At 36.4% G+C, this 144179-nt stretch overlaps 1 protein-coding gene across 1 annotated transcript; it reads left to right on the forward strand.

Moving 5' to 3' along the window:
• Window positions 1-27206: 27206 nt before the first annotated feature.
• On the forward strand, window positions 27207-87923 carry Vgll3 (vestigial like family member 3). Its single transcript, XM_070030446.1, has 6 exons — window positions 27207-27570; window positions 38920-39205; window positions 47621-48157; window positions 63702-63738; window positions 73222-73313; window positions 87842-87923. Exons 1-5 carry the CDS (start codon window positions 27445-27447, stop codon window positions 73238-73240), a joined length of 1005 nt encoding a protein of 334 aa, XP_069886547.1. The 5' UTR covers window positions 27207-27444; the 3' UTR covers window positions 73241-73313; window positions 87842-87923.
• The last annotated feature ends 56256 nt before the right edge of the window (window positions 87924-144179 follow it).

The raw sequence follows: 144179 nt of genomic DNA on the forward strand, positions 1-144179 counted from the left end.
TTAGTTAACACTTAGCTTATCAGATCCCTGGTTAGCCTGAGAAAAATGGGAATTTGTAGTGTCTTAGTCAAGTATTGAGTATCAAAATATCCGTCCATAAAAATCTACGACAGAAAAGGCTGTCTTTCTTCCATTCTATTTCTTTAGCTCCCTTGTCAAAGATTAAGTGGCTATAGTTCTGTGGGTTCATTTCTGGGTTTCAGTCCTATTTCAGTGGTCCTCAGGTCTTTTCTTGTGCCAGTACCAAGCTGTTTTGATTACTATGGCTTGTAGTAAGTTTGAAGTTTGGAATTGATATTCCTCCAGCGCTGTTCTTTCTACTAAGGATTGTTTTTGCTATTTGGGATCTTTTATTGTTCCATATGAAATTTTGGGTTGCTTCCTCTATTTCATTGAACAATGAGGTTGGAATGTTGATAGATATCACATTGAATTTGTAGATACCCTTTGGCAGTATTGCCATCTTCACGATGTTAACCCTCCAAATCCAGGAGCATGGGAGGTTTGTCCACTTGCTTACTTCTCCTTTAATTTCCTTTTTCAGGTTTTTAAAGTTTTTATCATCCAGGTTCTTCACCTCTTTTGTTAACTTCTAAGTATTTTATTTTTTGTGGGGCTATTACAAATGGAGTTGCTTTCCTAATTTCAGCCGCGCTCTTCTCATTATTGGCATACAGGAAAGCCATTGATTTCTGAGGGTTAATTTTGTACCCTGCTACTTTGCCAAAGTTTCTGATCAGCTCAAATAACTTTGGAGTGGCCACGATGGGGTTCTTAACAAGATCATGTCATCTGCAAAGAGGGAGAGTTTTACTTCATCCTTCCCTATTTCGAGAACGGAAAAAAGGCAGTCTTTTCAGTACATGGTGCTGGGAAAATTGGCTAAACACTTGTAGAAAACTAAAGTTAGATCCGTATATATCACCTGCACCAGAATCGGCTCCAAATGGATCAAAGACCTCGAAATAAAAGCAGACTCCATGAAAACATTACAGGACGGAATAGGAGAAACTCTCGGGTTTCTTGGCACAGGCCGAAATTTCCTTAATAGAGACCCAGAAACACAACAAATCAAAGAAAGTTTGGACAAATGGGATTACATGAAACTGCAGAGCTTCTGCAAGGCAAAGGACATAGCTAGCAATATCAACAGAAAGCTCACGGATTGGGAGAAGATCTTCACTAGGCATAAAATGGACAAGACTCATACCTAAAATATTCTTAGAATTCAAAAAACTAAATCCCCCAACAACAAATGCTCAGAGAAACAACTGCCCGATTAACAAATGGGCTAAAGACTTAAAGAGAGACTTCTCTGAAGAGGAAATAAGAATGGCCAATAGACACACGAAGAAATGCTCAACCTCTCTAGCCATAAAAGAAATGCAAATCAAGACAACGCTGAGATTCCATCTCACCCCAGCTAGAATGGCCATAATCAAGAACTCTTATAACAACAGATGCTGGAAGGGATGTGGCCAAAAGGGAACCCTACTGCATTGTTGGTGGGAGTGTAAACTTGTTCAACCACTCTGGAAAGCAATATGGAGGTTCCTCAAAAGACTCCACATGGACCTCCCTTATGACCCAGCAATCAGACTTTTGGGCATTTATCCAAAGGATCACAAATAAGGTCATACCAAGGCTACCAGTACAACCATGTTTATCGCAGCATTATTTACCATAGCTAAGATATGGAACCAACCCAGATGCCCCTCAGTAGATGAATGGATCAAGAAAATGTAGTATATATTTACAATGGAATTTATGCCTCCATCAGAAAAAAATGACATTGCCTCTTTTGTTAGGAAATGGAAAGACTTGGAAAAATCATATTAAGTGAAGTAAGCCAGGCCCCAAAAAATATAGGTCCCATGGTTCCCTTGTTTGTAGTGCTTCGTACATGTCTAGGACAAGCAGAGTAGGTCAAAGGCTATGTACATACGCCCATATGAAATAATGTTAAGCAAAATGTACCCCAAGACAAGGACACAAGGGTTATTTTGGTTTTTTTGTTTTGTTTTGTTTTGTTTTGTTTACTCTTTCTTGCTAGTGTTTTAATGTACTGACAGTACACTATCTGATTCTTTCGTTTCTATTGTATGTTCTTCCCCCATGGCATAACCCTTGTTTTCACTGGATTTGATGCTGGTGCTCTGCATCTTGTATATATTTTTGTAATTTGGAGAGGGGAAGGGATATTGCAGAACGCTTAAATGAAGATGCAGGCTGACCCATTGTGAAGACAAGATGTACAGGACACTATATTGAAAATGAACTTTACAATATCAGGGTATGGGGGTGCGGGAGGAGTTGGTGAGGTGGGGAGGGAAGTGATGGTAAGGGGAAAATAAAGGAGGCATTAACAATGCTCGCTATGAAATATACTCATTACCCTATTCATGTAACTGTAACTCCTCTGTACAACATCTTTACAATAAAAAATTAATTAAAAAAAATCTAGGACAGAAAAGATATCTTTCATAGTTAATGGCAAGCAAGGATCTGATTAATTGATAAACAACACTTTCTTTTTCCCTAAAATCTGTGTATTTTAATTAAAATATAAATAAATTGAAAAAAATGTCATTTTATTGTTTTATTTAATGATTGACCTCTACACTTGGAAACATGCAACTGTCTCAATCTTTTGAATTATTTATTTGTATTATTGACATTAGTTTTCTGGGTGATAGTTCCAATGTTCATAAAATGTATTTTTAAAATTTTGATAATATTTTAAAACACTATTATGTAACGTATTAAATGGTGAAAATATATTACAGTCAAAAATGAAAAAAAAGCTAGCCATATTTCATGGAAAGAAGAATAAGTTGGAAAATAATATACAGAAACACTGCAATTTTAGTAAAATTGAGTCCATGTGCAATACTGTTTTCCAAAATATAGAAACTGAACCATCTTTTCTGGACATAAATTAAGTGCAGAAGAGGAAAATAGTTCTTATTCTATTCCATTTCTCTTTATGGTTTATATAAAACTAATTTTAAAGTCTTTTTATTTTATTGTAATTGCTTACTGACATTAAATAGAAGCACATTTGTGCTTCAAGAATTGTTGATAGTTTTAAAATAACCCTTATATGAAACATATTAATGTAATTGTTTTTTGGAACCCATTCTTTTATAGCCTGGTATTAGATTTGTAATTAGAGTATATATACTCTCTTAAATAAAATAGAATATAAACATTGAACTAAGTCAGGAAAGGCTTTGCTAAGGTGTAGTAACAAACATCCCTCTAATCAGAGAACAACAGAAATTTTCTCCCACACAGCCCATCAGGGAGCACAGCTCCATCTCAAAGCCTTACCCCAGTCACCAAAAGGAAAAGTGACACTGCAGGATTCAAACATAGTATATCCAAATCTAAGCCTGTGTTATTATTAGCTTTACAGGGGAAAACCAGAATAGTTATGGACACCCCGAATGATTACCCAAAGGATGAATATTTGAGACCATTCAGAGCATACTTGTTTTAAAAGATGGAGATGTTCAGACATGATGTCTCACTGCTGCATTCTGAGTATTTGAAACAGAGATAAGAGGACTGAGTGTCACTGCCACGAAAGGAAAACAAATTAGGGAAGCTCTATCTTCAAAACCAAGTCAGAGTAGTGACACATGTCTATAATCCTATATATGAAAGAAACAAGGTAGGAGGAGAGCAATGCAAGGCCAATTTGAACAAAAATTATGAAACTATACAGGAAAAAAAAAAGTAACTGAAGAAACTGCTTGGAGAAATGATTCAAGTGTGAGATCCTGAGTTCAAATACTCTAATAAGAAAAGAGTGGAAACTTATTCCTAGCAAAAGGAATACTATTCAAGTTGTGTTTCTAAACCAAAGTTTTTTTTAATTCATTCTGAAATTTTTATTTAACAGCTTCTCTGTGCTATCCCTGAGGTAGGATCAACGTAGAGTCAGAAGAGGATCTTAAGAGAAAAGACATAGCTGTACTACAAATAAAATGAAGGTGAGACAAGCACCTAAGAATATGCCTTTACTCGTACCATTTACACAGAAGTGATGACTTCAGAATTTCATCTTGGAGGAAAAATGGAGGTTCAGAAGAAAAACAATGGAGAAAAAATACCATTAAGTGAGCAGAAGAGAGTTACGAAATAGCAATAGATTTTCCTCACAGGAATCGGTGATAAGCTATAAATGAAGGTCTAGTCTGCTAGAAAACAACAGGGATGTTGATATGGAAAGAATATGTAGAAATTTGATTGTCCTTAATGATTGAAGTATGAATTGGGGGGTCTCTTACTTTTGGTCAAAACTTCAGTGTGTCAATTAATCATTCACCTCTTCATCAGCACTATGTTCTGAAGTAAGTTGCCTATGTTGTTGAGGGAGAGGCAAGGCTGAGTTCAACTTCTCTGACTCGATTTTGTCGTGTTGCAAAGCCTGGGAGAATTAATACATGAACCGACAAGGACAGATCCAGATTCACAGGCCCTAAACAAGATTCAGCAGAGTACAAATGGATCTAAGATTGTGCCACAAGCTTTGCAAGCTCCACTGCATTCCAGAGTCACAGTATAGCCCTGCTTACACTTACTATGTATGTTTTATTGCAACTACAGTCCTGCTGATAACAAAAAGGGAATAAGGTTTGGGTTTTCCCCAGTAGGACATTAACCCAGCTTGAGGAATTCCCTAACCTAAGGAAAGGTAGAAGTTTCCATTCCATCATATATTCCATCAACTGCCCACGCTAGGAGAGTATCCTTGATATTCTTGACAAATGGCAAAAAAGAATATTTTTTTAAGTGAATGTTAGTGAAACAAGATGGTGAGACTTATGTGTAGTCTCAGTGCATCTGACTTTCCTTGGTGACCAACATCCAACAAAGTACTGGTCACTTTTCATATTGTTATTTTCTTTGGGCCCTTAGCCTTTCCTTATGGTAGACAATTTAATATTAGATCATACTCTACTAGCAAATATAATTGAAACTTAAAAGGAAAAAAAAAGAATAACAAAGAGGAGATACGTTTTCTACAGCAGCCAATACCCTGGATTACAACAAAGTTTAACTCTGACCATATGCAAGGCATGTCGCCTAGAAACCTACAGCAAAGAGGTTGCCCAGCAACTGGAGATCCCACCAGCTGCCCTTGTACAGAGCTGACGTTGGTGACCATGGTGCTTTGAAAAATACATCAACACAAGAGAATAGGGAAAGTAACCTAAACAGGCCTAAACAATTTAGCTTTGGATTGATACCTGAGAAAACTTCATGTAGTCCGAAGGCTTAATATTCATTGTTTAAGTCTACACTTAAAATTTATACTGTTATGGGAGTTGTACCCCAGTGGTATGACTTTTTGCTCCTAGTCAAGAACTGTTCACTTACAATGGTTAATCACTTTCAATAATGACCAGATTGAGGCTATGCTAAATATATTTTATTAATCTCAATCATAGACTGGCAATCCTATACATACATAATAATAAGCTTTCCTCTTATTTCACAGTAGGAATAAATTTATTTATCTCAGATATCAGAGTATCATATTAGTGAAGTTTTCCCTTAGCCAGACAGATTATAATGGGAAAGAAGAAAGGTTATGTCCACAGTACAAAAACTAATGCTAACAATTTTAGCCACATAGGAAATATTTGCTTTAGTTTTCTCATCAGAATGAAGGGAACATTTCAGCCTAGAAAAGTATACTTTTGATAATCTAGTCTAATGATCAATGTGTAGTAAATTGTAAGAAATAGGCAGATGGGAACAGAGTCAGCAATATTTGCTACTCTGGGCTTTTCATGGCTATTATGAGCTTTAATGGCTTTCTTGTCCTGTATTTTGAACGCTTAAGTACTGACGTTAGAGACATCTTATTAATAGGAAAATTGAGCGGGGGGGATTGGAGTATGATCCAAAAGGAGAGCAAAACTATTATTTTTTTCTTTTGTGTTTATGAAATTACATTCTTCCTTTTTTATAATGGAAACTGATAATAATGATAATGATTATTTAACATTTTGGCTTCTTACTCTTTGCCTACACTTTCAATGTAGAGTCCATTTAGTATTCATGGCAACCATAAGAATTTGGTACTATTATCATTTTGAGTTTTGAAGTGAATGCCTTGAAGGAGAGAATGATCCAATCCTTAGCTCTGGGGACATAGCTAATAGCTAGAACTGGGGGTGGACCTTAAGCCTGTATGACTCAAGATCCTGACTTGACTTTGTGTTCCAGGCACTACAACAAAGAAAGGAGACAGCTTATCCCTCTATGTGTTGAGTGACAGGATTTTAGGAGAGTAGGATGTATGGTGTGAGAAAGAGTAAAGGAGCTGAGTTAAATGAACCACAGAGAACATAAATGGTCTCACTGAGGAATGGGAACCATTGCAAATCAGCTTATAAGGCCTGGTACTTGGTGAAAGTTATACAATGATGAAGGAACAGAAGTTTACTTTGCATGAAATTTGAGGAGTCACCTTTTCCTTGCATCATGATTGTAAAGTTATAATTAAGTGTACAAAGCCTCAAATGTTCAAATTCTGGCATATGATCTATCTTAAATTTTCTTGACTGTTTTTTAAATATTTTAGCTATGTAAAAAAATAATTTAATTCATTACTGTATCCAAGCTGCTTCTCATATGTAACTTAATATTTATCTTAAGTCACCTAACAATTAGAATTAATACTTACAAAAGACCAAGTAATTACATTCCATAAAATCGGACCCATTTAACTAGGATTTAGAAGTCCTAGTAGAAAACCCTGCGTGGCTGTTAATTGACAGTTTCCATTACAAAATATGAGAAGTATCATGCAAATCTTCCTAAAACCTCAAGAAAACTTGTTTGTGTTGATGTTTTTGTCACTGAGGAAGTATCTATTCCATTGATAGGAGAAAATGAAACTTATATTTTGATTTTTCTTTGCCTGTGTTATAGAAGATTCTCAAACAGTTCACGGGCAATTAGACAGTAATGCTATATAGCATATTTATGGGAATTCAGTAGTAAAAGTCCTGAATTCCCGTAGGGAGTTTCAGAAATCCATTTGGAGTTTTAGAAATCCAATGCTGAATTTTTACATTGTGGTCTCTGGATTAGCATGGCAAGAAGGTATTAAATATTCGATGAGAGAAATCCTTCTGTTGCTCCTACGTTTGCCCACTGTACATTCAACAGCTTAGGTTGTATTGAATGAGCTGGTGTTTTGTAGAGGCTAGGAGAATTGGGCTCTGTTCTTGTATATCTGGAACTATGGCTATGAGTCAGAATTGAGAATTCAGAGTGGGTGATTCTAAGCAAATTCTTTAACCTGAGCCCGTTTCCTCATGTGTCCAGAGAAATTTTTTAATAATAGCAACATACTTGATTGTAGGCTGAATATAATAAATGGGCAACCATTGGTACCATAGGTAACTTACAGTGCTCAATGTGGAAGAAAGATGATCATTTCTCTGAGTATCTTTGTTAAGAATGCCCAATGAAAACCATAGATTCTCAGTTAAATTTGAATTTTTATGTCCTATGTTATATACTGATAGCATACAAGAAGAAGTAAAAGTTGGAATCTTATCTGCCAAACTTAGTGACAGCCCAGCGGGTGATAGGCACTCAGCTTTTGCTTGAATAGTCTTGTTAAATAGATGATGCCATGGTACTGAAAATTTAAACTATAAAGATATTGATTTATTTAAATATGTCAAATTTGCTCACTACTAACTTTAATGACAGAGAAAAGAGCTTAAAGACTTTCAGATGATTGAAATGTTTGTTGGCATGAAAGTGATGGAAAAAACAAAAATTAGCAGTGTAGTGTAATAACGATCTAAGATATAAATCAATAAAACACTACAGATAACACCATTTGTATGGTAGTACATAGCAAATGAGTGATACTGAAAGAAATGCCTAGACCCATGGCTTACAGGTCTTTGGAAACATCAAATAGATGTATAATAATGTTATTTCATAAATAGATTGGGTCTAAAATATCAATTCTCAATTAGGCTGATGACATCCCAATTTCATACATAAATATAAAATTGCAATGTAAAGGATAGATCTTACAAGTGATATTATAAAAGAATATGAGTGAAGTTATTAAAGAATATAAGAAAATAAACAGAGTGTGATCTAATTCAGAAAAGGTGTCTCTAAAGGAGAATCAATGGAATTGAGATATGAAGAATAAGGAAGGGAATTGGGAAAAGAAAGAGAAAATAATAGCACTAGGAAAAGCAAAGGCTCTGCCTGCAATTTAGACACATCTTTGATAATACCATTTAATTATGTAATTTTACAATTAAGAAACCAACTTAATTTTTAAGAAAATAATTCTTCATGTGTTATATCTACTATGGATTTTCTGGCCTTTGTGTTTTTTAATATTTTTTATTGTAAAAATACTGTAGTGAGGGGTTACAGTTACATGAGCAAGGTAATGAGTACATTTCCATTAAGCATTGTTATCTACTCCTTTGTTTTTTCCCTACCAACCCTTCCCTCCCACCTCCACAACTACACTCCCCCCCCCCCGTCCTCCTTCACCCCCCTTCCTGCTTAAATTGTAAAGTTTGTTTTTCAACATAGTATCTTGTACATCTCATTGTTACAATGGGTCAACCTGCATCCCTATTTAAGCATTTTGTCTTTGTGTTTTATAAGAGGAATTGGCATCAATAAAATAAAAAGCTTTTTGAGTCATTCCCATTCCCTAAGAATGCATAATCTAAATAAGGAATGCTACACTTTAATGGGCATCATATTTTAATTTGTGAGAAGACAAAATTGCTTTCTAGCAGTTTTTAAATTATATGAGCATATGAAAATTCAACTAGCATGCATTATTCAAGAACAAACAATTATCCAGGATTGGTAGAGAAAAAAAGCATGAAATATAATTGAGATTTCTCTATTTTTCTCTTTCAGTTCCGTTCTCTTCTTCTCTCATATAAAAATAAGACACTAATATCAAAAAAAGAGGTAAAGGATTATTTTGTTATTTCTATGAATGCCTTAGTGAATCATATATACATGCTATAACAGTATAAGAACAATAGCTCAAATCATTGTTTTTGATTAAAATAGTCTTACATAATTCAAGTGATTTTAAGTGAAAAACTGATTAATTAAAATGCATAATTTAGATTCATTTTTAATAAGTATTTTAAAATAAAATAAAACAAATTACAAATCACACAAGATCACATCAATTGTTTCTCTTCCTCCTTCTCCTCCTCCTCTTCCTTCTTTTCTTCCTCCTCCTGTTTCTTCTTTTTCATTTCCCTCCCTTCCTTCCTTCCTTCCTTCCTTCCTTCCTTCCTTCCTTCCTTCCTTCCCTCCTTCCTTCCCTCCTTCCTTCCCTCTTTCCTTCCTTCCTTCCTCCCTTCCTTCCTCCCTGCCTTCCTGCCTTCCTGCCTTCCTGCCTTCCTGCCTTCCTGCCTTCCTGCCTTCCTGCCTTCCTTTCTTTCTTGCATTTTCTGGAAGGGTGAGATGGAGCAAAATCTACCAAGGAGTATTATACATTAGGTACTCTTGTATATTCTCCTGCGGACTGTCCTATTCTAGGTATTTTAAGAAAGTCGTCCTTGATCACAGCAGAGTAATACTACTGCATCTTTTAATTGCTAGGTACTAAGTATGTTCTATCAGAGGGGATATGTTGTATGTTCTGACTTTCCTATCTTGCTCCTGTGGACTTGCTCAGGGTTATAAACTCTTTGATGGGGAGAATCCAGTTGTTTGAAATACATTCCCTATTGGCCCAGCTTCTTGACTCTTGTCTAACCATTGCATTTTCCCTAAGCCAAGTTAACAGACACTTACAACCACTTTTTAGCTAATAGTAGGTGAATTATACAGGCATGCTAGCCTATTGTTTCTTATTTTTACTTTCTAATTCACAAACCATTTAAGGAATAGAAGACATAATAAAAGAAGACTTCATAAAATACCTCTTAGAGATTCCTTAAAATACACTAAACATAAAACAACCCTATGATCCAGCAATAGCACTCTTGGGCATTTATACAAAAGACTGAAAATCAGGATATAGTAAAGCATCAGTACAATCAACATTCCATGAAGCATTATTCACCATAGCCAAGGTATGAAACAGCCCAGATGCCCCTCAATGGATGAATGGAGCAAGAAAATGAAATAGATACAAAATGGAATTTTACTCATCCATTGGGAAGAATGAGAGTATATAATTTGCAAAGAAATAGATGGACCTGGAAAAATTTTGTGAAGTGAAATAAATCAGGCCCAAAGAGACAAAAGGTGCATGCTCTCATACATGGATGGTAGATCTAATTTATTAATACACAAAAAAACACAAGCGGGGTTGCATGCACAAACATTAATCGAAGTATGGTATTTCCAGGGGGGAATTCAAATGGTGTAATTCCTTAGAAAGCCAAGTCACAGTCCAACAAAATGAATACCAGGAAACTGGCACTTGAAATGTGGAGGCGAAATCAAGGGGAAAGGTATAGATGAATGATAAGAGGAAAGGAAGGAGGATGTGTCTTATATTTTATGCATAATCTACAAAATGGGACAATCGAGGGGAGAGATTGACTTGGGCAGGATGGAGGAGAATGATGAAAGAGGTAGCATTGATGAAAATGCATTATACTTATAAACTGATTTCTTTAAATGACCATCCCTTTTAACAACTGCTTAAAGAGAATAAAAGCTATAATAAAAATAGCAGCTATCAAATATGCAAATGTTCACAGGCATAAAAACAGTAGTCTACAACTGAAATATTATTAGAATTTAAATGTTACCTTATTTTTAATATTAGAATTTAAGTGTTATCTTACTTTTATGAATTAGTTAAGTCTCTGCTTCTTTCCTCCTCAACTCTTACATTTGAAAATCAAACAATTATGCTATGAGATTCTATAGTGCTAACAGTTTATGAGTACTTTATATCCGGTTTTTTCTCACCCGTAATCATTTTAACTGTCCGAAAACATGTAAAAATCACTTTATTCATTGACTCCAGACAACTACAGTGTTGCACTGATGAGATTCACACGTGTTCCTTTACCCAGCCAACTACTCACATGCTTAGATAAGGAGAGAGTTCTTTAATAACAGGTAATGTCATACTATATTTTTCATGATGATGATGAAGCAGCAAGAAATTATACTTACGTACGTATGTATATGTTTATGTGTTTTTTACTGATATATTCATATTAACACAGAGAAAGAGAGAAGAAAAGGAGGAGGAAGACTAGGAAGAAGAAGTAGGAGAACGAGGAGGGAAAAAGAAAAAAAGGGCACTGGTGTCTCACACCTGTAATCTTAGCTATTGTGCCTAAGTGTATAGAAGAGCATGATCCACCTATGCTCAGCTTGCCATAACTAGGAAAACAGGCTCATGCCACCATGTCTAGCTCTTCCTTCAGAAGGATTCTTGGGGACATTTTTTTTTCTGCCCAGGATGACCTCCGATGTCAATCTCAACATCCTCAGCTTCCTGAAGAAGTAGGATTATCGGTGTGAGCCACCCTTGTCTGTTTTAAATAGTAAAAGAAAATGTACAATTAAAGGTGATTCCAGTTCCATGTATGTGTGTAGAATTATATTTACATTTGTCTTTTCTAAGTTTTCAAACTGTTTTTCTTCATTTTTCTACTTCTCTCTGCTATGTTTTTTACTGTCATGTAGTACTATTTGCTTTGGAATCCTTTGAACATAAATATTTGCATGTTAATTTATACTGACAAACTTGGCAAAAGAGATCATCAATGGACAGGGATATTCAAATAAAAAATAGATTGTACTTTAAAAATAAATTTTAAGACAGGACAGTATATACTTTGTGTAGCTATAGTCCTATCTCTGTCTAGGGACAGTTACATAGCACAGAAATTACTTCTTCATGTTTAAGTCATGAGCTACTTTTTCCATTTATGTGTTTATTCCATAGCTAATAAGACAGAGCAGTTCTATATGTTTTTAATGTTCTGCCAATGAAGATACTACCAAGAACAATAACTATGAAATGAATTGCCATATTTTTAAGAGAGAATTTGTCTTTTACCCTGCAGTTTTGTCAGTCTGGGTAAATTTAGACTCCTCAGTCAAGCCTATATTGGATATGTTGCATGATATATTTCCTTGAATATCTCAGGGTAGATATAGAAATTGATGGGTAATGTAACAACAATTCATTCATTCTGAATTTAATTTGCTTTTATGAGCATATTATGTTTAGAGTCAGAACTGCATCCTGTTCAAACTTGTGTGTGAATCTTAGTGCATAATTTGATATTTATAATCACAGACACTTTTACATATACTATTTTTAATTCACTTCTTCAACAAATGCATATTTGGGCTTTATCATCTGTTATTTCTATGGTGTTAAAAGCATTTCTGAACACTTAGGGTTTTAGTTTCCTCATACATACAATGGAAATAAAATTTGTGTTTGTCTTATAACAGCTGTTAGACTTAAGTAAGTTAACACTTGCAGTGATATTTTTAAAGTTCTGACACAGAATTCAGTAAGTACTTCCTTCTTTAACTGACCAGGCAATAATGGTGTGGTGATAAAAAAAAAAAAAAAAAGGTAGACTTTTATTTATCATAGCTGGAAATCTAGTGAGTTCTTAACTTATCTTCAGCATTTCTTCAAGTCTTGTGACCCAAAACACTGCCAGCCTTTTGTTTTACCTTTTTAGACAGCTCTCACACTTGTGTAGAGAACAACTGGATATGCAATTTCTATCTTTACCTGCAAAGTTGTAGAAATAGGCATGTTTGTAGTGAAGGCCGCAAATCAATCTCTCTCTCTTTTTCTTTCTTTCTTTCTTTCTTTCTCTCTCTCTCTCTCTCTCTCTCTCTCTCTCACACACACACACACACACACACACAATCTTTATATAGAACCAATGTCTTCCTCTGGAACAATGTTTGGTTAGGCTTTCCTTCATCTCTCTCTAGAAGACCAAAACTATCTGTACTTAGGATTTCTTCCCTACCTACCTGTATAGGTGTCACCTGGTTTTTGTGATATGCATGCCTTTGTAGGAAGTGGGGTTCAGGGAATTAGTGTAAATGTTGTTTCGGCTTCTGTTATTGCTATAGATAGCAAATTCTCTTTTGTTTTGAATGAGTCTTTTCCTCCTCCTAGCATCCACAAATCTAGCACAAGCTAGCGAGTTAGAATAATCTCATAATTTTAACATTAGGTAGCCCAATAACAAGGAATGTAAAATATATCTTTACAAACACAAAAATGTGTGAATGTGTATACACAGACTCTTATGCATTTAAAATGGTGGAGTTCTTATGGAGCCTCATTTGTAGTAAGTTGAAGGGATGGGAATATTTTATTAATTTGCTGGGTTGATCCTAAAGTTTTTAAATCACAACCGAGCCTTGATACCACCCAATCAAGAGTGCTACTAGCCATTGTAGAGAGACCGTGTTTTTTTTTTCCATTGCATACCATAATCAATGACAGCATGAATGTATCCAATAAATGTACCACATCTGTATATTTTTTAAATAATTATATAATGAGTTTATGAACTTATTAAAGATTCATATTCTTTTAAAAATATAAAAAAAGTAGTTTTGCATAGAAATCCAGTCCACTACTGGACCTGAGTCTTCAGAAATTCTCCTTTACTATAAGATTAAAATAGGACAAGCTATGCTATAATAATATAAAAATTGCACAATAGTGGTGAGTGGACAAAAAACTTATTTCTTCATCTTACCACTTGGTGTATCTGGAAGCTGGCCTAACTCATGGCTTTTTTCTTCAAGCGATGACTTGAAAACTGGGACACTTGTATAATGCTGCTTTATCCAGAGTAAAATGAAAATGGCAACATAGCATACTCAGTTTGTGCACATTTTTATTTCCTTAAGTTAATCTTTTGAGCCGGGCAGATGAGACATACTTGTAATCTCAGCTCAAGCAAAAGCATAAGATTTTAGTTGAAATTTATAAAAAAAAAAAAAAAGTTAAAAAAAACCTCAACAAAGTAAAATACCTGGGTTCAAGGCTCTGAGGTCAATCCTAGTACCACAATAAATACATTCCTTTGGAGAAAACATCAAGAATGGTAAAGGTTTACTCACTGTATCTGCATAACAGATAAATGTTAAAGCATATACTTTCTTTTAGTTTCTATTTTTCTAGGCTGAATATCATAATTCATATAATCAGCTTCATTCAAAATCACCCTACTACCTTATCATGTTCATTCTTTTCCTCTGAGCATCCTTCAAGTTGTTAATGACATGTTAACAATTGTGTAAGAAGTGAATTCTGTGCCTAAATATCCCATTATTTAAACTCTAGCGATCCCTGGTTCTTCATCTTACATCATCTCCTGAGATTTATAGGATACAAGGAAGACATTCTAAACAATTCCTCATTCCATTTCGGCCTGTCACTTCTCCATTCAGGCCTCAAGGCTTGAGGCAGGCCTTGCCTCAAGGTAAATAACAACTGTGGAAACTAGAGAAGGAAAACTTCAAATTCCTGGCTTTTAAGCCTTAAAAGCCATACACGAATACTTGAAAATCAAGTTTTTCTTGCCTTTGAAGAGATCTGAACTCTCTAGACTCTTGGAGACAGCTAAGTGCTGTGGAAGAAACCAGAAACCTAGACGTGGGAAAGGTTTAAGAGGTAGGTGGCTCTTTATCCCAGACCCTCTACTCTCATCTTTATCCTTAGGGTCAGCTCCTCAGATGTTAAAACGAGCAACAAAAACTAGACAAAATAGTTGTGTCTTTGTTTTCTGGCATGCTAAAAGACTACAGCTTCCTGAGAATGTTGACAGGAAAAGAGGAAAATAGACATTTCAGTCTATTTTAACCACAAATCATCATTACCCAAATAATTTGAGAAAATCTTGAAGTGACTGAATTGACTAGTGATATACTAAAATTGTTTTTTTGTGTGTGTTTTCAGCATGACCAGATGCTGGGACAGAGAATACCTTGAGTCTTAAAATAACGACTGACGGTGCTTCCATGTTTGCAGGACGCAGCTTGAAAATACACAAGTACAGACAGTTAGCTCAGGAATGGAAAAGGTATTTGAATTGAATTGAGAAGAGCTAAGTTTCAGTTATCATCCTTGTATTTGACTCCAAGTTAGTTTCTCTCTTAGAATACAAAACTATCATCAAATATATGTATGTATGTGTTTATCATGATTTTCTTATAGACAGAGTGAGGCTATTACATGAGGTAAGAGTTGGTGAAAGGGCTTTGTAATATTTAAGTTGTGAACATATCTTCGTTGCTGTGCTTTTACTAAGATGCTATGATCCAAACCTTAGACTGAAAGGCAATATAAGTGATTCAATGCTGCATGTTGACATTGGGTAGAAGAAGCAGTAGGATTTGGTGGTTCTAAAGAACCACCTGGACAATTTCAAGTACAGAGACCAGAGATTATCCTCTTTCTAATCCAGATAGTAGCAATCTGACTGGATCCAGAGACTACACTTTCAGTAGCAATGATTCTCTAATGATTCTTTTTGCATATTTTCTGAACTTGAAGTAACAATGCTTAATATTATATCTCATATTGCTCAAGAATACCTCTCACATTTGTTATCTCTCCCATCTGTTCACATGAAGTTTCTTGTAGTCTCGGAATATCGGAAGTTGGTAATGTTATGACCCTATTATCAAATATTCTAAAATTACTTTTACTTTTTTTTAAAATAAAAAAACACAGTTGTTATTATCCGTAGAAAACATGATGTGCTTCCAGCAAAAGTAGAAACAGTTCAGTCCCTGAGAATTTAGGAGATTTAGTTCCATAAAGTTGGCAGCAGATATGTCATTATTTCAGTTGTTCATTTATAAGAAAGAACAAAACTTATATTTGGCTATTTGAAGCAAGAGAACTGGGCATGTGTTAAGGCAGCTGAAGAACTGTTTAATCCTGATTTGTTTATTTTTGTGTTTCCTGTCTCCTTGGGGGTTCAACAAAATAGTCTATGCAGAATATAATTTTTTTCTGCTAAAGACCAATGACATTCACAATGCAGATCATTCTTGCAGACTTAAGTGATGGTTTTAATTGTTCAGCTGGTTCGAGGTGTTTGAAAGGGCCTATGGAGTTTCTTAATGAAATGGACAAAATAATTTATAGCTACTTAAATTATGTATCAATATTCTTCACTCCACACTTTGAACATAGTAGGCACATTGAATACGAGTGGACTGTGCAAACATATGCCTGGTTAGATAATGATATCAAATCAGTAAATCACATGGTACCTTTATTTCCTAATCTGTATAATGAAGGTAATAACTACTCTGGTCTCCTGAGGTGCCTGAAGAGTAGATGAACTAATATATGTAAAGCACTTACAACTATCCTAGAATATCGTAAGCACTTTAAAGGTTAATTATGATTATTATCATTATCAACATTATTATTATTGTCTCCTCACTCCTTTTGGCGTGTTAGATAATCTCAATAAAAGTGCTACACAGACTACCTACAACATAACATTATTTTATAGCTTAAAAGGATAAAGATGCCTACTAGAGATATATGAAAGTTACTCATCAAAGAAGAGACTGAAAATCTAAAATATCAAATATGTTTTCTGTGTAAAATCCATATAAAATATGTTTATCATCTATGTTTTCATTGGACTGAAAGAGACCAAAGCAAGAGCATGAGAAAAATACTGATAAACTGACAATTCCACAGCATTCTGCATTCACAGATCAGACAGAGCTGTTAAATTCAAATTAAGCTCAGCAGGTTTACACTCAATCCTTACCTTTGGTGCTGGATGAGTCACCAGCAAAGTATTTAACTGCTTTTTCCCTCACGGAATTCATCTTTTTATAAAGGAGGTAATTATTGTAATTGAAATGATCAGAGCAACTTAAAGAGCAATAATTCTAATTGCATAGAATCAGGTCTCCAAATATAAAGTGAAGGGAATACAAATTGCAATGCTATAAAGGAAGTCAATTTTCAAACATTAGGAAACCCTGGCTAAGGCAGGTGCTACTTTAAATGGGCTTTGGAAGTAGGTGGAATTTCTTAATATGTTCCAAGCAATGAAAGACATAGAAACAATAATGTTTAGACATCTTCTCCAGTGATCTATGTACAGTTAGAATGAAGTGGGTAGCTGGGGTCCAATTAAATTTTAAAATCTGAAGATATATGCATACATCATTTTTTGATCAAATAGAAAAATATGAAAACAGGAAACTAACAATAGCAAAAGTTAACGTTTTCCCCCCTTAAAAAGTTACCGGCCTTAAAAGTGATTTTTTTTTTAAAAAAGGACCCTTAAATATATAGGCCATTGTGTGCTTATTAAATGCAATTATTGTAAGAATTGTGATTTTTCTCTCAGTATTCTTGTTGAATACCTCTTGGGCAATGCAAGAGCATAGCTAATGGTGACACTTTGTCCCTAATGCTTGTTGCAAATCTGTTTGGGTTAGCGTCTCTTTTCTGTTTTCTGTCTTCTGAATGACAGCAACATGGACCTTTGGCTTCATTTACTCTAAAATATTTAAATCAAATTATAAAACTAATGTATTAAAAATGAGAAATAAATGCAAACCAGATCCTTCTGGCTGCTGTGATTTATTAGTCCAATTGGTCTTTGTCTGTGGCTAGTTAGACCGGTGGGTTAGAACAAAGTGCTAATGATGCCAAGATCAAGGGCTTTAATCCCCCTGGCCGACTTAGCTATGTTCCATTCCATGGACAGAGCCGTACTCATACCCAGGCCAGACTTCAAGTGAGTGCATTCCACTTGTCAGAGGCTGACAGAGAGAATGGATTTGAGTCAGTGTGGATCTGTCATTACTACCAAGAGAACAAAAGCACAAATTCAACGTACACCCTGAGCTAATAGCATGTCATTGCTTTCCATGAGAAAAGATGACCCCGTTATACATTTAAGTGATACAGCTTAGTGAGTTTGACTAGTAATTAAGCTGTTAACAACATAAGGATAAATAATTATTCCTGAATTTTTTTTTTACTAATTCAGGGCTTTTAAAATATTTCATTTCATTTTTAAAATTTTAATTACCTATTCTTATGGGGTATAATATTTTATTATACATTCATATATATTATATATACATTGTGGGATGATCATACGTAGCTCATCAATATATATATAGATATATAAATATAGATATATATATATAGATATAAGTCTATATCTATATATATATATGAAATCTATCATCTTTTTTTCCATCAGTCATGGTGCTTGAACTCAGGGCCTAGGCACTGTCCTTGAACTCTTTTGCTCAAGCCTAGTGCTCTACCACTTGTGGTTATTGAATAATTAATTGGAGATAAGAGTCTCACAAGAACTTTTCTGCCCTGGCTGGCTTTGAATCACAATCCTCAGATATCAGCTTTCTGAGTACCTAGGATTACATGTGTGAGCCACCAGTGCCCAGCCTTCTTATTTCTTATTATGCAGGTTGTTAATTGATATTTTTTAAAAATCTCATTTCACTGTTTCCCAAATGAGGTGCTTTTCTTATTAAATATCTACAAGATCTGAAAGGCTATAGAATCTGCAAACCAAATTACAATTAGAAAGTACACTCAGTAGAGCATGTATTGTCATGCATATGTCTCAGTGATCAAAATAAGTGCTAGAAGGAGGTTGTGGAAAGACAGGTTGGCCTCCCAAGGAGTGAGATGCTGTGTGCCATCAATTACGGTGTCTCTGGTGGATCAACCGGAAATAGCTCAAGTCTTTTTTTTTTTTTGCATGGTTTCTCTCATTTGTAATAAGTATAACATGTTTAGAATATTCTTTTTTTAACTTTTTTATTGTGAAGATACTGTACAGAGGAGTTACAATTACATGGGCAAGATAATGAGTACATTTCTTATCAAGCATTGTAGCCTCCTTTGTTTCCCCTTCCCATCCTTTCCCATCCTCCCCCTCCCACCCCCCCAAGCCTCCCCACCCCCCCACAAGTCTTATATTTTAGGAAACAAACCAAACTATATGGATTAAAAATAGCATTGTTAATTGATAGAAATGAAATTCTAGCCACAGCAACTTCAAATGAAACCCTCCACACTCACCATTTACTCTAGTGTAATAACAGAAGAAGAGGAGTTAATAAGAGAAGAAATCACCTTACTACATTTTTAAAAAATTCAGGAAAAAATGCCTGCAAGAATAATAATTTAATACTTGTGCAAATGTTTCAACGTATTTCAGGGTTACCTCTTTCATGTTTCCAGGATGGAAACATAATGCAAAAAGGCATGTCTCATACTCAATTTACACATGTCCTACTCCACAGATTGTCCTACTATATTGTTGGATTGTGGCTTTACCTCAGACTATGTAAAAAGATTCACAAATTATGGGGGTTTTGGTGGTTACTGGGTTTGAATTCATGGCATTGTGATTGCTAGAGAAGGGTTTTACCTCCTGAGCCATACGTAGGGCTCTATTCCTCCCTCACTCCTTCCCCACCTTTTAAAGGTTTTAGCTGTCCTATAATAACTGTCCTATAATAACATCTTTTAGATATAGAGTATACTTCTAGATATAGAATATACTTTAGCATATTCTATAATTTTCCTAGCTAGGCTTCTGACAGGGATATACACTAATGTTTTGATCTACAACTTAGGTCAGGTTCTATCCCATTAATTTTCTTCCTTTCTTTAACTATTATTGTTGTTGTTGTTGTTGTTATTGTCGGTCAGTTGTGGTGCTTGAACTTGGGGCTTGGGCACTGTTTCTGAGCTCTTTTTGTTCAAGGCTAGTGCTCTAGCACTTTGATACATAGCTCTCCGTTTTGGTTAATTGGAGATAAGAGCCTCATGGGGACTTTTCTGCATGGAGTAGCTTTGAACCCCAATCCTCAGATCTTAAGCCTCCTGAGTAACTAGGATTATAGGTGTGAGCCACCATCACTGGGCACTAGTTTTATTTATATTGTTTGTAAATCAACATTAAGTCTCTGCTTTCTGTCTCATTTAGATATGGGATAAGAAGGAAAAAATTATAAGCACTATACTCATCTTTCAAGTTGATAGTTAGCAAAGAATAAGAATAGATGGAAGACATGAGCCCATCATTCCTTGAGTTGATTTAAATTCCCTCCCTCGGAGCCTGCATTATGTTGTCCAACTGAGTGTGATTTAGCACATTTTAATTTAGAGTAGTTTTTAAAGAAGATATTGCTCCTAAATATGAAAAAGTACTTCATTTGATGACTGATTGAGCTAAGAAAAGAGAAGCTTTTCCATTTTAGTGATCAGATTATTTGTTTAGCTCATTATGGGGTACTGGAAAAAGTTTTCTGGGATAAAGAAACATTACTGGGATAAAATATAAATTAAGTATTTAAACTAAAATAATATGGAATACATATGATTTTATTTAGTTTATTTATTAACTTTACAACATCCATGTAAGATGCTTCTTTACTGGAAATATTAGAGACTATGTGAAACATTCTGGTTTTGAGGTTAATCATCTATGTTACATTCATTTAGAGGTGATTTAAAGACTGATAAGAACATAGAGCAGTATGAGAAAGGATCAAACTCAATATTTAAAGATTTGGTAGAAGAGGAGTTGGCAAAGGAGAGTGAGAAAGAATATCTACATTAAAAAAAAAGCATACTAAGACAGGACAATGCTTTGCTGAGATGTCAAGAGGAGAAGAAATTTAAAGAGAGATAATTTACAAGGCTAAAACTCATGGAACATGAATTTGGATGAGATTGGTATACTAAAAGTTCACATTTGTCAGTGGGTCCATCACTAGTGACCTGAATACATTTTCATGGTAAGATGGAGTAAAATACTAAAGAGAAAAGGAGATAATGAAGAAAAGTGTGTTTTAGGGATTAGAGAAAGTTGGAAAAATAGGAAGAAGAATGTTGAAGAAATAGGAAGATGTCTGTTCACAGGGAAGAAAAGCAGTAAAATTGCTAAATATGGAGGACTACCATTTGAAGTAGATAATATGGTCAACTGAATACAGTAGATCTTAATGCTTTATCCGTGAATTTGACCTCCTATTTTATTTCTATTCTATTGGTGCCATTGACACTTTTCTTAGAGGTAGGAAGAGTCTTTCCCAGGCTTTGAAGTCAACTTCCTTTAGCCCTTTTAGGCTTTCTTAGGAAAAGATGCAACAGGGATTTCCTCATCTTAGGTCTGCCCCTTCAACCTCCCTTGCCTTAGACACAGTTGTACTCTTTTCCCATTGATGCTGCAACCAAGTAACAGAAACATAGTGCCTTGAAACAATGCACACTCTTTATCTTGTATTTCTGGAGGTCAAAAGTGCACAACATCTTGTTTCTGATGTAAGCAGGGCTGCTCTCTATCTGGAGGCTCCACAGGAACCTATTTCTTTTGCTTTTCTAGCCTAGAGTTTTTGGCTCTTAAGTATTTTCTATTTTCTAAGCCAGTGATGGCATTTTAGTCTTTTAAAAACAAACAAACAAACAAACAAAGCCAGGAGCCAGTAGCTCATGCCTGTGGTCCTAACTACTCAAGAGGCTGAGATCTGAGGATCGCAATAAAGCCTGCCTGGGCAGAAGAGCAGAAAAGTCCCTGTGAGACTCTTATCTCTAATTAACCACTCAAAAGTGGTTAATAAGCAGAGCTAGGCTAAAAATGATAGAGCAGTAGCCTTGAACAAAAAAAGCTCAGAGACAGCACCCAAGGCCTTGAGCTCAAGCCCCACAATTGACAAAAACAAAACAAAACAAAAATCTTTGCATCAATCTGACCCCAAATCCTATCTCCTTTTCAAAGAACCCTTGTGATTACATTGGGCCCACCTAGATAATCAGAATTATCTTCTCCTTAGAACCACCCATAATGGTTTTAGAGGCATAATGAGTTGGTAGGATACTAGCCAATGAGGGAAAGTAGCAGGTACTGAGTTCAAGTCTCATCTTGAACCTAAAAAAAAAAGAAAGATCCACTCATAAGTAGACTGAATCCAGCACAATCTAACTTCCCTTTTGCTATGTAAGATAATGGATTTCAAGTAGGATATGGCATCACACACTTGTAGTCCCAGCTCTAGGGGGGCTGAAGCAGGAGGCTCATATGATAGAAGTACCCTGTAGTGAGCATGAGACCAGCCTGGGCTTCAAAATGAGATACTATTTCAAAACAAAACAGGAATATAATGTATTCAAACACATGCTTGAATTCTATGCGATCAGAATATAGATCTCTTTGGGGGAGTAGGCATTCCTATTCTGCCTAAAACAACCATGTAATAAACTTCATAAATAAGATGCACACATATTTCCTTATAGTCACAAATCTTAGTGTAGGGTGCATTTTCAGTGGATTAAATTTAGGACAGAGGGATGACCAAGAGCTAGCTCTTGGCTGCTATGGACAGATGAGAAGAGTATTTGATACACAGATTGAGCAATTGAGAGATTGAGCGATCCACTCAAATGTATTATAAGTCATATCATAAATCATATACCACACTTTTTATCCTACTTTTTACCCTAACACCATGAACTAGGGAAATCTCACTTTAATTTACTCCTCTACAAAAAATTTACTTTGGATATTTAGCTCAATAAACTACACCTGGAAATTTGAGACTATTCTGGTAAACTTGGTCATTATTGAAAATATAGTGACAATGAACCCTTGAATCGGAAGAATTAGGAACATTAAGGGTCTGTTGTGATTTTTTACTATTATTTCAGTGGCTTGGATAAAAGAAGTAGGAAGTAAATGTTATATGAGTAGTATTGGATTCCACATCATAGGAGAATGATGAAGAGTGCTCCAGGATGAGTAGCAAATACTTTGAGAAATTTTAACTCAGATATTCATATAACCAAGTTCTAACCTATTACTCTTTTGTACACTTGTTGTACTCTTGGCAGTCAGGTTGCATTTTCCGATCTGAGCATATTACTAATGCTAAATACCCCCCCACACGCACCTATTTTTATAGAATTCTAACAGAAATCCTCTTCTTTTATGTATTTATAAATACGTGTTCCCATAAATATGTATGACTATGCTCACATATCTATAATGTTTGTAAGTATACATATGTGTTTATTTAGATAACCTTGCCAAAGGATTATAGGAAGAAAATTGGTCCAAGGATAAAAAGATATGGATCTTTGGCTCTAGTTCTGCCACCATCCTCAAACACCCTTTCATTAGTTAATATGCTTGTCTATAAAATGAAATCTTTAAATGATGTGATTCTTTTGATACTTTACTAGTCTAAAATGTTAAATAGCTACCTGGGATAAATGGGTCAGGTACATCTCCCCTTCTACCAGAACTCCACTTTGCTCTACTTAAGAGAAATTACCTTAATGTTTTAAATGAACCACTGAAAACAGTAGAGTTTCACAAGCTATTCTCTCATGTATGTGCCTGTCTTTCTAGATTTTAATTCTGGGAACAATTTATCTTCAATTTCTCATTTTCTTCTACTGTTGTAATACAGAATAAATGGAGATATCAAAAATAACTTATTTGTAGGTCTGTTTTGCCAAACACACCCAGACTGATTTCTGTGCTGTTTTATATCGATGAGTTACATCTTTGTCACACAAATAAATATTTGTAGTACACTGGGACACATGGATGCTATGACAATGGGGACAGGCATTGACTCTAGTTCTGGCTTCACTTTTCTCATTCAATAAACACAATCTGGCACCTCTTCAATGATAAATATGGGAGGTGACAGAATCAACCAACCTCTGCATGTCTCATGGAGACTAGACTCTTCTCCCTGAGTGGGGTGGAGAAGGCAGATTGTGAATACATTATGTTGCAAAACAGTTATTTGAAGATATAGTTGGAGGCATTATGTGGAATGTTAAGGAAAGGCTTCCCTCATACAAACTAGAATCATGGCCTCATGCAGATTTTACCTCTTGCTCCTAAATTGTCTCATCTCACCAAGACTTGTTCATTCTATCATATAATAGAAATGTTGAAACAGAATTTGCCGCGTGTTCTGTTGTGACTGTTAATGACTTCATATTTGCTCAGATCCCTTATGAGTTTGTAAGTTCTTCTAATCACTCTATCTTTTCCTTTTTTGTCAATGAATGTTTATTAAGCCAAGAATTATATCACTGAGATTCAGAGATAAAATCAACTCTGTTCTCAAGCAGCTAAGGTCATGTTGGGGAGACAAGGAACAATTTCAGATAAAGTTGTTAAGTAATGGTTAGTATGACAAGGGCAATATCCATGGAGTTCTGGAGTTGCTGAGATGCTTGGAGCTAGTTTCCTTTGTATGTCTTAAAAGATGACTACTTAAACAATAAGGAAGAGAGCAAGTGAAGGAGAGGCTGGTTGTGCATGTTCTTCACATCTATGCATACCTGGGCAGATGGTTCTATAAATGTAGGAGATGGTCACATGCAATGTGCTAGACTGAATGATTAAGAATTGGAACTGCAGACTATAGGGAGTTATGGTGAAGAATATTTTAAAGAGGGAGTAGACCTCATTACACCACTAGACTTGCAGTGGTTGGAGCAGTAAAAATAGGATTGTAGGGTGAGTGATTGTGACTCACACCTATTACCCTAGCTACTCAGGAGAGTGAGATCTAAGGATATCTACTTGAAGTTAGTATGACCACAATCATTTGTGAGACTCTTAACTCTAATTAATCAGCACAAATGTAGAAGTGGAAGTGGAAGTGTGACCCAAGTGGTAGAGCACCAATCTTGAGTGGAGAAGAAGAAACAACAAGCAAACGAATAAAAGAATGAGGCCTAGGTTCAACACACACACAAAAACCACAATAGGACTGTAAATTGTGAAGAATGGCTTAGAATGTGTTTGAATTTGAGATCTGGGAATCAGCAAGGATCTTCTTCAGGAGTCTAAGTGAGACATATTGAAAGGATTAAGACTAGAGCAAAAATTTAAGGTGATGGGGGAAGAACAGCAGTAGAAATGTGAAATTTTAGATCTACTGGATGCCATAACCAGATGTGAGGACTGTGAGGAGAAGGAGCATCAGAAGATTTTCACATTGTGTATAACTAGAACAACTGGTAGCTGGAGATAGAACAACTGGTAGCTGGAGATTTTGGTATGGGGATGGACATTTGATGAGATGGACCAGACTGGGGATAGTGGTAATGGGTTCTTGTGGAACATCTCTATGGAACTGTGTAGAAAGAAGTGGAATAGATGGGGCTAAAGCACAAAAAGGGGTGTGACCTAGGGGTAAGCATTTAATAAACAACATTCAACATTCAATGAGAGCAACAAGTGAATGAATAAAAGCTACTATGGAGTAGCAAAAGGTCCCCAGAAAATCTATTGCAGTTATATTTATAGAGTGTGCTGGAGTATCTTGTGTGTGTAAAGGCATACATCGGTATGTGTTTGCAAAATATCACTGATAGGGTGGCTGAAAAAAATCAAAAACTTATTTTTCAGTTCTGGAAGGTGGAAATTCAATCCAGAATCTATATGAAGTCAGTAATGGTTTTTAGTGAGCCCTTGTTTTCCTGGCTTGTTAAATAGGAACTTCACAGGAACTTTTCTTTCTTCTGTGGTAGGCCAGAAAACAGAGGGAGAGGGAAACAGAGAGGGAGAGAGAATGAGGGAGAAAGATGGAGATTGTCTTATAAGGACGTCAATCCTATCTGAGTAGACTCTACGTCATGTCCTCATTGGGCCTATATGACGTCTTTAAAGGTCTGTCTTTAGACATAGTCACATGGGTAGGGAGAGCTTAAGGCTTCAAGGCATAAACTCTAGGGGAACAAAATTCACTGTAACATCAGTGCATTTGTTTTCAAACCGACTTCTCCTGGGGCGGGGAGATAGACTTTTCTGTCTATCATACACTTTGCTGTTCTTCTAAAAGATCAGAGAGCTAGAGTTTGTTCATTGGTAAAATAAGCCATATTCTTTTTCTTTCTTTCTTTTTTCTTTTTTGGTCGGTGATGGGGCTTGACCTCTGCTCTTGTGCATTGTCCCTTTGCTCTTCAGCTCAAGGCGAGCACTCTACCGCTTGAGCCACAGCAACACGTTCGGTTTTATAGTGGCTCATTGGAGAGAAGAGTCTCATGGACTTTCCTGCCAGGGCTGGCTTTGAACCATGATCCTCAGATCTCAGCCTCCTGAGAAGCTAGGATTTCAGGCCTGAGCCACCAGCGCCCGGCTAAGTCATCTTTTCCTACAATTGTATCAATGAATATTTATGTGTGTACAGATTTTCTTCCTCCTTTTGGACAGGGTTAAAAGCTACTTGCAAATAAATAAGACTTCTATTGACTTCTACTGCTGTATGGAACACAGCGGAAGAAAAAGCCAGAAAGGTACACAACCCACAAAAATGCATGCCATGAAGTTATAAATTCAAAGCGGAGGTTTGCTTGTGTGTGAGTGTGTGTGTGGGGGATACGGTGCATTCTTTGGCATGTACACACTTGCAATCACGTTCACTTTCACCTATGGCTATTTTGGAATGTAAGAACTGATCCCTTTTTTTTCCCCCGCCTGCTCTGTTTTCCCTCTTTGTACACGTGGCCTTCTTTAGATAGGATTGTAGGGTCTGGGTTGATGCTCTTGAAGGAAAAAAAAAAAAAAAGTTGCTGGGAATTGAGAAACCCTAGCCCTGGAGGAGGCCAGGTGATGGGTGTCAGCAGCAGGGTGGGGACCCGCGGACTCCGAGGGCGCGGAATCGTTGACATACCATTCCCCTCCCACCCGCCTCGCACCCGAGCGGAGGGAGGCGGAGAGGTCTGCAAACTTCGCTCCAATCCGCAACCGGCCCTCCCCAGGGTCCCCCTGCCGGGCGACCCGCCCACCGGCTCTCGGAGTTGGGTGAGGGGTAACTTTGCAAAGCAACTCCTCTGAGCCTGGACGGCAAAGTGCTCCCCCCCCCCCCCAGCATTCAACCCCCTCCCAAGCATCCCCCCCCATCTCTTGCTCCCGCCTCTGGGTCCTGGCCCAGCCGCGATCGCCGGTGATAGGACGAGCCCGGGGCGTGCAGGGTGTAGACGCAAACCAGTGTCCCGGCTCCCCAGGGCTGCCTCACCCCGGGGCCCGGGCAGCGGTGGTGGTTGGCGCTGCCGTGGGTCTCGAGAACCCGGCCATGCTCCCGCCGGGGCGCGGGCGGCGGCGTCCCGGAGCGGCTGTCTCGTAAAGCACGAAGGCGGAGAGCAGGGAGGGGGAGGTGGCACCCGGAGGGGCTGAAGATGAAGGTGCCCGCGCATGGGCCGCCGCTGATTGCCCACCCCTCCCCAGCTCGCGCCCGGCGCGGAGCCCCAGGCCGCGGAGGACCCGCCTCCGCCGCAGTAGCAGCCGGAGCCGCGACGCGGGCGGCGGCGCAGGCGGCGGCGCCCCTCGCGCCCGCGCGCACGGCCGCCACCCGGGGGTCGCCGCTGTCCCAGCTGCCATGAGTTGTGCGGAGGTGATGTATCACCCCCAGCCGCATGGAGCGCCCCAGTATCTGCCCAACCCCGTGGCAGCTGCAACCTGCCCCACAGCCTGCTATCATCCGGCTCCCCAACCTGGCCAGCAGGTGAGTCACCGACCGGGCAGCCGGCCGGGGGCGGGGGCCGAGGGCACCGGGAGTATCGGTCTGGGGCTCCGGCGGTGGCGACGACCGTCCCCGCCGGGATGGGTGGCGCAGACCGTGCCCCGGGACCTGCGGGAGCGCCCGTGAGCGCGGGGGCTGCGGGCAGCGCGGGGCGGGTGGGGAGTCTTGGAGAGACCGTACCTGCCGGAGGGAGGGGGCCGCGGCGGAGCTGCGCGCACCCCAGCTCCCGGGCGGCTGGCCTTTAGTCACCCCGGCTGTCAGGACTCGGTCTCTGAAGCTCACCCAGGGGCATCTGTTTTAGGACCATGTGAGTAAACTTCCTTTCCAAGCAAATGTTTTCTTTCTTTGGAATGCTGAGAGAGTTCCAGGGCTTTCTGGATTGAAGAGGAGGAAGTGTGTGCGGCCGAGGTGGCCCAGGCTACCTGACCAGTGAGCTCACAGGGTTGACCTTTCCGAGACGTGTAGGGTGGGACAGCGCGTCTGATGTAATCTATAGCAGAAGGTTTCCAGAACTTCTTTTATGGCTGTGGTTTAGAGGCGCGGGGGATGCCCGGGCTCTTCATTCATTTCCTCACCCCACCAAAAGACAGTTGGTTATAGGAGGTGTTCAGGCTGTGGATCCCATTCAAGAGGTAACCTTGAATCTCTGAATTGTGGGGGCGCCGCCATGCCAGGGGACTGAAAATGTTGTCCGTAAAAACGGATCTGGGGCTAGGTAGGAGATGATGGAGTTACTTTGGAAAGGGCGATTAAGACTCCAGAAAACTGAAAAACAAGTGCCCTGGGATATTAGGGCGGACACAGAGCAAGTGCACCAAAGTTTAGTTAGCCCTGTAATATATATATATATATATATATATATATATATATGCATATATATATTAAAGTATGTTTGTGGCAAGGGGCTGTATGTGCCAAATAGTCTTCCGCAGACTGTGGTAATTAGTGGGTGTTGATTTCATGAAACAACAATAAAAGTAATAATACAACTAGACACACTGAGAAAATTATGATGCGCAGAATTGATTGGTTATTCATTTCTTCAGAAATATGTTTTATTCAAACCCTAAGGGTTTGGCCTTGGAATTAACTAGATCTTTGAATCTGGACATTTTCTCAGTCTCTTTCCCTGTGCTTACACGTGTGGTGTTACTTTTTGGAAATAACAACCAAAAAAAGTAGGTTTGTTTAAAATGTAGTTGGTTGTAAAATTCAGCTGATTCTGAAAGGGTACAGCTAACTTAACTGAGGACCACTGAGAGCACGTAGAGGAAGGAGTCCTACTTTCTTGTGAAGATTTATTCATTGATTGTAATATCTAGCAGTTTTATTATTTCAAAGCAAAGTGACTTCTGAGGAGAAGGATAGAAAAGTATTTTGTGATTATGGTCAGGGGAAACAGATAAAAACATTTTGTATAGTTGTTTGCTTTTCTTTGGCATATACCAAATATCAGTAATGAAGAAAGCCACATCAGTTTAATTCAGGCAAGTAAGGCAAAGAAACTGCCGGTATGAGTAGTTCTCAGGACTGGATAAAGTATTCTTTCCTTCCTCTCTGATACCTTAGGAGCCTTCAAAATTACCAGTTGGTATGTGGATGAGAATAGGCTCTAAATGTTAAGAAGGATACTTTCCTGTCTTTAAAACAAACAAAAACTAGTAGGAATAAGGGAATAAGGTGGCTTATTTGAAAATCTGTGAAATGAGGTTCATAAAAATACACATCTATTGTTTACATTAGTATTGTAATTTTAGCTGAAATTATAATTTCATATAAAAATTATGAATGTCCCATCATAACTTCATTTTCAGTAAGAAATGACTGCATATACTTAATCTTAGTTTTGCAATAGTACTTAGTATCAGCCCCCAAATTCCATTCTTTTGCTAAATCCATCAACAAGCTGCAGAATGAACTACAAAAAAAGAAAAGAAAAGAAAAGAAAAGCCTGAATTGTCTACATGGCTCTGTTGCCCAATGATCAACTTCTGCTATATTTGTGCTTCTGTAAACAGCACTTAAGGAGATGTTTGGCTGAGTACAAGGGTAGAGTTGAGAGATGTGTTTGGAAATTTTCATGTTACTTTAACTAAATTGACTTATTCAAGATTTCTTTCCGCTTTTTCCTTGTGAGGAAACTGTTTGACTACTAGTGGTCAGTAAAATGAACAGAGACTTGACAGTAACTACTGTTCTTTTTACTGTTAGGAGTTTATTTTGATGACCTATATTTTCTCTTTGGAGAAAACAGTAAATCAGGAATTCTTATCAGGCTGACAACATTTTTAGACTATGCAGTGCGTGGGTGAAGTGGGACTAATATTGACTTGGCCCTAATGTAGTCATCTGAGAATACATATTTTGGTTGTTTTTGCATTCCATAAGGTTTTATCATTATTATCCATGAAGATTGTTTTCTCCGTACATGGGAAGTGACCCCTAATAGCATCTTGCCTGGGAGACAAAAATAAGGGATGTAATGCCTACTGCATTTGAAAAACTGATTTGTTAAGGACAGAGAAATGAAAAAACAACAGAAATAGTGGGAGAATAGTCAACCACATTTAAAGTTTATTTATAAAATAAATGCAAGAAAAGAGAGTACTATAGTTTTGTACAACTTCTACATTATTTGTAGTAATATATCCTTCCTTTGATTTTTCCCCCATCTATAGCTCTGAAGTCTTTTGTATGCTTTCTTTTGTGTTTTACAGTGTAGAGGATCAAACTCAGGGTCCCACACATGCCAGGCAGACATTCACTACTGGGCTCCATCCCCAGCCCTCTATTCCTTATAAGTCAGTGTGTCAAAATTGGTTCATGATGGAATTTAACCATAGGCCTATTTCTCTCTCAATACATGATCATACATGAAATTCTCCTTTGAAATGACATAATCTCATTTTCTACAAAGTTGAAAAGTGAAACTTTTCAAGTCAGGTTTTTAATTAAAAATATTATGTGTTGTTATAGGTGAGCAGTAAGCAAATATTTACAAACATAGTAACCTCAGCTATATAAGTTCTAGTGTGTTAGTTAGGCATAGAGTTGGTTAAATGAATAAAAGCAATCTGTAAATACCTGAGGAGCAAATTTTTTAGTCCCTGATAATTAACTCCAAGAAATTGTGTGGCCGTGCACAACATAACTGCATGCTTTATAGAGCCAGAGATTTGTGAGGGATGGTGAGTAACCTGGGCTCGCCTGCATCCACCAGTCCACTTGGGACTGAGCATCTCAGCACATACTCTGAAGGCTGATGCCACTGCTGAACATGTACAGAAAAGTGTTCATATCATGCACTGGTGGCTCATGCCTGAAGTCTTAATTACTCAGGAGGCTGAGATATGAAGAACACAGTTCAAAACCAGACCAGACAGGAAAGACCATGAGACTTATCTCATGAATCACTGAAAAACCAGAAGTGGAGCTGTGGCTCAATTGGTAGTACAGTAGCCTTGAGCAAAAATACTTAAGGACAGTGTAGTGCCCAGGCCCTAAGTTCAAATGCCAGAACTGTCACACACACACACACACACACACACACACTCACACACGCACAAATAGAGTTCATTTGCATGTGTACCACTGATGGTAAGAACCAGGAGAAAGTATTGAAATATGTGTCAGGAAAAATTGAGGGCCCTAATACTTTTAAAATCAGGAAGATATATAAAGTCTCCTGAATGCTATAGTTTATATGTAAGATGACATGAGCAGAGAACAATTCCTAAATTCTATATATAGAAGTTATATAGAGTAAAGTTTACTTTTATTTTTAATAATCACACTTCAACCTTGATATAAGTTAGCACACATTTATGCTGTCCTGTTTGAGAGTAACAGCTGGCTCAATGCACATGCATGCTTTCACTTAAACAATTGGATTTCCCTGGGATGCAGCACTGCAGTTATAAAGTTTGGAAAATTTTCAAACTCTCTGTACTCTGCCACCTTGGTTAAATCATGAAACTTCTCTGAGTATTTGTATGTCATGGGAAAATTCTGGAAAAATTATACTTCAGTCTTTCCATTTATATCTGGCAAAATGTGTGTTCTTAGGGTCGACATAATGAAGATTTCAAAACTGATTGATGGCAAAATTAGGACCTCCAGGTCCCCAACTTCCCAGTGAACCAGGTGCAGAATCTTTCTACCATGCCAGGCAATCTCGCCGAAGGAATTTTTCTTTTTGGCTATTGCAAAATGGACTTATTTTTGTCTTTAGTGCCCCCAATCAACATTTTTTTGATAAAGAAGATTAATATGAAGTAGATTCTTTGGCCTTGGAGTTTGAGATTCTTTCCAAGTCCTTGGTAGTGTACTTTTTTTTTTAATTGAGGCATTCCAAAGGCCTTTTGCAAGCATTTATATTATGCTAATGACTTTTGCTATCAATGTTGCATCTTTTGTTGATGAAGTAGAATATCCACTTAGTAAATGAACATTTATTTATTTATAAGAAAATACCAGAAGTGATATTGACACTCCCTTTTAAGTGCCATGTATTTTACTGTCTTTCTAATGTAAAATTTAATTTCATCAAAGAAGTAAGAATACAAGTATAACACAAATTATTTTAGCACACACATTACGTAAGCAAAGAATTTAATTCTTCTTGCAACCATAAAGGAGAACTTGTGTATTTCTAAGGATTGATACAGGACTTGTTTGACAAAGTGCAGTCCCTGTAATTCCACAATACACAAATTAACTTGACTGCCAAGTCTTAAAAGCTTACACTCCTCCATAGTTGCAGGTCCCCAGTAACTTCCCAACCAAAAGATTTCAAAACTACAGGAAGTTAAACTTTAAAGTAACTGAACATTGGCTCTCGCAGCCAAATAGAATAAGAATTACAAAAGGACAGGACTGAAAAATCATAAAAACATACACAGTGAAAACATGTTCATCAAGAAACCAATACCATGGCACACACAGTAAGATGAGAAATTTAAGCGAAGGAGCTTTTGGCCAAATCCAAGGAAGTCCTACTCTATCACCATTTGGTAAAGTTTTCCATTTGGCAGAGTTTAAGATGGAGGTGATATGACAAATATTTAGGGAAAGAGGAGTAGCCTTGCTCTCTTGTGCAACATCTCTTCAGGCTATTTCAGAAGAGACACTGAACTGACCATGTTGAACAATATGTATATTTGTCTTATCTTCATTTGTGCAGACACCATTTTCAATGAGGATAAAACAATGAAAGCACTTGAAGCCTATGGCCAATCCTAAAGTAAATTTGTCAGTTCGATTACAGCAATTTTAAAATAAATGTGGATTAAGTACATATTGTGCTTAACTAATTTCATACTCACGTCTCTGTTTCAAGCTAACTTTTGACAAAAATTCTCAAAAGAAATACACCAGTCAAAGATAATAATGAAAGGTATTATCTCTAGAAAGTTTCTTTTTTTTTAAATTTGAGAAATCAACTCTCCGTAAGAGTTGAATTTCAGGCTGTTGTAGAGACAGTGAGGGTAGTAATTTTGAGCAAAATTCTACCCCCAGCCTTTCAAAACATACCTCTTTAAGCAGCTGTTTTTCTGCTTTGGCTCCTCATTTAAGAAGACCCTGAGAAGTGCCTTGAACCATTAGGCACACAGCTGCTGTTAGAACAACTCGTAAATGCCATATTTATACATATCTCAGTAGATACCAGATTTATGCTAGTGATTTACTAGTGTGCTCTGAGCTGGGGTAACTGAACTATTTTTCACTTGTCTCCTAATATTGGTAGAGGAAAAAAGTGACCTAATCTCAACAGGTGTCCTTTCTTCTTAAAATTGTTATTATTTTAGGATGCCCAATTGCTTTTCCTTGGAGGATAGAGTAGGAAGACTCTAAAGATATATCCTTTTATGTATCATAACCAGTTTCTAGGAATTGGGCTAGATGGCCCACATCTGGAAATGAGTTAGTGTTCAGTTGTCTGTAGATGAATTTTTGGCTAGGGTTCTGTGAAATCAAAAGAGGTGGCCAATGAAAGAAACAAAATAAAGTGTGAATTTGTCTAAAGCTCCAGTATTTTGCTTATTAGGATATAGAGTTGGATGAAACCACTGAAATAATCCAATCAAAATACTTCATTTTCAGACAGGCAAGCTCAGGGACAAAAGGTTCTTAGACTTGCTCTGAAAATTTGGTGAAATTCTCTTTGCCATTTTCTTTGCTATTTGATTTATTTGTCTTGTTTTCTCCTTATATCAGTTATCTTACAGAGCAGAATTCAGTCATGCTTACCTAATGTTCCCTCCCTACTTTCCTCATTTAAAAAATTTGGAATATTAGCTACTTCGAGAAATAACAGTTAATCATTTGGATAAACCATGGGGCTTTCTTTATTTACTGTTTTCCTTCAAATCTTTTCCTAGCTATGCACAGTTTCATTTATGGGATGGAGTATGCTGTTTTTCTTCATATATCCAAATGCTTGCACAATTGGTGACACAAATAAGAATCAATAGGAAGTTGGTTGAATGAATGGATGGATAATTTGAAAGCATCATACCTAAGTCTAGTCACAGGATTATGCACACATACCAGAGATTTATACATCAGAAACTGTTGTTTCATTCAAAGTAGTTGGTTTGAGTAAGAAGACATACTCTAATGATGTGATCATTGCTTAAAACATTTTGGGAATGCAAATTTTGAAATTGCTTCTAAGCCTGTGGCACATTTTTTTTTTTTAACTTCATCAAAAGTGGAAAATTTTCATCCATGGAGAGGGTAGGTTTTTTTTTTATTATTATTACGACCAGAATCATTTAAAGGCCATGTACATAAAAGTAGCACATCAGATTAAGCAATATTATTTTTGGTTTGCTTCTCTCTACTATTAAAAATTTTTTAAAAACCCAAGCAGACAAAAACAAACCCAGAATCATGAGGTGTGACTATTTCTTATGAGCTGATTTTGCTCACATTTTCCAAAATAGAATTTCTGGTTGTAGGCATGTGCAGTATGTATCTGATAGCCAAGGGGCCAATGTATTTTCAGATGTGTGACTTAGAAAAATCATTGCATTTATTAATATCATATCTCTAATATCTCACATATCTCTAATATATTTAAACTAAATTTTGAATGCTATAGCTAACCTTGTATATAATTTTTAAAACTAGACCAATGACAGATAACTTTGTTATAATAGCAGTTTTTACTTACCTTTTGTTAGAATGGGATGGTATCCTTGGGTTTGAATTAGTTTATTCAGCCAAAGTAATTATCTTATAGAGACTCATTCTCCCTAGTCTATTTATTAGCACATACTTTGTAGTCATATACTTCCTACTTAGGTGATCCTTACTCTAGACAACTAGGTTTTGCATATGTAAATTAGGAATCATTTTTTGGCTAATAATTTGTGTGTCAGAGTTAAGTGAAACAAAATATATAAAAGATCTGTGGTGTGTTTTCCAAGAGTATCTTGGAACAACATCTTGTTTTTTTCGAAGAGTATCTCTCTGAGATATTAAAAAAAATCTGTTGTACAAATAAATTTTTAAAAGTATGATCAAAGAGAAAGGGACTCCTTTTATGGACTTTCTGAGTTTGATGAACTTCCTCTAGGTTAGTGGATTTTCTTTTTTTGAGGTTTAGAATATGTTTTAAACATAAAATAATCATTGCATTTAAAAGAGAGAGCCAGTGGAAATCAAAAAAGAGTTGTTTCTAAATATCCAATGATTTCAGTGATTCATGAAAATACTTTTGTTTCCTTAAAAAAATTCCACATATGCACACTAATCATTTGGCCTTTTCCAGGCTTAAACTTTGGGGAGTTAGTGGTATTTGGCTCTTGTCAGAGAAGTCTCTTTCTGTCTCTCTCTGTCTCTGTCTCTGTCTCTGTCTCTCTCTGTCTGTCTGTCTGTCTGTCCGTCTGTCCGTCTGTCTGTCTGTCTGTCTGTCTGTCTGTCTGTCTGTCTCTCTCATCAGACAAATCCTTTTCCTTATACATTCCTGCTGCAGTTTGGACCTGGCCAGCCTTCAGGTGGTGGCTTTTGGTTCCCACTATCCTTCATTCTTCTGCTTTATACCTTTGTTATCACCCAACTATAGAGGTTCAATTTAAATATTTACATTCCCAACACATTTATTTTAGTCTGATTACCAATAGCCCTGGTTAAACTAAGAATCTAAAAGTATCAAAAGGGCTCAGTCACTACCTAAAATGATAATTTAAAATTGTATAAGTGTTATAAAATTGAGAACAAGAAGAAAGCAGACACAAAATTTAAATAGCAATTGACTCATGATAACATTCACACCACCCTAATTTTCTTCAGAAACACTTGATAGTATGTTACTTTCTGATAGCTGTGGTTTGGTAGTTATAGTAAATCATTTGCCTTTTTTTTTAATGTGCACTTTTTCTATGTTCTGTATTTATTTGATATTCACTTTTTGGAATAAAATGTCCTTAGTGTTAGAGTCAAAATCTCAATGCATTAGACTCTAGACTTCCAGAGTCAAGGTAAAAATATAATTTAGTTCTTATTTTTCTTCAAATGAACAATCAGTTAAAAAATACCAAATCTCTCAAATATTTTTTTATGGATGTCTTATAAGACTCTAAAGAACTGCTAACAAAACCAAAATAATCAAAATAAGAACACCATGTTGCTGTTAATTTCGAGGCACACTTTACCTTTCATTACTACACCATTGGAACAAATTGTTCCCAAGGTGACTTGAGTCTGGAGTTGAGTGAAATGTTGAAGACTGACAGACATAATAAGGGTTTTCTGGTGGTTTATTGGAGATAAGAGTCTCATGGACTTTTCCTGCCTGGGCTGGCTTTGAACTGCAATCCTCAGATCTCAGACTCTTGATTAGCTAGCATTATAGATATGAGCTGCTAGTGCCAAGCAAAATTACATACTTTTAAAGATTAATTTTTTTACCTAACTATTCAACCAACATACACAGTATTCAGAAAATTATTCTGTCTTAAATAGACTGAAATTCTATAGCATAAATTCAACTGCCATCAACTAAAATTTAAGATATTTTATGACTGCTTTTATTGATCACCATGCTATTTTACTTTAGTATCAGGACTTACACTTCTCAAATCGTACACACATATACACACATAAAACTTTATTATAGAAGAAATAATTGCTGTTAATTGATGGTAAAATAAATACTTGGGTTTATTGGGGGTAATTAACACAGGCAAGAGTCTTTTTGAAAGAATAAAATTTAAAATTTAACAAATGAAAGAAATATATTTAAAAATATTCATTTAAATATATTTAAAGCAAACTCACAAAGCTGAGCTGGATATAAGAACAGCAAATCGGTGTTGTAGGTAATGATGAATCTTGTGGCCAGTGAACCACTGTAGTTTAGTTTTAATTTTCTTAAAATATAAAAGCATTTTTTTTTCTAATCTCATGGAATATTCAGGAGAAAGTGCTTTCATATACTGTGGCAATATACATTTTGGATAAATATATATACACACGGGGAAACAACACTGTGATTTGATTAATAAATCATACTGGTTTACTTTTAGAATGGAATTTAAAACTAGAAGTCGTTTAGTTCAATCTACTCATTTTATCTGTAACTTATGTTACTATATTTTATTATGGAATTTAAGTATAAATACATTCAAGTATGTATAAAGCAGATTAAATAAATATAAGCAGTAATTGTAATCATGTATTAATCAGAAGATATATCACAACACAGGGGTGTATGAATGATCTATTCTTTGACACAAATTTAAAATTAAAAAGGAGTACATATACTCACAAATAAAGTTCCTGAGTTAGTAACCATCTCCTTATAATAGAATTGAAAGTCTCAAAAAAATCTCAAATTTTTATTTCTAGGAGAAACTATGCAACTTATTTGATGATAAATTTATAGTTTTTGGCTATAGATTGAAAAGTTAATAGTTGCCCTATATAATTATAATATGTATGTTATGTGTTTTGATAGCATAAGCAACCCTAGTGAACACTCTGGAAAAGTTTTCCATTCTTAGTTTATATTTATTTTTTCAGAACACATTTTTTCTCTGAGAAATGATGTGACAAAACAAAAGTTTTGTTTATATAATATAGAAAGTTTATTTGGTCACTAAAATTACACTTTTTATGAGATGTTAGCATTATCTTTTAAAAAGTAATTCACATTGAAGCATTTGATGATCAAAATAGCACATGCTTAGTAAAGAATATTGAAAAGGAAGAAAAAGAAACAATTAACTACCAGCATAACACAGAATAACAACACAGAATATATTTCAGTGACCTGTCTCATTAGGTATGTTTCCCTTCTTCAACAAATTTCATGAGAACAAACAGACAGACAAAAGACACACACACACATACAGACATCTATACCTATGAATGCCTTATTGTGCATTCTGGCTCCCCTTTCTATGTTTCTGACCTTCAGCAACTCATTTAACTCCTTGATGATTTAGTGTCTTTGTCTTTAAGTTTAATAATAATAACTATGGTATGGGTTTGTAAATATTGAATGAGGAAATAAGCCAGGGTTGGAGAAGTGTTTCTAGCATAATATAGGTTAATTATTACTGTTGTGATGATCGTCTGTCAGTTATTTCACATTGCCAAAGTTTTTTCATTTTTATCTGAGAAAGATAGTCTTTGTTAGTATTTGGTATTAGTTTCAGTAAGCCACAATAAAACATTTTTTCTTTCTATGATAATAGTGGTTAGCAGAACATCTGAAAAATATGTTCCATGCAAAATGGATCTTCACACAGACTTATTTTGTCATTTCAGTTTGAGTTTTGAGAAATGAGTTCAGCATATCTGCCAAATCCTTTTATAAGATGCTGCATTCCTGTTTTTATTTTAGTTTATTTCATTTATGAAAAGCTTTTCTTCTCCACCCTGCCCCTGGACAGTTAGGTCTCCTCTCCTCTCTTCTTCTTTATCCTAAGCTATAATGTCACTGCTACATAACATCTTTAATAGCCAATCTAAAATGGGGGGGGGAGGGTTGGAAAAGAATCTGTCACTGTGTTTTAACCATCACTCTATTAGTGTAGTTGGATTTAAAGCAAAAACAACAAAACCAAAATTCTGTCTGACACTGAAAATATTGCAATTTGATAATGAACTTTTTTCTTTGCCAAATTTAAAATGACAGATTTTTTTTCCTCTCTTAGTGCAGGAGGCGGCAGCAGGTTTGGGGAGGGAAATAGCTGTAGAAGAAACAGTTTGCAAACATATGTTAATATTTAGATTCTTTTTTTTGTAAGTGAAAAGTTAACTGGTTAATGCTTTTTTACAAACTGCCTTTGATACTGTGTTTTGTTTATTCCATCCCAGAAGAAGTTAGCGGTATACAGCAAGATGCAGGACTCTCTGGAAATCACCCTTCCCAGCAAACAAGAGGAGGAGGAGGAGGAGGATGAGGAGGAGGAGGAGGAGGAGAAAGACCAGCCTGCCGAGATGGAGTACCTTAACTCTCGCTGTGTCCTTTTCACTTATTTCCAGGGAGACATTGGGTCAGTAGTGGATGAACACTTCTCAAGAGCTTTGGGCCAAGCCAGCACCTTCCACCCAGAATCTGCCATTTCAAAAAGCAAGATGGGGCTAACCCCCCTATGGCGAGGTAAGAATTCAAAAGCAGATGCTGTCCAGGGCACTGTCTCTGTTACGCCACTGCCTGTACCAGGTTCCAGCTGGAGGCTTGCCCCTGGAGGACGGATATCCACTAGGTTTTTAATTTTTAAGGACAGCAAGGAATTTCTTTCAGACAAACAGCTGGATCAGTTTTGTCACATGTGGAATGCAGGATTGGAAAAGATGCAGTCACACCCCTTAAATTCCTCATGGAAAATAGTGATATAACTGAGCCTGAGTTTATAGTGGCTGTGAATGGAGCTGCAAAGCCCCATTGCTAAAGCCCCCATGGCCCAATTTGGATCTCTGAATAATAGGCGTGCCTGAATCAGCTTCTATTTAAAAAAAAATAGCTTTTGCTCATTCCTCTACGTGTTATGTGGTGACCTAGTAGAGGTCTGAGTCTGAAGGGAACACAGGTTTAAAGCCTTCTGTGTTCTTCCTGCAGCTTTTTTTTCTCTGTGGATTTATTATTCACTCTTTATAGAATACAATCTAGTCATCAAAAGTAGCATCTTTATGGTTTAATCTGATGTTTTTACCTTGATACACACAGAAAGCTTCAGATGAACTCTTCTTGATTGCCTTCGGTATGGAGGTAACAGAGATTTGTTTGCATCTGACTTCTGACTCATGAAAAATTAATTGTGTGACATCTTAATCATGGTAATTACAAGGAGAAAATACCACGTCCTTCCCATGATAGCTTCAGAGAGAAGGCATTACAGATTTTTTTCCTCCAAATTATCTACTTATAAGAAGAATCTAATAAAGTGGTTCTTTACATCTGCTTGCTTTCCTTATTAGGAAAACAGACATCACACAGAAGTCTGTTAGAAATTCAAATTCTTGAGCCATGCCTTAGACCTAGAGTATCAGACACTCTAGCTTGTATTAAATTAGCCTTTACAGTGATTTAGATGGAGAATAAAGTGTGACAAGTTCTGATCTAGTTCTGCTAGACATGTTGTAGGGTGCCTTGCCACAAATCCATTGCACCCACATCATACTCTAACAAATGCTCAGAGTGATCCTCATGAAGAAGCCACCTGAAGTAGGCTCAGGTGAGCTGTGACTTCTGGCTCCTCTCAATTTCAGAGGAATGGTTCTACTCTGTTGGACAGGTGCTGGCTTGCTTGCTAGGTCTGATCTGTAGATCAAATGTGTTTTTTTCCCCTTTCCCCCTTTTTGCTCTTTCCCTTTTCCTTTCCTTCCTCCCTGTCCATTCCCCTCCCAGTTTTTCTCTGGCATACGTAATACTTAATTGGTAAATACCAATTAAGTAAATACCATGGTAAATACCATGGACTTTTTTCCAGAAACTGAGCCCTAAGATGCTTATGGAGTCATCTCATATTCTATTTAACAGCATATAGTAAATGTTAATAATTTGTAGAAAGTAAGAAATCCTCAATGAATCTTATAGTTTTACTAAATAGCCTGTTAATAATAAATTCTATGAAAACAATGTTTCACTAGAGTAATAAATGTGATGTCCACTTTTTAAAAAAAAAAAACAAAAACCGTGGATTGCTCAGCCTGGAAAGCAGAAAGTTGGGCCCAAAATTATCCATAGAAGTTGTTTACAGCTTTATAGTCAGTAGAATTTACATATGTATGCATATATTTACATATATATATGTATATATATATATGCAAAACCACTTCAATCCATGGGTACTCTTCATGGATGTATATATATATATATATATATATATATATATATATAACTTATTAGAATAATCAGAGATCTTTAAGCAGATGTAATATTTTAGTAAACATAGAGTGAACAGTGATGTTTTTTAATGATTATGATAAAAGTTGTCTTTTATTTCATATCTTTTTCAAGTGTATCTCTTGTTTCATTCTAATGAAATTTATGTTGTACATAATTACTCTCCTACTGTGCAGTAAGTAGTATTCCGGATATGGGGACTAGAACAGCAAGTAGATTGACAGAGCCTTCTGTCCATGTAATAGTTTTGTTTTGTTTTTTTCCTGGATGGTAGAGATAGTGAAAAAGATACTGTGACCTGCAGGATGACAATGGAAGCCTTATCTGAGATGGTTACATCTCAAGAGACCTGAAGAAAATAATATTCTTCATGTGAATATTTCCAAAAAAAATTCTACTGAGAAGAACTAGCCATAGTAAAGGACCAGAAGATGGGCTGAACTTAGAATGTACAGTGAGGAACAGACATACCTTCGGTGCTTGAGGTGAAGTGATAGGACACATATTCTAAGGCATTTTGTCTCTTCCTCTCCCACTGAGACTATAAATACCCTATCTAGTTGGTTCATATCATTTTTCTCCAAGAAAATGTCTTTTTATGTGGACACTCTAATTAAAACGGATTGATTAGGTTTTTGGAGATGAACTAAGTTGGTACCATGCACCTAAGATTAGAAAAATAAAAGTCTTCAGTAGAGGATTTTTTTGGTACTATGCTGTATGATATCTCTTGGTACAGTTTTCTCATTTATAAAACAAGTAATTGAATAAAATAAATGCTGTTTTTCATTGTGTAAAGTTCTGTGATTTCAAATGTATTATTTACTTCTTATATGTAAAAAGAATTTGCTATTGCTTCTACTTGTGTCTTTGCTTTAAACCAACATACAAACTCGGATATGATGCATGGGAGCCACAAAAGAAAGGTTGCAGAGACAGTGTAACAATGTGAGTGCCATATGGTGGTGAGATGTAATTGTAAGTGCTAAAAATGACACAGGATTAATAGTGTAGTCTTTGGATCCTGCTCATTTTGGATTCAAGTCCATACCTTATTATTTGCAGGTTGCAATATAATCTTGGATTAAAAATTTAAAATCTCTCTGAGATTAAATTCCCTCACTGTAGTATGTGTTTGTTGACATTCTTCTAATGTTATAAAATTTTTGTGATTTGGAACAAAGTATACAATTAAAGTCAGGTGCTTATTCTCTTTCCTTAAATAAGTTTACACTCATTTGGCACAGAAAAAAGTCTTGATTCTGTTCTGAAGTATTGCTTTATGAAGCATTGCTTTGTGAAGCATTATTTAAAAAAATATATCTTGGAAAAACAGGAGCTACAGGCTATCCATCTTGTTAAAGGTAATAGGACTATTAGCACCAATATTAAATCATCTAGTTTGTAGCATGAAGTTATCACACACCCACTGACATGATACAGAGATACAAATGAACTAAGAACTGAATTATGTTTCATTGTAGAATAGATTCCATAGTATATGTTCAGGCTAATATACTGACATAGATAATAATATAATAGTATCAAATTTAATGTGCGTTTTTTATGAGCTAGGGACATTACCAATACCAAAATTTGAACTCATGGCTACCTGCTTGCTTAAGTTTGCTTGCTCAGCTAGTACACTACCACTTGGGCCATGTATCCAGTAAGCTTTTTGTTAGTTAATTGGAGATCCAGTCTAGTTCCATAGATTTTTCTCTCTAGGCTGGCTTCAAACTATGAACCTCTATATCACAGCTTTTAGAGTAGCTAGAATTATAGGCGTTACCACTGTCACCCAGCATTGAGAAGAAATATTTTTTTGTGCTCATTGGTAGAATCTCTTATCAGTTATCGCTAATTTTACTATACATTTTAATGAGTGGTAAATAGAGCTTTTCAGTTAAGAAAATGTACTTGACACCTTACACTATGCATCTGTTTTCCCTGAAAGTGTGTGTGTGTGTGTGTGTGTGTGTGTGTGTGTGTGTGTGTGTATGTGTGTGAGTGTGTGTAAAAGATAGTGTTAGTTATCAAGGCATACCAAAATAGGTCAGAGATTTAAAAATTCTGCATATTGATAAAATTACTGGCAATTTTTTTCTTGTGGTTTCAAAGCTAATTATCTATTGGTCGGTGGCTGTAATAATTTGCTAGTAGCATCTCAGTTATAAGGGGAAGACCCCTGCAAATGAATACTAAACTTTACCAGCCTATAGGAGGAGATGCATGCTGATAAGCTGGCTAACTGGGAACAACAGAGCTGAGCAAGAATTCCAGGAGGCACTGGAAGAACTCCATTTCAGGAAGTTTAGGAAGAACATGTGAAAGTGAGGTCCCACTGAAGTCATCCCAGTGCTCTCCGGAGGTATGGGCAGCCCACACCACTCTAAATCTCTCCTTGGGGAGTCAAAAGACCTATTTTGAGGAACTCTACAATAAAATAACCAGAGGCAATCTTTTGATGTACAAATCACACATACATTTTGAATGATCGATAATGGAACAGAGATTTCATTTGACTTCTGATCCAATAGTTCGTTTTATTGGAAAGCAGAATAAGAGAATGGAACTTAAATTATATCAAGAATTGTGTTGAGGATGTTTTCTTTAATGAGATCTTTTATGTAAAGGTTATCTTTAAATGCAAAGTATTTTCATCAATATTTAATACAAAGGTTATGAAGATGATGAGTTCAAGAGTTGCATGTTCCCTTTTTCTTAAGATAATTTTCTTTGTTTTCAAAATTAAATATTTTAAAATAATTAGATTTTGAATTTTATTCTTCCTCAAAGTATTCTCTCTTCAGTTTTAAAAAGAAATATATAAGGTTAATATGAAAAGCATCCCAAATTGAAAGAGGTATTTGATATCTTATGTTAAATTCCTTCATTTTTCTTTTTTTTTAATTTAATTTTATTTTATTTGTGAACATACTGTACAGAGGAGTTACAATTACATGGGCAGGATAATGTGTATATTTCTTACCAAGCATTGCAGCCTCCTCCTTTGTTTACCCTTCACATTCCTTCATTTTTCTTGCATACATTTCTGGTGTAAAGTTACTTAGTGATATTGTTTAGCATTCTCTGGATAGCTCATCCTGGAAAATACTTTTTTTCCATTGTCTTTTTCATTTAGAAATAAATGTGTGTAGATTTGTGTATGTGTGTGCTTCTGAGTGTGTAATCATTGTAAATCTCAAATGGGAACTGAACCAAATTATATTTAGGCTCTACATATATGTTTGACTATCAGAGCTAATATCATTGAAATATTATCGTGACCCAAATCTTGAATAGTAGTGAACCCAAAATTACCATAGAGAGTTTGGGTTTCCTTCCACCAACCTGAAAAAGTAGTATTGCATGGAAATAGCTAGTACAATTTTTCATATGTTTTTATGTTCAACAATGTGGCTGTGATTAAGTACCCATAAGGAGAGTCACATAATGAAAAAATTTACATACATATGAAATAAGCACACTGCTTCTCCAGCATGAAGCAAAACATGTCATCTGTTTTGTTGTGTAAGGAATTTTCTTTTAAATAAGCAAGATACCAAGTAGTGATTCTGGAGTATAGATTTCTGCATAATTATTTTCCACTCAGTATTGTTTCACTTATCTGTAAAGTGCAACAGTGTTTTTGGTAAAGGCATGTATAGATCTCTGGAGAATTTATAGTAATGGCTTATGCCAGCTGGGAAAATATTAAGTTGCTTTTAATTTTATTTTTTTCCCTCCAGGATTGTCAAGTGTTATTGTTCAATCTTTGAAAAATAGATGTCTACTTTCAATGATGATGTGTTCACTCTCTGCAACATGATAATTCACAAATAGGATTAGATTGTTTGGGGAAGGAATTTGTTCAATATATATTTGTGTGAAGATCTCAAATTATAACAAATGTATATGACTGGTTCTATGTACATACAAACTAGAAGAGATGAAACATAAACACTCAGAAAAATGGAATATTCTTTCTACTTTTGACATTTTGAAGCTGGGGGGGGCGTTGGTGAATAAAGGGAACTCTGTCTCAGGCACATATTTGTGGTCTGGAGTTCAGTAGGTTTTATAATGGAATTCTGGTTGTACCAGGAGAGGGAAGTTATGAGCAGAATGAAGACTTGGTCCCAAAGATGAAATTTGTGATGGCAAAGTGATAAATTGGTGGTGGCCAAGCTGTGGTGTGTGAGTGATTCAGAGAACCCTCCATGAACTTAATGTGGGCTTTATGTCTTAATCATGATGACTTTCATTATTAGTGTAACAAAAATGTTCTACAAATTCCATTGCCTAGACAAACTGAATTGTTTTTCCACAAGATTTGCAATTTTCCTTTTCATTAGCAGCATTTTTCATATGCCCACAGGAGGCAATGATTAAAGAAAACATATTTGCTTCAAGTAAGAGAACAACATATTTGAGATTGAGTTGAAGCACAATCTATTGATAGCTTTCTGGAAATGTCTGAAGATTTGATGAGTAGATAGTCTTACCTAATGCCTCCTTAACACCATTTTTTCCTGTTTCTGCAAATGATTTGAGAGCTACAGTTTTACTCTAAATTTTACTGTCAATTTATTTATTTATGGAACAAATAAAGAGAATGATGGTGATACTAGTTGTATTACTAGTGTCACAACTTGTATGAAAATTAGAGAATATGACAGCACAGTGACAGCCTAGTTATACCAGTTTCATGATATATTTGGTGGTTGACTTAAGTTATTTATGCTTTTCCCTATGGCAGTTTCTTAAAAATTTATGAAGTGAAATGATAATAAATATTAAGCTTTTGAGTATTCCTAATTCAGATCACTCCTAGAATATCTTTCATTCAGTGAGAAGACCTAGCAAGGTTTTTTTTAAAATATGGAATCAATGTGAAAATACATGTACTACTTTAGTGGCTATGTTCAGCTATAACAAGGAACAATCAATAAGGCACTAAACAGAATGCTAGACTCTGACTGAAAAACAATAATTTGAGTGAAATGCATTTCAGCACTAAACTTTTTTGGGAGAAGTAGGGTTTGGGGAAAGAGGCAAAAGAATCATTATGTCCACTTGTAGTCCATAAGGGGTGAGCTGGCATGATTACTTTTTGACTACCTACACAAAACTAGAGACAAGAGATTAGAGACATGGTCACTACAGGTGAACATATGTGGATCTTACTCTACACTAACTAGATTAAAATCCTTTGAAGATTCCACTCAGGGAATAGAATTACATTCAGTACTCTGGACAGAAAGATCACACTCTTCTGAGGCCTTTGAAGCTCTACAGTCTTATAGTCTTTACTTTTTGGTCACTTACACCCTAATGAACAAATTTTAGTCTTTAAATGATGTGCTGCTCTCACTACTGTATGTAGGCCTGTGTGAGTACTGTGTGTCTGCACACACATTTATATTTACATGTGTGTATATATGTAACTCTCTCCTCCTTTACAGGATTACCTACTATGGAACCTTTCAGCTTTAACAGTTATCACTTTGTTAGGCTGTTTCCAGGTTCTTTATCTCTGCCTTCTACTTGACCACACTTTATCTGCCCTCCTCTAAATAAAAATGATGTCTAGGCATCCCTGACCCTATGTTTGTCACATAGTAGGTTATCCATACATGTGATGATGAGGATATTAAGTTGATAGGACTGATGGAGTTGCAGAAAATTCTTCCTGTTCCTTCCTTATAACTAGGTTCCTTCCTTATAACTATTATTTGTTATTTCCAACTCCTCATAACCTCTAAACCTATAAGCTTCCAAACCCATATCCTATACTGGAATCTCCTTACAATATTATTTCCACAGAATTGTCATAAATTCCAGAGGTTTGGGTACATTTTTAATTGTACCCTCTGGTAGATATGAAGTCTTTTGATCATTGAGAGAGGCTATTTGGATTGTTCTTACCAGTCTGCCTTAAACTGATTCTCTGTTTTTATTTCCTTATCACTAAAATGGATTGGATAAAATAACTCCCTCTTGACATTGGTGGGATTCTTGACTAAGATCATCTGTGAAAAGTCCCTGACCTGGAGTTGAAAATGTGGTGATTCTCATCATGTTAACCACTGTTATTCTGAGTCCGTAGAACGATAGGTTTCCCCAGGAGAAAAATGAAATGACATACAATGTTAGTGGTAAATAAGTTGGTGAACACAATTAAAGATGATCTTGATGCTATTTGTTACTATTGGCATTGGAAATATTTGATTAAAACTATTTTTGCTTAACCAGGATGGATAAAATTATTCCCAATCAACTCAGAGCTCACCTTTGGCATAACTATTCTTTATTGGAGAAATGTGCAGCTATGTCATCTTTCAGGCTTAAGGCCCACGTGACTCCCATGAGGCGGCAAAACCCTTCAGTTCTCAAATTACAAACCCAGGACAGCACAGGCTGAATGATCAAATGTGAAGTGGATGTTAGGAAGGGCAGGAAAGGGAGAAGAGCATTCAACTCTTGGAATGCTGACCACTATGCTAGCATGGAAGCCCAGAGGTTAACGTGGTATCAGTTTACCCCAAGCGGAGAAAGAAAGAGTGCATGCTAATGCACCTGCTTATAAAACATGTTCAGACAAGTAAAGGCAAGTCTGCCCCAGAACTGAATCTTACATAAATAATGTGTTTTCTGTCTTCTCAGACAGCTCAGCTCTCTCAAGCCAGCGGAGTAGTTTCCCAACTTCTTTTTGGACCAGCTCTTACCAGCCCCCACCGGCACCCTGTTTGGGGGGAGTTCATCCTGATTTCCAGGTCACCGCACCCCCTGGCACCTTTACTGCAGCTGACCCCAGCCCCTGGCCAGGCCATAGCCTGCATCAGACTGGCCCAGCCCCTCCCCCTCCCACGTCTGAGTCCTGGCACTATCCTTTGGCATCTCAGGTGAGCCCGTCATACAGCCACATGCATGATGTATACATGCGGCACCACCCGCATGCGCACATGCACCACCGCCGCCACCACCATCACCACCACCACCACCATCACCCTGCTGCTGGCTCTGCTCTGGATCCATCCTATGGGCCCCTGCTAATGCCATCAGTGCGTGCAGCCAGGATTCCTGCTCCCCAGTGTGACATCACAAAGACAGATGCGACCACAGTCACCACTGCTACCTCAGCGTGGGCTGGAGCCTTTCATGGAACAGTGGACATTGTACCAAGTGTGGGGTTTGACACAGGTGAGCTGGCAGCTGCCCTTCTTTCTATCAAAAGAAGAAAATGGTTAAGAAATAAGAAAAGATGCCATGTTTTGCTTAAATTCATTTTGAAATAGCTTTTCTTCTTGTATAGGGTAAGTTAAGCTTTGTTTTGTAGATGCTAGTCATTTTGCAATATTTGCATTCTTGTGAAAACTGGTATAACTAGCTTATGACTGAGGAAAGTCTCAGGACTTTTCTCCTATCTTTGAGGTTGGAGATAGGTTCCTTTGAACTGAATCTCTGGTTCCATATGTTTATAAACAAGTAAAGGCATTCCTTATATCTCCTATATCTCTGTGCTCAATACCTTGTACAATGCGCAGGAGAATTTGTATGCCTCAGTAAGTTTTATGTTGTTTTTATCTTGTTAGACCTCACTCATGAGTTTTAAAACAAAGTACTTTCTGGAATGTCATCTATAGTTTAGTCCTTTGAAAAAAGGATAAGGAAACATATTTTAAAAGAATGTGGTTTTTTTTCTTTCTCTTCTCTTCTTGGGTCTTTCCTAACCTTGATATCCTTAACTTTCTTTCCTCCCAAATACCTCTCCTTAAATAAAGCAAGAGTTAAAAGACTACTATAAAATTTCTGTACAATAGATTTTTAAAAGATGGTAAGGAATACACTTAAGAGTATTCAGCTCTATGGAATTCACTAGTCCTGAAGGTGATAGTATTAAATGCTTGAGCTTAAATCTTGGACCAGATGGGAGATATAGTAATAGTAGTAGTAATAATTCAGAGTTTATGAAATGAAAGTATCAGACAATATACAATATTCAATATATATACCTGTATATATGTATATATACTCGTGTATATATACATACAATGTATACATATATAAATATATTTTTGAAGCGATTATATTCCCAGAGTCTACATTCCAGTGTTACCCATTTCAACTTAAATCCCAAGTTCTTTACCTAACATACTTTGTGACATAAAAGACACTATTAAAGATACTTGTTCAGTTTTTAAATTTGCAGTGTAAATGATCCCTGAGTGTTGTTGATTCATAACAGAGTACTCTAGATGATCAAATGTTTGGTATCATGCTCCATTCACACTTATGAGTGGCACTTTCTTATTTTGTCAGGTCTTCTCTACTGAGTTTTCTTTTTTTCTTTTTTTTTTTTTTTGGGAGGGGGGTCCGGTCGTGGGACCTGAACTCTGGGCCTGGGCGCTGTCCCTCAGCTCTTCAGCTCAAGGCTAGCGCTCTACCACTTGAGCCACAGCGCCACTTCTGGCTTTTTTGTTTTTTTTTGCTTATGTGGTGCTGAGGAATCGAACCCAGGGCCTCATGCATGCAAGGCAAGTGCTTTACCACTGAGCCACCTTCCCACCCCCTCTACTGAGTTTTCATCTTCCTTTTGAGTCTCTGCTTTTCCAAAATATTTCCAAGTGTGGTAGACCAAGCCTATATCAGGGAGTGGGTCTTGATTTCTAGGCTATGCATGTTCTGGGACTAGTAAACACAGACTTTCTTCCTTTGTCACATCCAAATGAAGCAACTCTTGAGTCATTCATGCCTGTAGTCAGATATTATTGAAGTCTCACTTTAGTCATCTCCTTTGTGGATGGCCAATCTGGGACAGTATCATTGGCTTCACATCCATGGTACCTGTGGGGCCTGAGTAACAATGCTTTTAGCAGGAAAAAGATGTTTTCTCTTTCTGTATTCTATCATTAAAAGAAGTGTACATGCTACTTATTGCTCTCCATTTTTAATTATCTGTCATCTTTGGACTAATATCTATGAACTGCAGAGTGAGTTTGATTCACTCATTATTCAGAATGCTAGCTTGTTGTCTTGTCAGGATGAAAAGCCCTATTCTTACCTCTCAAAAGTGGGAAAAAGTGTGTTTTTGTTGTAGGATAATCTTAAGAGGATCCACTGGGGTGTATTGTAAAGTATATTTTTAGTCGTGTCTGCAGCACCTTTTCATGTTAGTTATTTACTAGGTAGGTTCTAATTTTAGGCTGCATTCAACTACTATCTTCCTATTTGTGTTTCCCCATGTCATGGGAGATGACAGGCACATGTCATGGCACCCAACCATGTGCTTCCGCCACAGCTGTGATAATAGGCACAAGCTACCATGTGAGTCATTGGTTGAGATGGAACTAGATTACAGGCTTGAACCACTATTCCCCAAAATATTTTGTTATACTTATTCACCAACGAATTAATTTTTATTGAACAGACACTGTATAAGGAATTATCCAAGGAAAATCTACCTATCTACATATCCAGTTCTCCATATTTATTTATTTACATACATATATATGCAAATTAGATTTCCAAGTTGATCCATTTCTATCTATCTATCTATCTATCTATCTATCTATCTATCTATCTATCTATCTATCTATCTATCTATCTATCTATCTACCTACCTACCTATCTATCTACATACCTACCAACCTATGTATATAATCTATGTATATAATCTCTATCTATCTCTATAACTATGTAGCTTATATAACATTATAACCTAACCTTAGATTTGAACCAAGACTTGTCCTCCTTTAAATAATTACTGGAGTAGAAACTCCTTTTGTATTCATAGAAAAAAAATAGGTAAATGATAATGGCACAATGGTTAATAATGATGAATGAAGTATTTTTTACTTGTTCCTTTGGCACAAAATGTTAGGAAATCCTAACTGTTAAGGTAGTACACATGATGCTGTTGTGAAGTTTGAATCAAGAGTGCCTTATGGGACTAGCCATATTTGGCATGGTTTATTGGTCATGCCTACTTCACTGACATGAACTGCTGTTTCTTGAACAGACTTTGTGTACAGTTAACTTACAATTAGTGTGTTGATATGATTCTAAGTCACCTGTATCTCCTTGAAAAACCACCCATATTCCCAAAAGTCTTTTGTCACAGATATCAGTTTATGCTGCTTCCCTTTATTATTAACTGGCTTCTATGAGTCCCATGAGAACAGTAATTCCAGAATGTGAGATTAATTGAATGAATAGAAAGATCTATTGTCAAATAAATTCGACAGCATAGCCTAGTATATACTTCTCTTAGAGAGTACCATCTGCTTTAACATTTAAAAAGCTTTTTTACATTCTTTAGTAAATGAAGGTTAAATTTGTTTAATAGGAGATTTTTTCCACTATGGTTTTCTTATGAGCACATTTTGTCTTTAGCATATTTACTAGCTTCTCATAGAATGCTTTTTGGCTCATTTAGCTTTTTTTCATAACAAAAGACACCGTTTTAAACTTTGATTTGTAACTTTCAGCTCTAGAGTTTAAGAAGTTTAGGTGGGCCTGCCATTAATGTATAATGGTAAGAGAAGGGGCCAGATGCTGGTGGCTCACGACTGTAATCTCAGCCACTCAGGAAGCTGAGCTCTGAGGATGCCCGTTCAAAGCCAGCCCAGGCACTCCAATAAGCTATCAGAAAACAGGAAATGGTGCTGTGGCTAAAGTGGTGCTGAAGAGCTGAGGGACAGCATCCAGGCTCAGAGTTCAAGCCCCATGAGGGAATATCTAACTTCAAGAATCCTTAGAATATTCTATGGATCCTTTGTGTGTTAGGAATAAGACATCTAAATGTGCAAATGTTTGCAGCTGTGCCAGTATTACAGTCAGACTTATGAATATGATAATATGCATCCTTTTCTGCTCAAAGCTTTTGGTGATGACATTAAATAAATGCTGATGTGCTATTCACCTTTCACTGGTCATAGATGTTCAATGCATTATATTGAAATATTGTTATTCTGCCTTCCCGTTATAATCATGTAACTTCACTAATATAAGGCATACAATCTCATATTTCTTGATCCATTCAAATTAATTTTTACACAGAGATTTGTTAATGAAACCTTTGACTAAACCACAAGGGTGACTTTGTAACTTTCACTTCATTCACTGCATTTTAATTTTATCAAAGTAAAAGAATCATGCTTTGTGATGGGACATCTCTATAAACACAAGCTGGTCATAGCTTGAAATTGTATTCATCAGTAGAGCCACAGATTTATTTTTTTAGGAAACCTCATGTTATCTTCACTACAGTTTTTTTTTTTTGTGAGGAATGTCACAATAGTGTAGCTTGGAATTTACATAAACAACTTAGAGATGTGCTATATGTATTCTTTTTACTGACATATTTAGGTAACCTAAAATTAAAACTCAAAACCAAACATTCTGTACTATCTCAGAGGTTCATGAAATCTGGTGCTAACAAGGAATAAAAACATGTTGATGTTATTCTGGCTTCTCCAAAACATATTTTAGGAGTGTTAGCCATAAATGTGTGCAAGTAAATTCAATGAGGGAATCATTAGATGAGCTTTCCTCGAACTATGATGATAGATAGAAAGTACAAATCATCTAGTTCATCTCTCCCTAACCAAAATATTGTCAGATATCAAGTAAAAATCAAGATTGTGTATCACAGAACTTTGGTTTTTGCCAGGCAGAGAAAAACAAAACTACCATAGTTATTAGATCCACACGTTGCTTGTGAAATCAAGGTTGTGAAATTTTCCATAAAAACAGGAGGCTAAGTTTCTAGAACTTTGTCGGATGTTGATGTATAAAATGGATTGTTTCTGAAGAGACTTTTAATGTCACTTAGCCTCACTCTGAACTGTAACTAAAATTACTCTTTCATGAAGCCTGGAATCCTGCTGACTTAAATGTTGCTATTAGGAAGGGAGCAAGGATACCACAGAGGAAGTTGGAAGTACACAAATATTCTTATCTATTCATTTCTTTTCATAGATACTTTGCATCTTTTAAATCAAAGTTTAATCTGAAATTTATAAGAGTTTTATGTAGTTTAATCTGAACTTTATAGTTCATATTTTGGGAAAGGAACTTCATTCACAAATGACAAAAATTAATTCACAAATGACAAAAATATTAATGCTCAAAATTGTAGTTTAGTGGAGCATGTGTTTAGCATAGGCAAAGCATGCATTCCAATATGAAGTACCTCCCACAATTTGCTAGGTAATGTATAATGTTCATTTGGAAACAGGTTGAACCACTGGTTAAGATCATAATGGTCATTACTGTAAGGATGCTTTGCAGTGAAATCATTGACAACAATGTACATATCTTTATTTTATGAGATATAGGAGGGGGGCTGGAAAGGTGACTCAGTGGTAGAGCGCTTGCCTTGCATACCTGAGGCCCTGGGTTCGATTCCTCAGCACCACATAAGCAAAAAGAAAAAATCTGGAAGTGGCGCTGTGGCTCAAGTGGTAGAGCGCTAGCCTTGAGCTGAAGAGCTGAGGGACAGCGCCCAGGCCCAGAGTTCAGGCCCCACGACTAGACCCCCCCCAAAAAAATGAGATATAGGAGATACAGAAAAGTATCTGAAAATATCTGATACTATAGCAGCAAATAATCACATTAGAGAAGAATAATAATAATTAACAGGATACTGTAATTAATGTTAAAACATCAAAGCATATGATATTTTTTCCCTCAGAGAAGAGAGCATCATCAAAGGAAGAAATATTTCAGATGTCCACTTCCACTTGAACTCTTCCCATGGAACAAAAATTAGCTATCTAAATTCTGAAAGATTAGCAATTAATTGAGCCTTCTTGACAATATAAGCAATTTCTATAAATGATTAAAAAATTAAGAAACTTTCTTTAATAGTACTAAAATAGGAGAGGTGCATTTGGTGTCAGTCAATAGAAAGATACAATTTAAAAAATACTCCTCCATAAATAATATTTCTTTATGAAACCCAGCACTAGGCAAACTATATAAAGTTTTCCAGTGACAATAATGCTATTCACTAAAGATATGGAGATTTTTGCATACTTACATAGAGTATGCTATTTTACTGAATATACTTAGAAGGTCACAAGGCAATATTTGCAGATTAAAAACAATGGTAGAGGAAAAGCTTATGAGCTAATGGAAACACTTTCTTTTTGTTGTTATTGTTGAGTTTATTATGATTTGGTAACAATAAAGAGCCTAGTAATCAACAGATGATTGCTTCACACTTCCTACAAAGCTTTATTTTTCTCTTTTGGCATAGGTCACAGCTCTATTTTCCACTGAGGGGAGGGGAAAAAACCATCAAAGATATGTTAAAATATTTACACAGTCTTTGTATGGTGTTAGTTGTATCAGGCACATGTCCAGAATGACAATTTCGTGACTAGAAGGATAATGGAAACCATCTTTGAGATGCATGCAAAATGCTAGGAGATTCCTGCCAGATAGTGAGGTCGGCATGAAAAGTAAGTGGATGGTGAATCAGAGGGGACCAATGCATTCCAGAGCACTGCTGTCAGTTTCATGTACCCATGGCTGGATTCTGCAGGTCCTTAAAGAAATGCCCTTGTTCTCTCAGAGCCATGAAGACATCATGCCCACGCTCTTCTCTGGGACTTCTTCCATAGATTCCATAGTGCCATAGTTTCCAAAGCCAAGAAATTTGCTCACACATTCTCATCAACTTGAATAGGAAAAGTGCAGGAGCCTTTGGAAGAGGATTATGAATGTTTTTGAATGATTTTGTATAAGATGACAAATAAGAGTGAATTCGAAATTTGAATCCTTGGAAAGGATATCTTAGTTAAAGGGAAATTCTATGTCTAACATCTCTATTTCTGGTAGAAAATTAAAGAATTGTATAGCCTTGTAAAAAGTCTGGAAAGTGATTTTCTATTAAAAGTACTCAAGTTCTGGGGCTGGGAAGGTAGCTCAGTGGTAGAGTGCTTGCCTTGCATGCATGAGGCCCTGGGTTCGATTCCTTAGCACCACATAAGCAAAAAGAAAAAAGCCGGAAGTGGCGCTGTGGCTCAAGTGGTAGAGCACTAGACTTGAGCTGAAGAGCATAGGGACAGCGCCCAGGCCCAGAGTTCAGGCCCCTCGACCGGACCCCCCACCAAAAAAAAAAAGTACTCAAGTTTTGCCTTAGCAGTTTTATCCACTTGAGTCTACTGAACATATCTACAGTTAGCAGCATATGAAGATATGTGTATAAAAGAACTTAGTTACAATATTCATAACTAGGATTAGGAGACTGAATTTAAGAGAGGAATCTGTGAGTGAATGTGTGATGAAAGTAGAGAAAATCATTTTATCTAGTCATGTACCTTCTAGGGCTTCTGGTATGGGGGCAAATGATGAGTGTGAGGAGACCAGAGTAAGAAAGGAGAAATTTAGAAGATAAAAATATGTACATACTTATGTATGGGCATGCGTGTATATCAGAGAGAATATGACAAACATGTTATATGAGAGAGAGAGAGAGAGAGAGAGAGAGAGAGAGAGAGAGAGAGAGAGAGAGAGAGAGAGAGAGAGAGAGAGATTGAGAGGGAATGAATATATATGTTTGGTGAATGTGTGAGAGACCAAACTAAATTCAGGACGTGTTCTACCATAGAACTGTATCATATTAAAAAGAGAAAGCAATTAATTTCTCTAGTAACTTTTCCTCAGTCACTTATAGCTCATAAAAATAAGGATCAGGGTAGCAATTTAATATTTGAAAAGACAGGAATACGTATAAAACATACAGAAGCCTCCCCCCACCCCACAAAAAGATTCTAGGATCTGTAACATGATATTTTAGCTGTACAAAGTCCCATAATTCCTCAGGCCATCCTTTCCTTAGATTCAAAAGGTGATGCTTCCTGACCTGACCATACTGAGATTCCAATGATCACCGCTCATGATTGTGTTTTCCAGGTGATGATCAATGATACAAAATGAGATATTTCAGACTCTTAAAAAATATGGTACATTTTAAACAGAAAAGTTCACACTGAGGTGTGAGGTAACATGAATAATTGATATGCAAACTTTGAATTCTTCTGTCACATTTGGCCCAAACCAATAAGAATACTAAAACTAAGCCAGGTGCCTGTGGCTCAAGCCTGCAATCCTAGCTACTCAGGAGGCTGAGATCTGAGGATTGTGGTTCAAAGTCAGCCTTGGCAGGAAAGTCCGTGAAACTCTTATCTCCAATAAACCACCAGAAAACCGGAAGTGGCACTGTAGCTCAAGTGGTAGAGCGCTAGCCTTGAGCTGAAGAGCTGAGGGACAGCTCTCAGGCCCAGAGTTCAAGCCCCACGACCGACAAACAAAAACTAAAACAAATAGACTCAATCTAACCATGCTTCTGTAACTGTCACCATTTTTAGTCATAGGAACCAAAGGAAATTTGTGAACAAAACAAGAAGGTTAGTCTCTGAGTTAAACTCAAAACAATTCCATTAATTCATACTCATCTTTCAAACGTGACTTTTTAGTTCATCGATTCATCTCAGCATTTATTTTACAACCAACTTTCCAACATTCTTTTTTTGTATCAATTACTATATGAATTATATAACCTCTCATATTTTAAAAAATGTTTCCTAAAAACTCTCCAGCAAAATTTGGCAACATAAACATTTAAAAAAATGTTTTTGACAGTACTAGGGATTGAACCCAGTGTCTCACATAGGCTAGGTATGCATTCTACCACTGAGTTGTACCTAAGATATTATTTTGAGATGAGAGTCTCAGTAAATTGTCTAGGCTGTCCTCGAGAAAAACAAGTGGTTTTTAAATTTAATAATTTTACAAATGTATTGTGTACAGAATATTTCAATATGTTGTAGGTAGCATATCAAATCAGAGAATTTCTATTCCATCTTTGTATTATTTCTTTATGTTTTAGAGTCCTCTTGATTGTTTCTTCTGCCAGCTACTTGCTGAGGCTGTAAGTTGTGACCTTTAACAAACTATATTGTGGCTTCCTAAGAGAAATGGAAATGTTTTAGGAGAAGATAAGTCATAGACATTGAAATTTCTTCCCAGGGAATTTTGTGCAACCCTCATTGGAGAACCACACAAAACATTGAAATAGATGTTTCAAGGGTCAGGGTTATTCTGTATCAGCAAATAATCTTTTCAGGAATTCTTCGTTGTTTCTCATATCTTGCAGAAGAAAACATCTAAAAGAACAGCATGGGAAAAAAAAACTACTTCAGAATTTTGTCCTAGACAACATTGCATTAGCTTTGAAAATAGACGACATAGATTATGAACAAGAATTCTATATGTTCTGAGGAATTTACAGATATTCTTTATCCCTTCTGGTTAGAGGATGAAAGTTAGGACTGCCTAGATTTTCCTTATTGTTCTATTTATCAACAATATAAGGTTTCACAAACATTTGTCTGTGTCCAACATGTTCTGCATTTTTTGGCAACAAAGATAGCCAACAAAAGTCTTGCAAAGGACTGATGAGAGGCAAAATATGCCTGATATACTGGAGATTAACTTTCATTTTTTTTTAAACCACAGGCATGTGTTTAAAGCTTATTTTCATGCCAGCTTTGCTTGAGCTGTATCAGGTGTTACTTAGCATCCTCATTATCATTGGAACCCTGTTTATGTTTGCTAGGTTGAACAGATTCTTCTGGAAAGTTCCAGACAAAGCTAGTGTTCATAGAAATGAGTGAAGAGCTACCATTGTTATGGGTCTCAGTCCTACTGAATAATTTCTAATATATTTTGTCTTAATGGAGATTGATTATATAAACCAAATGCACATTAAAACATGCTTATATTTTAGCAGCACTGAAGGAAATTTTTTTAATATTTTGGAGGCTTCTAATGATTTATGCTTCCAGCTACCTTGTTTCCTGTGTGGATATTATATCCCTAATTATGCTTTCATGGCAAGTAATGGAAGCAGATTAGCTCTTCCTTCATTTGGATTATCTATTTTCTGAATCGTAAAGCTGTCACTGAATAACCTAGAAACCTCTTTAAAGATGCATGTTTGGCCACATTTGTTATCCAACAGATGTCTGGATACTTAGAATCTCGGGAGAGTATTGTAACTTGTGGTTTCAGTTACAATAAGTGATCCAAACTCCCCCTTCCCCCCCTCCACCCCACCCCTCCTTGGTCTTGTTCTTCACAGTTCTGGGAGAAAGTCTGTAGAAGAAATTACAGAGTATTTCGTTTCACTCTCCTGCACTCCTTTCTTCCTTTATGCTTTGCCCCTCTGCTTTTGAACTTGAGTTTGCTGAATTAGTAAGCACTGTCTAAATTCTTTATTGTGGCCTCATGATCTCAGATCCCCAGATCCTATCATTGGAGAGGAAATCAAACACTTGAATGTTCATTTTTGACTCTGGTAAATTGTTTCCAGTATCAAAAAGCACCCAGTTCTGTGGTTTGTACTTTATGTTTATCTAAAAGCTCAGTTTTTTTAAATGGCTGGTTCAGCTTTATGCCTTTGTGTCATCCAGTTTACCTTCCGGATGGATGGTGCACCAGCCTGAGAAAGTGGATGTCACTATTGGCAAAGGCTAAAGATTCTGTGCATAGAAAAGGCTGTGGTTTGGGAAGGAGGAAGGTTTTGAGAGGGAAACATGCTAGATGACTTGCTGTGGGGGCCAGGGAAGACAAGAGTAGTGGGAAACTCCTGGCAATCCATGGTTTGTTACCTGCAATGTTTGCCTCAGGTGTGCAGGTGCTTTGGTTCTGACAATCACATGGTAAATTATGGTCTACTAGAAACATCAGGTTTGTTAGGTTTTAAATTTCTATTCCTCTTTTAAATAAGAGCTTAAAAACATGTTTTTACAAGTTCAGACCTTTTCCAGCTCATTTCTGACAGTACTACTGTGTGAAGATAGAAATGAATTCTAAATGTGCCTCAAGAAAATATCTGTAGATAGAAGAATGATTCTTTTAGTTAGATGCTGCTATATCTAGTTTCTTATATCATTATATGAGTGTGCAAGAGTTGTAATCACAAGAGAGTAATTGTAATTGAAATCTCATCATAAATTAATGTTTGGTCTAGTACAAGAAGAATGCATTTTATTTGTCATGATATTAAGAAGACTTTAAGTTTGAAGATAAATTCTCAGACAGAAAAATTGCAAATACATAAGAAAAAGTGGTCATGTATACCTACTTATTTTATAAAGACATTAAAAATTGATCAAAAATAAAACACAGAAAGAGAAATGACATAATCTGAAAATGCTGTGTTTCGTGAACAGTAAAACAAATGCAAATGACAACAGTTCAATATGTAAATGTATAATAATAATCATAAATAATAAAAGCAGGAACATTATAAACTTTCTGTGCACACACATTCACCAAAAGTGTGTTAATTCTAATAGTACAAAATGGTTGGGTTCAATGGCTTTTTCATAGAGTTTCAACAATATATAAATATTAATTCAACACTCACACAAGTAACAAACATACTTAAGTATGAGTGTACATGTATGAATATGTGTCTCGAAATTATGTATATTTAGAGAATTGACAAGTGGACAACAAATGCTCTGAAGCCTTCCAAAATTTGAGCTGCAGTAATGGTTTTCCATGATCAAATTGATTGCTGGTATAATAATTTTCAGGTCAATAAAACAGTATGTATTTGTAGATCTGAATTAAATTCAGCAGGTTTTCTGTTGACAAGAGATTATTACATAGACATTTTTGCTTTCTAAATATTATTCATCTTGTTTAGTACGTTTTTTATAATGATGTGAGACTGTGAAAAGTTGTTTGGGGAAAAATAAGAAGATATTTATGGGGCTTATACATTTTATTTGATTTTTACTTGAAATGAAATTTTAGTTTCCAAAATGAGCAGCTCTTGAATGTAAGGTGCAGTACTTGCATAGATCTTATTTAGAAATTCCCAACTTGTATACTGCTATAACACCCTGAATCGCCTAGTCTCTTCTGATACAGGAAGCTAAGCAGGGTAGGGCCTGGTTAGTACCTGGATGGGAGAAATTCCTGACTTGTCTTGCATTACCCGTGGCTCAAACAAATTCAGTTATATGATCACCTATAAGAATATTTTCATAAAGTTATAGAAAATAGAATGATTCTTGCATGTCCCTAAAGAGGACAAATATTTTGGTGCAATATCCTACATATTTAAAAAAATTTTTAAATACAGAACTAATTTACCATCTTATTAACTGTAATAGAAAGCATTCTAATCTAAGTTAGTTGTAGACATTTAGTATATATGAAATAAAAACTTCGTATTTATTCATTTTTTTTTACGTCATAAAGTAGTGTACATATCCTTTCAGGCTTTATATTCCTATTTCTCTTCACTTTTTATCAGCAATATTTTTCTCATTGTATAGTTATTTCTTTTATCTTCAGCAAGAAAAATAATTGAAAGGACATCAACTTAAAGATCTGTGGTCAATCATATTGTCAAGTGATTGGGCTTTCTTAGAAGTAGGACATATTTTCAGTGAGAAATGACTTAGCTCTGAAGGAGTATAAATTCTTCAGTTGCCTAATTTATTATTTATAAATATACATAAACAATTTTGACTCATTTTGTTCTGATTAGTCTTCTTTCAATCCATCGGTATTTCCCTTGTTTTTCATTTATAACAAAATCCCATTTATACAATTCTCAAATTCTCCATCCTCTCTCTGGGGCTCTACCTATGTTTCTACAAAGTTATTCACATGCTGCTCATGCCAAAGTTATTCACATGCTGCTTCTTAGTGTATTCAAATTGACCTCCTCTCCTGTTTGTTTTTCGTTTTCTTTTTTTTTTTTAATATATGTTTTTTGTTGTAAAGATAACTGTACAGAGGGGTTACGGTTACATGAGTAAGGTAATGAGTACATGTAGTATTTCCTTCAGTAATGACCTATTAAGCCTTTCAAAAAATGTAAATCTGTGAAGCCATATCCTCCTAAAATCAGAAGTAAGATACCATTTTATAACTATTTGGAGAGTTATTGCCAATAAATGATGTCTTCCTACATACTATCAGTGTTTCAATCTAAGTGTTTCGAGTATCCCTTTCAAAATTCTTAAGTCCTCATTGGGAAAGTATGGTATTGGTAGAGAGTTAGTTATATTAAAAATACATATAAAAACATACCACTTGATATGACATAATCAATAATAAATAATTGCATATTATCTTCAGATGAAGACTATCAATGGTGTAACAGAATAATATGCGATTATTTATTGTACCTCTGGAGAAAAGTCAAATTGGTATAGTTGTTTTACAAAATCACGAAAGTAATTGTGCTAATTTTGTTACCAATTCTATTACATGTGGATGTCTCTAAATAGTGCAAATAGGAATACCAAAAATAACTCAATTAGCTTTTTTCTGTGAATTGATTTGTGACAGGATGTTTACTTAGGCTGTGACTAAGCTAAGATGACCTATGGTTAGACTATAGATTCTGCCATAACACATTTCATCCACCACTTATTAATTGCATACTTCCTCTTATTTTCATCTTCTCAGCCATAAACTGTACATTATTAGTGCATATCATGGAGCATTGCATAGATCATTTCACCTAAAGGTCTTAGCACAGTGCCTGCCATATTCAAAACCCTAAGACAGTGGTAGGTAGTATCATTTATTTTTCTCTCTACTGAAGATCTCACACACTAAGTAATAAAAATTAAACTGCTCACATAAAGAAAAGACCCATGGGTAGATTCATATAGCCAATGGAATAGCTTCAGGAAATGATATGAACCATTTGCATGTAAGTTTGAGTTGAAGGGAAGAAGCCTAAATAGGAGCAAAACTTGTAGCAGAGTGAGTGGGTTCTATCCTAGCCAAAAAAAAAAAAGTGAAATCCCTTATATTTGTAGCCCACTTAAGACTGAGGTCTTATAGATTTTGTTTCTCTTGGTTTCTGGGGAGAACTAATTGGCTGGAACGTCAATGTCCTGATCTATCCTAACTGATTTTTTTTTTAATTGTGAAAATACTGTTCAGAGGGGTTACAATTACATGGGCAAGATAATGAGTACATTTCTTATCAAGCATTGTAGCCTCCTCCTTTGTTCCCCTTCCCATCCCTTCCCATCATCCCCCGCCCCCCTCCTCCTCCTCTCCCCCCACCAAAGTTGTAATTGTAAAGTTCGTTTTCAACATAACTTTTTTTTTTAATCTAGATGAGACACACCTCTACCATTCCGTTGGAATTCATTAGTAGGGACTTTTGATTGTGATTTCTCTTTTAAGTTGTGCATACTTATACCTGTTTTAATATATATATATGTATATATATATGTATATATATATATATATATATATATATATATATATACATATTTTGTTCTTGGTTGTGAGGCCTGAACTCTGGGTCTGGGCACTGTCCTTCAGCTCTTCAGCTCAAGGCTAGTGCTCTACCACTTGAGCCACAGTGCTACTTCCAGCTTTTTCTGCTTATGTGGTGCTGAACATAGGGCCTCATTCATGCAAGGCAAGCACTCTACCACTGAGCCAACTTCCCAAGCTCCCTGTTTTAATTTTTTTTCTTACTGTCAAGAAAGAGGAAAATCACAAGGATCTATTAAAAATACTTTTTCATGCCACAAATGAAATTATTTTTAAAGGTTTGCATTGGAGTAGTATACAGACATGGAAACCGAATTTGAGATGAATTTGAAATGAGAGAATGACTTCTGTTGTTCAGGTTGGAGAATTTGAGGTTATCTTAAGTAATGCAGTATTTCTCTATAGCAAAGTCTAATATGATTCTGAAGGAGTTGTATGAAAAAAACAAAGAGAAACAAAACCCATAGGGATGGCCTTTCTTCAAAAATGAAAGCACAGTCAAACCACTTGATGATTACAGCAATATTCATGACTTTCAGTGCTGACATTCTATAGATTGATGCAGTCTTCAAGTGTGGAAATAGTGAGTCATACAGAAGATGAGACGTTTTAATAATGAAAAAAATATTTATGTAGTCAGCAGATTGTCAGAAAAGGTGGTTTAGATTATAAGAGTGCCCCAATAGAGAATATGTCAGGTTGCAAATTATTCTAACCACAAAATCATTTAAAACTGAGTAAAGCAAACAAGTGACTTGATAAAAGCCCAGTCCTCTTTTCTCCCCTCCTTCTCTTTTGTCCTCCTCTTTCCTCTTTTAAAGTGGGGGGAAGAGGAAAACCTGCTGATTCTGCATATAAATATAATTCTAGCGCCCTTCCTTGAGGAGAAAATATTGGGGGGACATCCTTTTGATATTCAGAAAACACTGAATTTTCCAAGTACAGCAAGTCTATGTAATATGTGAACTGTTACTTAGAATTCTGTGGGGGTAATTCTTGGTCTGTGTCTCTCCCTCTCCTCCCTCCCTCTCTCCCTCTCTGTGTGTTTATCTCCCAATATTTGCTCCTTTTGACACAATTTAAAATTTTTGTTCTTATTTCCTCATACTCTAAGGAAATGAAAACATTAGCAAAGAATATATATATATATATATATATATTATACAAACAGCACTATTGTAGTATAGAGACTGTCTGCATACTGAGTTGGTTGGCTTTCTGAAAGTCATGAGTAGAATTTGCTTTCAGAATAGATTGTTCTACCAATCTTAGTTGTTTTCCTACATTTGCTTGGATTATTGCTTTGATATCTATTCTCCAAACATTGTAGGAGAATATACTATTCGTTGAGTACTTTATGTTAACCATGTACATTTTTGTTTGTTTTCATTGTCATCTTCTCTAGGTCTTCAGCATCAAGACAAGAGCAAGGAATCACCATGGTACTGAATCACCACAGTGTTAGAAGCATGAATTCAGAGTGTGGCCTCAATCTAAGGCCTACTGGGAAAAAGATGCTGTTGGGATTTTCCATTCTGCAGTGGGACAGAAGAAATGGAAAGAGAAGTGTCAGGCAGTTGACTTTGTTTGTGAACCTTTTCTGGAGAAAGCAGAGTTGGTCTGAGTCATTGAAGAAAAGCATTTTTGTTTTATTCTCTCATCTGAGCCTTTGTCAACTGTGCATCCCTTTCTTTTTTACTTTAGCTTTTACCAGTACCAGGGTTCATTTTTGTTTTATTTTTATCTTTCTTTAATTTTTGAAGCAGACACATTGTCAGGAAATGATAAACCACAAATGAAAATGCTCATTGTTTCAGGAATATAATTTTGTAGATGTATGGTCATCTATTTTTATATTAATACAGGAATTTGGTTTCGCATTGAGGGGCTATTTTTGAGGGATGTATTTTTGTTTTAATATTGTAAAACTTGTTGAGTTCTGTTTAAAGAACTTGCTCTCAGAGAAGCACTGGCAAAACCATTTAAAATACTCATTTTTAAAATGTCTATGATAGGCTTATGTCTATGCTTTCTAGGTTACCTCAAGTGTTTGATATATTCTCCTTTTTACAAAAGTAGCTACAGCATAGAAAGCCAATGCAGTATTATTTTTACATTAAATCTCAGAGAAAATTAAATTTCATGCTAGCTCAAACTTTTGAGTTATATGTACAGATTGGAAAGAGAGTTTGTGTTTTTAGGGTCACACTAAGGCAAGGATATTTCAATATTTTCATTTCTTCCAAAGAATACTTAAGGGTTGACAAAGGAAAAAAGTTTGCATAAACTTTGAATCACATGGGTACTTTGCCTAAAGTATGGTATCTTTCTTGTCTATTTATCTTTGATAGAACATGAGTTTATATATAACTACTGTGCTAGGAAACAAAATGTATTTCTCCATGCTACCTGTGAGTGCCAGTGACTTATTTTCTTCATTTCTAATTATTCATTCATGGCAATTTCAAAATTATATTTCTAGTGATTCTTTTTCCCTGGAGAGCATTTGAAGGAATAATATATGGTACAATCTTACACACAAAGCCCTGGCTTTTTCACGTAATGTAACTCATCATCTTTAATTGAAAAATAATATATTCTATAGGTAATACTTTAAGCATAAAATTTTGCAGGACATTCCTGATTTAAATGTAGTTCAACTTGTTTTAACACGCTTAAAAAATTAAGGTAAAATAAAGTTTGTATTTGTATTTAAGTTTATACTACCATTGATTAAATGAGGCTAAATTTGAAAATGTGAGAATTTAACTTGTCTCTAGGCATGGGCCATTTAAAAAAGAGTAATACAGATGATTTTATTTGGTATAGAGTTTCTCAAATTTCTTCCCTCTCCATTCACATAAAATAGAATGTCCACTGACATGCTCCATTCCATCTTATAGCAATGTACATTACATGTGTCACTATTCACAACATGGCAGGCTTAGTCAGACAGAATTCTTACAGATGAATTTAAAATATTTCCCTTGATTATAGTTTATATGTTGTTATTATTACTATTCTTCTTATTATTATTTGCCTGGTACATCCTGCAAGTTGTTGTAAACCTCTATACGCTTTTTTATTCTTACCTTGCTGTACTTTGTTTCCTTTTAACTATATTCTCTTTAATACTGTATCCACATTTTTACCAATCAGGAATCCAAACTGAAGTAATTATCCTCACAAACCATATGACCTTCAATTTCTATTCTAGTGAGTAGATTACTTAAATTCTGCCCATTTTGATTGGCTACATTTATTTTGCTTGTAATTTCTCCAAATATGTAGAGCACAGAGATGGATGAATCTATAAATTTATTTTGTCTTGGGTTCTCCTGAGCTTCAGTAGTTCTCATATGTGACTCAACTGGAGGCTATTTCTCTCCATTTCTGATAGAACCTGTTGGCTTCCCTTTCTGTTTCTTTTAGAGCAGTTTCTTGAACACACATCATTCAATTTTTTTTCCTAATTAAGAAGAGGGTAAAATATAAACTCTACTTCTTTCCTTATACACCACAAAATTGAATTGAAATTGAAATAATCCAGACAATTAGGTAGCTTCACCTATAAATTTTTTTTTGTCTCTATATAGACAAAGTATTTCTTGGCCCTGGAAGCCTGACAATTCTGTTGTATGCATAAGAGAACTCTCTCTTTGCAAACAGGCCTAAGTATTTTTGGCATGAATAGATGAAAATCTAAATATAACTAGAGTGAATATTGTCTATCTTTGTCTGACATCCCTTATTAGCATATTATTATTGTCTCCAAATGTCACAGAAGTAAATTTTACTTCAGCATAATAATCTAAATGGTATCAACCATCAATCTAGAGGTGCTGGTTTTCTCACAAAGAATTGATTTTGGACCTAGAAGATTCCAAATTGCTTTATTGAAGACTATCATCTGCCCCTTTGTTATGCTTTGATTTGCAAGTCTGGGGAACCAATCCAGGCTGCTCCCTGAATGTTAATCCAGGACTCTACCATTGAGCCACATCCTCAGCCTTGACATCCACCTCTCTATTTTAGGTAGAACCAGAACATTATTCAAATTATCTAAAAGAGCTCTGAACTAGACAAATCTCATTTACCCAAGTCTGTGTTGTGCTTCCACTATTAATTTATCAGGAGAAGGAATAAAGTAATGTTGTTAAATTGGGAACCTAGTAGCATCTGTGAACCTTCATTCCTAAACTGAAAAGAACTTAGAACCTTTTTGAAACCAGTTTATTTTCTTATAAAGTTTAGCTGGCCCCCATTATTCTAAAGTAAGCAATTTTAATAGTATTAAAACGTCATCCTATCAATAATATTTGACCACTTCTTTCTATCTCTTGCATACTATGAGACACAAGCTAGTGTTTGAACTTACTATCTTAAATACAGGTCATAACCTGTATTTTAAGAAATTGCATTTTATCTCCTACTGAGCGTATGTGTTGCATAGCAGAAACAGTGACATAACATGGGGAAGGAAAGAACATATATTAGAGTTCTGAGCAGGAAATGATCAAGGAGGCAGAAGAAATTAATGGAAAAGAGCTTGACCATTGGACAAGTCTGAATTCTGACTTAATCACAAGTTAATATCTGATATTTTTACCTCATTTATTCACATATGAGCAAAATGTGATAATATTTGCAACAGGTAGACTTGAGAAAGTTGTAAGTTACATGTAGATAGAATACTTGATTGAGATGCTCAATACATAACAACTACCGTAATTGTCCAACAATTAAATACGTCATTAATTGGAGCTCCTAAATGTACCCTCTTCACTTTGCACCTGCCTTTCTGCCACAGCCAAGTAGATGAACGAATGCTTTCCTGTAAGACATGATTGCAAGAGATTCCTTTTCTACTACTGCTGTGGAAGTAGAATGCAAATTCCTTAGTTGACTCTGATCTTTTGTGTACCAACTCTGAAGGAAAATTAGTTTATTAGTGGTAGGTAGGCTCAATATGTTTTTTAAACATATTGTAGTATTTTATTCATCCAAAACCCCTATGTATCTCTGCCTCCAAAATTGAGAAAGCAATGCTATTGCATCACCAAAGTTTATATTTTTTTTTCAGTTACATTTTGGCCTTCCTTCCTTGGCAACCGAACTAAGAATGTTTCATTTGAAGCTACATCACTCCTCCCCACCCCCTGCTTTTTTTTTTTTTAAACTTGCCTTGGAGAAGAAGTTGCAAAATATGGTGGAAAATATGTTTTTCTGTATGAAAGAAGGGTTGTAGAAGTGCATCCTTTCCCATCTCAGTCAGCAGATTTATTCTGCTAAAGGAAAGAACTGAAACAACTTTATTGGAAGCACATGTTGTCACTGTCAGTTACTCAAGACAGGAGAAGAGCATGGAATTATGGAAGTTACAAAAAGGGGTACTGATGGCAGTTGGACTTCCTGTGAGGGAGTCACCTTCACAAGCTGACAGAAGACAGCACACATTTTATGCGACCAAAATTGGTATCAGCCCGTTAAATGTAACATACAGGGCTCTAAAGACTAAATTTTCATTTTTCTTCCCTGTAGATTAACAAAATATATCTTTTAGACATGATAAGGCTTGTTTGTGAAAGTGCAGTTTGTTTTCTAAGAACATTTAAAAGGTGGAGAACTTTTATAGCCATTATTACAACATTATAATTATTGCTAAAATGATTTAAAAATTAGATAAACATTCCAGTTCAAAAATATATGTCAAAACATGAAAAATAAACTATAAAACTTGATTGTTCTGGTGGTAGGGGCTGATTGGAGTTTATAAAAAGCCCGAGGTTTCAATAGCTTCAAAATATTAGTCACCTTGGTTACTTGGTCATGGAGATTGGTCACAGAACAGACTTCTAAAATTTTATACTAGGTATTTTTTTTTCCTCAGTGCTTTCTGGGAAATTCAGAACTAAGAGAAAGACATGATTGTGAAAAATCTTAATTATATTTCAACTATTTTTTTCATCTTCTTGAGAATTTGTTTTTATGATTTCAGATAGTCAAATATTCTGTGGAAATTCTAATCAGCTTAATTTGATCCGCTAAGTTTATCTAGATGTCCTTTCCTCAATTCCAAGAAATTCCAATAGATTTAAACAGAGTGATTTACCAGTTTAATTAAGTAAACTGCCTTTTTACAATTTCTGCTAAATATTGGACTCCTACATTATTCTAAAAGAATATTCTTTCACAGGGCCTTAAGTATGGCCCTACAGTAGCCAAGGCTATGAGTTCAAGTCTCAGTACTGACAAACAAAACAGAATAATTCTTCTAGAACACAAGTTGCTTAATCAGAAATTTTTGGCATATTTTAAGATGTGAACTTTCAAATGATATCTCTTTATACTTATAGATGTACATTTTTTCTATATTATGAATAAAGCAAAAGTGAATGATTATTTACACACTTGATTTTATATCTTAAGATATTTACAATGTTGTACATCCTATCTGATTTACAATATCCCATACATTTTTGAGAGCTGCACAATATAGGGAAAATTTGAATATGATTTCTTTGCATCATTTTAAAGTACATATATTTAAAGATGAAATATGAGTTCAATTTGTTTTTATCATTTCATAAAAAATATACAATACAGTAAACTTTATATTTTTCACTTCTGTTAGATAAGCTGAAAGCAAATAAAAAGTTATCTTACAGCATTGAAAAATGAAATGACAGATTAGTTAATTCTATGAACAATTATACTTCTTTGATTTTACATTTGAGAAAGAAAAATTCTTAGTTATGATATCATTCTTAAACAAAAGTATATATAATAAAACTTTTGGCTTTGTGTTATAAAATCATATTTTTTGTGTTTTTGTTGGGTTGGGAGGAGACATTTTAAATTTCTATTCGCTCTTCGAATGCAGGACACATAATTGTGGCAATGATATAAAATAATGAAAGACTTTGTAATGTCATTATGTTCAATTTGTTCAATAAATAATTTAATGTGAATTTGATGTTTATACTTTGATATAGCAATTTGCTTTGCACTTCTTGAGAATTAACTTTACTGTTTTTGCTTCTCCTTTATTCAATTAAGAACATATAAATATCTTATAAAATAAGATCCTAGATTTAAAATTTTTGAGGTTAATTTCTACAGCCAAGACATTTATTTGATACAGTTTGTTATAAAACAAATTGTTATAACACAACAGCAAGTGAAATGAATTATACCAATTATATAGGAGCAGGAGTATTGATAAATCTTTTATTTAAATTTTATTGTCAAGGTAATGTACAGAGGGGTTATAGTAACATAAGTAAGATAGTGAGTACATTTTTTTGTCGAACTTGTACCCACTCTCTCATTTTCTCCCACTTTAATACATTGCTTTTAAAGTAGTCATTTGACCCTTTGGGAAAGATATTTCTTGTGTTTTACAGTTGTTGACACAGACTTGCTGTAAATAGCTAAAATTTATTAACATTGAAGAAATGTGTCTAAAAATGGAGCATTTCAAGAGCTTCAGCTTTGAAGGAAGGTAGATGTGTTCCCACATAGCCCTCTATTAAATGTGCCTTTAATTTGAAAATGCAAATGTTTGAAATCAATACTCACCTAAATATGTCTCCAATGGTACCGGTTATATACTTTGTCAAAGCAATCATAACAGCCTGCCATATTTAGCCTAGTGTATGAAGATTTTTAAGGCTGCTAAGAAATGTTATTACAAATACAATGGCTTAAGTAACAATAACATATGATTTCATAGTTCTGTTGATCAGAAAAGTGACAAGTTTTCTCTTGGTGAGCTGCAAAGTCTAGGCTGCCTTCTGTCCAGAAGGCTCCAAGGCAGAATGTGTTTCCTTTTTGTTTCCTCTGTCTCCAGCCCTTCACATTCATGGTCCAGGCCTTCCTTTTTCAAAGCCAGCAACAACAATGTCAATTACTTCTCACATGGTGTCTCCATCCTCCTGTTTGACTCCTTCTTACCCATCTAAGGTCCCCTGTGATTGTTTGGATTCTACCTGTATGATTCAGAATATCTCTTCCCAGTTCTAGATCCTTATGTTAGTTCCTTAAGTAAGCAAAGGTTCCCAGCAGTGCAGCATGAATGACCTAAAAGGCTTCCACAACTAATTTAGAATTTCAACAATTAGCCGGGCGCTGGTGGCTCACGCCTGTACGCCTGTAATCCTAGCTACTCAGGAGGCTGAGATCTGAGGATCGAGGTTCAAAGCCAGCCCGGGCAGGAGAGACTGTGAGACTCCTATCTCCAATAAACCACTAGAAAACCGGAAGTGGCGCTGTAGCTCAAGTGGTAGAGCGCGCGCCTTGAGCTGAAGAGCTGAGGGACAGCGCCCAGGCCCAGAGTTCAAGCCCCACGGCCGACCAAAAAAAAAAAAAAAAAGAAGAAGAATTTCAACAATTAAAAACATACACTCAGGTTTATAATCCAGGAGGATTTACAATTCACTGGAACTAGCCAACATAGGGTTGCTGTGAATATTTTTTTTGTAATGGGAGGTCATCTTCAATAATTTAAATAGTTGTATAGGAAGGAAACATTTCATGAAGCTAGTATAGTGGTTTGGACTCCATGGGGTTATGTAGTGTTTGTGTTAAGACAAGCACACGGTGGGGTGGAGAGCAGGTCATCCAGTGCAGATTCTTCCGAGCTGAAGTGTGTTTTCTCCAGGGACAACCAACTACTATTTAATTGTTATGCTTCCTTTTTTGGGAACATATGCCCATCTCATGATGTCCTAAGTCTGCAAACATCTCCTTTGACCTGCCCATACACATTTGACTATGTAGCGATACATGACCACATTGCCTTGGTAAAGCTTTAAGTTTTCAGTCCAGATTGAATCATCATTCCATCTGTTATCAGTTAAGCAGTGGAAAAAATGTTAGGGAAAAGCAAACATGTTTTGATAGATTTAATGTGCAAAGTAGGTAACCATACTGGGCAATGCTGATGATCAATAAATGAGCTGCAAGACTTTGTTGGAAACAATGGTTAAAACAACTGTTTTACTTTCCATACCAAGTTTGGCTGCGGCTGAATGAAGAACACCAGCATTGATCTTTGCTTTGCACTTGTACAAGAGACTATTTGCAGAGAGCCAAATATAGCAACAGAGGATTTAATATCTTGCCAAAAAATACAAAATCTGTTCCCCTTTAAGCTAATGCTCTGGCTTTTCTTGTGGATCTTGCAAAAAAGGGAGGAAAATATAGTTTTACCCATTTTCTTCTGCTTAATGTTCCCTACATGTTTTCAAATGAGTTATGTGTGGGTTTGTGGTAGTTTGTATTTCCAAAAGAAGAGAGTTACATGAGATGCTTATCCAGTATTATAATTTTTCTTACAAAAATTACCTCTGATAACTGATGTAGTAATTAATTGAAGGTAGTATTCACCCATATCTGTGGATATCTGTCAATATAACTAGCAATGCTGTCTTACTTTGAACATACACATTATCCATTATATATCTAAGTCTGGTTTAAGAAAAACTATTTTTAAAACAAAGATTACAATTAATGGTAATGAAAGTCCATATTATGAATTAATGGTGGTAAAGTCCATATTAGTAGCTAAAAGACTGAGGGTCAACCTTTCATGTTTCCTAGCTCCTTAATGTATTTCTAAACAGTTATCTTCAATCCATAAAGTCATATCTTTTTCCTTTGTCTTAAAACATGAGTGCTTTGTTCTAAGTGTTACCTGACAGATGGGCTAGTCCAGATTTCTCTCACTATACCCAGTTAATGACAACACTATTCTGCTCACTGTGTGTGTGTGTGTGTGTGTGTGTGTGTGTGTGCGTGCGTGCGTGCACGCACAATATTGAAGAAAATTTTGCAAGCTTTACTAAGAAAATAGCTTTCTACAGTGACTACTTTACCAGACATCTCCATGGGGGATTTTAAACAAACACAAGGCTGTTTGGAAATACTTGGTGTATGTAAATATGCAAAATATGTTCAACAGTGCTAACAGCTGCAGGGTGTACTCCCTTATCCTGGAGCTGAATATTTTGATGGCAGTCTTGTTATATTTTTTTTCCATCTTTGATTCTCATTTCCCCTTTCAACTTTTATAAAAACTCAAAAATTTAACACTTTCCCCTTTTTTTCTCACACACATAGACATCACACACACACACACACACACACACACACACACACACACACACACACACACACTTCCATGCTGTTTCCAAGAGTGTCATTTCAGTAGATCCCACTGGAAGAGGTGGGTGTGGCCTTCAAGGAATGTTTCTGAGTTAGATGATGTTGTAAAAGCTGCTCTTCGGGGAGCTTGCTTGGACTCGTTCTGACACCAGTCTCACACATGGCCCAGACACTCCTCAGGCCAGATTCCATTAAGGCTTGTCATGGCAAGGGGTGAGAAAGTCCTGTGTGAGTGGCCTTCCAGCTGTGACAGTCAGTCCCAGAGATCCCAGAATAATCACTGTAATTGTTACTGCTTTATCAGATCCTATAAGATCAGGAGACTTATCCTTTTGTGAAAATAAGCATATGACATTTCCTCAGACCCACAAAAGGAAAGAAGGACCAAGCAGAAATTTAAAAAGAGTCTTTTTATACACAATTTGAAAGGTTGAATCTTGGGAGAAAAAAAGGTGACAAATGTGAAGAGGAAGGGCCCAAATTCCAAGAACAGCTTCTATGGTAATTTGTTGACATCATTTAGTGCCACATTTTTTGGGTTTGTCAGTGAAAACCAAATGAAATCTATTTAAACTGCTTTAGGAAAATGAAATTTCTATTTAGAGACACAAGAAATGAAAACAGTTATTTTAAGTCCTCTATATGTCATAAGCATTACACTATTTTATCTCAATTCTTTTTGGATGTTAATATAAAAAAGGAGATTTGAATTTTTACAGTACTAAAGAGCTAACCATATTTGTACTCTGAATCCCAAGGTCATCATCAGTAAAATGAAGGTTTTAAAGGCAACTACTTCGTAGAGTTAAAGGGATTAAACGGAGCATGGAGTTCATTTCCCAATAAGCAGGTATTATTGTTTCCCTTTTAATTATCTCATTTGTTAGTAATTGTGGAAATCATCACTTAAGCATTTGCCAAAGGTACTCAAGTAAGAATGACAGAATTCAAACCCACGTCTACCAAACGAGAATGTGGGGAGGGAAGGGATGGTTGGGGAAAAACAAAGGAGGGCATAACAATGCTTGCTAGGAAATGTCCTCATTGCGTTACTCATGTAACTGTAACCCCTCTGTACAGTATCTTTACAATAAAAAAAATTTAGGAGAAAAAAATTGTTCTTACCTGCTTCCTTAAATTTGTGCTAATGTAACATTTAAGTATGGTCACAGATTACTTGTCACATTTATCTCTCAGCAAATTTTAATAGTTTCTCAGCAAATTAGAATAAATTAAAAACTGGAATAAATGAAATGGCAAGAGGAACTAAGATGGCCAGAAGAGGAACTGTGAGCAGTAAGAAAGAACCATGTGCCTTAAGAAGTCTTTTGGAAGTCAAATAGAGTGACAGAGTCTGGAATTATAGAACATTATCTTCAGTTTGGACATACTCAATCAATTCATTTAATATAAATTGTCCTGAAGGATTAAGGTCATTTTTCTACCAAGCTCAACCTCAAATCTCATTAAAATAGTGACTGGGTTAGAAGAATTATAATTTCTTTCCTTCTATCTTTCCTGTCTGTCTTTCCTGTCTTCCTTACTTTTCTTTTTCTCTTGTTGGTTGTGGGTCTTGAACTTGGCCTAGGCTCTGTCCCTGAGCTCTATTAGTTGAGCCACAGTGCCACTTCTGGTTTTCTGGTGGTTAATTGCAGGTAAGAGTCTCATGGATTTTCCTGCTCTGGCTGGCTTTGAACCATGATCCTCAGATCCCAGCCTCTTGAGTAGCTATAATTACAGATGTGAGCCACTTGCACCTGGCTATAATTTCTTATATAATAACATAATCTCATATTTAAGACTGCTAATTCCAAATCTTGTTAAATGATCATATGCTCTTTTGCCAAAAATCAAAATTATAATTTAATCTTCATTTTATTTTTATATATTGAAGGAAATATTTTAAAGATTCCTAGTTCCTCATAAAATTATTAAACACCCTCACAAGTACTGGCCCCATAGCCAGGAGCTTCACAAAAATACTCTGATTAACTATTAAGCCTAACACTCAGAAGTGTTCCCTTACTCCTTTATTATAGATAATAAAACTGAGTTGGAGGGCTGGGAAGGTGGCTCAGTGGTAGAGCGCTTGCCTTGCACGCTGAGGCCCTGGGTTTGATTCCTCAGCAACACATAAGCAAAAAAGAAAAAAGCCGGAAGTGGCGCTGTGGCTCAAGTGGTAGAGTGCTAGCCTTGAGCTGAAGAGCTGAGGGATAGTGCCCAGGCCAAGAGTCCAGGCCCCATGACCGGACCCCCCCCCAAAAAAAAAAAACTGAGTTGCAGAGATTTTAAATCACTTGCTTGAAGGAGAATTAGCTGCTTAGTTACTATAGTTTCTAAGCTCACCTTTCATCCTGAACTATACAAAGATACCTGTCCATTTTCTGAAACATGGGGGGTTTGAAAATCTAGACTAATTTCCTCATCGCCCACTAAGACCAATGGAGGAATTTAGTCTCCTAAACATGCAACAGAGGATACATAAATGAAAGTATCATGGCTAATTAGCTCACTTTGGAAAATTTTAAATAGCATGCGAATAGAACTCTTATATCCATCCCAAGGCCTTGGAAAAATACCCGAGCAAACCATGGGCCCTAATGCTTTGGTTTCTCTAGATTCTATGCTTTGTACATGGTACTTCAATGGGTCACTTCTGGATGCAAATAGGTCTGTTTGCAACAACTTTGGTTTGTGACTGCATTTATAATTTCTAGTGCCTACCAGTTGCAAGTATTTCAAACTGCAAATTCACAAGGTAAGCAAGTTACATTCTAAATTTTAAAAATACTTTGGGACACAGGAGGGAGACAGTGGGGAAACAAAGGTTTGGGAATAATTTTACATAGACAAACAAGGAAAAAGATTGTGAGATGACTCAAAACTGAAGAATTTATGTTCAAATAACCTGAAGCTAAGAACAGTAAGGAATGAGTTGCCCCCTCGGTGAAGCAGTGGTGAAGCAGTCTTGTTTTCCTTGAGAATAAAACTATATGATATTTCTGACTACGCATGACCAGAAACCAGAACTATTGTCACATGTTTAAAATAATGAAGTCTTACGGAATAATGAAGCATTACTGAAAGAATGTGCCCTAGTTATCTGGAAAAAAATGCTTTTTTGACCTAGTTGTGCTATTAACAACTCCCTTCTCCCCCCTGGAAAAAAGTACTGTATCTCTTGTCTTGTTTTATCTATAAAGTAGGGAACTAGATATTCTGTGGGAGTTGGTCTAGCTCTGGAAATTGAGTATATCTTTTTTATTTTAATATAATACCATATCCTACTTAAGCATCAGAATTAGTATTTTCCAGGAGCTAAAAGAGTTTGGAAAGAACAACCTAATTGGAAAAGATTATTTGACAACTTCTTTAGCTATGGAAGGCCAAGTTATAAAAACTCAATAATAACAATGTGCAGAGAGCAACAAATAAAATTCCAAAGAGTCTCTTTGCAACAAATGCCATTGGTATTTATGTAATCTGAAGAGGAAAAAAATAAAAGCAAGAAAGACATGATTCCCTCAGGGATTAGACATCCTGGAATTTGTATTTATAACACAGTTTATCCTTGAAGAAGCCAGTATTCAAACCTGTGTGTAATTTAGAATTTCTGCTCATCCCATGTGCCCTGCAGGCTGGTTTGAATTACTCAGTGATGGAAAATAGAAATGTAGGGGGAAAAAACCATGTACAGCATTCCTATTACTAATTATGTGCAGTACTGTAAGACAATGTTGCAGATACATCAGTGGAGACATGCGCTGTTATCCAGGCGCTGCACCTACACACTTAACTATGCCTAATTTGAAAAAGAAAATAAAATCCTCAGAATGTGTCCAGCTTAGTTTTATATTGCCGTCTATAGTTTCTACTGGGAAAGTGACACTTGGATTCGTTTCTCTGAATTTGCTAACTACTTTATTTCCTTATGTCCCAATTTTCATTTAATTATAGTTATTCACACTTTCATTGGGAAAAAAACAATTTATCATGATAATCCAAACACATTTACCACCTGTTTATGATGCCATCTGGTGAGTGGGTCAAAACAAGTTTTCTTCTAAAAACATCCTTTGTCTTTTGGCCCAACTATTCTGTGTGTTTGATGTTCTCTATCATGTTCTCTTCTAGAGATAACTTTGCCATATCATAGGTAACTACCTTTGGTTTCCTCAATCCTTGTGAAATATCCTAAGGGTTCCTTGTCTTCAATCTTCTACACAGATAGTACATTCTAGGGTGCTCCTTACTGGGCAAGGGGTTTTTTGCTCATTGTTGCCTGAGCACTCCTGAGGTGCAGGGACAGTTTCTCCTCTTAAGCAAATCGCTCTGTTCTGGAAGGATCAGCCTCTTATTTTATCACAGGTATAGGAACTGTTTGATCAGGACTGATTTTCTTTTTCCACAAAGCCAGTAGTGTCACAGAAGTATCACAGGAGGTTTGACTCCTGGCACTGGCAGGAAAGTATGAGAGAAATAAGATGCTTCCTTTTCCTGGTTTGCTTTGGACACCAATTCTGGGAGCAGCTGTGCCCCACAGAAAATGTGACCCCCACTCCCATCTATTCTGAGAGTCCTGGAATCTCTGTTCCCTGAGACATCGCTTCTTGTGTTTTTCCTGTGGGTGGTGGTGGTTTCCTCCTCTTTGCTAGGGACTGGTCCACTTCAGGTCTCCTTAGTTTTCTTGACACAGTGTACTTATTTCTTGCATCAGTTTTGCCCTTGGAAAAATTCATAGTGATATTTGTATACTTGTTTCTAATGTGGGAGATTTAATTTTGCCTAGTGGAGTGGTCCCAGAAGACAATGCCTCAAGGAAGAATTGTGGCATAGCATCATGTACATGTTAGAGCAAGAAAGCAGGAATGACCTGCTTTAAGGCAGAGAGGAGAATTTAAATAATCCCTGGTATGCAGTAGCATCACAGTCATCTAGGTTATCAAGGCTGTAGGAAACTAAGTAACACTGTGCTGTAGTGACAATGATAACAAGTCTGGTAGTGATTGGAAAAAAGTATTGGAGAAAATAGTAAAGAAATTCTGGGGAAGGGGAGGATCAAACAAAGCCAGTGCAAAACTTTTAACTCTCTGCCCAAATCACAGGTAGAAAAACAGAGAACTTCCTGACAGCTTGAAATGATATTTTAAATCCACTATACCTAATTGTCAAGAATGGCTGAAGATTAGGCCTAAACTCTTAAGGTACAATCTGGGGAATTTGGAAGTAAACTGCTCAGGTAACTGCTACATTTCTTCTGTTAAAAGGGAGTAGGAAGACATAAATGGTTTCCTTAGACATTGGCAGAAACATGTGGCTGATATCAGCTAAGACTAGGGACCTTGGACTCCTATAAACTATTCATACTATCACATTTCCTTGTCTCTTGACCTCAAACTAGAGTCAGAGTCCATACTGTACTAGACTCTAGGACATCAGGGAAGACATTTACCATTTAAATTTTAGAGGAAGGGATTAACACGTAACACATATAAGTTTATTTGAACCTATGTATCACATACACAAATGTATTTTAAGCATGGTAAGCTAAAGAAATGAACTATAAAATTAGGTTCGTAGATCTGATGGACTTAGGATTTAGTGTCCTGATTGATTATCTGGAAATGTCCTACCAGCCTGCCTGGTTAACTGAACAAAACATGGATTCCACAAAGGACTACGTTTAATGAGGTCAAGATGCCAGAACTTCCCTGTAATTATTTAAAGGAAGGAAGGAATCTAACAGACTTACAAATTTGGTAATGTTAGAACAAAATTATTGTGTTCAACTTGCTTTCTCTCCTCCTGAAAATGCTGCCTGGAAGTTAAAACACGCCCATCTCTTGGGCTTTGAGAAATGCTTTATGAGAGAAATGGCAACATTCTCAGACTTCGGTGCTAACTAGGAGACTGGGGATGGCAGTAGTCCTTTACATCCTCAAAGCAGGTTATAATACTTTAACAGGAGCTGTGAGACCCCAGAGTGAGAGACCAGGTGGCAAAACTTAGCCATGAGTGATAAGGATGGGTCAATTGGTATGACTAGACAAAGATTACCACTGAGACTGTTTTAACCTGTACAGACCCAAGCTACACATAATTGACTACTGGGTTTTAAGAATGAAGGAAAATATAAAATATTATTTGTACAGGAAATATACTTATCCTAGGACTACAAATCTTGAGTCATGGTCTCTTGCCCAATTCCTCCAGCCAAGCGAGAAGATAAGCCAGAACTCTTTGACCCAAGGGAAGATCGGACCACATCGAGGAAGGCCCTGCAACACTGTCATGTGTTCAGATTGTTAATCTTCCTTCTAGCATGCCCCAAAGGAGGAGTATTATGACCATTTTGCTTGTGACTCTGAACTAGAGAAAGGGAAAATTCCAGACTCTGTCTCTCAGTTGACACTAATCCCTGGGGACTTGCATTACCATTATAATTCAGCAGCCTTTGAGGAAGGGAACTGATAAGTGGAATGTTGTTCTAGATTTAATTCAGATTGGGTCTGTGGGTCCCCGGGTCCCACTTTTGATGATTTTCTCCGTAACAGATGTAAAGTCAGATTGTTAGGAAAGGCCAGGATTATTACTGTAAGAGCCATTCTTAACTAAATAATAGCTCAAAAGAAATATTAATGGAGGATAAGTACATAGTAACTTTCCCATCAAACCATTAGAAGATATAGGAATAGTAGTCCCAAGGGCCTCCAATAATAACACTGTAAAAAAAACAAAAAACAAAAAACAAAACAAAACAAAAAAACAGAAGTAATCAGGGAGAATAACTTTGGATTTTTTCAAATTCAGTGAGTCCATTCATATTTTGGACTTGTCTTCTTTGTTAATTATTAATAAGTTTTTTATTGTGAAAATACCATACAGAGGGGTTACAATTTCATGAGCAAGGTAATGAGTACATTTCTTATCAAGCATTGTTGCCTCCTCCTTTGTTTCCCCTTCCCATCCCCGCCCTCCCATCCGCCATCTTCCCACCTTGCCAAAGTTGTAAAGTTCGTTTTTCTACATAATGACTGTACATCTCATTGTTACAATGGGTCTACCTGTATCCTTATTTAAACAATTTGTTTTTTCCCTTCCCCTCCACAAATTATGCCAACATCAAACACAGTGAAAACAGGGGTTATACCGTGGGGGAGGGATATTCAAAGCAACAAAGAAATCTTATAAATACATTAGCAACAATAGCAAGAAAGAAAAACAATTTGAGTCCTTACCTTGGGGTTCATTTCACCTAACATAAACTTATCTGACCGTTTCTGCTTGTCTCAGACATATACTAGTTATTGCAAATAAGGGAAACCATGGGACCTATGTTTCTTTTGGCCTGGCTTACATCACGTAATATAATTTTTTCTGTCTTTCCATTTCCTAACAAATGGGGCAATGTCATTCTTTCTGATGGAGGCATAGAATTCCATTGTGTACATATACCACATTTTCAAGTGTCTTCTGACTAAAATAAATCAAAATGGACTTTGGGGTTTAGTACATAACAATTGATCTGGCTTAAAGAATGCCTCCCACTTTTCTGTAACGATATGATAGCCAAATAGATACTGTTTAGTATCTATTGTCAAGTTCATCAAAATGTTGTGTGTATAAGATTTGGAGATTGCCATGTCTAAGTGTGTTTCAGTGCCTTTGTTGTCCTCTGTAATAGTAGCCTCTTGGGATTTCTTTGCGGACATTCCACAGAACATCTCACTGGTTCTTGACATTAATGATGATTGAATCTGGTAAAGAGGGAGTAACAACAAGCAACATTGCTCAATGCTTAGAAAGCCCTATGCATGTAGAGAGTAGGAAACGAACCAGATGAAAATGCAGGCTTCTGCCATGTCGGTGAAATTGCTAAAGGCATGTGGGAATACTTGCTCCAACCTAACAGGCGATTGGATCAGATTTGCACAATGTACCTCCCAGAAGGAGAACAACTTGTGGTGGGGAAAACTACTTTTATTAGAAACTGGTACATATTTCAGAAGGATGTTTGCCTTCTCTGTATGATATGCTTCTTCCAGTTATACCACTCTAACTCCACCTGCTTCTTATCTAGAATTTTACGAGTGACAGTCCATAGCTATGCACTAGCTGATCTGGTAGAATCAGTGAAATGAATGAAGATTCAGTTTTAGGGCAACCTTAGAAAAAATAAAAACATGCTCTAAGGTCAGATGTGAAGCACTGACTCATATGTGACTCTATTTCCCCATAACTATAAAGAATACTCTAGTCTGAGAATTAAGAAAGTAGAAGAGTTAGGGATTGAATGATCTCACCAAGTTTTCTATTCAATTGGCTCAGTGGTAGAGTGCTTGCCTTGTATGCACGAGGTCCTGGGTTCGATTTCTCCACACCACATAAGCAGAAAAAGCTGGAAGTGGTGCTGTGGCGTAAGTGTTAGAGCACTAGCTTTGAGCTGAAGAACTGAGGGACAGTGCCCAGGCCCAGAGTTCAGGCCTCACAATGGACAAAAAAAAAAGAAAGATCTGGATGTTCAAGAGGTGATCGGAAGTTAAAATTCTTCCCCTTGTGAATGAATCAACCCATTCATAGATTAAGGGCTTAATGGTTTCAGCAGTAGTGCCTGTGTTACCAAACGGAGCTCCTTCTGTCTTGCCTCTGCCTCACCAAGTAAGACATCTGCCCTATTATGATGTAGCAAGAAGGTCCTGACTAACCTGAGCAGAAGCTGGGGGCACCTTGCCCTCTGACTTTCAGCCTTTATAGCCATGAGTAAAACATCTCTACTCCCTTAAATCACCCACTTGGTGATGCTCAGTTATAGAAACAGAAAACAAATGAATATAAGGAGTGACCCTGCTCACTGCTCTATCTGTGAACCTGATAACAGACAAGTCAGGACACCCCTGGAGGCTTAATTTCCTGTTGCTGTTGGTAGCTTCTGAGAAAGCTGGCACAGTTAGACTAAACACCTACAGCAAGAAAGAAAATCTTTGAGTGATGTTGGTATTCCTAGCATGCAAAGCTTTCCATACCTGAGTGACTTTTGTGCTTTCCCTGTAAGTCATTCTTAAACCCAGCAGAGAAGCTTGATCTAATTCTCATTTCTTAGTGAAAGGTTTCTTATTCCCTGTCAAACTATCCTATAAATGCATAGTGAAGGAGGGAGTGGGTTCCGTGGCTCATTCGCTGTCAGTCTTTCTGCCTTCTGGTCTTGGCACTCTCTTCTGCTGTAACTGTGTCTAGGGTAAATTCATACCTTCTTTACTTTCCCTAGGCTGTCAAGGAGTTTAGGAGACAGCATGTGTTGTACTGCTTTTCGAGTCTGAGTTTTCTCCAAAAGTGCTATATATGCATGTTTTTCCAATAAACTCTATGTATACTACAAACACATGTGCTGTTAATGGTGTGTTTGTGATTTTTTTCCTGTTGCAACACAAAACCAGTTTATACAATTTGACTTTGCTTTTCTGAAAAATTGAGTATTAGAGTGCCAAAGGTTTTAATTCTTAGAGAAAGAACGGGCTCCCTAGGGTACTGACAATTGTTTCACTAAGTTGAGAATGGAGAACAGCACCTGTTTCACTCTGAGCCTCTTATACTACTAAGCCTTTGCAAATGGAGGAGACTACAAACCAATGAGAGAATGGATGGTTGCTAATGAGAGTGAAGTCTATAAATATGTATGGAATTCAGAATATTTCTGAGGATACATTTTATGACTTCCATATTTCATAGCAAAGATGAATGGGAGACAACCAGAGCTCCAGGAGCCCAGACAATGCAGAAATGTAGGTAACACTTGTCACAATGAGTAATGCACCTGACCATCCAAGGTTATACTTTTGAGAATTGAATAAAATGACATGCCCCAACTCCTTGGTTCATAGTAAGTGTGGGGTATGTGTTGTTACAGCTTCTACTACTGTTAATGACTGAGGTCTGTTCTCCAAAGAGAGAAATGATTCAGAATCAGGTTTATGTCACAAGGGCTCAGGAATTACAAAATAGGAAAGTATATTTAATTTATTTGCTCCTAACATTCAGACTTGTGGTGAGAGGAAATGTGGTCATTGTAGCACAGCTTTTAACTCTGTGTAAACAAGAGGATCTCCAAATCCCAATTTCTGTTGTTGTTTAAGTCTGGCAGTACTAGGGGGTTGAACTGGAAGCCTACCACTTGTGAAATTGGCAAAATGTTGCTAAGCTCTGTAACCAGCCCTAATTTTTCCTTAGCTAGTATAGAATAGAGTCTTACTCTCCACACAGGCACAATCTTGAGCTGGAATCTTCTACTTTGAGTCTTCCTATCATTTCTGGGATCACAGAGGCATGCCACCAAGTTGGGTTTCCCTTCCATGGAAACAGGTTCAAATATTTTTCTGCTTGGGTTGTCCTGATACCACAGTCTTCCACTCTCAGCCTTCCCCAGTCCTTGGGTTGGCAGGCATGTGCTACTATAGCCAGCTATAAGTTGAGGTGTCACAACCTTTCTGTCCAGGTGGTCTCAAACTGCATCCTTGCATTCTTAACCTCTCAAGTAGTTCAAATTTTAGGTGCTGGTATTCCAGCACTTTTATTAGGACCATTATGAATGAACTGGCCCTTCATATAAAACTCATTGTTGCCTCTGGTTCTGAAGAGCAAATTAGCCATATAGACTTTTATTCCAACTATAATGTAATTTTGATTTAGTTTGGAGTATCTTCTTCAATTACAACCATTATTTTTTCTAAACTAGGATTTCAGCTTCTTATCTAAGCTAATATCCATTCATTCATTCATGCCTTTTCTTTTTGGGTTAGATTTCCTTCTCCAGGAAATAGTCACCTTGAATTGAGCCCATAATACCAGGACACTTTAGAGTTTAAAGTAGTTATGTCCTTATTTTTTTTAATTGTGAAAATACTGTACAGAGGGGTTACAATTACATGGGCAAGATAATGAGTACATTTCTTATCAAGCATTGTAGCCTCCTCCTTTGTTTCCCCTTCCCGTCCCTTCCCAGCCTCCCCCCCCCACCTCCCCACCCAATCCTCCCCCAAGTCCTTATTTTTAAATGTTTTATATTAACAACTTACTGTAATGTTTTTTAAGGATAGGATCAATTAATAAATGGCATTGCTATGACATAGAGTTCTAAAAATGCTGTGCGTGGGTAAGTGTTGTTACTATTCTATAGACAGTATCCTCAAATTTCTACCCAATGAACATGAACAACTTAACTAGACATATCCACATCTATTGTCTACACAAATCATTCTGGCTAGGGACTTTTGTCTTTGAAATTATACAGTTACTCCTTTTGGTTGTTTCCAAACTTATGCAACCTAATTTGGGGTCAGAGAACAGAATCACATTTTAGAATCTCTCCAGGTATTATCTTTGATAATATTTTTGGTCTTTCCTATCAAATACATTATTCCACATTCATTGTTATTTATCTTTGCATGCTCCATTTCATTGCTTTTGTTAATGTGAAATTTCACCTTGTTGGATTAACAGTCTTTGCTTATATATGATGCTTTAAAACCTCATTTATTAATGTAACTTATTTTTTGTTGAAAAAAATCTACTTATCATTAAATTTTTTTTCTAATCAGAGTTAATATGTTACTTTCATTACTACTGTCAAGAATGGCAATTATTAGAAATATGTATCAATACTAGAATTTCTGTAAAATATAGACTAATGATGTGTTTCTTGATTATCTTTTTGATATATCCCTAAGCTTTTGAAGGAATTTACATTTTGTTTAAAATATTGTTGAGACATAGGGATTCAATAGAACTATGAAGTTTACATAATTCAAGATGTTAAATATTGTAAAGATCACTTTTAATGGTGGAGTGTAACCATGTTTGTTTTTTGTTTGTTTGTTTTGTTTTTGTTTTTGTTTTGGGTCCGGTCGTGGGGCCTGAACTCAGGTCCCTCAGCTCTTCAGCTCAAGGCTAACGCTCTACCACTTGAGCCACAATGCCACTTCCGGCTTTTTTCTTTTTGCTTATGTTGTGCTGAGGAATTGAACCCAGGGCCTCATGCATGCAAGTCAAGTGCTCGACCACTGAGCCACCTTCCCAGCCCTGTCACCGTGTTTTGAAGACAATTTCATTGTGTCTCCTGCAGACTCTGTTCACCACACCCTGTGGTGAGGTAAAGGTAATGGAAACCAAACTTTAGGAAGTGGAGTCTTATGGGAGGCCACAGGTCACTGGGATCCACTTCAGAAGGATTCCACTTCAGAAGGATCTGCTGTTTGTCAGCCTTTCTTGTTCCTTGATTTGAGATATGCCCCCTCTTCCTGACATACGTCCTTCTGTCACTGCTATGGGCCAATCACATGTGACAATGCCCCGAGGTGACTCAGCTAGAGGAGGCCTTTGCAAGAGTCTCCACTGTGTTATTTTGGCTTTCATCTTTTATATGATGAGCTAAATAAACCTAATTTCTTTATCAAGCTAGCCTGTCTCAGATACTTCATTATTGTAATGAAAAATAGACTAATATAGTGTTCTAATACATCATAATTATATTCTTCATATTGCTAATATTAGAGCAATGTAAATTGCTTTAATGCAATTGAATGGCTTTGCAGAGAATCATCAGAAATGGTATTTATCACCCTCAATCTAGAGTAATTTCAATGACTAAATATACTGAAAATTAAGAGTCAGATTCTAACATTATCCTGGTGTTTCAATAGGGTCTTGTCAGTAGAAATGGGACTTCAACATTGTGAACCTAAATTTAGGAATTTGCACAGATGAATTTATCTTAAATATTAAAATATACTTTGGAATTAATATATCAAGTCCATATAAGATGGCTCAGATTTTTTCTTTAAATTTAATTTTACCTTTTATGTAATGGTTTTAAAATAAATTTCATCTGAAAAAAGGTTATAAAATACTGAGAATATCAAGCTTTTCAAATAGAAGCAAAATGAGAAGACAGAGAGAAACAAAGCTCTTGTTATCCAGATTTGCTCTAATATTTGTCTTCTCAGCATAAATTCTTTGAATTAGACTCATTTTGGTTACTATGTCTGCAGTACTATGGGGATGTTATTGATTATTTTTACTATAAAGTAAATGTGGTTCCTCACTGTTTTATCTAGGATGAAAAAGTTAATAAAGTATTTTGTTTACCAGAGATTACAGTGATCAACATAAGAAACATCAATTTCCCATTCATACTAGGGTCTCTTAGCTACTTTAGAACCTAAAATAAGAAGGGCTTTGCTTCTTGAAGTTGCAACATCTGGAACACTTTTTCTGTTCAATTTCTACTTTTTAAAAATGATTTATTTTGAAAGTTGCAAATGTTCCTTCTGTTTATATTTAATTTAGCTCAGACTATTCACATATCCCTACACAGATGCAGGAAGGTGAGGAACTGTAAGCAAGAAGTGCTTAGTGAAATTTTCTCTGCCATAGTCACGGATAACGAATGTGTGCTGAGTACTTTTGCATGTGTGCTGCATTGAGCGAAAGATTGAACATGGAGTGATATAGTCTTTAGAAGGTCTGTATGCTAACCACAGGTGAATCGCTTCCATTATAGCTTTTCATGTGCAAGGATACAACTATTTCTTCAAAGAATCTTTAAACCCAAACTTGAATTTACATATGAAAGAAAAATAATTAAAATACTGTCTGTAGAGTGTTTTCTCTAAAGATAGAAGTTACATGCTATTTATATCTAAAGATCATCTTAAAATCAATTACACACTCTTTTAAAAATTAGCATACATTAACTGTCCAATGGAGGTTTCATTGTGACATTTAACATTTTGTGTATTATGCACTATGATCAACCTCCCCCTCACCTCAACCTTACCCTTCTATTTCTCTTCCTTATCTTACTCCCTACTTCATAAAACATAAACTGCAGTCTTCTTTTTCTGAGCTTATGATTCAGAGAGTTTAAATGCACTACTCAAAACATATAGTTGGTGAGTGGACCAGGCTAATGTCATGTCTGATCGTACAGCCCCAACAGTCCCATCTTTTGTGGCAGTACTTAGTGCTTTTGTAATTACAAGCTCTGCCAACTGACTAGGTACACATGGCAATCTAAGACAAGAGTTAGATTGTCACAGGACTCATTGTTCATGTATCTCTATGTCACAGAATTGTTCGTTTGAACAGCTTAATTATGTTGTATTTTGTGATAAATGTAGAAACATGGTTTATCAGTTAACCAGAGAACCAGAAGCAATGAGTTTTAGAGGGTTTATAAAGATGGTATTATGCATATAATAACTGTACATATGTTTTTATTGTACATTTTACAGTTTAACATCCTTACCTCTTTCTCTCTTTCAGTATATATTCAATATCATTATGGTACTATGTATTTGAATATATTTAATGTCTTACATAATATAGAATTTACATAATATCTAAAAGGTATTAGATATGCATATATACTCTTTATATATCCTATTGCACATTTGATTATAAGTATATATAAAATTACATGTAATATGTCATACTTGAATATATCTTAAATACATGTATTTAAATACACATATTAAATACATGTATGTAAATGCATATAATTATATTAAATACATGTGTTATATACAATGAGTGTGATTTAATCTGCTTTATATTGAAAGAATACCAGAGACTAGGTAAGTTTTATTGAACAGAAATCTACTGTTTCATTATTCTGGAGGTGGAGGAAGTCTAATAATGGAATGATGGTATCTAGAGAGGTTTTTCTTGCTACATCATCATGTGGCAGAAGAAAGTTAGTAAATAACAGGGCAAGAGGCGTCCAAATTCACATTTTATAATGACATTAACTACATCTGTTATGATAGGGCCTTCCTGGCCTAATTACCACTTAAATATCTCACAATGCCAGTTAAATTTTTACTACAATGCCAGTTCCATTTCAGTTTCTTAACAGAATAAATCTTCAACAGTAGAACCAAGAATGTTATATATATTTTTATGTGTATACATCATATGTACATAAGCATATATATTCTCTATATCTGCATATATTATTTATGTGTGGAGAGAGAATGAGATTTATTTTTAAGAAACTGCTTACATGTCTACTGACTTAAATGTTAATCACATTGAAAATGTACCACACAACAACATCTAGCCTAATATTTGAGAAACTACCTGTGTCCAGTTGCAAAACCAGATTCCATAAGTTTTGCCATTAACTATATGAATGCTATTGGTAAAGTACTTACAAAAAATTAAGAAGTATATATAATCTTTAGGTCTAACCAAGTCTTTTAGAACAAATGCATAGCATTCAAATATCTTTTTAGTCTTACTTTACATTTAAATATGTCTGAATGTAGGAATTTTTTTCTGAAATCTTTTTCAAAAATTGTTCTTTTAATCCCTTACTCTTCCCAGAACAGAGCTGCTGTGCAAATGAACATAGCTCAGTGCAGTTCTACAAGTATTTGCTGAGTCCTTGATTAAGCTAAGAAGCCAGGCCCTATTGCCTTCCACATCTACTCTGCCATTTCTTCATATGCAAAGCCTTACAATAAAAATGTCTCTTCACATGTGGAAATTCCTCTTGTGAATTATATGCTTGACATAAAGGAAGTGAACTTGTGTAGGTTATTCTACAGCAGACACTAAGCGAGCGTTCTAATTACTGTGTGTGTGTTGGGGGGTCATTAGGCCTTGAACTCATGATCTCAATTTCTATCTTAGCTTGTCTTCTCAAGGCTGATGTTCTACCACTTGAGCCACACCTCCATTTCTAGCTTTTTTTTTTTACTGGTAAATTGGAGGTAAGAATCTCAGAGACTTTCTTTTTTCCTGAGCTGGCTTTGGACTGTGATCCTCAGATCTCAGTCTCCTAAGTAGCTAGTATTATAAGCATGAGCCACCAGCAACCAGCAAGTATATTTTTTAATGTTAAACATTGAGATTTCTTTGATAGTGGAGACTTATTTAGTTAGATATGAGCACATTACAAAAATAAACGTGAGAAGATGATTTATATGTGATTAAATTATCAAAGGTACATTCTGTTGAGAGAAGCTTCATTTCTTTCTGGAGCAATCACAGAGAAAATGAGATGATCTGGTCCATGTTAAATCTCTCAACACCCAGCAAAATAATGACTTGAACCAGTGAACTTCAGGGTTGAAAAGGTCAGATATATATAATCTTTGAAATATTCTTGGATGCTATTGACTCTTTCAAGTCTAAATTAGCTTGGATCCATTACTAATACTAATACAATCTCTTTAAAATATAATGAATATTGAAATAATATGTTTAAATTGCCTTATAAATCTCAAAAGTCTTGTAGGAAGAAAAATAATTTAATTAATAAAAGTCCCAGATGGCACATAATAAACAGAAACATTCTGGTGTTGTATCATCCTGTTTTAGTTGAACGATATTTTTAAAAAGAAAAATAAAAGCAGACCTAATATATTTGAAAGAACTGACTTCTGTCACCATTTATGGCTGGCATTTCTGAGTATTATCTATGGCATTTTGATTGGCAGATTGAATAAATCTAAATGGGATATTAGCAATCCAAATCAAATACTGTCAAAACCTGCACATCAAGAATGAATGTCAAACTCTAATATACTCTACAATTATTAAAGTCTTCTGTAAATCACAGTCCTGTCACTTGTTTTAAGAGAAAGTTACAAGCATAGCAATTGTCTTTTGGTAGGACACTTTAGGGTTTATTTCTTCTTCTTCTTCTTCTTCTTCTTCTTCTTCTTCTTCTTCTTCTTCTTCTTCTTCTTCTTCTTCTTCTTCTTCTTCTTCTTCTTCTTCCTCTTCTTCTTCTTCCTCCTCCTCCTCCTCCTCCTCCTCCTCCTCCTCCTCCTCCTCCTCCTCCTCCTCTTCTTCTTCTCCTTCTTCTCCTTCTCCTTCTCCTTCTCCTTCTCTTTCTTCGTCTTCGTCTTTGTGTGTGTGTGTGTGTGTGTGTGTGTGTGTGTGTTGTGTGTGTGTGTGTGTGTGTGCGTTTGAGGGGTCAAATTTAAACCATCTGACAAATGGAAAAGAAAGTAAAATTAGGGTTGTTACCAAAAGCTCTGCAGCTGTCGGTGTGTTTGAGGCAGTCCTAATGGCTCATTAGCAACAGGCAAAACCACGTCCTGGAAGAAAAAAAATGGGTCTAGTGTGTCCGTGTGGTGATTCTGGCTGAAGATGGACATCTTTTCCATAACTGACTTTATGCAAATGGTGGTAAGTGGTGGCTAGACTCATCATTGCAGGACAATGTTGACATGAGTCTATACCGTGGATTCTAATCAAAGTCTTTTCTGAACTTTAATGTCATGTAGCCCTTTCATGGTTTTTCACTCATGTGGGGGTAGAATTAATTCAGGGTTCAGGTCCTAATTTATCCAGCTCCTAAATTCACATTCTTCCTGTTATGATCATCGTCCAAATTCTCTTGTTGGTTTTTAGAAGAGAAATAGAAAATAAAGAGTCTAACATACTAGAGGACTTCTGGGCTTCTATACTTTATAAAATGCAGCAAAGCTACCTAGTATAAGAGGACATTTGGAAACACAAACACCCTTTCAATGTTGCATACAAAACCCAGCCTCTTGTTAGGGTCCAGATTCTTTAGGTTTACTTATTTTTATTTTCAGTTTCTCTCTTTGATATAAACACATTAAAGATGGTTTTACTTGATCCTCAGGCAGCTTACTGAACTCAGATTCTTAGAACATCAATTCTCCTTTGGAAAAGAATCATACAAATATATTTTGTTGTGGTGTGTTTGCCTAACATTTATTGAAACTACTATGTCCCTCTCCGGTCCTATCTTCTCCCCTCCTCTCCCATTATTATATAAAGTTGGTGTACTTTTTACTAGTTAGAGAAATCATTTCATATTAAAATTGCTGTTGACAACTAAAATAATATTACTCTCAAATATGACATGTGTCTTACCAACTGTACCTGTGTACTGTGTATTTACCACAATAACCCTGTTGGAGTTCATGTGATATACTCTCTTCACTTGCCTTAATCTCATTGGCTGGTTACCACTTTTCAAAATTATCTTTAAGGGCTGGGCACTTGTGACTTATACCTGTAATTCTAACTACCCAAGAGGCTAAGATCTAAGTATTGTGGTTCAGACAGGAAAGTTTATGTGATTCTTATCTCCAATAAACCACCAAAAGCCAGAAGTGGAGCTGTGGCTCATGTGATAGAGCATTAGCCTTGAGCAAAGAAACTCAGGGATGGTACCCAACCTCTGAGTACAAACCCCATAGTACTTATTACCTGCTACTCTGTGTGTGTGTGTGGGGGGAGGGGTTCGGGGGGGGGTGGACAGAGGTTTTAAAGACTCTATCACTTGAGCCATACCTACACTTATAGCTTCTTGTTGGTTAACTGGAAATAAAAAAGCTTAATTTTTTTTTCTGGGCTGGGTTTGAACCTTGACCTTTAGATTTCAGTCTCCTGAGTCTCGAGGCTTACAGGCTTGAGCCACTAGCACCCAGCTTACCTGCTGGACTTTTAAGCCATATGGTAAGTAAAACTTTCCTGGGATAACAATATTTCTATGTCTATACACTTTCCATAGGTAAGCTGTTAACCTCATATTGGCCATGTTTTTCTTATATACAATTTTTTAAAAGCATCTTACATAGAGTAGGAATTCATAGAATGATTCTTGTGGTAATAATGAGATCTCATGTGGAATGTTACATTTGTAATGGAAAAAAGTTTAAAAATATTGTGAAGATAATTGCATCATAGAATACTTTCAAAATGTCAGAGTAAAAATATGTCCAAAGATAAAAGTACTGTGGGCTTAAGTTTCACGACTAGTTACTGTTCAAGTTTGCCTTTTACTTAAAGAGCTCCTTTCCAACAATAAGGTGGAATACAATGCAGTTCTCAGAAAACATGAGAAAGTATGTAACCCCTGAAAATGAAAAGTGAAGTCATTACTGGAATGCAGGAAGAGGGATAGTAAATGTCCACCATTAAAACGTCTATGATAACAGAGCTGGGCACTGGTGGCTCATGCCTATAATCCTAGCTACTCAGGAGGCTAGATCTGAGGACCCTAGTTCAAAGCCAACCTGGGCAGGAAAGGCTGTGAGACTCTTATCTCCAGTAAGCCACTTAGAAAACCAGAAGTGGAGCTGTGACTCAAGTCGTAGAGCTAGACTAGCCTTGAGCTGAAGAGCTGAGAGACAGTACCCAAGCCCCATGACCAACAACAACAGCAACAAAATGGTCTATGATAACAGAGGCTAGGTAGAATCTTAAATTACTCCAGGTAGTGAACCAAGTCAGGAATGGGTTGTCTATGCTGAAGGCTGCCCGAAAATATCACAGAACAGCAAATGTAAATCAGCTTTATGAAACAGAAACTGGAATGATTACTATTATGAGAGCTATTAACACCCAACATATTGATAGAATGATAACCCATTCACTGATATCTGGAAGAAAAGATGTGTTTATCAGCTATTTATGACTATGACTAAATATCTGAGAAAGTAAATTTAAGGAAAGAAAATATTTATTTTGGATTATCGTCTCAGACATTTCAGCCCGTTATGGTGAAAGAGTGTAAAGGGAGGAAAGTTTCTTTGCTTAATGGCAGCTAGCAGAGAAAATGCTTCTTGCAGCCTTTTATCTCCCCACCCCAATTCTATTTGGATGTCAGTTTATGGGATGATGTTGCCAATATTAAGGATAGAATATCTCTCTCTCTCTCTCTCTCTCTCTCTCTCTCTCTCTCTCTCTCTCTCTCTCTCTCACACACACACACACACATACACACACACACACAGAAACACATGCTCACAGAGCTTAGTTAATCATCTTTGGAAACACCCCCACAGACATCCAGAGGTGGGTTTTAACTCATCTGGTTACTTCACAATCCATTCAGATTCACAAGCCTAGCCTTTGTGAACTCGCCAAGCACACAATCTCCTTAAACCATACTATTTCATCCTTGGCCCCCAAATGGATCAACGTACCATACAAAGTCTGTTCAGTCCATCTCCCAGAATGCTCAACATTACTCAAAAGTCCACATTAAAAGTCTTCTCTGAGATTAATGGGAAACTCTCAACGTCAGCCCTTGTCTTAATGAAAAGATAAACTATATACTTTCAGATATACAGTGACAGAGTAAAGATTTCCACTATTAAGGGAAGGTACAGGAGAGGCTTAGAAGGAACTGGCCAAAGCAACACAAAACTGAGCAGAAAAAAAATGTTAAATCCTTTAGATTCATCATGTCTGGCATCTAGGACACATGGAAGCTTGATGTGAGTTAGAGTTAAAATTCCTGACTAGACAGCTTTGTGACTATAACCCTCACCTCCTCTTGGGTGGGCTCTGCTTGCTACCTGAAGCTTTCTTTGGCAGACATTTCAGGTTCCTATCATCACCAACAAACTTCCTGCGTCCTCCACTCCATCTTCAACTTCACCCTCACAGCTTCGTAAGTCAACCTCTCAAGGGTACTTCATAGACGTTCTTCTGGTTTTGCTACATATTGCCTAAAACTTCCTATTTTACATGCTCGTAAAACCAGTTCAACAGATGGAAGATACCAAGTTGCAGCAGGAGCTAGGACCTCTTGGATCATGGCTGCAGCAGTTTCCAAGTACCTGAACAGCTGAGCCTGGTAGAATGAATCTTAGAGAAACTATGAAAATGAAGATTTTTTTCTTATACTTTCATATTCTTAAGCCTGTGATGGGTGGGATGTAGCAAATTCCTAAGACATCGTCAAGGCATCTTTCCTCTTGTCCCAGCTGAAAGTACTTGGCTTTTTTTCAATGGAATTAATCTCTTTAACAATCACAACCTCTTTGCCTTGTAACTTTAAACGTGCTCCTTTTCTTGCCAAAGTGCACATTTTTCAAATGTTTCTGCTTTGCTCTTTGTTTCCAAATGTCACTATAAATGTGACTAAAAGAAACCAGGAATAACCACACCATATCCTGAATTGTAGGCTGACTTGAAATTTCCTTTGTCATATTAATTAGTTCATCCTCTTTAAATCCAGCTTCACTCAGTCTTGGGAACATGGGCAATATGTAGATAAAAACTTTGCCAGGATGAAACATGAAGAGTCTCTACTCGATATCCTATTAGAGTCCTCATATCCGAATGATGCTTTATGAGCACCATTCTTCAATGTTCTGTATAGAATTTATCTAGCCTGCATCTCTAAACCTTTCCAAATATACCATAAACCAAGTCTAAAGGTTTCTGAGCCACATTGCCAGGAAGTGTCAGCAGTGACACCACTTCCTTTGTGCAATTTTCTTGAGTTATTCAGCTACTTATCAGTTGTATCAAATACCTGAAAAAGCCAACTTAAGGGTTTATTTTAAGTCTTGTTTTATTTATTTTTTTGGTGGTATTGAGGTTTGAACCTTTGGCCTTATGATTACTAGACAGACACTCTGTCATCTGAATCATGCTCTCTGTCCTCTTTACTTATATTTTGGATAAGTATACTGAGTTTTTGCTTGGGGCTGGCCTTGAGCTTCAACTCACCTATTAACATACCCTGTGTTGCTGGGATATGAACCATCACATCCAGCTCTTTCATCTGGTTCTAGTACAGTTAGATGACAGTTTGGGCTCCCTTTTCAAGCTAGAACAGCTATGTGTTGTCAGTGAAGATCTCTATGGATTTGTTTTTTTAGATAATATTAGGTGATTGACTTTTATCAATCAGTGAGCACTGAAAATCAAATTATGCCTCTGCCCTGACAAGTTCTACACTAATAACATTAGCAGAAACAACATACTACTAAATGTTAATCAGATGGCAAAAATAACCACCAGTTTCATGTATCAGATTTTTCTTTCCTATTGAATGTTTACGCAGAGCAGTAAACTGTTACATAAAATAAGCCTTGTTTGAATTAGAATACGTGACATTAGCCTGCAATTGTAGCTACTTGGGAGGCAGAGATTGGGACACTTTTGGTAAAAACCAGTGTTGGTTTAAAAAGTAGTTTATGAGATCCCAACTCAACCAATATTTGGGTAAGTTGGCACATATGGGTCATCCAAGCTATGAAAGAAATATAAACAGATCACAGTCTGAACCAGCCTGGGAAAAATGCTAGACCTTTCCTCAAAATTAACCAGAGTAAAAATAGGGTAGAGATTTGGCTCAAGGGATAGAACACTTGCCTGCAAGAGATATAATAAGGGAACCATAATAAAATAAGACATGATGTTGTATCTTCAAATATTTTATCCACTAGAAAAAAAACACTAAACATTTACTAGCAGTTCTATGAATTCATAATCTAAATTTTCTTCTTCCTGAGTAATTAAACTAAGGGGCTTAATTCTTAACTATACTAAATTGTGATTCTTTCACTTTCTGTCCTTGTATAAGAATGTCAGTTTAACTTTCATCCCTGAGTAATTTCCTTTAATTTTTAAAAATTTCTCTCTGAAATCATCTCACAAGTATCTATCATCTGGCAAATAAAATATATAAAATAAGTTTAAATTCTGTCCACTTACAACTGAAGAATCCCATATCTGCCATCTGACACTTTGTTTCCCATCAATTTGCCTTTCTAATTGTTCATTTTTTGTCCAATAGATGTTTTACTAGATTTTCTTATAATTCCTATACCCATTTGCTATTGTCTTCATGCACTCAATAAGAACTAAAGAAGTTAATCTTTACTTTTGTCCACAATATTGAACCTTCAGATGACTTGAAATATGATTGCTATAACTGTAACTATATGTATATATATTCTCTGCATTCCATCCAAAATATACATTAATCTTCTTGCCCCCATTTTACCTCAGAATATTTCATAACAGAAAGTTGTTGTTTATATTCTCAAAACTGTAACAAAGTTAAGTTCCTGATGAATCCTTACTTGCATTATCAGCTTTGACTTTTTTTCAAATTCAGATGCATGTTTCAGCCACTCTTTTATATCTCCTACTGAAAAAAAAAGAAAATCAGTACAAAACCTGAGTTCTTATTTCTTTATCTCAAGCTCTTCTATAGATCTTATTTAATGATATCATTTCTTTTCTAGAATCTTACTCCAGAAACCATTCATTCTTGGTTCCATCATTTCCTGCCTTCTGTCTGGCCCCTTGATTTAGGATGTTTGTGCTATTTGCATTTCCACAAGAGTAGTCTTTCCAAAATCCTTAGGAAAATTTTAACTTTGAAAAGCACCATTAGCAACATCACAAATGGTTGAAACATTGAGTGAGATAATGGGCTGGGTGGATGTAAATTCTTAGTAAATGGAATATTTGTTTTCTTATATCCTCAAACAACAATGGGCATCTAAATTTTTATTGAGTACAGCTACATTATGGTCAACTTTCTAGCAGAATACTCAGAATTGCTCACTATTTAAAACCATCCCAGCACATGGCAGTGCTCAAACTACTCTGATTATTTTCACATTCTGTATCATGTCTGTTTTCATACTTAGATATGCTTAGTTGACAGCTTAAGGTACCATATCTACCTATGATCATTTTCCAGCTTTGTCATGTATTGCCTGAATGATTTTGAAAAAAAAAAGAGCTCCCTGCACCTCAGTTTCTTGAGTTTCAGTATAAAAGAGCAAAAAATGAAGCCCAACTCATGCATCACTTCTGACAATTAAAAAATATAATTTGGGCTGTGCACCGGTGACTCACGCCTGTAATCCTGGCTACTCAGGAGGCTGAGATCTGAGGATCGTGGTTCAAAGCCACCCCAGGCAGGAAACTCTGTAAGACTCTTATCTCCAATAAACCACTAGAAAACCGGAAGTGGCGCTGTGATTCAAGTGAGCTGAAGAGTACAAGGACAGCGCCCAGGCTCAGAGGTCAAGCCCCATGAGCGACAAAAATAAATAAATAAAAATAAAAAATAAATTAAATTAAATAATAAATAAAAATTAATATATATATATACATAATGCATTTGGTTACTAGTAATTATCTGCTCTATGATATAAGTGTCCAGGAAATTTTAGTCATTACCTAAAGATAGCATTATTAATTCAGTATTTATCACTGTTGGGAGGATCAGCAAAATTAGAATGATTGCTTAGAGAGCTCCTACTTGTCTTAAAACTGTGATTAAAGGGCTGGGAAGGTGGCTCAGTGGTAGAGCGCTTGCCTTGCATGCATGAGGCCCTGGGTTCGATTCCTCAGCACCACATAAGCAAAAAGAAAAAGCCAGAAGTGGTGCTGTGGCTCAAGTGGTAGAGCACTAGCCTTGAGCTGAAGAGCTGAGGGACAGTGCCCAGGCCCAGAGTTCAGGCCCCATGACTGGACCCCCCCAAAAAAAACTGTGATTAAAATATTATGATATCTATTAAGATTGCTCCAGAGAATTCTGTTCCTTTATGTTACATTGGTGTCCTCTGTCTTCCTTCTTTCCTTCCTTCTAATCTTCATTCCTCTTTTCCTTTTTTTCTTCTTTTTTTGATGCTGGTACTGATGCTGAACTCTGGACATCATATTTGCACTCATGGCTGGCTTTCTAACACTTGAGTGCCACCTCCACTTCCAGCTTTTTCCTGGTTAATTTGAGATAAGAATCATTCAGATTTGTGTGCCCAGCCTACTACTAGATCTCAGATACCCAAGTAGCTGATAGAGTGATAGATGTGGAAGGTCAGAAACTGGCTATCTATCTATGTAGATGCATCTTCATATCAAATTTCTCAACATAATAAGGGCAGAAACCATTACAATTAATTTTGCATTCCCAGCACCTGGTCCATAATGACCTAGAGGAACTGCTCGAAGAAATGTTAACAGATAATGAAAACTGTATTTTTAGTGTGTGATAAATTCTAAGATTGCCCATGTATATTTCTCCAATATCCTTGTACTTTGCAACTCCTATTATCATCCTTATTGTGTTGATGAAAAACTGAGAGACAGAAGTCTTAGCTAGGATGAAGATTGATGTTATAGAACTGTAGATTCTGAATATGTAACCTAATTTCTACATAGCTTTCTGTGGACAAGCAGGAAGGCAAGAGAGAAGATGCAATTGTCTGGTTCTCTGAAGTCCTTTTGGTTCTGACATTCTGTGATTCTATGATTTCTGTTAGTCTTTGGATTTAAAATATGCAGAAGTAATGTATAAGAATGCCTATTATGTCCAGAAATTTTATGAGCAGTACTAAGTATTCATATTTATTCACTGGACATTTCTCATCTAATAAAATGATTCTGTTTCATATCAATTAACCATAGCATGCTTAGTCATACTTTCACCTACTTATAATTTTATTCAAGTTCTTTTTCTTGAGATAAGTGATCTTGTTTTAAATGGAACCCATTAAATAGGAATTACCTTGAATGTGGAATTTTATAGTTCCCAAAGTTTAAACTCTACTTGCCTTTATCTCAAATGAAAATTTTACTGTCGATTTGACTATGTTCAATTTTAAAGCACATTGCATTTGGGAAAACCTTTGTGTGTACCAAAGGGCAGGTATTTCTTTTACAGTTTCCTTTCCTAAAATTAAAGGATATACAGACACGCTGTGTTGTTAATTAAGACATTATAGAAGCAGTGATCAAAGATAGACTGATGGAGCAAACAATGTTTGATTGTCATGCCATTTCACTTATAGAGAAGAGGATTTCCAGCTAACTTGGAAATAATATCCCATTTTCAATCCTACATTCTGTCAACCTTGAAAAATTGCTAACAATTAAGCAAAGAGACACATAAAGATATTCTCAATGCTATGCAAATAATGATTCAACTAAAAAGTTTAGTATGTTGGAGGTTTGTTTGAAGAGTATTAGATAGGAAACTATGAGGAATAATTGTCAACAATTTACTACAAATATATTATCATTCACTAAATGTTTGTTTTTTAAAAAAAAAAATCAGTTCTTGAGTTGCTGAACAACATTGACTCCAAAGTATAGCATCTGAACTACCCTAGAAAGTTAAATTTTATTTTTCCATTAATATTTTTGTTTGCATACATGAATTTTCACTTTTTTTCTTAGTACTATCTCAAATGTTTAGCTTGTCTTTCTAGAGCTTTCGGAATATAGTATAAGTCACCATTTTTTTTCTTTGGTAAACACTCAGGCAAATATGTCACTAGATATCTGTTGTAATACAGCAGACTGACCAATAAGGAACATCAATGGGTAATAAATCTCACTTAATTAGTTTATCATTTACAAAGTCCCCATGAATTTTCAAACACAAGGCTTATCTCTCATCTACCTCTTACAAATTGCTTGCTAGATGCTGAGAACATTCTTAAGCCTATTGTCAGCATTCAGCACTGATTGGTTTTATTGCTTGCTTGCTTGGTTGCTTCCTTCCTTCCTTCCTCCCTCCCTCCCTCCCTTCCTTCCTTCCTTCCTTCCTTCCTTCCTTCCTTCCTTCCTTCCTTCCTTCCTTCCATCCTTTCTTCCTTCCTTCCTTCCTTCCTTCCTTCCTTCCTTCCATCCTTTCTTCCTTCCTTCCTTCCTTCCTTCCTTCCTTCCTTCCTTCCTTCCTTCCTTCCTTCCTTCCTTTCTTCCTTCCATCCTCCCCTCCCTACCTTCCTCCCTCCCTCCCTGCTTTCCTTACTTCTTTCTTCTTCCTTCTTCCTTTGGATTTTATCACAAGAGTTATAAGAAACAAACTTTGAAATTCAATGAATATAAGACTAAATATATCAGTGATGATTTGAAAATTAAAGTAAACTTTCAGTGAATAGAAAACAGGAGGGTAGAATCCAAGTCCCCAAGCTCTTCTTTATTCTAGCACCTCTCAAGCTCTTGAAATAAAAGACTGGAAAAAAAATTGTGATTTGACTTATGAAAATAACCATATTTTCAGTGTATAATCATGATTACAAATAGAATTTCACTTTCCACTTTATTTACTCTAAAACACTATTGGAAACTTAAAGTAAAGGAAAAAGATAAGAACATTCATTGGGTTCCAGCTATCTACCAAGAATGTTGGATTCTTTTTTTTTCTTCTTTTCTTTTTGGTCAGTCATGGGGTTTGAACTTTAGGCTGGGCACTGACCCTCAGCTTTTCAGCTCAGGGCTAGTGTTTTATCACTTGAGCCACAGCACTACTTTTACTTTTCTGGTGTTTTTTTGGAGATAAGAGTCTCACAGACTTTCCTGCCCAGCTGGCTTGATCCGCAATCCTTAGATCTCAGTCTCCTGAGAAACTAGGATTACAGGTGTGAGCCACCAACACCTTTTTCATTTTAAATTACTGCTTTGTTTTCTGAATACAGAATATTCTGGCTAGTAAGCTCATTTGTATTTGATTTAAGAAAGCATAATTGATGGAGTTAGATGTGAAGGCTTGGAAGGAAAAAAAAATTCAAATAAAGGATGAATTACCACTGTTGGAAACCTGGGTTCAGAACTGCCTAGGATGCTCAAAATTGTTTCTCTGCAAGGAAATTGAGTCTTTACCATGAATCTTGCCCATTATTGCTGAGGATTTTTACCCCTTGGGGATTAATTATCTCACATTCCAAAGTTACTCTGTATACCCAGGAGCAAACTTCCTATAACTTCCACGTGAACTTTATAGAACAGTAAACTAATGAATCAGGCCATTGAAGTGAGATTTTGCCTGAGGACAAATACAGCTGATATTATAAGGTGTGCTTGTGACTTTAACACAGGATACATTGGTTGCTACAATTGCCTCTGTCTGTACTTCTCAGAAATGTTAAGTTAGTTCTTAATAATTGTTCAAAATAGTGATGGGTCATAACCTCAATCAAAGTGATTCAAAATAAGCTTAGTAGAGCAACCTATAGTTTCTGATTAGGCATCTTTAGTATCAATACAGGAAAGGGGAAGAAACTTGTAACCACTGATAACAACTAGAATTCAACCCTACTGTGACCCTGACTTTCCTGAGAAGCTAGGATTATAAATCACTGGTACTAGGATTATAAACCACTGGTACCTGGCTCAGAAGTCCCTATTGATGAGAATGTCCTGGCTCCATCCTTGATCTATTGGATCAGAATCTGTATTCTACCAGTTTACAGGTGTTAAAAACACGTATTTGCTTTCTGTAAGTACAAGCTTAAGTTTTTCTTTAAGATGTTCTTAAATCAAGCAAGGACTTCTTTTTATTTTATTTTATTTTATTTTATTTGTGAACATACTGTACAGAGGGGTTACAATTACATGGGCAGGATAATGCGTACATTTCTTATCGAGCATTGCAGCCTCCTCCTTTGTTTATCCTTCACATCCCTTCCCAGCCTCCCCCCTCCCCACCCCAGTCCCAATCCTTCCCCCCTCCCCACCAACATTGTAAAGCTCGTTTTCGACATGACAACTTGTGCTTCTCATTGTTGCAACAGGTCCACCTGTATCCTTAAACGACTTGTTTTTCCCCATCTCCTCCACAAGTTATACTGATATCAAATATAGTGAAAGCAGGGGTTATACTGTGGGGGAGGGACATACAAAGCAACAAAGAAATAATCTTATAAATGCGTTAGAAACACATGCATGAAAGAAAAAAACATTAAAATACATATCTAAGGGTTCATTTTCCTAACATCACATTATCTGACCTTTTCCACTTGACTCATACATATACTAGATATTCAAGCAAGGACTTCTAATGTGATAACAAGCAATTGTTCTTTTCAGTCAAATCAAATAGATTTCCTAAGTATTTTGTTTTTCCAATCTTAATTAATTGAGAATGTTTTTGTGGAGATGGATGCATTGTCTCCATCCAATGTCTATCTGAGTAGTTGGACTGGGGATGATATAGAAAATGTGTTTTGTCATATATAAGTACATCTAAAAATTCTTTTTCCTAAGCATTATATTCACCGTTTCCAAAAAAAGAGAATGTACACCCTCAAAGAGCCCCCTGCCTGCTTTGGAAAACAGTAGAGATAGTATAACTTAAAATTTACTATTTAAAGTAGAGTAAATTGGAGCAAAAATGAACAAAATTAACAAATATTTAGTATGTCAATGCTAATTTCTAAAATACTGATATAGAATTTTTGCATTTTGAGTAATACAGAGTCACTGAAGGTCATAAATTAGGAATGTAGTAGAATTTTCTTTTGACAGTATTCTGGAGATTAGTTTAGGACTATGTTTATCCAAGCAGTGTCTATCACTGAGCTATAACCGACACCTTACCTTTTTTTTCCTTTAGAAATGTTAAATTTTTCTCAATAGAATAAAGATGCATATTAGAAGTAGCAGAAAGTTTGCCTTTAAAAAATAACAAAAAACTAAAGTTTAGGTTTGGAAAGATAAAGTTTACCTTTGGAAGCTTGAAACGGACATAGAAAAGAAGACTTTGAAAAAACATAGTAATTCACAGGTCTCAGTACATGGCATAAATGGGGTGAAAGAGATATATATGTATATTAATTTTATATATTATATATGTTATATGAACTATATATATATATATGGAGATTTGAAGGATTAGCATGTTGCTCAATACAATGTTAACACTAATTCAAGAAAAATGAAAGCAAAATCCCAACTTCCTAAAATAGCATATTTGATTGAAGCACCAGATGAACTGTCAGAAAACACCAAATATCAAACCATTGGTTTTTCCATTTCCAATTTTGTTGTTTTTCTACTTGTTGCATGCTGACAATATGTTGGTTGCCTGTGGTGATACATGGATGCCCATCATCTTGACTTTCCTACCACTACATCTGAATGTAACATAGCATTCAAGTTTCATCATTATTCTTGCCTATTTACAAGAAGTAAAATGTCATTTTCAGAAAGTGTCTTTTTAAAAACTATATAAGGAGTGATTAGAATTGAACATGAACTAAAAGTATTAAAAAATAACTCAAGTTCAAAACTCATTTGAGCCAATTGAACAATACAAGTTTGTGGTTAAATTCATCCTACCACTAGGGGAGGGCTGACATTTTTCTTACATATATTCAGATGCTGTCTCTTTTACTACATGAAATCAAAACATCATGAAGAAATAATGGAATAGACACAGAGCATGACACATATGGTGGGCATTTGTTTGAAATCTCAGGATGGGAGCTTATTTAAAATAGGGAAAACAACTCAGTAAATCTCTTATGAAATTATTCATTCAAATTCATACCTTGGTACAGGAGTCTTGATTTAGTTCTCCTAAATAGAAAGTTTGTTTTTAGATCAATTTAATACACAGAAACAACCAATACTGAGGGTCACACTACAATATGGAACTGTCTACGGTGTTACTGGTTTGACTTCACCAAAAATGCATTGTGCCAAACACTTTTTCTCCTTAATTTTGAAACCCTTGTGTATTTTTAAAGTAAATGCAATCCACATGTTTCTTATGTATTTACACTTAACTCATCAAATTCCTCTTGTGTAAGAGCAACTTGGTAACCAAAAGGATTTAGAAATTATTTTCCTTGAAACTCTTTTTTATTAGAAAAATAATGCCATGTTTTTTGGCATTGATATTCTATTTTGGGTACTCAGGTATTCTATTTATCAAGGAAAAAAATAATAAAACCTACAGTATATTGTCCTTTGGACTTGTGTCTTTGGTCAATTAATATAGTCATAATATTAATCATTATCAACCATAATAATATTAGGTCAACATTACTATTTTGGTTATTATTAAGCTAATAGTAACAGAGGTTTAATAAGGAAATTCACATTTAATAGTATGTTCATTCACAAAACTCTTTTATTATATTACTTATTAATAAGATGAGTAGAAACTGACTTCTCAACTTTGTGGTACACACACTAATGTCACTTCCTGATATAGAGTCAGGTTGAGACAGAAGCTGCTGCTTACTTTACATCTTCAGCAAGGGTTTATTCAGTCACAGTCTCATTTCCTCTTCCCATTTCTGAAGGTGAAATTTATCTCCTTTATCTACTTTTACTATCTTACTTCAAATCTTGGTTTGACTATATAATCCCATATCATAAATACATTAGATTAAATCCCATATCTTTAAAATATATGAAGTTTAGACTCCTGTCCTGTTAATTCTGTTTATGTCTTACTTCTATGTGTTGGTGCTGTATTATTTGAACATGCTTATTCTCTGATCTATATGCTATTCAAGTCTCTCACTGTTCCTGAGTAATTTTGTAGGTGTCTGGTCTGAACTACAAGAGAGTTGCCTGCATCCTTCAGAGTAGGATCTATGACATTTTTTAAAATTTCCTCTCCCAGTGCTTAGTTCCAGTTTCTACAACTTACGATCTTAATAAATGTGCTTTGTTGACTGTTAATCACTGAATTAGTTATATGACATATGCTACTTGGTTTCTTAATGAGAAAATACTGAAAAATACCAGACAAAAGTGGATTTTGACTCTTGTCACTTAAAAAATTAGAGCATGTGCTTGTAATTTATCATTACAAGAGGATGTACCCTTAAAATATTTATTTAAAACCTTTGAAATATATTGAACATGAAAAACACAAGTGGTGATCCAGACTAATTATAACTGTCAGTTATCAAATATTGCTAATTTTTATAAAACAGTATGGCTCGACCACAGTAAGTTGAGAGAACACTGCTTGGTATTTGTGCTGGATGTTGGCAATGAAGAAAGGAAGAGGGGAATTCTATTGATAGACAAGTTTTAGTCTTTTTAGCTGTCACAGATACTGACAGTTTCAATGGGGTGAAAGTAATAGGGCAAAGGTAAGAGAGGAGAGGCGAGCATCTCAATAGAGTTTCAGTAACACTTGGAGAGATCTCCAACAAGTTGTACATGTTAAGCAATATAGCAGACCAAACAGAAAGTCTTTATTTAACAGACATATGCAGCACTTACTTGTGCTGGCTACCATCCCAAACACCTTACAAATGTTAATGCCTTTACCTCCCATAACTCTCTCACTATTACCCTAATTTTGCAGGTGTGAAATTGAAACACATAAAAGTCAAGAGGATGGCCCAAGGTAGCAGAACCAGGAAATATATAGTACCATGCATCTTATACCCCTACCCTTACACCCTGTATTAGACTTCCAAAGTGGAATTTAACCAACTATGAAAAAAGCAACACTTAGTCAACAAATCATTAGAAATTGTCTCTGGGCAATCTACATATGTGGCAATTTCAAGAGATGGAAGTTGAAGTAATGAGGAGGGAAGAGCAGCAGAACATGCTGTCCTCCTAAATGAATCATTATAATTATGGAAATGATGTGACTTTATCTCACTCTTAGAACGAAAGTTCAGGCAGCATCATGGAGTATGGGCTATAAAATGGCTGGACTATGAGGCCAAGAAGTTCTTCCAATAATAAAAGTGGGAAAAGAAGAGGAAATATGCTTGTGAAGGGCAATGGAAGCTTGTGGGGACATTTTAGGACTTGGTGAACTACTACTGTGACACAAGAAAGAATAAGTGATTCTAGAGGATTTCCATGAGCTTCTGATCAGGAAAACAGGAGCAATAGTAGCACAATTTGACACAGGAAAGAAAAATAAGAATACAAATGTTAGCATGGAATGAAAAGAGAAAAAGAAAAGAGACTGAAACAATACTATCTTTAAAATTATACATTGAATAAAAGCTTAAGCTCTCATGAGAAAAAGGAATAATTACCGACTATCGACTGTAACAGTAATATTTTTCAGTATAATTGTTTATTTTTTCCAAAATTTTCTAAATTTCCTGCAATGCATATGAGTTAAATATATGTCTACTAAACTAAAAATAAAGTGTTATTTAATTTTACTTCCTCTCAGCTTTATTGAGTATCATTGACAAAAACATCAGATAAAAATGTAATATGTGATAAATATGTAACTGGGAATATTACTTAATATTGGCTGGAAAAATTGACAGTGACAGAGATTTTCAAAATCAATTATAGGACAATTATAGGACAAAAAATTATAGAACAAATGTTCATTTGTCCAAATCACTGGAACAGCTGCTCACAAATATATTTATTTAATACTTGAGAGAGACAATAGGATTAAGATCTGCAATGTTACCTCTTATGTACACTATACACATTGTGTTATTCTGAATGAAAGGTGATACAGATTTTCTTCTTCTTTTTTTTTTTTTTTTTTTTTTTTTGGTCCATCATGGGGCTTGAACTCTGGGCCTGAGTGCTGTCCCTCAGCTCTTCAGTTCAAGGCTAGCGCTCTACCACTTGAGCTACAACTCTACTTTCGGTTTTCAGAGTATTTATTGCAGAGAAGTTTCCTGCCTGGGTTGGCTTTGAACCTTGATCCTCAGATCTCAGCCTCCCGAGTAGCTAGAATTACAGGTGTGAGCCACAGGCACCCGGCTCACAGATTTTCTTCTTAACAACTGGTTTTTTATTTTTGTGGCTGTACAGTATGCCTACATATTGCTGATAAAATATCTTAACAGAGTGATTTGATTTTTACCATAAGCAATTACCTCCCTTGATATGAGCAGTGTCAGAGTATGTGTACATATATACTTTTTGTTAATTGTGGCCTTTTAGTTAATTGTCTGTCCATTTTAAGAAAAGGTCACAATATTGCTTATGAGAATTTACCCAAGAGATCAATTATAGTAACAAAGAGAGACCCTATCTAAAGTACAAATCAAAACAATCAGCCATCTATGTATGGGTCTTGAACATTATTATGTAGAATTCTCAAGGAAATGGCAATGCCCTGACTGCCTGGGTGCTATCCTTGAGCTTTTGGTGCTCAAGGCTAGTTCTCTAACACTTATGAGCCATATCTCCATCTTTATCTTTTTTTTTTTCAGGGTATGTAGTTCATTGAAGATAAAAGTCTCATGATCCTTCTTACCTGGACTGGATTTGAACTGTGATTCTCAAATCTCAGGTTCCTGAGCAGGTAGGATTACAGGTGGGAGTCACCAGTGCCCAGCTCAAATGTCATTTTATCTACTTAGTAGTATGTGTAAGGGCACCTTTTAATGATTTTCATTCTGTTTAAATCTCTAATTCTACGATATTCAAAAACTCCTAAAAATAGTTTCTAATGTGATCCTTGATCTTCATGCTTATTCTCATTTGCATGTATGACTGTGAACGGCTGTCTCCCTTGATATAATCAGTATTCACCTTCAGAGTATATACACATATTCAATTCTTGTTAATTGTGGACTTATTGTCTATCCATTTTGAGCAGGATGTCCAAAAGTTTCAAATGCCGCTATCTAAACATAACTATTGTACCCACACTTAGCAAACACTTTTATATCCAACTTTTATTATTAATAAGCTTAATACTTACCAAATAACTTATTGCCTGTACTATAAATTACATGATCTTAATTTATTCTCAAAAGAGGTAATCCTTAGAGAGAGCTCAGAACTGAGCATGCAGCATTTGAATTCCTTTTGATATATAGCTCTCTGGTGGTAACAGACTCAACAGAAAAGAGGTAGTATTACCTATATATAAATATACTTACTAGTAAATAAGATTGAAAGAGTATAAATAACTGGGTCCAAATTGCATCACTCCTGGAAGCAATATGGCACTTTTCATCTTTTGAAGACCCTTGAGAATTTGACATCTTAATGATTGATCTTTCCTTTTTCAAGTGCTTGCATTATAGTACAGATACCTGTAGAATATATTGCTTATGTTCATTCCCTTTGTGGTCACACTTTTCATATACAGCTGTTGACAATTTAATTTTTATAGTATGTAGCTTTCCATATGTTCTCTATATTCTCTTACTACCATGATTGGATTTAGTCACTTTGGATTAAGGAAAAAGTTACTCTTTAGAATTAAGACATCTCCTTCCTTCTTCACCTCTCTTCCTTCTTTCTTTAAACTTTCATATTCCTTTTGTATTTTCTTTTTAATGTGCAGATTAATGCTACAGATTTATACTTTGTATGGTTCAGAGAGGGAAGATTTGAGGTGGGAGTAGGTATGAATTTTTATCCTATGTAGTCCTTTACAGACTAAGCAAAGAAAAGTAAGGGAGGAACATTTCACTTGGATGATTATAGGAAAATATTTATGTAGGAACTCATTGTTCTTCAGTTTTCCTTGTTCTCTCAGAATAAGAATTATTTTCTTTATTAAGCAGATGAGTTAGAGGAAGTTAGAGATTAAAGAGTTCATGTAAATATGCAGCATGTTTTCTGAATGTAGATTTTGGCCTACATCCTCTCTGTTAAAAATGCCCATGATTTTATTTTTTAACTTATATTCTGGCTTTTATTCTCAAACATTTACTGTAAGATGTCAGAGCTATAGGAATATTTAAGATTACTTTTTCCAATTATATTGGTTTGTGTTTTAGGGAATATATATAGCTCAATACAGACTGCTTATCTCAGGTCCCACAGCCACTGCCACCTTGCCAACATTATGAATGAAGTTACTTTTCTTTCACATTTTAGGAACTAACCAATGAACTCAGCTATGTGACCTTAATGGGTTTGAATGAAAATATAAACTTCAATTGAAAATGAAACTGTGGCGCAACTATGAAAACTATGTTTTCAAAAGAAAAAAAAAACACTGTAAGTGGGGAGATAAAAAGGAAGAACAATCTAGACAAATGATTGCTTTACACCAATAAGCCAGTGCTCCTACATCAGTCACCAGATTGCAAGGATTGAAGGTAGACTTTAACTCCTTACATTTGCTTTAGTTGGGTACCATTGGGCTATTTATGAACTCACAGTTTTTGGAAGTAGTTCTTTAAAAGGAGTCAAACAGCCAGGAGCCGGTGGCTCACGCCTAGCTACTCAGGAGGCTGAGATCTGAGGATCACCTGCAGGAAACTCCGGGAGACTTTTATCTCCAATAAACCACTAGAAAACCGGAAGTGGTGCTGTGGCTCAATAGTAAAGCACTAGCCTTGAGCTGAAGAGCTGAGGGACAGAGTTCAGGCCCAGAGTTCAATCCCCATTGACATAAAAACAACAACAACACAACGAGTCAAACAATACACAGACAAGTTTTTGAGAGTTTTTTTTTTAATGACATCTTCTTTGTTATTTAAAATGTGATGTTGTTTGGGGAATTACTGCTCATGTGTTACTATAAGCAGGACATGAATTATTGCTTTAATTAATGTTCCTAGACACGACTTGTTCTTACACCAATATCAATAAGGTTTTCATTTGTAGGGCTTCCCTGAAGAGGTCACATAACTGCTGACCTGATATTTATAAATCCTATCTGGACAGACTTGAAACTTTCAATTACCTTTCACTCATATGATGTTATCTTTGACGGTCAAAACAAGCCACATTGTTTTGCTAGTTATAAACAACAAAATCTTTGCACCTTATTCATTTTACTTCAATTCAGAAGTAAGGTCAGCAAGACATCTGCTTCCAAATCAGTAGTTCTCAAAATGTGTTCCTTGAGTTGGAAATGCAAGCATATTGTGGGCACTCATTGGCAGCAAATGTTCTTGTACCTGTCCTAGATTGAGTATTGAGTGGCTTTGAAGTTTGAGAGGACCAAATCTAAATAAACCATGATGATTTCTTTGCTTTCCTTCTCCAATAGTCTACATTGTATTCACACAGGAAGTTCCACTCATTTCTACTTCTTATGCCATCTTAGATCCATTATGCCATCATGGATCCTTTCCTCAATCTGTTTCTTCTGTCTCAAAGACCCTATTTCAGTGTTTACATGTTCATTCATGTAGGTCCATTCCTGACAGCTTCTTCCAAACAGAATCATATATTTCTTCCACGTTCTGTGCAATTTTCTTTATTTTTGCAATAGGTGCTCATATAATTTATACTTATGCAATTTTCTGTTTATATTCTGCAGGTTCATGGTCATTCTCCAGCTTACTTAACTCTATGAGATTTTCTAGTGTACGCTGTACATTTTAAAGCAATACTGTACAATTTAAAGGTTATGGTATTTACTTGGCAGGTATGTTTTACTACTTGAATCATGTCTCCAGCCCTTTTTGCTTTAATCATGTTTTTTTTTCACTATTAACTTGAATTTATGCCTGAGCTGGGCAGGACACAATCCTTCTATGCTTCCTATGCAGCTGGGGTGAGAAGGATGGTCCATCATGCCTAGCTTTTATCAGAAGAGATAGACTCTTGGCAAAATTTTTGCTTGAGTTGGACTCAACCATAGTCCTCCTGATCTCTACTTCCCAAGATAGACTATATTCATGTATATGAAGCATTGTATTTTCTGAAGATACTCAAATTTGTGCAGGTCTTCCTGAATTTTGAATCTGAAAATAGGTTCTCACTTCCAAAAATGGCTGAAAGATCTGTTTCTTATATTAAATATCAATTTCTTTAAACATGTTGAAGGACAGTTACTTGTAGAAATTATTAGGGTTCTCATTAGAAAATGACAAATCTCAAAGATCAGATCAAGATAAGGGCTCAACCTTAAAAGTTCATCAGGGATTGACCCCAAATAGCAATATTAATATAGCTTGGAATTCAATTAAAAATAGATACCCATTAATTGGAAATGGGTACAATAATATAAATTAGATAGCTCAGAAAGTACAATTTTATAATGATTCCTAGTTCCTAGTTTTTCTTTTTCTTTTTTTGGGGGGTGGGGGTTCCGGTCGTGGGGCCTGAACTCTGGGCCTGGGCGCTGTCCCTCAGCTCTTCAGCTCAAGGCTAGCGCTCTACCACTTGAGCCACAGCACCACTTCCGGCTTTTTTCTTTTTGCTTATGTGGTGCCCAGGAATCAAACTCAGGGCCTCATGAATGCAAGGCAAGCAGTCTACCACTGAGCCACCTTCCCAGCCCCTGATTCCTAGTTTTTCTTATCCAAGATGATACTGTCTGATTTGGAAGTAAGGTCAAAAGTGAATTTTTAATTCAATGTTAAATATTTTATGAAATGAGCATTCATACAATAGAGTTGATAGATTAAAATATGACAGGAGAGCTTGGGAACATGTCAATTATGTTTAAAAATGCATGTTAGAAGTTATTAAATTTTCCAAGAAAAGTAACCATAGTTTTAAGAGGGGAAAAGGGAAAAAGGAGAAGTAGGAAGAGGGAGGAAGGAGAAAGAGGAAGGTAATACGGAAGGGTAAGAAAGGGGAGGGAAGAGGGAAGAGGGAGAAGAGGGGAAGGACAGTATTAATAATAATCATGCTATTTATTAGTTCCCTTCTGTTTCGTAGGCTCTACACCAAGAGCTTCAGCAACAGTAGCTCTGATGTTTGCTTAATACTGTGTACAATAATCACAGCAAATTATTTCTCTCAGTTCAGACCTGATGAAATTGAAGCTAGGAAGCAGTAAGTGATTTACTCAGAACCACACATGCAGTAATTGATAATATTGACCAGTATGTGACTCTATACACAGATTTTGAAATTCATGAAGTATTGGGATTACTTTGCCCTGAGGTAAAATATATAGTAAATTAGCCATATTACACTATACTGAAGACAGATAAACAATATTTTTCTTCTTTGTACAAGTTGATTTCTTTTTTTAAAATGTAAGCCAAGTTTATTTTGCTTTTTTAGTAGTGTACAAGTTGATTTCTTTAATGAGCAGTAGAAGACATTTGGTTTAAAGGTTCAGCATATAGGCTCCAAAACCTGCCAGCACTTGAGCACATTTTCTTTTGATCCTGAAACAATTTATTACATTCTTGTTGCCAGTTTCTCACTTGTGAAATGTGAATTTATGGTAATATTACTTACCACAGTCTCTCTCCCTGTCTCTCTGTGTCCCCTTCTCTAAAATAATTCTTGTCACATACTACGCCCTGAATCTATACTAGAGTACCATCATCCCCATTATATCTAATTACCCTGAAACCTTCATACCACTGAAACCCTTCTGAATTTTAACTCAGTATTGTCTAAACAACAGCATTGTGACAAATAAAATTACCTCCACTATGATAAAAATAAACAATTTTAAATATCTAGGGGCATTTATATTTATTCTATTTTCTTCCAGGATCCAAGGAAAATTTCCATTTGACATTCTTGGGGCCGACATGGAAAATTCCAAAAATTGTAGAAGGAACAAGCTCCTAGGGTTGGAATCCCATCTAAGCAAGGAAAGCTCCAGACAATTTTCAACTTTCGATCAACAAGGCACATCTATCAGTAAGATTCTTTAAAGTGTGTTCAGAGTGTGCTTTGTTTTCTTTTAAAAACAGAAATAGTTTTCATAATTAGGGAGCATTCAACAGTCTCTGTTAAGCCTTTAGAGCCCAAAATGCTTGAAGAGATAGCAACAGTTCACAGAGCATTTCAGAGCAGAGCCGGCTAGCACTCAAGTCCTGACTTCTAGCTCTGTCATCTTCAAGTTTTACCATGAATGAGTACCAATACTTTCAAGACTAAAAGATTTATTTCTCACACATGTAATTGATATTCATGATTGCTTTCTAAGTCCTCACTGCCTTGTTGGTTAAATGTGCTAAAGAATAGTTGAGAGATAGGCTCAATTCATTCATTCCTTAATTTATTCCCAAAACATGTAAATGAGGCAATATGAGAATTGGTTATTTCTAATTTCTTTTTCTATTATTTCTAATTTCTACTTTTTAAAATAAAAATGTGTGGATTTATTTACTTTAACCAATAACATGTATCCTGACCAATGTCAGCCATGTAGACAGCAAAATATTAAATTGTCTTGTCTACATCAGTTTTTTCATTTCTATGGTAATAAAAACAATTTGAGGTATATGGTTGTTTCTCTTGCTTTAGATAAGACTCTTCTTGATTAATGCCCAACTTTGAAAATAGAGGCAACTTATAAAAATAATGAAAATGCATGAAACTAAAGATGGCAGTATTTTGTCTCTTATTTTCTATGGAGATCTCTATTAAAGTGGTGCTGCTGTATACAAGAAACAATCTGTTCCCTGGTCATGATGTGGCTCCCAATACACAACAGCTAAAAGCATCCAAATGACATAATAGGAATATAATTGCTGCTCTCAGAGAGTCTGTTCTACCACTACTTATATGTGAATTGTACCAATTGAGGAAGCAACACGAGCATTTTGGGGAATAATTTAAATACATGTGTTTTCTCTTCAATAGTGGATAATAATGAATTCAGAGTTGTTCCTTAGTTCAGTTTTTCTTATAGAATTTTCAGTAGTATATTGAGTTACATTAATAAGAGAAGTTAAAAAGAAGAATTTATTTCATTTCTTAAAGAAAAACACTAGACTTTCATAAGCAAGAGAAAGCAGGAAGTCAAAACAAAGCTGAAGTTTTCAAATATGAAAAAAAAATCTAGTGTTTAAATATAAATGAGATCTGTCTGTATTCCCCAGACATGCATATTTTACTCTCAAGAAGTAGCAGAGTGAAAGAAAATGCTGTATCTTTAGAATCTTAGAGACATTTATATTGGTCATATGAAACATTTTGGAAAAAAAAAGTCACATTGTTAGACATGTGTGTTGGGTTCTAGATTTGAAGGAATTGATTTGCTTCAACAACTCTAAATAGTCTAATATATACTAAGTATGGAATAAGGATTACAATATCAACAAACAATATCTTTACTAAAGGCTATGATATAAAGAACTATCTTATTTATTTATTATTATATTTTAGATCTGTTATGCCTGGCTATGTCTCCAGTAGAGTGATCTAGAACTAATCTTTAATCCATCTAAAGTGAGTTTAGAAGGAACAATTATAATACTTAGCTCATAGGGTTTTTGTGAGGTTTGTGTATAATTTGAAAGTTAATAAGTGATAATTTAAAAGAAGGAATTGTTTTAAAGAAAAACACGTGTAATTTAAAATATTGGATGTTAAAACTATGATACTTCAAATTTCAATATGCAATTTAGTATTTTTGCCAAGGAAACAACTGAAAATGCTAATGTAAGTTCTCTAAGACTTCTCAAAGACTTGTATGGTGCTTGCACTAAAAGGAACACGGTAACTAGAGCTTTGGCATCAAGGGGAACTAACATACCTCTCAAAAATCCTTGGAGATTTTTCAAAGGAAAATATTTGCTGCTGTATTCAATGAGTTTATTCATCACTCTAACAGTTTTAAAAATAACCTCTGAATACTTAACTGAAACTGTTAAGAACATTCAGCCATTCAGTCATTTTTCCATTCAGCACATATTTTTAACTGCCTACTATGTGTCAGAGATTGTGCTAGACTCAAGATGAAAAACATATGGTCTCAGCCTCAAGGAACTTACAATGTTCTCACAAAGTTCTGCCAAGCTAATGTCTCAAAGATTCATGTTTTTTATACCCATACCCAGCATTAAATCTTTAAAGATATATTTTCATACTTCTTGATTCACTGATCAAATATTAAATATATGTAGGGAAAAAAATCACTTCTAAGGAGACCATAAGGAAAACATTACAAGCTGTAGCTGTAAAGTTTTCAGATAAACTAAGCCAGACCCAGAGAAACATAGGTTGCACGGTTTACCTCATTTGCTAAAATATGTCTATAAATCTACAAGTAAACATAGTGGGTGGGTGGTAAGCAAGGGGTTCAAATTAATTAACTGAAGTATAATAGATGCTATGGAGAGTGCACATAATATAATTCTTTAAAAAGACCAAGTAAAAGCCCAACAAAGGAAGATCTAAGAAATGGTAAGGTGGGGTCAAGGGAAGAAGTTATAAGAATGAAGGTGCAAAATGTGGAGAATGCAGGCAAGAATCCATTGCATATATTATAGGGTTGAGAAATACAAGAGAAGGGGTGGGTGGAAGCAGAGTCAAGATGTTGAAGTGGTGACACAGATTAAGATTTATGTACACATAAACTGCTTTGTTAAATGGCAAAAAATATCAGTACATAACCGAAAATTAAGAAAAAGGAGGAAAGGAATGGGTTGGGAGGGGTGGGTGAGGATGTTGAAAGGGGTCACATTCATCAAAATGCACTGTACCACTTTGAGTTATAGTACCACTTGAAGAGTTTGGCTGGTTAGAGATAAGAGTCTTGAGCCATGCTTCCAGCCTGGCTCTTTGCAGGTTAGCTGGGAGATGGAGTCTTAGGGATTTTTCAGCCTGGGCTGGCTTTGAACTGAAATCTTTGCCACAAAAACCCTTTATTATTTCCAATTAAAGCAACAAGGAGATCAAGTAGAATAAGTAGAGCTTACCTGGTCCTTATCAAGAATTGCCAACAAGTATTCTGAAATGACAAAACTCATTAGATGTGATGAGAATTTTAGCACAGATATGCCCAGTATTTTAGAACCATGTAGTCAGTAGAATACACAACACAAAACAAAAAAGGCAAAACTCAAAACCTAAAATTTTGACATCAATGTTTAGACATCTTTGCTAACAAAGCACATCACATGGTTGGGCCTCAGTTACTAGGGCCTGTGAAAAGAGCAACTTGTTAGCAAGGCACCTTAGAATAGCTGAATGGAGTAGTAAGCTTGGTCGAAGGTTAAGGGCCAGATGGGGCCAAACCCTTAACCCACCATTTGGCCAAGATGGCGAATTTCTGAAAAAATGCAAAGAAACCTTGAACAAAGAGATCAAGCCTACATTGGCTAGCCTTTGAGAAGGAACCTAGAGGGGGGTCCCCGGGACCCAGCCTGAGTTGCACTCTTCAGGGCCAAGCCAAAATGTAGAAAAGAGAAAGGGAGAGATAGGAAAAGTTGGACATGAATGGCAGAGAGAGAGAACAAAGAGAGCCTGAAATTAAACAGACTTCTGACCATTTACCATTACAGTAGCAAAAACTGTGTGGATGTGAAGGCCAGCAATGGTATCGATGCACTGTGTCTGTAGCAGACAGACCAGTTGGCAAAAGGCCATCAGAACTGTGGGTATTTCTCAGAGCAAAAAAGGAAGAACAAACAACAAAAAAGAAAAAACAGGGGAAAAAAACAGAGAGGAATCCCACCTATCCTGACTTTAAGCCCTTTATCCGAGTCACAGCACCATTTATGTTAGGTTTTTTTAAAAAGAGGTCACTGAGTAAGAACAGCACCACGCACATGGTATTCAGGTAAGGGGTAGGTTTATTCATTGCAAGTGGTATTCAGGTAAGGGGTAGGTTTATTTATCATTCCGGCTGGCACCTTGGTCCTCCACGCAGTGGGGAAAAGCCTGGGAAAGAGAGCTGAGAGAGCTGGGAGAGAGAGAGAGAGAGCTAGGAAAGAGAAGAGAAGGAAAGAGCTGAGAAAGAGCTAGAAAAAGTGCAGAGAGAGCAGAGAGAGAGCAGAGAAAGGGCGTCTGGGCCTGGGCTACGCCTTATCTAGGGTATGGGTGGAGAAAGGTGTGGCCACATCAAATTCAGATGTGATCTCAGCAGATTCAGATGTGACCTCTTCCAGGTGTCCCAGTTGCCTAGGTAACGCAGGTACTGGGTGGAGACTTTGCTGTGAGGAGGGTGGAGTCTGCTAGCCATCCAGCAGTGGACCTTACAGTGAGTTTTCAATGTCGTTCAATAGTTATGCTGATAAAATTAGTTCGTCCTGTTGGACGAAAAGTAAGGAAAAATGGAGAAGGCCTTTAAGTAAAGGCAAAATTAAGTATAGAATGGCAAAACAGGGAGTGCTACTCCCCTTTTGGTTTAAGTGAACACAAAATTATCAACTTATTCATACAGTCTCAGTGTGGTACCATTTCCCTATTAAAGCTTGATATGGAGGGAGTGGAGCTGTTTCTATGCATATCCTTTGTTCTTCACCCACTGTCTCCCACTCATGTTTACATTACAAGAGGGAAGTTAAGAAAAATAAAAGAACCCAACTGAGAGAAGTCACATAGAAGATTTGAGGCCTCCAGAGTAGAAGCAGGGAGCACAAATCCTCCAAGCATGTTGTTTACATGGCTTACAATACATTTCATTTTAAAATTCAGTTAAATGACATGAGAAGCGACATCATTATTTTCAAGAATTAATTTCTCTTCCCATGCAACAATGACTTTTCTTCTTATCAAGCACTCTCATAATGCCAAGTAAACAACCAACCACCTCAGCAACATATATTAAGATTCTTCCTTTTGCAGGCCAGCTGTCCCTGCAATTATATTTTACAAATACATTCTACCCAGCTCCTCTCAGTTGAACACAATAATGTAATTTTACTGAATGACTCTGCAGAAGGCCTAATTATTTCTTGAAGCAGGCTCCTGATGTTATTTTGCATTTAATTCAAGACCACATGCTGAAGGTTATTATCTGTTCAGCAACCAATCGAATGATTTCTTTCTCTTTTCTCTTTCTGTGTCTCTGTCTCTGTCTCTCTCTTTCAAACCGGATCTCACTATGTATTTGGCTGACTTGAACTCATGATTCTCCTGAGATCATAGGTGCTTACAAGACCCTAGCACCGTAATGTTTCTAAAATTTCTTCCATTTAATTTTTAACCAGTAACTTAAAAAAAAGACTTGAAGAATTGAATTATAAACTTTGCATTGATTGAATTAAATCCATTTCAATTCAGTATTCTAGTGTTACTGAAAATGTCTCTTTGTCAACCATTTATATAATTTATACCATTGAAAAACAGTAAATCTGGGAAAATCATGAAATGCTATAGATGTCTTTTGCAGTGGTGGAGCTTTTTCTAAAAAAAACCCACAAAACAGTAAATAAAAATGATGTCTGCTTGAAATCTCTAGAGTCTGTTTAGATTTCTTATGGCAAGCTTTATATGTTACTTTAAAACATGGTACTTTCTGTACAGACAAATGATTCAATTCGGACGTTCTTTTCCATTTCAAATTATACCGCTATAAAAACATCAGGATAAAAGTAATAACTACCCAAAGTCCTCACAGTATAATAGGATTATACTAAACTTGAGGTTCAGCTTCTTCCTCATGCTTCACTTTATTTTTTTTTTTTTTTTTTTTAAATTTTTTTTATTGTAGAGATACTATACAGAGGGTTACAGTTACATGAGTGAGGTAATGAGTACACTTCCACTTCCTCTTGAACATTGTTACCCCCTCCATTGTTTTCCCCCTACCATCCCCTCCCTCCCTCCCTTCCCCAAGGTTCTTTTTTTTTTTTTTTTTTTTTTGATCGTGATTAAGTGATTACTTAATTTCCGGAAATTCACAGTATTGTGGAATAATGATGCTCATTTAAAGTCACAAGTTCATTCTAACTTTCCTGGAGCAAATTGTCTATCACAGTCTGTAATATATAACGGTGCTCATATGTTATATACCATATATGTGATCAGCAGCATGGGGATATTTAGTAGTGGTTCAACCAGATGAGTGGGAGTTCTTTGTTTCTTAAGTCCTGTTAGTTTTGTCATATCACCTAACATTTTGGATTCATCATCCACTTATCAGGGAGACCATGTACTGTTTGTCTCTTCGTTCTTGGCTTACCTCGCTCAACATGATTCCTTCTAGCTCCATCCATTTCCCTGCAAATGCCATTATTTTGTCATTTCTAATGGCTGCATAATATTCCATTGTGTATAGATACCACAATTTTTGGATCCATTCATCTGTGGTGGGGCATCTAGGTTGTTTCCATATCCTAGCTATTGCGAACAGTGCTGCAATAAACATGGAGGTGCACGTGTCCTTGTATATTGGTTCCTGTTGTTCAGGGTAGATGCCTAGAAGTGGTATGACTGGGTCGTAAGGGAGGTCAATCTTTAGCTTTCTAAGGACCCTCCAGACTGCTTTCCAAAGTGGTTGTATGAGTGTACATTCCCACCAGCAGTGTAATAGCGTTCCTCGTTCTCCACATCCCCTCCAGCATTTGTCGTTGGCTGATTTGTGGATGTGGGACATTCTGACTGGGGTAAGGTGGTATCTCAGGGTTGTCTTTATTTGCATTTCCTTCACCACCAGGGATGATGAACATTTCCTCATGTGTTTCTTTGCCATTTTTATTTCTTCATTTGAGAAGTCCCTCTTTAGTTCCCTTGCCCATTTAGTAATTGGTGTGTTGGGTTTGGGAGGGATTAGTTTCTTGAGTTCCCTGTATATACAGGATGTTAACCCCTTGTCTGATATATTGCTGGTAAATATTTTTTCCCAATTAGTTGGTTGTCTTTCTAGCTTGGTTGCGATAGCTTTATCTGTGCAGAAGCTTTTTATTTTAAGGTAGTCCCATTTGTCGAGTCTCTCTCCAATTTGTTGTGACCCTGGGACTCTGTTCAGGAAGTTCCTTCCTGTGCCTATTAGTTCAAGTGTCTCTCCTACTCTGTCCTGCAGTAGTTTCAGAGATTCAGGTTTAATGTTAAGGTCTTTAATCCATTTTGAGTTGATGTTGGTGCATGGTGATAGGCTGGGGTCCACTTTTAGTTTTCTGCATGTGGCTGCCCAGTTTTCCCAGCACCAGCGGTTGAAGAGGCTGTGTTTCTTCCATTGTATGTCTTTGGCTCCTTTGTCGAATATCAGCTGGCTGTAGGCCTGTGGATTTATTTCTGGATCTTCTATTCTGTTCCATTGGTCTTCGGGTCTGTTTTTGTGCCAGTACCATGCTGTCTTTGTTATTATAGCTCTGTAGTAGAGTTTGAAGTTCGGCATGGATAGCCCTCCCATATTGTCTTTATCCCCTAGAATTGTTTTGGCTATTCTAGGTCTTTTGTTGTTCCATATGAATTTTTGGACTGTTTTCTGTATTTCAGTGATGTACGTCATTGGGATTTTAATAGGAATTGCGTTGAATTTGTATATTAGTTTTGGAAGTATTACCATCTTTACTATATTAAGTCGGCCTATCCAGGAGCATGGGAGGTCTTTCCATTTCCTAGTGTCTTCTGCAATTTCTTTCTTTAACTTTTTATAGTTCTCATTAAATAGTTCTTTTACATCTTTGGTTAGGTTAATTCCTAAATATTTTATTTTTCGGGAGGTTATTGTGAATGGGGTTGCTCCCTTTATTTCCCTCTCTTCCTGTACATTATCAGTGTATAGGAAGGCAACTGATTTTTGTGGGTTTATTTTGTATCCTGCTATTTTGCCAAAGTGATTTATGATTTCTAAGAGTTTGGGGATGGAGTTTTTGGGATCGTGGAGGTATAGTATCATGTCGTCTGCAAAAAGGGATAGTTTAACTTCTTCTTTTCCTATGAGGATCCCTTTAATATCTTTTTCTTGCCTTATTGCCCTGGCTAAGGGTTCTAGGACTATATTGAAGAGGAGTGGAGACAGTGGGCATCCTTGCCTTGTTCCTGATTTTAGGAGAATTGGTTGTAGCTTTTCCCCATTAAGTATAATATTGGCTATTGGTCTGTCATAAATGGCTTTTATTGTTTTTAGAAATGTTCCTTCTATTCCTATTTTCTCCAGAGCTTTTAGCATGAATGAATGTTGAATTTTGTCAAAGGCCTTTTCTGCATCTGTAGCGATAATCATGTGATTCTTGACCTTGGCTCTGTTGATATGTTGGATTACATTTATTGACTTACGTATGTTAAACCATCCCTGTGTCTCTGGGATGAAGCCTACCTGGTCATAGTGAATTATTTTTTTTATGTGTTTCTGGATTCTGTTAGCTAGAATCTTGTTAAGGATCTTTGCATCTGTGTTCATCAAGGAGATTGGCCTGTAATTCTCCTTTTTGGTTGGGTCTTTGCCTGGTTTGGGGATGAGTGTGATATTGGCTTCGTAGAATGAGTTTGGGATAGCTCCTTCCTTCTCTGTTTCTCTGAAGAGCTTGAGGAGTATGGGTATTAGTTCTTGTTTAAAGGTCTTATAGAATTCTGCTGTGAATCCATCTGGTCCTGGGCTTTTTTTTGTTGGAAGACTTTTGATAGCTTCCTGTATCTCATTATAGGATATTGGCTTATTTAATTGGTTAACTTCTTCTTTGCTCAGTTTGGGCAACTTGTATTTCTCTAAAAATGCATCCATTTCTGCCCGATTTTCTTCCTTTAGAGAGTATAGCTTTTGAAAGTAGTCTGTTAGAATTGTTTGGATATCTTGGGTACGTGTGGTGATGTTTCCCGTGGCATCCCTAATCCTATTAATATGGGTTTCCTCTCTTCTTTTTTTAATTAATCTAGCCAATGGGCCATCAATTTTGTTTATTTTTTCAAAGAACCAGCTTTTTGTTTGGTTTATTTTGGTTATGGTTTTCTGATTTTCTAATTGGTTAATCTCTGCTTTTAATTTGGTTATCTGGCTTCTTCTAGTAGCTTTAGGTTCCATTTTTTCCTGTTTTTCTAGCTGTTTTAATTGCAACATGAGGTTATTTACTTGGTCTGTCTCCATTCTCTTGATGTGGGCACTGAGGGCAATAAATTTGCCCCTCAGGACTGCTTTTGCTGTGTCCCACAAGTTTCTTTGTGAGGTGTTTTCATTTTCATTGAGTTGTAGGAAGTGCTTTATTTCTTCTCTGATCTCTTCTGTTATCCAGGCATTGTTAAGGAGTGTGCTGTTCAATTTCCATGTATTGGAGAAATTTCTGCGGTATGCTTTGTTATTGAGAGCTAGCTTGATTCCACTGTGGTCAGATAGGATACAGGGGATTATGTCGATCCCTTTGTATTTGCTTAAGTTCCTTGCATGAACTATGATATGGTCTATTTTGGAGAAAGTTCCGTGAGCTGCTGAGAAGAATGTGTACTGTGTTGTTTTAGGGTGAAATACTCGGTAGATGTCAGTTAATTCCGCTTGAAGTATGGCCTCTCTTAATTCGGTAGCTTCTTTGCCAATCCTCTGGTTGGTAGACCTGTCCTTTGGTGAGAGTGGTGTGTTAAAGTCTCCTAGTATTATCGTATTGGGATCTATTTTATTCTGTAAGTTTGAGAGCATTTGTTTGACATATCTGGGTGCACCAATATTTGGGGCATATAAGTTGATGATGGTTATATCCTCCTCTTGGATTGTTCCCTTTATTAATATGTAGTGTCCGTCCTTGTCTTTCTGTACTGATTTTAATGAAAAGTTTATTTTGTCAGATATCAGGATAGCTACACCTGCTTTCTTACTGGGGGCGTTTGATTGGTAGATCCTTTTCCACCCCTTCACTCTGAGTTTGTTTGTGTGTTTGGCTGAGAGGTGGGTCTCCTGAAGGCAACAGATGGATGGGTCTTGTTTTCTTATCCAGTCCTCAGTTCGTTTTCTTTTAATTGGCGAATTCAGCCCATTTATATTAAGAGAAAGTATAGAGAGATGCATTGTTGTCCCTGCCATTCCGTTTTCCTAAGTTTTTCTTTTTTCCTTTCCTCCTGTGCTTGCTCAGTTAGACTTTGAGTAATGCCTGTTTGGGGCAGGCCCCAGTTCCTGGCTGCTTTCTTCAGGTTGTGTCCCCCCTCTTAGAATTCTTTGTAATGCTGGCTTAATGTTTATGTATTCATTTAGTTTTTCTTTGCTATTAAAAGTTTTCAGTTCTCCATCAAATGTGAATGCTAGCTTTGCCGGGTAGATCAGTCTGGGTTGGCAGTTATTGGCTCTCAGGGCTCGTATGGTGCTTTCCCAGGCTTTTCTTGCATTCATTGTTTGTGTGGAGAGATCTGCAGTAATTCTTATTTTTTTCCCATTGTAGTATAGCTCCTTCTTCATTTTTGCTGCATGCAGGATTGTTTCCTTATTATTCAGATCTATCATTTTTACTATAATGTGTCTAGAAGTGTTTCTCCTGGGGTCTTGCTTGTTGGGTGTTCGATAAGCTTTTGTGATGTAGTTAAGATGGTCGTTTTTGAGGTGGGGAAAATTTTCATTGATTATCTTGTTAAATAGGTGTTGCATTCCCTTGCTCTGGAATTCCTCACCTTCGTCCACTCCAATTATGCGAAGGTTAAATTTTTTAGCATTATCTGCTTGCTCTTGAATATCCCTTTGGTTTAATTTGAGTAATTTTTCCATATCTGTCACTTTTTGGTCCAGTTGGTGTATTCTGTCTTCTGTATCTGACACTCGACCTTCCATTTCATTCACTCTGTTGACAGTGGCTTCTATTGTGGTTTGCATGGAGGAAATGGATCCCTTTATGGATTCAATGTTGGTTCTCAGAGTACTGATCTCACCTCTCAATGAGGTATGCATTACCTCTAATTTGGCGTTTATCTCACTTCTTATTGAGGTTTGTGCAGCTTCTATTTTTGCATGCATCTCTTGTTTGATACCCTGTATCTCTTTGGATAGTTCATCCTTGTGCTCTTTCAATTTCTGATAAATTTCTCGCTTTATTTCTTGAGTCATTGCCTCCAGCAACCCTTGGAAGTAGCCTTTGTCTTCCATTCCTGCTTTGCTCCCACTGGGGCTCTCCCCTGTGTGGCTGCTGGCTTTTGAGGTGAGCTTGCTGTCCTGGGTGGTAGTAAACCTTGTGATTTTTCTCTGTGATTTTCGCATGGAGGTTCAGGAGACTGCTCTTCAATTTTGTTTTGGTGTGTCTGTCTTTGCTTAGTTGCTGATTCTGTATTGGTAGAGAGAGTCTGTGCCTGATCTGGGTTCTGTTGGGAGCCTATTTCCAGCTGCTATTCTGACTTACTTAGGATTCTCAGCTCTCTGCTGTAGATTGCTGACAGTTCCCGCCTTTGGAAGGGTTGAGCAGCCTAGACTGCTTGTGTTTGCTCCTACGGGTGCTCTTGTGAAGAACAGATGCTCTGGATGCACTCTCCCAAATGCTGGAGTCTGCTATGGGCTCCTGATGTGTTTTTGTTTATTTGTTTTGGGCTGGTTGTGGGCTTGAACTCTAGGTTTGGGTGCTGTCCCTCAGCTTTTCAGCTCAAGGCTGGCACCCTACCGTTTGAGCCACAGCACCACTTCTGACCCTTTTTGCTTTTGTGATGCTGAGGAATCAGATCCAGGGCCTCATACATCCAAGACTATCACTCTATTGCTGAGCCGCCTTAACAGTCTGAGCTCCTGCTTACTATCAGGTGCTGGCAGCCTGTGTTGCCCAATTCCCAGTCTAGGGTATATGGGTGGAGTTTTGGTGGGGTTTGGGCTTCTCTTGTCCTGGGCCTCCAGGTCTTTTGTTGTCACAGGCGTGCTTCCCGGGGGAGTGTTGTTTCCTGGTTTTCTCCCCTCTGTTGAGGCGTATGCTCAGCTTTTTACTTCAATTGGGAGGAGTTGGTTGTGTTGTTCAGGTGCCGGATCCCTGGGCTTGGTTCCGGCCCCAGCCTGGAGCGCGCTTGTTAGGCCTGTGCTGATGTGTATACCCCCTAGGTTATACAGCCTGGGGGACACAGTTCAAATTTCTTCTACTGTTGGTAGTCTTGACCCAGGGGCGCTGTTCCTGGCTTGGGCATTTAAGCTCCCTTCCAGGGGTGCTCTTGCTCTAGCCTGGCCAGCTGAGTGTGCTCCACGGGCTGGTGGAGCTCTCAAACAGTTCCCAGTTTTAGTGGGTCCTGTGGTCCGGGTGCTGGGGTAGGGAGTCTAGGTCAGGGTCTGGGGATTCCCTCCAGCTCTGGTCTCCCTTGAGGGATACACTTCCCCTGTGGGGTACTCACCCTGGAGCTGGTTGTTTCTGTGTGGTGTAGGTCGTCAGTTGTTGTTGCAATCCGGGCTGGGTTGGGCGGTGGTGGCTCTGTGTGATTCTTTTCTGTCTCTGCCTCTGTCGAAGCTGTTGGGTCAAGAGTGTCCACGCTCAGGCAGCTTCTTCTCGGTACCTCTGGGGCCCAAGTGACCCCGCCGGGTTGATGCGATCGTGGTCGGGCGGGCGGGTGGTCTGCAGACAGGACCCTTTGTCGCGCCGAGCCGCTTTGGCGGGATGGAACCTCTCTGCTCGGGTGGAGAGTGCTGGATCGTTGCGATCGCGATCCGGCGGGCCGGGTGGTCTGCCGCAGGTCCTTTTGTCACTCTGCTGATGCCGAGCAACTTTGGCGGGATGGAGCCTCTCTGCTCGGGTGGAGAGTGAGGGGTGGGGGTGGGATCCTCGTGGAGACTCCCGGCTGGTAGGTTTCTCTGTTCCTGGTGATCTGCTGTTCTGCAAACCAGTACCAGATGTTCTGAAAGTGGCCCCCTGTGTCTCTGCTGTTTCTCTGGGGCTCCCACAGCCCCCGCCGGGCCGGCTGGCCGGCGGCTTGGCGCGCTGCCGCGCGGCCAGTAAAGGTTGGGGGAGGGGTCTTCGCTTTTCTCTGTTTTGAAATTCTTTTCCTCTTTCTTTTTTGTTATTCTCCGCCTCTGGTTTTTCTCTGAGTGTTCGTCTTTTTGTTGTTGTCGGTCTCTTGGGGAGATTAAGCGTTGGAACTCGAACTCTCTTTTTGGTTGGAGAGAGCTGTGGCGTTTCCCTACTGCCCCGTCGCCATCTTGGTCCCCCCTCTCATGCTTCACTTTAAATATGGATACTGTATCTATGTAAGACCATCTTGTTCTCACCACCATCTTGGTATGTTAAAGGGTAATAGGGACTTTTCACCCAGTGGTGCGAACTCTAGAAGTGATAAAGGTCATTCATTGAACTGCAGATGTGTTATGAGTCGTTGAGATTCAGGAAGGTCTTGTGCCAGAGAATATTTGCCTTTGATTATCCTTGATTTCTCCTCCTAGATAGCTTGCCCTTGATTAACCCAGATTGTTCCCTCTAGGCCTTTAACTGACTTGTTTTGCTTCTGTAGAACAAGCTTTGCTAGGTCCCATACATCGTGACCTCTTCTTTGATGTGGTTTTTGTCTTTATAAACTTTCTGCTAGCTATATGTGGGATTGTAAATTTTTGGGGAACAAATACCCACTTACACTCATCAGCTTTGTAAAAAAAGACTTCTGATTCAACTAGTCAAAGTATGGCGCTTCTCTGAATCCTCCTCATCGAATTCTCAAATTCCAGTATAGCACACAATGCCCCAAAGGAAAATCTCATTTTATAGTGTTTTATGGGAATTTGATTGTGAGATACAGAGAAGCCACATTAGGACAGGTCCAATCAGAAGTTTTTATTAGAAAGTTGGAGACTGTGAGTGGGCAAATCTTGCAGCCTCAAATACACTTAATACTGTTAGGAAAATGAGCCACAAGGGTGGTACAGAAAGAGCTGAAAAACAAGCTCAACAAACCAGATCCGGTCTAATGGAGGGTTGAAGAGGAATGCCATCTGTGACCTGAGCAGAGTCAAGAGAAACAAGGCATGGTGCAATGTTTGGCTGGGGTGATGGGGCCTAAATAGGTTCACAAGGAGCGCTTGAGTTCATGGTATAGACTGGCTTGTCCAGTAACCTATTGTCCAAGTCTCCACCCCTGCATTTAGGAATTCAGGAACCCCATCACCTGGGGTAGGTGATGGCCCCAGTTAGACTCAGTATCCATATTTCAATAGGTAAGAATTAAAATGCTTAGAAAGAGTGAATAAATTGCAAAAGGATATTCAGGTAGAAAATAGAGAACATATATTTTGGTCACAAATCTACTTCATGACACTGTGCTCATATGTATTTAGTTTATGTTTATAATTACTGAGAAGTATATGTATGTTCATTTGTGTGTGTATGTGTGGGTGTATTTCTTCTTTAAGACATATAGAGTTATTTAAAAGAAGAATAAAGATGAAATTAGAAATTTTCATGATGAAATCTTTAACACCAACAGTAATCATAACAACGGGTATTTCTAACTTATAAAATTGAGGTTGTAAAATACAGTGATATTTCCTATATCTGCCCCCCCCATGACATTTATTTAATTTTTATTTTAGTTCTACATTCTGAAAATGAGAGAAAACCAATATTTGTCTTTCTGAGTTTGGCTTCTTTGGTTTAATCTGATGATCTCCTATTCCACTCATTTTCCTACAAATGACATACTTCCATTTGTTTTTCACTGCAATATCCCATTGTGTATATGGATCACATATTGTTTACCTGTATACTGGTTTATGGACCTCACCAGGCTGATTCCATAACTGTTCTAACTTATCTCCTCACTTGATCTATCAGTACTATCTAATGCAGGCTGCACATTCTCCTACTATATGAACTTCCTTCACTTGTTTTTTACAACTTTCTTCTTAGTTTCCTCCTCAATCACTGGTTGTTGCTTCTCTGTTGTGTTTGCTTAGTCTTTCTTTCTGATTTTTCACCATCTTAATACTGAAGAGCTTCAGGCATAGTCCTGGGTTTACTCTGTCAAAACTCAGTCATGTCTTTTTGCTATGCTTTGACCTCACAGTTCTACATGCTACGGTTCCCTAGCTGAATCAGATTGTTATACAGTAATCCATATGACTAATTTAATGGGTACACATCTATCAAATCATCCATCAAATGATTTATAGAGTCCAGGCTTCCTTTGTTCTATTGGCTTGGAACAGAGTGATTGTTTAATACATGCTTGTTAAAGCAAAATGTAAATGAGTCTATGATCCTAATTTTGAGAGCACAAAGATCTGTATTGAAATAAAATGCGATACATTGATATTGCCATTGAAGCAGGTGCATTTTGCCTGATCCATACCACAACAATCGCTTAAATGGCTGATTTGGCAAATAAGAGCTGATCCATGAGTGTAGCCAGAATTAGAGTGTAGTCAAAGAGTGAGGAAACAGGAAATCTAAACTTTAAATCTGCCTCCCTGGGGACAGGGTTTGAGGATGGTCAAGTGCTGAGACATCTACACAGGTGATCATCATCTGTGACTGTTCTGACCCACATGTCAAGGTGGTAATCAACAACTAAGACCTGAAAATGCTTACGAGTTTACCCAGGACATTGGAGCAAATGGCTCATTCAGGATTTCCTTTGGTTTCAAAATCTGAACATTTGTGATCCTCAGATCAACCTGTAATGGTTGAATATTTCTCTTATGGCTAGAGAAAGCAGTTCTTCCTAAATTTCAAACTATCCAAAAATAAACTTGAGTAAGTAAGCTAGAATTATTTAAATAGTTTGAAATGATTATTTTATTTCTAGGGAAATAGTTCATTTAATTTCATCAAAATAAGGTATTTCAATGAAAAGGAATGGTATTAAATACATTTGAAATGTAATTTTGCCATATTTATAAGATATGAAAATGAATTTTATCCTTTGATTGCTATCTCTGATATTTAGGAGAGTGACAAAAACTTGGCAATAACTATTTCTTCTAAGTTAAAATGCTATTTTTCTTTTATTAGGCAAGTTTGTTTATAAGAAAATAATGCTAATTCATTTTAATTTTTTAATGTCCCGTAGGACCTTTCATACCAATCTTTATTTAATAAGAGTTTAAATTGTCAAACCACACTTTTATTAAAATAAATCAGGTATCTGAGCTATTGAAATCTTCCTCTGATGTAGTTAAATTATGTTTTGAAGTTGAAGATCTGAACATTTTATTCATGAACTAGGTAAATATTGCTAGCTTTTTATTACCTTCTGAATTATATCTACTTTGTATTTGTATTCATAGAATTACCCAGTGACTACTTGGAACTGAGAATCTAAAGGACTTTAAAATTATAGGGTAGGCTACACTGAAAACAACATAGTGCTTCAGTGATGGTGTGTGTGTCATCCAAATTCATATGAAAATGAGTATTGAAAAGTTCTTATAAAAATAGATCTAATAACATGTACTCATGCATGCCCAAATAGGTTTAAGGTCTACACAATTTTTAGTCAGTTTTTACTAAAGGCAGTGGGCCTTCCCATTCTTTGTTTCTTATTGGACAATCTGTACTCCTTGGTATTAAAACTAAACTTGAGTTACTTACACAACAGTGATTCTGACTTAGAGCTCTCTTTTTGACTTTTCTGACTCAGTTTTTTAAAATAAAAGAGATATTAAAATAGCATTTAATGGGCTGGTTAGGTGGCTCAGTGGTAGAGTGCTTGCCTCAAATGCATGAGGCCCTGGGTTCAATTCCTCAGCACCACAAAAATAGAAAAAGCCAGAAGTGGTGCTGTGGCTCAAGTGGTAGAGCCTCAAAGAGCTCAGGGACAGTGCCTAGGCCCAGAGTTCAAGCCCCATAACCAATATATAGAGCGATAGCTAGCTAGCTAGCTAGCTAGCTAGATAGCATTTAGTGTATTATTTCAATTTTGCCTATTAAATAATACTTTTTTTCTGGTATTGGAGCTTGAACTTAGGGCCTGGGCACTCTCCCTGAGCCTCTTTGTGCTGAAGGGTAGTACTCTACCACTTGAGTCACAGCTTTTTCTGAGTTGTTTATTGGAGATAAGACTTTTCTACCCAGGCTGTCTTCAAACCATGATCTTCAGATCTCAGCCTCCTGAGTAGCTAGGATTACAGATGTGAGTCACTGGTGGCTGGCTGAGATAATACACGTATAGTTTAAAGAACAAATCCAGATGCATGCTCATAACAATTATGACTTATAACATAAAATATGTCTATGTAAGGATAATTTATTATTTTTGCACATTCTATTTAATTAGTTTTCTAAGGCTATCATAAAAAGTGATACAGCTGGGCACTGGGTGGCTCACACCTGTAATCCTAGCTACTCAGGTGGCTGAGATCTGAGGATCATGGTTCAAAGCCAGCCAGGGCAGAAAAGTCCGTGAGGCTCTTATCTCCAAAAAAAACACAAAAAAACGGAAGTGATGCTGTGGCTCAAGTGGTAGAGTGCTTGCTTGCCTTAAGTGCCCAGGCCCAGAGTTCAAGCCCTGTGACTGACCAAAAAGAAAACCAAAGTGATACAAATAGTGTTATATACCTATACTTTTTCTACTTAAGAGATTAGTGTATAAAGATTGCTTAAAACTCAGTTTGAAATCAGTTTGGGCAATATTTTGAAACCCTTGAAAAATACACAGATTGCATGGCAATAAACAACAGACGTTTATTTTCACATGGCGCTAGGGGATAGGAAGTTCAAGATACAGAGGTCAGAGACTTTGGTTCCATTTGTTCTTGATGCAAATGACCATGGCTCACACTGTGCTCACATGGTCACTCCTCTGTATACACCCATGCCTGGCTTTTCTCTTCTGTGTTAAATTTCCTCTTCTTACCAGGTTATGACTCATATTGGTTTCAGATTCATCCTAACTTCCTCATTTTAACTGAAAAATCTCTTTAGTGGCTCCTTTTCCAAAGTCAATCTCCTTGGCCCTGAGGCTTAGTAGAGCAACACATGAATTTCAGGAGAAAATAATTCATGTAGTAGAATATAAGTATACATGTACCAAGATTATGAATATTATTGCCATTACAGCTGCTATCACCTGTTTTATATTATTTAGTAAGTGTAATAGTCCTATGAAGGATGTTTGTTTATGAAGATTCTAAGATGTAGATAAAAGATACTTTTCTTCAGATGGCCAGAAAGTTTGGAATTCAAGTTTTCTACTGTGCCATCTGCTGGCAGCTATGTTCAGGTTTTGGCTGCTAGATTTCATTTATGGTGAACTGGCTCAATTATCTGCTGTTAATTGAACTGCTAGATAAATCTGTTAAGCTAATGTGTTACTTTTGTTGCTTTTAATTTATTCGTTTAATTATCTCTGTGACAAAACTGTTGTAGTAGTGAGCAAAGATGTAAATACGTGGACATTCATTCTCATGTTCAATGGAATGTTAGTTCTGCTGTTGTTGTCTTTAAACTCGCATTTGAACTCTGGACCAGACTTTCTTGCTTGCTTGGTGCTATATTTACAACTCAGCCTTTACTCAGCCTTTACTCAGTCTTCCGAGTAGCAAGGATTACAAGTGTCAGCTACTGGTACTCAGAGTAACTTGAAATATTTCAATGACTAGAAAAATAAATATCTAGTATTACTAATTCTTCAGAGGACATGGGAAGCTGCAGAAGAAATTGGCAGAACTGGACTTCCTAGGTGGACATTTTGGGTTATATAAAAGTGAGAATATGATCATTTGGAAAAATTAGGTAAAAAATGCAACCATATTAACTATAAAAACAATACTGCTAAACAAGGGTATTCCCAATGAAGATTAATATATGATTCATATATAAATAGAATCAGTACAGTGCCATTTTTAAAAGGTTGTATATTGGAAATAAAAATGACTATTATACTGGCCTAGGTTTTTTTCTTATTGGATCTGTAAGGCAGCAGTGAGTTTTCAGAACAACACTAACTTTACCAAATAGCATCCTTTTAGTGGACTTATTTGTAGCAACTTGCTTACGTGCTGATTTGTGGACTGAGCTAGAGGAAAGCTCTCCCAAAATATAATTTCTGAAACTGTGTTTCTAAACTAACTTTCCCCATTTTTTCATTCTATGTAGTTTTTCAATTTTTCTTTCCTATGGTATCTAATGGACTTCAGTGAAAGGTATCTTATAATTCATCACAATAACAGCATTTTAAGGGAAAATTGAAACTATCTTCACACTGCCACAGAGACTTATTTTTGTTGGTCATGGGGTTTGAACTCTGGGATTGAGCACTGTCCATATGCTCTTCAGCTCAAGGTGAATGCTCTACTGCTTGAGCCACAGCGCCGCTTCTGGTTTTCTTGTGATTTATTGGAGATGAGAGTCTCACGGACTTTCCTGCCTGGGCTGGTTTGAAACCGTAATCCTCAGATCTCAGCCTCTTGAGTAGCTAGGATTACAGGCGTGAGCCACTGGTGCCTGGCAACAGAGACTATTTTTAACAAAGAAAATGCAACTTTTTCACCAAGTAGCTCCAAGAAGACAAAAATTGTGACAATTTAAAATTTTGATAATATATGAAAACATACTATGCAGTCAGATAAAAAATACTGAGAGACTGAAAGAGTCAGTCTGTGTGACTTCCAAGAATAAGTAAGTTAACAACATATTTAAGTTTTTATCATTTATCATTTATATCTCTAGATAGTGGTAGCATCAAAAAATTTTGAATATTATAAAAATGTTTTTATATCTAGTTTATACCATACTTCAGGCAGAAAATAGTATTAATCAGCAAGCTTCTTCTTGAGTCTCAGAGATGGAACAAGCAAGAATATTAGATGAATTAGGAGACAGGAGATTCACAGAATCATAAAAGTCATGGGAAGAGAAATACAAAGAAGATCAGGGAGAAAAATCATCTTAGCGTCTGAATAATGCCAAAATAATCTCCACTGGACTCATGATTCTTTAAGTTTTTCATTTTCTGTAGTTTATTATAAAAGATAAATAAACACACTATAACTATCATAATTGGGTCATGTAAAATCTGTCAGGCAATGTAGAGCGTAAAGTTCTTTACAAAAGAACTTCGCAATATTGTTTTATGATTAGGAGTTTAGGATTTTAGGAGAGTTAGAGATAGGTCACCAGACATTATCATCCAGCTCAGTCTCATCCATCCTGTAGTGACTCACCATTACTGGTCTTCATTCTGGTTGCTATGAAAAATGACCATAAATGGAGTTACTTGAAGAGCGAATCCTGAACAATTGGGAAGTGTAAATCAAGGTGGAAACTGACTTGGCATATGGTGAAGCTTTTCTTGTTTGTGTATAACTGTCTTCACAAAGTAGAGAGCAGAGAGCAAGCTCTGTCATGTAGATTCTTTTTTTTTGGGGGGGGTGGTCTGGTTGTGGGGCCTGAACTTTGGGCTTGAAGCTGAAGAGCTAGCGCTCTACCACTTGAGCCACAGCGCCACCTCCGGCTTTTTTTCCCCTTTCTGGTTATGTGGTGCTGAGGAATGGAACCCAGGGCCTCATGCATGAAAGGCAAGCGCTCTACCATGGAACCCCCTTCCCAGCCCCTCATGTAGATTCTTATAAGGACTCTTATCCAGTGATAAACACTTTACTCTCATGACCTAATTGTATACCAAAAGTCCATCAATTTGGGAACGATAGCATAAGAACTTTGAGAGGGACTCAGGCTTTCTGCCCTTAGCAGAAGCTCCTACCCTGCTACTGTGTAGCTTGACCTTTACCATCTCTCCCTTCGCTCTGGTTTTCCTCCTTTCCTGCCTCAGACTTACTTTATCCATTGCCAAGGTTTCATGCGTTCTCTTCCTCATCCTTCTGCAAAAACGTATCATGTAACATGTTCTCCTGCAGCTTCCTTTCTGAAAAACTTTATTAATGATTCATCTTCAGTAGTATTGTAAAGTTTTCATTCAGGCAGTAACTATGTTTGTTGATAAGATATTATCCTTTATGATTGTGTTTGATGATGTTTGTTTGTTTGAGACAGGTCTTGCTTGCATAACCAGGCTTTTCATACTCAATAAGTTGCAGAGGCTTCCTTCAGTAGTGGAGTCCTTAGTGCCTCAACTTCCTGATAGCTATGATTATAGGTATGTATCACCATGCCTGGTTTCATCATTCAGTTTCATAAGTGGAATACATTTTTAAAGAATATTTCTATTTTATACTCTTATTCACTGTAATTCCTACTAGAGTGATACACAGCTGTAGTTCCTATGTTAGTAAAAAGGATCAAGTTGGAGCTGAATGCCAAGTTTAGGCCAAGTAAATAGGTAAAAACTTAACTAGGCCTCCCTTAAGAAAGAAAACAAATAAAAATCAATTTTGGTAATTAGAAATGTATACCCAGTTTAACCTTCAATTTTGTTACATCATGTAATATATAGTATTTTATGAAATAACTAGTCTTTTATCATAATGTAGAAATATGATTGTCCCAGTATAATTTGAATTTCATCAATTTGAGTTACCAAAGTCAATATAAAGATTCCCATTTTAAAAAAAACTACCTAAAGTGATCACATTTACCTAGTTTTCAGAAAAGTCCTTCAGTTGGATGTAAGGAATGATTAGCTGGCAGATATAAAATGATTTGCAAAGAACACAGGTATGTTTAGTCTTTTATTTAATTGTACAGATACTTTTCTAACATCTACATGTCCAAATCACATTATGATGCCAAGATAAACTCATTCTCACATCCCCAAAAAATGTTTGAGGAGAAAAATGTACTAGAATATTATTTTTATTTCCAAAAATTCATATGACAATTATAACAAGCATTTGAATTCTAACAGATTCCTATCCATAACATTTGCTGCTGCTAGTACTTGTTGAATAATGTGTTCAGAACATTATAGTCCTAAGCTTTTGTTTTATATGGCATTGAAATTGCACAGATTTTCTAGATCTTAATTTTGGAATTTAGCATTTTTTTTTCAATAAAAGTTTCCTCTGAGTGAAAGGAGAGAACAAACTTTGGTAGATATTGAAAATATTTTGTTCGTATTCTCCCATATATATATATATATTTATATTTATATATATATATGCTATAGTGTTCTATTTGAATTTAAAATCAAACATTGAAAATAATTAAAATAAAATTGGGCCAGAGCCCAATGTTGCATTTATGGCTATAATGACCCTGGTAGTTAAAATTATTCTTTTTAGGAAGAAGTAGAAAAACTGGAATACAAACTTACAAACTTTGTAAATATATTTCATTTGAGTTAAACTTCTAGAGATTGAAGTAAATTGAAAATTTTATAAAATAATAAGTATGCACTTTTCAAAAGTTCAATGTAAATATTCAAACCTTAACTAATCAAGTACTTAGGTGTTTCAACTATTAAACAAAAAATAGCAAGGCTATAACTCCTTAATGAGAGAAAGAGTGAGGGGTGTTCTTTCATTTTTATTAGAAGATTTGTGTACTTTAAGGCCGCAATCCTAATAGCAGCTGTTGGCCGCCATGCTGAAATTGGCTGTGAATATCTGAAATAGTTGTACAAAGTAATGGGAAATTTATGGTTATTTTACACCTTTACAAAAGCTTTAGTTCCAGCCTATCAAAGCTCATCCTTCCTTGGAGGAAGCTCAGAGTTACATGGTTTTCACTTCTGCCGAGCATGTTGTGCTTTTCAATCATTTAACTGTGCTAGAGCTTGAGGTAGGGCCATCACAATGAGATCACTGTGTTCAGGCACTTTGTCCAGCTGTGAGAATTTTCAACAGGGCCAAACAGGAAGAACAACTAGTGCTGCACAGGCCCTTCTTTATTTTAGTGGCGATTTTTTTAGCCTATGTAAAACTACTAGCTGAACCCTGAGCAAGACTTTTTTTTTTTGGTGTGACAGTCCTTGGACTTGAACTCAGCACCTAGGCACTGTTCCGGAGCCTCTTTGTGTTCAAGGTTAGTGCTCTACTTGAGCCACAATGCCACTTCTGGCCTTTTCTGAGTAGTCTTTTGGAGATAAAGAATCTCATGGACTTTACTACCCTGTCTGGTTTCAAACTACAATCCTATCTCAGCCCTCTGAGTAGCTAGGGTCACAGGCATGAGGCCATCAGGGCTGGGCCTTTTCTTTTCTTTCTGTCTTTCTTTCTTTCTTCCTTTCTTTCTTTCTTCTTTTTCTTTCTTTCCGTCATGGGGCCTGAACACTGGGCCTGGACTCTGTCCCTTAGCTCTTCAGCTGAAGGCTAGCTTCCTATAGATCACTATGGAGAAGAATTCAAAGAAAAAGGAAAAGAAACACACAAAAACAAAATAAAATAAAACAATCCTGCTCTGGTGGTTCATGCCTGTAATCCTAGCTTCTCAGAGGCTGAGATCTGAGGACTGCAGTTTGAAGCTGCCTCTGTAGAAAAGTCCTGTGAGAATTTTATGTTCAATAAACTACTCAGAAAAAGCCAAAAGTGGCACATTGGCTCAAGTGGTAGAACACTAACCCTGAGCACAAAGAGGCTCAGGGAGAGTGCCTAGGCCCAGGATGGACAAATAACAACAACAATAAATAAATAATACTTCAAGCTTTCAATATTCACAGGTTATCTGCCTGAGTAGAAGATATTAAATTTATCATGTAAGAAAACCACTGTCATTTAAAAGTATATAAATGCAAAACAAAAACCATGATTTTCTCTGAGGTTGAGGAGTTTTTGTTATAATTTTTAAAGTGAATTTTTCATTCATTTATGATTATAAAATGCAATGACAAACACATTTAAAAATAGCCAAAAGCACAAATCAACTTGATTATTCTCTCAATAAGAAATATGTCACTTTAGTGGTCAGTGAAAATTTATCTACAGGAGCAAATTCTTCTTAAATTAATTGGAAGGCCAGGTGCCTGTAGCTCACGCCTGTAATCCTAGCTACTCAGGACGTTGAGATCTGAGGATCACAGTTTAAAGCCAGCCCTGGCAGGAAAGTCCATGAGACTTTTATCTCCAATTAATCACCAGAAAACCAGAAGTGTTGCTGTGGTTCAAGTGGAAGAGTGCTTGCCTTGAGCAGAAGAGTTCAGGGACAGCTCCCAGGCCCAGAGTTCAAACCCCATCCCCACCCCCTCATCCCCCCCAAAAAAATTGGAAGTCATCAACTGGAGTGGAAAGGGAAACGCAAGTGTTATTTGTTACTTTCTATGTATGTATCATAAACTCCACACACATGCTTTTTCTAAGATTACAGGTGTGAACCACCAGAGCAGGATTGTTTTATTTTATTTTGTTTTTGTGTATTTCTTTTCCTTTTTCTTTGAATTCTTCTCCATAGTGATCTATAGGAAGCTAGCCTTCAGCTGAAGAGCTAAGGGACAGAGTCCAGGCCCAGTGTTCAGGCCCCATGACAGAAAGAAAGATAGAAAGAAAGATGAAAGAAAGAAAGAAAGAAAGAAAGAAAGAAAGAAAGAAAGAAGAAGAAAGAAAGAAAGAAAGAAAGAAAGAAAGAAAGAAAGAAAGAAAGAAAGAAAGAAAGAAAGAAAGAAGAAAGAAAGAAAGAAAGCGAGCATATGTTGGAAGTTGGATAGGCATGGATAACTCATTTTGTAAGAATAACTGAATTTGAGTGGATGAGCAAGACATTTGAAAATCAATGGTAAGGCTTATCCCAAAAGTTTTCTTAGCCCTCAAACACTATTTTACATGTGTTTTAGAAGATATGTTCAGTATCTCTTGTGTGTTGGAGCACACTGGATAAATCAAAGTGCGTACTATTCAGAAAATATGTAGAAATTTATAGCAAAGCAAAGTGAATTTATGTTTTAAGGAAAGAATATAATTCTTACTTAATATATTGGTGGCAGATTGTCCTTTATCTGGAGACATTTATCTTATTTGGAATTGTGTTTAAATGACAGGGCCATTCAAAAGGGGAAGGAGTCAGAATGTTTTATGATGATGTTTTAGTAGTCATTTAGAGAAGTATTCAAAGCAATTTCCTACAAAGCAGAGTTTCTCCATGCTAAGGCAGCCAGTTCTACTGTGTTACTAGTTCTTTCAAGATTTTCATGAGTTTACTAATGATAAGAAGATGAACTTGTGAATGTAGCTTAAGTCACCTTTAGCACAGACAAGCTTGTTTCTTCCTTAATCCCAAGTATTTTAATTAAGGAACTAGGTCATCTTGACTTTATGTGGCTCTACATTTCACACATATTCTGTGTGTGTGTGTGTGTGTGTGTGTGTGTGTGTGTGTGTGTGTGTATGTGTGTGTTGAAGATCATTTTACCATCAATTTTATTATTTCACTGATTTGTGCTCAATTGTCTCTTAGTTATTCACGGTTTAATATTGACCCCTTGCCATTAATGCCAAACTAGACAATATCTATTTTGGAGGTTGACGAGGTAGTTTTTTTTTTCTCAAAAAAAAAAAAATGAACCACAAGATAAGTATTCAAATGTTTTTTTCTTTCTTGTGATTGTTTCTAACATATTTGTAAGATGATTTCTTTGTTACTTTTTATGTCCCTCCCCCACAATATAACCCCTGTTTTCACTGTATTTGATTTTAGTATAATTTGGAGAGGGAAATGGAAAAAACAAATTGTTTAAATGGGGATACGGGTGGACCCATAGTAACAATGAGATGTATAAGATGTTATGTCGAAAAAACAAACTTTACAACTTGGTGTGGGGCTGGGGGGAATGGGAAGGGGTGGGAAAAGGAAACAAAGGAGGAGGCAACAATGCTTGATAAGAAATGTACTCATTACCTTGCCCATGTAATTGTAACCCCTCTGTACAGTATTTTCACAAAAACAAATCTTTATTTTATACTACTGTAGGAATAAGCATAAAGTGAAAGGAACTCCTGATTTTTAAATTTAATAAAAAGGCCATTGAAAAATGAACCTTGAAGAACAAGTGAACATTAATTTCTTGGCTCACTTGCATTCTAAATTTGGCTTGTTTCAATGACTTCTTCCTTGTATTTCTTTCTCTTTTTTTGTTTTATTTATTATTATTATTAATATTTTCCCAGTCCTGGGCTTGAGCTCAGGGCCTGGGCACTATGCCTGAGCTTCTTTTGCTCAAGGCTAGTCCTCTATCACTTGAGCCACAGTGCCACTTCCAGCATTTTCTGTTTATGTGGTGTTGAGGAATCGAACCCAGGGCTTCATGCATACTCAGCAAGCACTCTACCACTTAAGCCACATTCCCAGACCTTTTTTTTGTATTTCTAATAGTCTCAAATCCTGCTTTTCTCCTTCAGTTAAATTAGATACCTTTTATCCTTGATTTCTAAGCTCAGCTCTACTTCTGAGGATTCTTAGGATTCATTTGCCTTTGGGGTGTAGAGACCTCAATACTTGATTTTTTTGTACCTTTATATTTTCAAAAGACCATTTCTAGTTCTGAGCTCATTTTCCTGTCTTAAAATTTAGCATTGACTCTCATCATGTTAATAAAATACTTAAGAAAATCAATCAAAGTAAACACTAAGGAAAATTCGAAAATTTATCAATTCACATAAAAAATTAGGGCTTGCTTTCAATAGTTTATTTAGAGTTTTTTGGGTATATATTTTTTATTGTAGAACTATTGTACAGAGGGGTTACAGTTACTTGAATAAGGTAATGAGTACATTTCCTATCGAGCATTGTTACCTCCTCCTTGTAGTTGTTTTAAGCTGAAAAGGTTACTATCAATAAAAGCTCTTAACTAGAGAGTGGTTAATTATTAGAATAAGAAGAAAAATATAGATTAAAATTATATTATATTTATTTTAATGTTTACAGTTGAAGTTCAAATTAATGCATATATGCAATATTCGGTCCTAAACACAGATTATGTAAGATGAGATTTACAACAAAACCTGTACTAAGCCAATGATTTTAAAAAAAGTGTATAGCCAGGTTCTGTTGCATCACACCTGTAAACCTAACTGCTCAGGATGCTGAGACTCAGAAGCCCATGGTTTGAAGTCAGGCCAGGCAGAATAATCTGTAAAACTCCATCTAAATCAGCAAAATGGTGGGCTGGAGGTATGCCTTGAGGGATTGAGTGTCAGCTGTGAGTGATATGTGAAGCTCTGAATGCAAGTCACATATGCGTGTGCGTGCTCATGTATGTGCGCATGCACACACACACACACACACACACACACACAGCTTAGAGCATATACTGAGATACCTGGGTAAATTGCCATGGTGCTTATCTACAAGACAACAGCCCAAACTACTTGGCAAATACAGTTCAACAGCGTGTGCGTAACTTCTTTGTTCAATGTGTCAGAGGAACATATTGTTTTCCTTTTGATTTTCCAAGGGCATATAGCTAAGAGTTTGCCTGGAGTTTCAGAAGAGGCTTTGAACTTAGACTCAGGAACAGTGTTGGAATGCTTAAAATTTTTGTATATGGATTAACTTCAGTTTGCCTTATTGAGACGGCCTTGGGCCTTAATGGGACAAGGTAGAATTTTATTATTTGAATATGGTATTTCCTCCACAGGCTTCTAGCTGAACAAATGATCTCATGCTGATAGCACTATTTGCAAAGGTTCTAGGAATTGTAGGACACAGGACATAACTAACTACTACGGTGAAACAAATGAAAATTTTAATCATTACCTATAGCTATCTTTCATTTAGCAATAATTGCAAATATGGGACACTTTCATTACCTATAGTCCTCAAATTACATATTATCCCTTTTAGCCTTACTTATCTTATTTGTCTGCAATTTTATATCCTCTTACATTTTCCTGTTATCTACCTTCTTCTGTAATTACTACTTAATTCTCAGCATATATTATTTCTCTGGCTTAGTTAACTTAGCAAAATGTTCTCCATGTCCATTCATATATGTTGTCCTATGTATAAGGCTGCATAATATTCAAATATATACATATATAGATATAAAACTATGTATGCATAGATATGATAGGATAGATGATTTTATTAACAGCTGGTCAAAACAGTCTGGTTCATATGTCTCAGACATTGTAAATAGTGTCACATGAACATTGTTTTGCCACTGGGAGGAAATATGCTTAATCATAATTGGCCATGTCAGGTTTTTCCAAGCAATTTCTCTGGGAGTATTACTATGCAGTTCCTCTGTGTTCCATGTTCGCAATCAGAAGTATAAAAATCTGATTTATTCTTAAGGAAATGAGCTGCCTTTCAAATATGAGTGGTTTTTTCTTTTTTTTTTTTTTATTCTTTATTTATTTATTTTGCTGGTCATGGGGCCTGAACTCTGGGCCTGGGCGCTGTCCCTCAGCTCGTCAGCTCAAGGTTAGCGCTCTACCACTGGAGCCACAGCGCCACTTCCGGCTTTTTCTGTTTATGTGGTGCTGAGGAATCGAACCCAGGGCCTCATGCTTCCAAGGCATGCACTCTACCGCTGAGCTACCTTCCCAGCCCCTCTTTTTCTTTTTTATTAACAAGTTTTTGTTTCTGTGTGAAAATACCGTACAGAGGGGTTACAATTACATGAGCAAGGTAATGAGTACATTTCTTGTCAAGCATTGTTGCCTCCTCCTTTGTTTCCCCTTCCCATCCCTGCCCCCCACAAAGTTGTAAAGTTTGTTTTTTGACATAACGTGGTACATCACATGCCCCTCCCCAAATTATACCAAAATCAAATACAGTGAAACAGGGGTTATAATGTGGGGGAGGGACATACAAAGCAACAAAGAAATCATCTTATAAATATGTTAGAAACAATAGCAAGAAAGAAAAAGCATTTGAGTCCTTATCTTGGGGCTTTTTCTTGATTCATTATTTTTTATATAAAATAAGTAGATCTAATCCCAGTTTATCTCTGACCAACTACTGATCTGAATGTGTGACTCTATATAATTAACTATTGCCCACTAATTGGACAATGGAATAAGGATAATTTCATTTTATTAAAAATAGACTAGAGAAATTTCAATATTTTTATAACTTCAATATATATTAGAATATGGAAAATTCTGATAGCTTACAGAAGAATCACAACAATGTGATTCTTGGAAGGGGAGTTTGAATGATCATATGATTCAGTTTTCCACAAACCTCTATACTTTCAGTTATTGCTGGGGAAATTTGGAAAAATTACAAGTGAGAATTTCTTTTGCATATATTCCTAAGACATTATGCAGAGAGGAAGTAAAATATCTCTAATATTACTTTGCAAACCTGTGGAAATTCTTTTACCATTAATGAACTTATTTAAATGCTGTCAACATATACTCTATAACTTTCCTATCTATAAATGAAAGAATTTAAAAAAGAAAAATTGGTAATAATTCAACAAACATATGTTAAAAACACGTATGATGTTTGCCAGGCCCCGGTGGCTCATGCCTGTAATCCTAGCTACTCAAGAGGTTGAGATCTGAGACTCTTATCTCTAATAAAAAAAAAAAAAAAAAAAACACTAGAAAATCGGAAGTGGCGCTGTGGCTCTAGTGGTAGAGCGCTCACTTTGGGCTGAAGAGCAGAGCGCAGGGACAGTGCCCAAGCCCAGAGTTCAAGCCCCACAACAGACCAAAAAAAAAAAAACAAACAAACTACATATGACCATTCTTTTGAAACTTTGAACCATGTGTATAGAATAGGAGAGCATAACAAATGGAGAGCTAAAAATGTGTTCTTGAATAGAAATATATTGAAATTTTAAAATCTCCCTAAACTAATTTATAAGTGCTATCCAATCAATATCAACAAATTTCCCGAAGTGTATCTTTATTAAGAAAATAATGAGGGAAATAGACATCTATAGACATTAATAGAAGAAAATGGAAAACAAAAGATAGGATTTTTATCAACAGTGAATGTGGCATAAACTAGAAAATTATATAAAAGTGACATAAGAATAGACTAATAAGCTAGGTGCTGGTGCTCATGCCTGTAATCCTAACTACTCAGTAGTCTGAGATCTGAGAATCGAGGTTCAAAGCCAACACAGGCAGGAAAGTTTGTGAAAATCTTTTTTTTAAATATGATTTTTATTGTAAAAATACTGTACAGAGGGCTTACAGTTGCATGAGTAAGGTAATGAATACATTTCCTATTGAGCATTGTTACCTCCTCCTTTGTTTTTCCCCTACCATCCCTTCCCTCCCCATCTTCCCAATTCTTCCCTTCCCCCACCCAAGTTGTAAAGTTTGTTTTCAACATAGTGTCTTGTACATCTCATTGTTAAAATGGGTCAACCTGTATCCTTATTTCAGTATTTTGTAATTTCCCTTCTACTCCCCCAATTTAAAAATTGTATATACAAGATGTAGGGCACCAGAATTAAATACAGTGAAATCAGGGGTTATACCGTGGCAAAAGAACATACAAAAGAAACAAAAAAAAATCACATAGTACATTTAAAATACATTAAAAACAATAACAAACAAAAATGAAAGAAAGAAAAACACTTGTTTTCCTATCTTACTTAACATCATCTGATATGGTCATATGTACATAGCTTTTGACCTTTTCTGCTTGTCCTAAACTTATACTAGTTATTGCAAATAAGGCAAACCATGGGACCTATGTTTCTTTGGACTTGGCTTACTTCACTTAATAAAAAATTTTTTAAAGTCTTTTCATTTCCTAACAAATGGGGCAGTGTCATTTTTTTCAATGGAGGCATTTCATTTTATATATATATATATATATATATATATATATATATATATATATAATTACATTTTCCTGATTCATTTATCTACTGAGGGGCATCTGGGTTGGTTCCATACCTTAAGTATGATAAATAATGCTGCAATAAGCATAGTTGTGCTAGTAGCTTTAGTATAGCCTTGTTTGTGATTGTTTGGGTAAATGCCCAAAAGTGGGATTGCTGGGTCATAGGGGAGCTCTATGTGGAGCCTTTTGAGGAACCTCCATACTGTTTTCCATGTGGTTGAACAAGTTTATACTCCCACCATTAATGTGGTAGGGTTCCCTTTGGGCCACATCCCCTCCAGCATCTGTTTTTTATTAGATTTCTTGATTATAACCATTTTTACCTAGATGAGGTGGAATCTCAATGTTGTTTTGATTTGCATTTCTTTTATGGCTAGAGAAGTTGAGCATTTCTTAGTGTGTCTATTGGCCATTCTTATTTCCTCTTCAGAGAAGTTTCTCTGTAAGTCTTTAGCCCATTTATTTATTGGCCAGTTGTTTCTTTAAGGATTTGTTGTTGGGGGAGTTAGTTTTTTGACTTCTAAGTATATTTTAGAGATGAGACCCTTGTCTGTTGTATGGCTAGTGAAGATCTTCTCCCAATCTGTGGGCTTTCTATTGATCTTGCTAGCTATGTCCTTTGCCATGCAGAAACTCTGCAGTTTCATGCAATCCCATTAGTCCAATCTTTCTTTGATTTGTTGTGTTTCATGGGTTTTATTAAAAAAATTTTGGCCTGTGCCCAGGAGCCCTAGAGTCTCTCATATTCCTTCCTGTAATATTTCCAGGGTGTCTACTTTGACTTAGAGATCTTTGATCCATTTGGAGTTGATTCTGGTGCAGAGTGATATATAAGGATCTAGCTTTAGTTTTCTACAGGTGTTTAACCAGTTTTGCCAGCACCATTTACTGAAGAGGCTGTCTTTCTTCCATTCTATTTTTTAGCTCCCTTATGGCAGATTAGGTGGCTATAGATCTGTGGGTTCATTTCTGGGTCTTCAGTTCTATTCCATTGGTCCTGAGGTCTGTTCTTGTGCCAGTAGCAAGCTGTTTTGATTACTATGGCTTTGTAGTAGAGTTTGAAATTTGGTATTGATATTCCTCCAGTACTATTCTTTCTGCTAAGGATTGGTTTTGCTATTCGGGTTATTTTATTGTTACATATGAATTTTGAGATTGCTTCTTGTATTTCAATGTAGAATGAGGTTTGAATGTTGATAGGTATCACATTGAATTTGTTGATCGCCTTTGGAAGTATTACCATTTTCACAATATTAATCCTCTCAATCTTTATCTTCAATAAACCACCAGAAAATCAGAGGTGGTGGTGTGGTTCAAGTGGTAGAGTGCTTTCATTGAGCTAAAGAGCTGAGGGACAGCACCCAGGCCCAGCATTTCAGCCCCATGACGGGCCCCCACACCTACCCCCCCAAAAAAGGGCCGGGCGATGGTGTAATCCTACTCTGGAGTCTCAGATCTGAGGATCATGGTTCAAAGCCAGCCGGGGCAGGAAAGACTATGAGACTCTTATCTCCACTAAACCACTCAGAAAACCGTAAGTGGTTCTGTGGCTCAAGTGGTAGAGCGCTAGCCTTGAACTGAAGAGCTGAGGGACAGTGCCCAGGCCCAGAGTTCCAGCCTCATGACCAAAAAACAAAAAAACAAAAAAAACCCCAAAGATTTATAGATGATGTTAAAGTAAATTGAAACTTGATATAGTGCAAAAGTAAAATTAGTAAAAATAAAATAGATCCTTCAAAAATGGTATTAAAATAAATATAGAAACTTTATTATTTGCATCAAAATAAGTAATAGATATAGAAGTAAAGCAATTTACATGGAAAGCAATTAATTATCTGGAAAATCATGAACAAATGATTTGTGTACCTTGGAGTGCAAAAGGTCTTTTTAACCATTAAACATAATTTAAAATAGAGTATATATGTTAGCTTCCTATCAGTATAACAAAATGCCTGAAGCAATTAATGTAAAAAATGTTTGTTTAGCTCATAGTCTTGAACCACCCCTCTCTTGACCCAGTGGTCCCATAGCTTATGGCTTTTGGTGGGGGTGCTAGATAGCAACTCTGGGGGGCAAAAACATTTTTCTCATGAGTCAGGAAACAAAGAACAATGATAAAGGGACTGATATTACATGATCTCCTTGAATGGCACACCCACAAAGCCCCACCTGTCAAAGGTTCCATGATATCTCAACAGTGCTGGGGCCAAACATTTATACAT

The sequence above is a fragment of the Dipodomys merriami genome, unplaced genomic scaffold (genome assembly GCF_024711535.1).
Source record: "Dipodomys merriami isolate MVZ:Mamm:240054 unplaced genomic scaffold, mDipMer1.0.p SCAF_2, whole genome shotgun sequence".
NCBI classification, from domain to species: domain Eukaryota; kingdom Metazoa; phylum Chordata; class Mammalia; order Rodentia; family Heteromyidae; genus Dipodomys; species Dipodomys merriami.

Bases quoted from the DNA above. Each gene is read 5' to 3' on its own strand.
- Vgll3 (XM_070030446.1), top strand. From the start codon at position 27,445: ATGAGTTGTGCGGAGGTGATGTATCACCCCCAGCCGCATGGAGCGCCC. The intron at 39,206-47,620 runs GTAAGAATTCAA...CTGTCTTCTCAG, and splicing joins GCTAACCCCCCTATGGCGAG to ACAGCTCAGCTCTCTCAAGC. The intron at 48,158-63,701 runs GTGAGCTGGCAG...CATCTTCTCTAG, and splicing joins AAGTGTGGGGTTTGACACAG to GTCTTCAGCATCAAGACAAG.